The sequence below is a fragment of the Silurus meridionalis genome, chromosome 27, assembly GCF_014805685.1.
Source record: "Silurus meridionalis isolate SWU-2019-XX chromosome 27, ASM1480568v1, whole genome shotgun sequence".
NCBI lineage: Eukaryota > Metazoa > Chordata > Actinopteri > Siluriformes > Siluridae > Silurus > Silurus meridionalis.
In genome coordinates, this window is record NC_060910.1 from 5665343 (window position 1) to 5809521 (window position 144179).

Genomic DNA, 144179 nt, shown 5'->3' on the forward strand with positions numbered 1-144179 from the left:
CTGGGACCTAAGAGCTGTAAAGCCTACCATAACACACCCACACTATAGACTCCCAGACTGAAACCATCTGTTAACATGGACAGGGTTTGAGACAGAGGAGAGAATACCACCCTAACACATTGTGAAAAACATTCATATTGGTCAGGGATTTGTGTCCCTAGAGCAACTCTAAATGTTATATATTCTAAGAGACACTGAAAAACTGTCTTCAGATGATGACTGAATGGCAAATTTTATACTCATGGGAATGTTCTGATCTTTGGTAAAAGCCCAATTTTCCTTATAAGCTGTGGTAGACTTGCAAGACTTCTGAACTTTGATGGTATTCATATTTTATTCAGCTCTGGAGCCAAGACTCAGCAGTGCTGCAGCATGAAATAAAATATAGAGGAAAGAAGCAATTATGGCCCTTTGAAATATCACACGTGTGTCACGGCTTTCTTTACTGGGGTTCTATTGATGGGCTTCTTTGGTAGTGTAAACTCTATCCAGTCTTTTACATTTTCTTTCACCACAATGGTTGTCGATGAAATTGATATCTTAAGCCACAAGACTGTGAGAAATACAGATGTATTCAGAGAAGACTATGTAAAAACAGAAAAGGTTTATCAAAGAAATCTTCCAAGAAAAAACAAGTAGTAACAAAAATATTTTGAATATGCAAAATATGTATATTCTTAGAAGTACAAAATGAGGGGATTGTTGGATTTAAGTTGCACTTGCATGCGACTGCTGACTTGTGCCATTGCGGTTTGGGAAGTGCCTCTTAGAGAGCTGTTGGTGATTTGCTGATTGCAATAAAGCTTTTTGCTCCTCCTCATCCACGACTGGAAAATTGCTGAATTGTTTATTATTTTGCTATGTGAAGATTACATTTTATCAGTATTAAGTTGGTGTATAATTAAAAGAAGGTGAATCCTGAGCCACCCGGCAAATGTGTCCCCTCTGAGTTTCGACAAAAGCTAAGACTCAGCAGTGCTGCAGCATGAAATAAAAAATAGAGGAAAGAGGCGATTATGGTCCAGGGAAAATCACACATGTGTCACGGCTTTCTTTACCTGGGCTCTATTGATGGCCTTCTTTGGTACTCTAAACAGTTTCCATTCTTTTATATTTCCTTCCACCAATGGTTGTCAATGACATTGATATCTTAAGCAATTTTTCCAGGGGGAAAAAAGATGGCGAAATTTTCCAAACACATTTGCATTGATTTTGATATTTCCAGCTATGGCTGTGCACTTATTTTAGGTGCTTAAGACTCACTATTTACCCTGAAAATCCTGAGAGAAATAGTGGCACAGTGTTTAAGATGGTGGATTACTGATCAGAGGGTCATGAGTTTAAATTCCAGCATGGCCAACCTGCCACTGTTGGGCTTTGAGCATGGCCCCTAATCCTTAGTTGTGTCAATCTTTTATATGTAATTGTAAGTCGCTGTGGATAAAGGCACCTGCCAAATACATACACAGGTTGTACCCATGCAAAATTTGGAATACCCCAATAGGGGTTGTGTTGAATACTATCCTCGGAAGAGAAAATTGAAAAAAGGCAGTGAAGCTCACTCGATAATGTTATATTTAAGGTAGTGAGAGAGCTAGTTAAATATTACTAATGAACTATGACTTCAGTAAGGAAGTAAATTTTTACAGGAGAGCAATTGGTTAATCAACAAAAATGATATATGGTAAAAATTTGTTTTAAAGATTTTTCTTTTTTTGCACAGAGAAATACAGGTTTGAGACAGAATATACAGAAGAACAGTGAGAAGTGCAACAGGAGACATGCAGAGAGAAACTGTAGAAGTTTTTAAATGACACTGCTCCAAATAACAGGAATTAGCAACACAAGTAATTACCATCATTTCACCTAGCAATGCTTCATGATCATTTGTATTTGTAGTCTTGCTAGCAATCTTGTACAGAGAACACTAGCACTTGCTGACTGACATTAGCCTGTTTTCCTAGTCTTCTTTTGTTCAGGACATGGAGCTTATCATGTCTTGTGCTGATTTGTATTAAATACAGATAGAATTGTCGTTTTCTTTAACATTATATTTAGCAGTAGGCCAAGGAACTTTAGTGCACTCTGTTTTTTCCTTCAAGAAAAAAAAAGTAAGGCCTTCAGTTTTGAAGTGCCGGCTACATGCATGTAAATATCAATCACGCCTACATTTCCGTGGAAAACCAGAAGGTTTTTCTGGTTTCAGGGCACTAGGCCAAGCCTTTGAGGAAAATAATACAACACTTTTTTCAGCACATATTCATATTGTAGTTTTCACTTGAGAAAGTAAATTGCAGTTGAACTGACTTATAGTGGAACTACTAATAGAGGCTAAAGGGGAATAAATGTTATTATGATGTAAAAATACAAAACAAAAAAACAAGGGAAAGGAAACATAGCTAAATAAAACTGAACATAATTAAGATCATTATATCGTAACCAGCAAGCAAAAAACATGGACCAACAAAACACATGGAAGAACAATCAAAAGAAAACAAAACAGAATAAAAGCAGTGAAAGGTGAGGTGTATATACACAGGTCCTAATGATTGTGAATGTGAAGCAGGTGTGAAAATTCATGTGACATGACAGGTGATGGTGCAGTGGCTTGTGGGAAACGTAGTCCCTAATCCTGACAGTTCTTTACTCAAGTTACAATATGTTTCTTTTTGAAATTCATTTAAGGCATTGAAGATTTTTTTTTTACAATAATCTGATGATTAATGATGGATTTATTTCATCCTTCATCCTTCAAATTTACATATACCACACTGACTCTTTGTCTTTGTCTCTTTAAACCGTCTGGAACATTTCAGAAATCGATGGACTGACTTTTAGAAACGCTTGCTCGCCCAGCTATCATAATTTGAAGTTAATTGGAAGGACACCTGTGGCTGTATGTAAGGGTTGACCTTTCGCGCCAGTGCTTTTTAGCCCATGATATTGGGAATTCAAGATGGCATTATGAGAAAGAAGGATTATCTAGAAATACTGCAGTAACGCGTTTACACTTGCCACATTCGGAAGATGCTCTTATCCAAAGTGATTTACAAATATTATATATTTATACACAACTGATCTGTGAAAAGCCCTTGCTCATGAGTCAGGCTTAAGGTCTGAAGCAACTGGGATTTGAACTCAAGACCTTCTAATCAAAAGTCCAAAGGCTTAACCACTGAGCTACCACTTCAACACATCGGACAGAATGTTAGTTGTAATAAATGTTTTTTTAAGCAGGACAATTGCCCATAATATGCAGTCAGGTTTTTTTTTTTTTAATAAAAATCACTTAAAGGGGATAAAGCAAGTATAGTAAAAAACTTTAGTTATAGAAATAAATTAATCTGTAAAAGAAATATATCTGTCTTAGCAATTATTTCTACATTTCCTTTTATGTAATTAAAAGGGATTTTTAAATCATAATTAATTGACTTTACACAGGAAAAATCAGATGTGTGTAAAAAAATAGGTTTGCTTGTCTTTAGGTGTTTTAATTTTAATCCTGCTTAGTGTACAGAAAAACACTGTGGGAATGTGAGTAATTATTTGTTCTGCGTTATTTTTTTTATAGGTTATGTTGTCCTTAAAAAATGTGCTTTGTTCCTAATTGAATGTTAGATTATTTTTCAAACGCAGTAAAACAAGACGATCCTCAGGAACTCATTCGTTTTTCAATTCAAAACTGATTTGTATAAATATGTAGAGTATAGAGCAGTTCCATATATTCAGTTCTTCAGACAAATACCAACCAGTAAAGCAGAATACCTCAGAAAAAGGATGAATGCGTTTTCTTGACAGGAAGAGTACCACGAATGTTTCTCCAATTATCTCTAAAGCTTTAACTATCTGATGCCGTGTACTCAGACCTTCAAAGAGAAATTCTTTTTTCTAGTAACATAAATCCTTCCCTGAGACATAACAAGTAGAAAATTGAATAAAAAGCTCAAGGTTCATATTTATGAGCATTTTAAGGTGCAGATTTGTTCTGTTCGTCCTGTTCCTTAATCCTTTATGAGCTTGCTGAACAGTTCCTGTACAATCAAATGTAACCTTGCTATTTTTATTTCTGCAATTGCAGAGGCTATTCTCCAACGTTCTTCTCTGCAATATTAGCTCTCTGCAGACTGAAGTGCAGTTGTGAAATGTGGTTATAGGGTTTGTTAGCATCATAAAAATAACTTGGCACCCATCTTCATTTTTGCAAGGTTAGTTTGCTTTGTGTAGGTGTGGTGTCATAAATATTTTAAGCACTCGTTTGTTTGTTTTACAGTTTTATATGGTGCTTGTTTTCAATCTTCTGCTTTCACTATCCAATGCTAAACTGTAATGGTGAAAAAGTAAATGTCAGTTGTTAATAACATGGTTAAGATGTTCTGTTTTGACTTATCATCAAACTGATACTGCACTTGTGTCTTAAGGTAATTTTTTTCTGACATTACCATCGCTTTCTTTTCTTCAGCTGTTTCGTATATTATTATTATTCGTATATTTGATCTTGCGATCTAATGGGTTTGGTATTCCTGGCTGCTGAGTTGAGCTTGTGTAACAGCTTCAGTGCTTACTGCATTCACTTGGCTGTCACAAGGATGACAGATGGAGAGGCTTGCTCATACCATCCATTATTATCAGCTCAGGAAAGAGAGGAGTGAAAGCGCTAGCTCAAACACTACCTGTGACTATCTGATCTACTCACCTTTCACATCCGATCTAAAGCAGTTACACAGAAGTACATGAAACCTGTAACTGTTTTGGTGTAGCTCCTTTTACTGAACTGATTAGTCTGTAAGTAATTAAAAGTACGCCACGAGAGTTAGTGGAAGACGTTGCTATCATGCATTTTTGTGTTTTTAGTCAAAAAAAGTGTTAGTAGTAGCATAGAAAGTAAAGCCAAATCTTGGCTGGTGGGATAGAAGTTCTGTGTCCGGTCCAGTAAATGATGAAAGTGAGGGCAATAAATGGTTAACAGCCTAAAGACTATTCTTAGCATAGCTCTCAAAAACATAACTGACCAGATGGGTAAATTAATCAAACTTTGTTTACAATCTTTTGTCAAACAACAGATTCGGCAAAGGTTTACAGCAGCTTGCATTGTTTGAGGATGCTGCTTACAATGTTGATCCCTGAGAATTAAGCATGTGACCTTGGATTTCATTCTGCATTCATTAGCCTGCATTTCCGATTGCCTATTGCTAATGAATATGCTCTCTGAAGGCATAACCAAAGCATTATTTTTCCTTCTATAATCAACACAAATAATACTTCATCCATTGGGAAAGTTTTCAATAAGCTGCTCTTTTGATTGGTGCCAGCATCACCTTCTCCTCCTCAGCAGTGCACTGTGGGTACAGAGAGACACAAGGGAGAGGAGCTTGTTTCATCCATGGACCGAAGAGGGAGACAGATGGTCTCCCAGCCAGAGCTGCATCTCCATTCTCTTCATCTTGGCAGCTAGACATGATAGTCTATGACTCAAGTCACAGCGTTTCCTGGAACCACATATATGCTCTCCACACATTTTGTTATGGAAGTATGACTAATACAGATTGGAATCTAAAATCTGATGGACTGGAGATGAGAAGTATTCAAGACATAAGCACTAATCACTTGAGTTTACGAAGAACGTGAAGGACTACTTTAACAGCGTGAAATCAAGTGCATATTACTTTTCTTGTACTTCCCTTGCACATCTTTCAGCTGAAAAATAACAGCTGCCTTAGGTCTAACAGCTTTCTAAATCTTCTTATGTAACCTTTTTTCTGCAGAAGGGAAAATGTGATGAGAGGCAATGTCTGTCTTTGATCTCAGGCAGATTTTACACAATAAAATTGTGTAAAATCTAAAAATTGTGTAAAATAATAAATTGTATACAGTTATACTTAGCAGTTGTCAAAAATATACACCTTATTTTGCCTAATAATTATAGTAAATATAGCAACACTGCTGTATGTTAAATGTATGCCGTGTCTCTGTGGCAAATCTGCACAGTTTCATGCAGAATTTCATGACTGCTCTTTGTTCTAGCTTGCTGCCCATGAGGAAATTGCAAACATGGTAATGCATGTGGTCAGAATATGGTGAATATGTGTGTGTGTAATGGTATATAAATAAATAAATAGATAGATAGATAGATAGATAGATAGATAGATAGATAGATAGATAGATAGATAGATAGATAGATAGATAGATAGATAGATAGATAGATAGATAGATAGATAGATAGATAGATAGATAGATAGATAGATAGATACTACTGTATAGCACAGGAGGTGTGATATTGTTCCAATCCCATTCTCTCTGTCGCCATTCCAGTGCAGCAGAAATGGCTCAGAGCAAACCACCACTCATTATACTGTGCTATTGCTGGCTCCATGATTAATGTGCAGTCTCTCATAGCCCATGGCATATTAACTGAGAGAACATATAATGTCTTTTGGGGTTTGTAAAAGCATTATTATGATCAATCAATGGCGCTGAAACTGCCTCTCTTATTACTAATGCTCAGAGAATGCCTTTGTTGTGGCTTATTTCCACTGGTGAAATAGTAGTAGGTGCTGGGTGGGGTGAAAAGCTGTGATCATTCATACAAGAATTTTCACTGAGTCCTGAGTGATGTGACTCGAAGAATACTTAAGTCAGCAAAGCTCTGATCAGTGATCTGTGCAGTTCTGTGACATATTTAACCTGACAATCAAAATCGTGTCAGACAGTAAAGCTGCAAAAGACAACATGGCTAAATTGCACTATGAGCCAAGTATTCTAGTCCATTCTGAGTTCCCATTAATGCACTGTAAAAAGAAGAGAAAGGTGTATCATAGTGGAAATCCATTATGGCTCATTAACTTTATGACTTAATACAATTTCTGCTAGGAAGATAAACATCTATAAAGGGTTATGGTTTTATGAAAGCATGGGAAATCTTCAGCAGTTATGTCTCTATGCTTAAAAAATGATGCAATCTTAGTTTAGTAAATAATATGGAAACTTGTATTAAATTGTTATCCACATTATTGCAAAATCAAAAACTTTTTGTGTTGTGAAATAAGAATAAAAACCTGAATACTGCAGGTACTAGTTTTCATGCTATTTACAGAAACTCTGTTATTGACGTCTCTCGTCTTATCGATTAGGTACCGCTTGTCAAATTGTGATATTGGAAAAGTGTCAAGGATTTTGTTAATTCTTCAGGAACAGGTGTAATCTTTTTTTAATGGTGCTCTACAGAATCTCAGTCAAAAGGTTCCTTTTGACAGGAAGACTTTGTATACTGAAGTGAGTCCTGCTTAATTTTTAAGGGTAAGCTAGCGAATGATAGTTATGAAAATATTTGTTACTGGGAAATTTTTTTTAAACATTTTATGTTCCAGCTTTATGTTAAAATGCTGCTTTTTTTTAATAATATTATATACTTATATACTTCATAACATCAGTGTAATGACAAAGCAAACTGGTTGGGATTAGGTTTAGGGTTAGGTTTAGGATTAGGTTTGGATTAGATTGGATTCAACTTTACAAGTCACGGTTCAAGGCAATGAAATGTAAAATATTTAGATACGCACAGGTTAGTCAGGCTTATATATATATGAAATATAAATAATGACAGATCAATGAACAATATGAAATGAACAAGATAAAGATAAACAAACAGTACACAGAAAGGCGATGTTGTACAATGAGTACAATGAAGGTTTGGGGTTAGGTTTCAAGTCAATTCAAGAAGCTTTTATTGTCATTCCAACCATATAAAGGCTAATGCTATACAAAGTAAAATTAGATGTTTCTCCAGGACCCTGGTGCTTAATAAAACAACAAAGAGCTACATCACACAACACCCAACACTAAGGACTAAAGTAAGTTGTCCAAGTGTATTTTGTGCAACTCCGTGCAAACAGTGCAAGACAAAAGACAGTGCAAACAGACAGTACAAGACAGTGCAGGACAGATACACAAAATACACAAAATTGCGCCAACCAGTATACCTACTGTAAAATATGTTATACAGTGCAATGTGCAAAAAAGCAGAACGGTGAACAAAAGTGTACTAGTAATCATATACACAAATGGTTTAAGGAATGTGGTTGGGGTTTAGGTTTAGGTTTAGGGTTAGGGTTAGCATCAGAGTGGGTTTTAGACTTGAGGTTAGGGTTGGGATTTGTAACTTCATTAAAAAGAATACAAAAAATACATTAATGCAAGTTTGCTTTGCTATGGCAGACATGTGCATCTCATTTCTTTCGATCATCTTTGTATGTTCCTAAACTATAAATAGCCCTTATGTTCTGTTTGATTTGCTTTACATTGTCATGTCATAGCAGACACGAGAAACATCATCATCATCAAGTTAAAAACATTTCTGGATGTGAAAAAAACAACAACATATAATTCGAAAAGGTTCTTGGTTCATATAGACCCCAAACAGAACATAATGTTTAAGCCTACTGGTAGTTCATTCATTTATTTGGCAATATTTTGAAAAGACACACAGGAGTCTATGTTAAGGCTGAAAATGCATTTTAGAGCAAAACGAAGCAAGGTTGGAGAAATTGTGGGTAGAGCTGAAAGACAGGACTGGGTTGAGACCCAGATATGGAGAGAGCTCCAAAAAAAAATGTATGTTGTATTTAAGGTTCTCAAGAGCACAGTGGCCTCTATAGTTGTTAAATGGCAGCGGTTTGGAACAAATGAAATTGTTCTAAGAGCTTGTCAGACATAATCTTCTCCTTAGTGCAAGAGATATACAAAAAATTGTGCTTACATAAGGCATAAACCTTGTATAGAGAGGTGTGTCACTTTCCAAATCATGTCATAACATCTCAAAGATGATATTTTGAAATAGGACTCTCCTGAGCTAATTTTAAAGCTAACAGTATAATAGCAGGGTCTGAATATTTATGTCAATTTGTGTCAATGTCAATTTTATCACAAATTACAAAGCTATTACACATTTTTGTTTTAACATTAAGGTATTGAACATGGTTCAATGTGGAAAGTGAAAGCATTTTAGCATAAGGCTTCAACATCAAAAAGTAAAAAACGAATGGGGTATGCACAGCGTTATAGCTTTTGAAATGTTAATTATTCATAGCTTTGTCTTTTCATATTGGAATGGTATGTGTCTGATATGCTTGCAAAAAGCTGCCATGTCTAGCCTAAAAACAGCGTGTGAGGGCGAGATAAACCTATCTGTTAACAAGCGTTAGTGTTGTATTTGGGAATGTGTTGAAAAATTGAAGGTGGAGATGGTATTTACCTGTTATTTAGATTTCACAACTTCATAGCGCAAGAGAATCTAATTATTTGTTGCTTTTTCCGACTGCGTGCGGACTGACGTCATTACATCGACATGTTTCTCCAACTCAACCTACATTCTATTTCTAGATATTTCACATTTCGAGTTGCAACACTTACAGACATCGGTGTCATAAATCATAGCTGAAGGTCTGAAGGTTGACTGCACAGTATACTGACAATTAAGTACAGTAGAAAAAAAAGCCTTATGCTTTGCTACAAACATGCCTTCAAAAACAAAAAACTGAACATTTCTAAATAAAAACCTATTATAAAGAGCAGTTAATAAAGAGAAACAGTTTGTCTGTATTTGGTGTGATTACACTTTGCATTTAAAAAAGATCAATAGACTCAGGAAATTTGTGCAGTATTATAGGGAAATAGGTTGCTACGATTTACTGAGTATTCTGGAGAATCTTCCACAGCTCTTTTTGTGACTTTGTGACAATTGGTTTGCTCGCTAAACTCAACAGCCTTCAATAGGTTTTAGTCTAAAAAGTAGTGCATCATGTACTATATTGATTTCTTTACTGACATACAAACTTTTCTAATATATGTTTTTGAAAATATATATATTTTTTCTTTTGTACAAAAACCTAGGGATTTTAATAAACATCAATCATCCATAAATAGCAATACATTTTTTTTAGGGTGCCTAAGATACTGCACATCCTCTACCTGAGATGTGAATTACAAGTGAAGTAATATATAAGCTAATACATAGTGATGATCAGATATGAATATTCGAAATATTTGCCAGAATATAGCTGATTCAATGAACTAATTAAACTAAAACAAGCTTTAACTAAGTGTCAGTGCTGTACACGTTATTAATGAAAAATTGACCATGGATTTGTATTGGCAGTGTTCTGCAGCGTTGTTTTAATCTAATGAAGCTATAAAACTGTGCTACTGCTGCTGGTGCTGCTCACTGCTTAATGTTGTTGCTTAGTATAATTGAGATAATATTCTGGGTGTTTCATTCATATCGCAGCATGCTCCAACCTTGCTTCAATTTGTAGTAATCCCTTGGGGCTATCAAGTGGCTATTGTCACTGTGTCACTGCCGAATTAGTTCTTATTCTTCTGTGCTCATTTCATTTCATTTCAGTAATATCACCTCATGCGTTCAGTCATAAAATATTAATAAAAACGGGGAAGAATCTAATCTTGGCACATGGACTCTCTGACATGCACATATATATTTTTTTCTGCAGTACATGAAGCAAGGAAGTAGATGTACATATATCTTGACTTCCCCTTAAAAATGCTGCTTATTTTATTGAATGATGCTGCTACAAACAGATGTATCTTTAACCCATATATAAAATACTGTAATTTTTGATTATTGATTTCCTGTATGTAACAACAATAATGGGAAATAATCATAAAAAATCCATAATAAATGATAGATCAGAGAATATCTTGGTTTCGGAAATGGTTAAACAGTGTACAGACCAACATTGTTTTCTTCCACTGATCTCCAGATCAAAAAGCAGGCGAGAGGATGGAAGAGAAAGTGGGGCATGCTTGTATTTCTCAAGGGCTTCTTTCTGGTACTGCTTATGTATTCATTAGAAAGCCATAAAAAATATGCAGTTTCTCTGTTCTGGTGTAACTGTTTTACTTGCTCCCAAAAATAGCTAGATCAAACACTAGTTGATGCAATATTGTAGACTAGAAAATCTTCAGAGTGACACCATGATGTGTGGTTTAGTATCTAAAACCTGTGCACATTTCTTGTAAAGAAATTATTATTTGAATATTTGATGTTTGCAGCTTTCTGAAAAAGTTGCACGAAAATCATTTTGAAATGTAATTTTAATCATTTTTGATTGTGTAAAACATGTAAGAATACATACAAGTTCATGAACCCAAGTGGAGGTGTATGTTCCCCCCATTAGTTTCCAACTACATTCTACAGGTCAGTGTAGTCAATTAACTTTGTATTTTATAAAATGTCATGCAGAGCCACTAATGGTAACTGCTAATGGCTGCATTTCAAAATATAAATGCTATTTGTGCTTTGATGTGTTCAAATAGATGGGAAAAAAAAGATTAATTTGACCTTTAAGGCTATGGTGTGGCACTATGAGCAGGAGTTGGCACATTATTTCTATAACATGACTTTGCTCTGTCTAAAGCTACCATGGTGATGGCATTTAGTGGCCTAATAGAACAGCAAGTTACTGTTAGTGTCTTGTAAGCTCTAATGATGGACTGAGGGATCTTCTTGATAAAAAGTTAATCTAAACAGATCTTCTCTATTATTGCTTGGGCTAATGTGTTTACATATTGTATATGATTAGACACAAACATCGCCGGCTCCATTTACTAACAACATCCCCCTCCATACAGCACTCTCCAGTGTTGTATTTAGATTTTATATTTACTTCAGAATTGTTCATACGCCGACTTTGGGTGAACTCTCAATATTGCCTTCCAGCAAGTCCAACCATGTTACAAACAGTATCCATTTCTAGGGCTCTCACTCTTTTTCCAAACTATTTAATTCAATTCTATTTAATGTATATATTCTATTTAATTTAATAATTAAAACCCTATTTAATTATAAATAGACCTCATTATAGAAAACAACTTGTATAATCATGAGAATAGGAAGCATCTCAGTAGCAAGGATGCAGTCGTCATAGCAACTTGGTTCATCGAAACACGTTTCCACCATCACCACTCAACTAAGGTCGGCGTGGCCATGATTCTACACACTTATTAGCCTAGATCGGAGACATACCAACTCTATATGTCCGTCAGAAAAAAGAAGGCACTCCACCTTAGGCCGTACTGCATCGTGTTTGGTGGGTTAGTATGCGGTTTGGACGAAGCCCCGTGCGCCCCGCCGCTCTTAACTCTCCCACGCCTTCTCGTGTCACTTCCGGTTCAGCACCACGGCTAGCTCCTCGCGTCTCAAATTCGCCTCCCACACCTGCCCTTCTCGCATTAGGAAGCCAACTTTTGCTAGCGATGAAGTAAATATATATTTATATAAATATATTTTTTTTTATCGCCTCCTTTTTTTGCGCTTTTTCTTTTTTTCCCTTTTTTTTTCGTCGTCTCCAGAAACAGCCGAGAGACCAGGTCGAGGACGCGTCGGCAGACCGAGACGCGATAAATATGCTAAACGACAGCTCCGTTACCCTGATTTCATCCCTTTCCTTATTTTGACATCGAATCCTTCAAGAAATTATTGAAGACGGGTGTCTTAAAAAAAATACAAGAACTGGACGATTGTATTCAAACAGATCTGCATGCAATAGCTTTGGATCAGGTGCCACCGGAGACGAGAAGATGCAGCCTTCAAGCAAGCTCCTGAGTCTCACCCTACTCGTCCTGATGGGAACAGAACTCACTCAAGTAGGTTTATAAACGCCATTTTCTTCCTCCAACTATCACGTGCTTAATTGTCCTGACATTAATTAATCCACATCTGCCTTTTCAAATCTCACATCATGGCTGAGTAAATTATGCAGTAATCTCGGTTGTAAGCATATTTCAAAACAGGAACATCTCCGCCTGTCACACATGCATCGTCTTTACACTAATAAACATTAGCACATTTTCTGCCATAACTCTCAAATTCACAATGAACACTAATGATCGTATAATAAATTCCTGGCGACTCTAATTCTGCTGTTAAAGCACATACAGGACACTGAACATTGTGTATGTGTGTGAGTGTGTGTGTGGTTATGCTAGCATCATGGCGATTTTTGCAGATAGATTTCCACTCTCTTCCAAGTGAAAAGACAATGCATGTTGATAGAATAGTGATGCATGTTGCAATAGTTTCTACTCACTTAATATTGAACAATTTACCCCCTTTCTTACATAAAGCAATACATCGTCTTTGCCATACCTGGTCTCAGTGGGTCTGCGCTTCCATCTATTCTGAAGACTGAATTTATGTCCTAGTTGGGATTTTTTCTTTCTTTTTTAACAGAAACACCACTACATCTTGGTTTCTCAGCCCAAAGCTGGTAAATCCATAACTAGTTAGTTAACAGGTCACATTTTTGAGATAAGCTCTACAAATGGGTACATAAAAATATTGTAAATCATTATGTAACAGTCTTGTCAATTTTGGTTTGTTAGAAGTTTGTGATGTGTTACAAGTTCCTTGGTACTACACTCAAAAATATATTTTGTATGAAATGTATGCAGAGCCTGGTTTTGTGTGATCCTATAACACATATTTTGTGAATTAATGCTATGAATAATGATGCCACAGGGGGAAGAAAAATACATATTTAGAATTGGGCTTAGACTCAATCTTTTCGCATATGAATAATATGTCTGATTGTAATGCAGGCAGCAAAATAAATTCAAGCATGCATATGTTTTATTGATTGATTTAATGTCAATAGTAAATTAGTGGGACATTGTAGAACATGGTTAGCGGGGAAATACTCTCAAGAAGACATTTTTTTTGTGAAACATTAATTGTACTTTGGGGATGGAGATATTGTGGGGACATCTCCTCAGAGACCCTACGAAAGCAATGCTACCAATTTTAACTAAAAACTATTGAATGTCAGAATATCACTTAGAGTTTATTACACGGTTATGTCCTTTGGTCCATTTGATGCTTTATTTTATTTGATTTTATTTGATTTAATTTAATCGAGAGGATTGATTACCTGACGTAAACTTGGTTATATCTGTTCCAAAATTTATCATCTACTGAGAAAAAAAAAGGAAAGTAGGCTGACCAATATGACCATGTAATAATCAAATACACTTACATCCCTGGTGTTGTATGTGCAAATGATGCTGAAACACCAATCAGCAGAGGTCACTAGTTTAAAAGGATAAACGCACACTGCCCCCTATTGGCTAATTTCTGTCTTGATTTGTAACTCTGGAGAATTATCAGCTGAAAAATTAATGTTCACCAGTGTTTAGAGACAGAATATAGAAAAATAAATGCAATCAATGCAACGCAAACTAATATTCTTACAGTTTTATTGCTGTTTAATCTCCCAGTATTTTTGTAAAATCATGAATCTGATGCAGGATCCATTACATGAGAATGCAGAATAAAACAGATCTGCATAGAAATAAAAAAATAATAATTTCCGAATACTAAATACAGTTGACTAAATGAATTAATATTCATTCATTCATTATCATTTGATCAAAACCAAGGATCTGCGTTCAAAGAAATCGGAATTGGATATTGGATGTTAAAACTATGTACAACGCATGGAAAAATACATGTATAGTACATAAGGAGAGGCTCATGAATATTTAATAAGCTGCGCGGTGGGCGTGGTCAGCGCACCAATGAGAAGCTCCGCTGAGTCTCCGCAGTTCTGGTTATTCGCACAGAGAAAGCGAGCCGAGAGGACGAGCATCAGCATCAGCAAAGCCGAGCATCGAGCATCGAGCGTCAGCACAACACCACAGCTTTTAGTGGGAACAACAAGGGAGAGAGAAAAGAAAAGAGAAATGTCCGAAGTGGTTCTGTCCCCAGGCGGGGCTCAAATGCACTACCAAAGTTTGATGGGCAACCCCGGGTTGCAGATTTGTGCCGCGCCGGAGTGCGTAGAATGAAGGATTGGAGGGAGAAAGAAGGCGCGCAAAGATGTCGTTGCCCTTGTTGAAGATCGGCGTTGTGCTCAGCACCATGGCCATGATCACCAACTGGATGTCGCAGACTCTGCCCTCGCTCGTGGGCCTGAACTCCACCAGGCTGATGGCGGCTCCGCCTGCGGGAGCGGACCGTAGCATGGCTGTGAGTTACCGAGCTTTGCATCACATCTGAGCGCTTTACTCTAATGAGTAAATGTGCAGAAGGTAGAAGTAATTGCACATATTCCCTGGCCGGGGTGTATTCCTGCATGGATGAAATCTGTCATTTTATTTCTGTAATAGAATGATTTTTTTGGAATGGATCAGACTTTTCAAGTTTTAACTAAAAAGTTTTTTTAAATCTGAAGAACAATTACTTAATTTATCACTTGGAGTAAATGTCACCATTAAAAAATATATAATAAGACATGTCACACCAATGAACCATTTAGAGATTTTTTAGTATCCCTTGCTATTGGATTTGCATATTATGCAAATGCAAAAATGAAATTAAAATCCTAACTGTGTGTTTTAAGCATGTAAGTGCACCTATAAGGAATTAAATAATCAAGAACAGACATGTTCAACATGTGAACTGTTATGAATACGATCTTATAATGCAATCCTGCCTTAAAAATATATAATTGGGTTTCTTAAAAAATAAGAAGAAAGAATAAATAATAAAGAAGCAATAAAAAAAAAACATATATACGTATATAGTGACAAAACGTATCACTAATTACATTGCGATCATAATTGCTTTTTTTTCTTATGTCAGTAAGTGACAGATTGAAGGGCGGAGAACGACTTAAAGGTGTCTGTCTACTGCATTATTCTACTGAAAGACAGAATGAATATGCTTTTTAAAAGAATATATATATATATATCATTAAGTAAACCAGTATTAATTGAAATTTTTTAAATCTGCTTTCTATTTTTCTATTGTCATTTCTATTGTCTTTTTCTAATTATGGATGTAGAGGACATTTCCAAAATATACAGGTTTCGCATGAAGACAAAGCGATTTTTTTTTAGATAATGAAAATCTTTTGGAAGAAAAAGTGATTGTGAATTAACAGACCATATGTGAAAACCCTTGAACCCGGGAGCTGTGAGCTGTATGTGTGTAAGAGCCGTTCATTTGAACATGGAGCTCTCTAGGGGGTAAAAGTGTTCAGCTTGTGTGAATGAATCATCAGTTGCACATGGCACAAGACCAGCGTGATGACATAAGTGAAACGTCTTGCTGTTTTCCAAGCAGGAGCACAGATTAATGCGGAAACAAAGAAAAACGTGCATATAGTTAGGATTCGTGGTGAACCAGCTATACATGGAGAATGCCCAGTTCCTGTGTCCTCTTCTTAAAAAAAGTAAAATTAGGCTCAGATCCTGTGGTTTGACTCTGGAGTATTTCTCACTGACCTCGTTTGTCTGTGTGTGTCTCTTTGTTGTCTGCTATGGCCAGGTGCTGCCTGCGAACCCGGAGGAGTCGTGGCAGGTGTACAGCTCAGCACAGGACAGTGAGGGCAGGTGTGTGTGCACCGTGGTGGCTCCTCAGCAGACCATGTGCTCGCGGGACGCCAGGACCAAGCAGCTGAGACAGCTCCTTGAAAAAGTAACCTTTACATTTGTAATCAGTATAGCACACCCAGAGCGCAAGCACATCTTGCACAAATGTATCTGAAACGACCTTCTGGTCCTTTCTTATTATGTAATGCACTGAATATTTTGATAAGAAGCACAGACTTGGCAGTGCTCTCAGAATGCAAAAAGCTCCCCTGGTGTTCACGTTCAGTGGTATTTTTTCTGTCTATTACTATCGTCCCACTAGGTACAGAACATGACCCAGTCAATCCAGACTTTGGATGAGAGGACACAGAAAGACCTGCAGTACGTTCATCGAATGGAGGTGCAACTGCGTGGCCTGGAGACTAAATTCAAGCAGGTGGAGGAGAACCACAAGCAAAATATTGCCAAGCAATACAAGGTATGGCAAGAGAATGTGTTTCACCCATCCATTGTTTCAGGTTTATTGATTCCATTTTTAGCTTGACAGCTGTCTGCATTTTAACAGCCTTTGATATTTCCCTGCTTTAATTTGCTTCATTGCTACATAAACTTTGATTAATGTGCTTAAGATTAATTAGTTTGTGTTGGAGGGGGGGGCATAAATGAAGCAGAGACAGAAAATGTTGAGCTTCACCAGTTTCCTGGAGCACGAATTAAAAACCTAGCCCAAATAATTAATCTGCATGAAAGGCCTGCTCATTTGTGTTCCAATCTTATGATCTTCAAACCTTTTAACATGCTGTCTAGTTCTGCATGTACAAAGCATGCACACATTTGGCATCTACAGAATGTATTTATTTAAGTGCAGCGTGAATTATGGAAGAAATAAGCACTTCTTCTTAGAAGTCCTCTGTGTCCTCCATAGTGCCTTATGAATCTTTAATGAGACTTTAATCCTCTTTAAATATTAGTGTTATTTATAGCTTCGTTGGCTGTTTGATGTAGCAATTATTTTAATTAATTACCACAGTCATTATCACAATTATTTGCACAGTTGCACAGCAGTTCCTGTTGTGCCGGCTTGCATGCTGCATCTTTCACCCATTTTTTTTTTTTATGTTAATGTGTCGTCTTGTGAATGTGCCTGTATGTCTGGGTATAGTGTATGTGTGTGTTGTTGTTGTTTATGTTTCAGATAGGCTAGCAAGTTAGCTATTCAACAGTTTCTTATTTTCTTGCTTGCAGGGCTAAAATTATGAATTATGAATATCAAAGCTGCAGAGACTGAAGAGCAAGTTCAATCCCATTGTAATCCTGAGCTGGTCTACTGAACCTTTGCACCGTTTAGTTTATTTGAAGCCAATAAGCACTTTTAAAGCTCCATGTTGCGCTCTTTCTGTGCATGCCATTGTAGAAGCATTCCATTACTAGATATTAATTTCTGTTATGGTGAATTTCTTCCGTGTCTTTCCTCATTCAGGTTTGTTAATGCACATTTTGTTACCAGGGGAAAACTAAATAACAAGTAAACAATGTTGTATGTGATGCAAAGCATGTAATCACTTAAGACATTGCATTTTAAACATTGAAAAATAAAGGAGTTTTGCCAATTGTTCTTTGTGTACTGAGGAGTTGTTTTATGATTCCATTGTTTTATGATTTTATGATGTCCAATTCCACATCTGTGTTAGGCACACATTGCACTCAGGCTAGGTTAGACAGAGAGGGCATGTTAGGGCCAGACAGGTGTTTGGACAGGACGGTTGCACACATGCCTACTGAACCAAGCCTATTTTAACCTTACAGGCCATAAAAGCGAAAATGGAGGAACTTAGGCCAATGATACCAGTGTTGGAGGAATACAAGGCCGATGCAAAATTGGTATTGCAGTTTAAAGAGGAGGTCAAGAATCTGACGTCAGTGCTAAGCGAGCTGCAGGAGGAGATCGGAGCCTTTGACTACGAGGAGCTCCACAACAGGGTGTCAAATCTTGAGGAGAGGCTTCGTGCATGCATGCAAAAATTAGGTAGGCTGAGTTTGAGCACTAACATCAACACCCTCTTGCTAAACTTACATTGGTCAGATCTATAATCGGTCTGGGCTCACAGTAGTCAGATATATTTGCACAAATAGATATAACTGGGCTTTTAAGCACCAGATGACCAAACACGCACAATTCATCATGCATGTACAGAGCACATGACAAGCAGGATATTTGCTGAATCTTAACATGGTTAGGATGGATTATAAGACTAACTAGCCAAATACACAAAGGTAAGTTTAAATGCTTTTTGGACAGAATAGAAAACAGAATGAATCTATAGTAAGCAAATACAAACATTTTTAGTAAAATTGATAGCTTTTGTATGATCATTTCAGTTCTCTTCAGTGTATTACCTGTCGTCTGGGTATAATTCGATTTTAAGATACATATCTATTAAGATACATATAATAAATATCTATATCTATTACATCTAAAAAAAGATTTGACACAAGTGTACAGAAAATGAAAAGATTTCTTTCATGATGCAGTAATACAGTTGTCATCCTCAATTTCAGACAGTCTGTGGCCTGACCTTGAGTGATGGATCTCTTTTTTTCACACCTAGCATGAACTGATGAGCATCAATCTACCATAATGAATAAATCAAGGACTTCGAGCTATATAACCTTAGCGCAGTTGGGGGGAGGACAGATCCTCCATTTCAGCAAACAGCTCTGGGAATATGGGATTCATTTCAAAGCAAATAGGACATTTTCACAGAAGTACAAAGGGGGAAAAAATGTCATACTAAATAAATAAAGGACTTCTGGACACATAACCTTAATATAGTTAAGGTAGGATGGATCCGAAAATGCAGTTCTCCACTTAACACAAATTGTTTTGGGAATACACGATTCATCTCAAAACGAAATAGGCATTTTTCCACAAAATTACAAAGGGGGGAAAAGAATGGAATTGTAAAAAAAATTCCCCTGTGAAACAGGGTGGTTAATTATAATTTGGGTTGTTTATCTTAACTGAAACTACACAATTATTTCTTGCAAAAGATGCAATTTATCCTTTTTTTTTAAATTAGTTTAGAGCTGGCACCATGCTAGGATTTGACTGCCATGTAAAACAGAGAGTGGGCTGCAGGGTTCTGTCTTCTTCTGGGTCAAAAGCTACATCAAGCATGAAATATAAACGTCTTTAAATAGAGGCAGGATTTAAAGAGTCACAGATTATTGCTCTTGGTATACTACCATCCTGTCTGTAGAAACTGGTCATGGTTCTTTGTACTAAAAGCGGTTCATTGTTGGCTGTTCTTTTAAAACTAAAGCCAAACGAATAATTTTGATGTCTGTCTCTTTCTCTAACTCATTTATGTATGAGCAATATTATATAAACCAAAGCTATATGCACTAATTGGCTTGCAAGAGATGACTAATTATATGAAATATGTAGACATTAATGGTAGGAAAAATGCCCCTCCCCCTCAAGCATACTCAGAAGCTTCTTTGAATTATGGTATCTGGCCTATACTACACAGTATATAGATGAGTGTTTTTTTTTTAAATACTTAGCATAATTATTCACGCTATCAAAGTACATGAGCTCAATCTTGTTTACGGCACATTACAGAATAAATACAACATGCACACTGATCATGAGCTGTATCTTTTGACGTTTTAATAGGTTGTATTTAGTTTGATGCATTTTGAAATCTTTGTTTAAAAAAATGGTCATAATTCTGTTTTGTACCTCATAAGCCTATTCGCCAAGATTTGCCCATCACATGCTGTCCAGTGATTGCCCATCTGTGGCAAATATCAAACAAATACATTTTAAACATTCATTTCCATAGAGGTTGCTTGAAAATGGGTCATGTCATGTTACCAAATCCTGCATAGATTATGGGATTACATTGCTCAAATATCAGATCGCTGGTGTGCATTGTGCAGTGCATTGTGTTACAGTATTTCACACACTACAATTTGTTGAATTTAGCATATTTCCAGTGATGTAAAATGATACTATTTTTCATGGTAAATTTCATTCCACACATAAATACAGCAAAAAATTCATAACCTGTTTGATGAATATTTATATATCCATATACTATTTATATGAAAAAAATACAGACATAAAAAAATCACTGGCCTGAATTGGTGGAAATCCAAGTTTATTTGAGCCAAGCTATACATATAAAGTTTCACTGATGAGCATAAAAATGCAGCACAGGGGAAGTAGTAGATGAGCTAAAAATGGAGGTTTGGTAAGAAAATGCATTGTCTGGTGCTCCCTAAGGATGTCATATGAGGAGAGAGAGAAATAATGACAAGTGGAGTTTATTTTCAGCCATGGAAGGATGGCTGAAACCACTAGTGAAACAAAGAATGTGATCCTGACACTAGCTTAAGGGTGTTCCATTGTCTGTGTGTGTGTGTTTGAGAAAGACAGAGATGGTTAAGAAGACAGGGAGAGGGATGGGGAGATAATATTCCACATTTATGTCTAGCACTAAATGGTGTCACTCATCTAATCTGCAGCAATTTTATTTATTATTTGCAGCATGCGGAAAACTAACAGGAATAAGTGACCCTGTCACTATTAAGACATCCGGATCAAGATACGGATCATGGATGACTGATCCCCTTGCCCCTGATGGTGACACAAGGGTAAGCAAAAAAAAAAAAAAAAAAATGCTGTGTAAATGTTTTAAAGGAACAAATAAGAGCAAATAATAAATCATAAGGTGAATTGCATTAACATTGAACACTGTGCCTTCGACTTACATCTGCCCTTGCATGACTCTGCAGTTTCAGATCTAAATGCATTTTTTTTGTGCACCTTATCAGCATTCTTGTTTGTCAAAACACTGTGTGTTCTGCTATTGTACCAAGGCTTATTTAGATGCAAATGTTGTGTATCAATCTCCAAAGATATCATTAACTTGACGGCTGAATCATTCCCAAAGCCCAATAAATGAGCGCCCGTGTCGGTGCTTCTTATAGACTGCAGTGTTATATTATACTTTTTTCCAATATGTTTATATATCAGGACTAGTCTTTCCTAGGCTGTTATATTTACCTGGGCCTGTTTTTTTCCAAACTTTTTGTAATTTACAGAACATGGACGTCTCGTAGCACTTTGTTAAATATCAATAGGGTGCTTGAGAACTAATCTAAGACCTTTTCCCATATTAATGCATAACTTCAAAGCAAATAGCCTGAGGTGAGCCTGTTGGAATATTAATTTCTGAGAGAGAAAAAGCTAATAAAAAAAGTACCTGTTTTATGTGAGGAATGAAAAGTCTGAATGTTGCCCTTTGACTTAAAAGCCACAATCTTTTTTAACAAAGGTTATCTCAATCAAGGGTTAATTATCATGTAAGGATGCTAATTTAGGATTGTGGAAATTAGTTAATATTTCAGTTTATAGATCCTCAAACTCTTTCAGTTACCACTTTATCTTGATCAGGTGTAGATCTGAAACCCGATCCCAGGAAAAAGGGTGCTCGTTAGCATTGATTGTATATTAGGTATATTGCTTATTGAATTGCATACATTTCTCACTAAACATACATCACTTTCAAATTACCAGCTTGATGACTAATATCCAGTTCCATTAAATGAACAGAGGACTCGTGCCAATGGAATTTTAGATATCGACAAACGTTTGGCCGTATAGTGTGCATCTTTTGTATTGCAGCCCAGTGTAAGTGGCAAGAGCAATGCAAGAGTGAATTTACATTTCTATGTGCTCTTTATATGATCTAAACATACTGTTCATTGTACATACTTACAATAGCAATAGTGAGTAGATAGGGATTTAACCCTATTTGCTCCAGGGACGCTGTACCATACCTTGTGTTCTGACCCCAGCTTCCTGACAAGCTGAGATATGCGAAAACCTTGCAAAATATGGAAGCTCTGGGTAACTGAACATAAAGTCAAGGGTTCAAGCCCCGGTATCGCCAAGCTGACACTCTTGGACCCTTGTACAAGGCCCTTAACCCTCTGTGCTCTAGGGGTGCTGTATCATGACTGACCCTACACTCTCACCCCAGCTTCCTAAGATTGCTGGGAAAAGAATCTCTGTGTGTGCTATAATGTACGTGACAAGTTTTGTTTGAGTTGTGTTCCTTGTTTTGATTTATTTGGTTGTAGCCTGGCTCAATGTTAAAAATAATTGGTTGTCATATCTAATATTTCAGTTACAGTGTAATATGAGGACAGCTTGTATTATTTGGGTTTAAAAGTCTCTCTCTGTATTGTTATTCATTGATGAACATGCTGTTCTTGCATCTTCTAGGTGTATTACATGGACGGGTACCATAACAACCGCTTTGTACGTGAGTACCCGTCTATGGCAGAATTCATGAACTCCGATAACTTCACCTCTCATCGGCTCCCTCACCCTTGGTCTGGCACGGGCCAGGTAGTCTACAATGGCTCCATTTACTTCAACAAGTTCCAAAGCCACACTATTATTAAGTTTGACATCAAGACATCGGTGATCAGTAAATCTAGCCAGCTGGATTATGCTGGCTTCAACAACCGCTACCACTACTCATGGGGCGGCCATTCTGATATTGATCTGATGGTGGATGAAGGAGGACTTTGGGCCGTGTACGCCACCAATCAGAATGCAGGAACATTGTAATCAGCAAGCTGAACCCAGTTACATTGCAGGTCATCAAGAGCTGGACCACTAACCACCCAAAAAGGAGTGCCGGGGAGGCTTTTATGATCTGTGGAACTCTTTATGTTACAAATGGCTACTCTGGAGGAACAAAGGTCTATTATGCCTTCCACACCAACTCCTCGACCTATGAGTACATCGACATCCCTTTCCAAAACAAGTATTCGCACATCTCTATGTTGGACTACAACCCAAAGGACAGAGCACTATATGCGTGGAACAATGGACACCAGGTGCTGTACAATGTAACTTTGTACCACCTTATCCGCTCTGAATAGACCCTGTCCGGGTGACCTTCTCCAGCCACGTGAGATGTAGACCTGAAAAAGTGCTGAAGTAAAGTAGAAAAATAACCAGTGTTTGTTCAATAAAAGAAGACGTCAAAATATATTCAAAGTAATATTAGGCAATGATATAAACAGCTGCCAAAAGGTTATGCCTTTCTTTTTTAATATTTGGACACTGAGGTCACACTTTCTTTGATTGCATTCAGAATTTTGTATCACAGAGTACTTGTACAGCTTTGTCTATAAATAAGAAATACAGCATCCTATTGGCAGAGTGAGAGCGAGGTGGGGGAGAGTATGTTGAAGAAAGGAAGACGTTACTGTTTATTTACACTATCATAGCCTTTGTATCAAAAGCAATCGATAACCTTTCAACACCAACTAAAGATAGGGAGGCACTGACTGTTGGAGGAACCCTATTAAAAAAGAAAAAAGAAAAAACTATTGTTGTGATTGTATGTACTGTTCTAATTTTTTCAAGTTTTGCATGGACATTTGATAGCCCTGAGGTTCACATGGATAAATGTATTTCTTAGTAATATGGCACATGTATCTGAAAAGGAGAGTAGATTAGCAATGAGTTTTTACTTTATTTGCTGTGTTTTATTTGTCTACTTTTCATTAACATTAATCGTGCATCTGAAATTTTTTGTCCATAGAAATACATTTTTGGGGGATTTTTTTTGGTAGTTTGGAATGTAATAAAAAGGAACTTATCAAAACAATATCTATGTCAGCAAAATTAATAAAATGTATTACAATAGAATGTATCAAAAATGTATTTATGAGATAGCAGTCTATACTTTGATTGTATTTCGAAAAACTGACTTTCACATATCAACTGTCTTCGTAGTTTAGAAGAGATTGATGGTGGCATCTAAAACTGTTGCGCTTGCATATGTGTTGTATCTGCAATGTGATTGATATCAATAAAAACGGTCTTTATTTTACATCTGCCTTGTCGTGTGCGTTGGAATAAAAATCATAGCCATGTCTCAAATTTGGGGAGGAAAACCTTTGTCAAGATCTCAATCTAATTTGAAACGAAGCCTAGAATCCCAGGGGATGTATGGATTAACCTGAAAGGTCTGATGGAAAAATGACTAACCTGAATTAATTCTTCTAGCAGCTGTGCCAGATTGTGATGACCTCATCTGTTAGACCAAGGGGAAACAGCTGATCAGGAAACAGACCCAGGCTGTGCCGTGTAAGACAAAGTGGCTCATTAGCCATGTGCAGTACCCTAAAGGCGAAATAAAATTGAATTGTCGAGGCTTCCAGTGCTACAGCAAAGAGAGCATCAATATTTTACCAGTGACAAGCAGTAGCAGCCTCTAAAAGCATACCGCTTTCTTGGCTGCAAACTTGAAATATAAATGGGTTTTTCTCTTATGTTTTTAACAAAACAATCATCAGCAAAAGTGCAGCTTCAGCAGAGTTCTGAGGTCTTTGGATATTACCCGCCTTCTACAGTTATTACATAGCATTTTGACATCTAGAGAAAACAGAGATTTAAAACAGGAAAGATTTTAGTCTTAAATCATTCTTCTGAATATCATTCATTCTTGTTTTCTTTGTATCAGGCGTGATGAGTAAAAAAGTTCCTCAGAGTTCGTTCCATTATCTCAGTGAAGGATATGTACAACCGTAATTAAACACTTAAACACAAAGTGTTGGTCTTTTCTGTAATCTCTATACAGCATGGTTTTGATTTCAATATGAGGTGGGTCTTAACCTCAGCCTACATGCAGAATTTCAATCGTGAGTGGATTTTGACTCTTTATCTTGGGAGTGACCTTTCTGTGATAGTTTTCATTCCCACTCAATGAATGAAATAAAACAGGATTTGAATGACATCCACACTGCATTCTCTATACTACAATAGTAGGTTAGGATGTAATAACTAAATCAGTTTCTTTTTTATTGTTTTTTATTTTATTTTTTTTTGCATTTTTGCAAATTGTAACCAATTTAAAGCATTCTACTACAAAATCAGTATGCAAATAAACATGAGGGAGCACTGTAATAATGGTGTTGATTTCTGCATGCTGGTTTAAAACCGGTTATTTTATTGCTGTATGTGGGTTCAAACTTGCTGTAGAACAGATATTGGTACTAACTGGCCAGTCAATGTTCAATTAACTAGAGACCAAAAAGAGAAAATAAATTTGGCTTTTCCCCCCTAATAAATTTGCAATAATTTATTATAGATATTTATTATTTACTTATCCCACCTTAGCAACCACTTTATGCTGGTCATGGCCATGGATTTATGAGAGAATACACCCTCAATCTCAAGGCAACATTCATATACTCATTTACAGCTAGGGAGCTAATCAGAGTAACTAGTCTACCTACTAGTTTGTTTGGGAGGTTGGAAGAAAAACAGAGAACCCAGGAGACACCCAAGTAAACACAAGGAGAACATGCCAGCTCAAACAGTTAGCAAACTGAGCTCAGAATTGAACCAGGGACCCTGGAGCACTTTGGCAGGGATGATACTGGCAATGAATTCATTGGTCAATATATACAATCAATATGTGTTCGAGTCTTCTCAACCATGTTTGTCTTGGTAGTTGCTGATGTCTCAAATGTGCATTGACTATTTTAACAACTTTAAACAGGGGTAGCCAATGATTTAATTTGTTTTTATTTTTTACTTCCATTTACAGCACCAGTACCACAGAGACTGAGGTTTTTCCTCTGAGCAGATTTTTTAATGTCAGCTGCCAGAATGTCAGGAGAATTAACAAATATTGCATGTGTGTGGGATAAACTTTACATACCCCTTCTTTGAAAATAATACAAAGAAAGTAAGCATTATTAGCCTTGATAAATCTGACAAAAACCTAGTCCAGTACAATCTGTTAAGTATTTTGTGCTTATGGCTGAGCTATACAAAAAGACATATGTACAAACAATAAGTGGCCACCCACGCTAGGTGATGAAAGCTCTATGCACTCGCTTAGCAAATCATACATGCAGTTTGTAACACTGAAAGAGTTTGCAACAGCAGATACATTGGTTCATCTGCTCCATAATCACTGTTTAATAGTGCAGATGCTGTCCAGACCACAAAACTGGAGCCATTTGTCATTATTTTCCCCAGAGGCTAAATTAATTACTGTGGAAAAATGCTTAGGGATTACATAATGAGACCTTTTATTCGTCCACTCTCTGACCTTTTTAAATGAAAACAACAGGACCGATATTTAATATGAGTAATCTGTGAAAAGTCCAGTCAAGCTGAAAAATTTCTTATGTTCTAGCAAGCTTACCAGGCAGAAAAACACAGCTGCTCACATATCTGTTGTTCAGCACTGTATGTCGAAAAAGATGGGTTATTTCAGAAAAAAAAAAAAGAACGGTTGTACGCCAGCAAATGATGGATGCAGGAACGAGGTGCGCAACTGTAAAGTCATCAGAAATGAAGACAGTCGCTGGTGGTCCCTGTAGGCATCCTAAATGTGCATTTATCTTTTAGACTTGAATAGCATGTAATGTCTTCCTCAGATGCTTCATTCCAAACCGCTCCCTCTCTGAATCCTCATGCTGTATTCCCTCATGGCTGGATTTGCTTTCAACTGCTGCTTTAATTGTGTTTTCATCTGATATTTTAGCCTTCTCATGTGTTTGCTTCTAAAGCTTACAAAGGCAGTTATGCTGCATGTTTTCATGCGCTCTCATTAATTAATAATCAAGTTATCAGATGCAATTAATTTTTATGTTGCAATTTTTTCTTAATAGTAATCACTCTGAGGCACATTTTATGCTTCAGTAAACATTGCCTTCTATATTGACCTTGTTTTAGATATTAATCAGATACAACTTTTGAACCGAGCATTCTTCTTAAAGAATATAATATTCGCTTACTGTTCCAATCATCATCCTTCTAGTGCATAATGACTTTACACTCCAGGTGTTTCAAACCACACTAAGTACATTTTCGTGTCTGACACTTACACCTGAGGTAAAAATTCACTCACTTCTAATAAATATATGAGGTTTAAATCTCATTTCTGCCACCATTGACAGATCTGCCGGTTTTAAGATAGAAACCATTGCCAGAGCATTTGTAACATTTTTGTAAAATACCATTTCGATGCAATATTTCAAAGCAAATATTAATGCAAAAAGAAAGCCCATTGTAAAGAAATGGGTAATGGGTTGAATACATGATATTGCATCTCATGTCTGTATAAATGCTGATGCAATTAGAGAAACTGAGAGCCAGTGTAAATACATTATGGTTTTTATTGCTTATCTCACCTTATACTTACCATCCCCCATTTCTCTTCTGACCTACGATGTGTGCACATACCTCTGCAGCAGCCCCAGAGCAACACCTCGCCTATGACTGATAATGGCTTTCAGTAAGCTGAGCATCTGCTCTATGCTATTTTTACTCCTTATTTCCTGTTCAGCTCTGTATTGAGGGGGAAGTGCTGAGGGCAACACACCTTACAAAAACACTCACAAATACAAAAAGCTCCTGGAGGATGTCAGGATTAATACTGGTGGAAACATTTAAACATGTCCTTACTGAATAGCCTGGAAAATGTTTAAAAATGCTAGTCACTGTAATTTATAATTTTTTATTTTAATGCTATGGTTTAATACAAGGAGTGTCAATATCAGCTTTCAGATCCTCCGGACTGGCCCCAGGTTTGAATAAATTTCCTGAATGTGTGTACATGGTGCCCTTTGATGGACTAAATTGCCATTCAGGGTATATTTCAGCTTCAATCCCATTGTTCTTTTGAATTAGCTCAATTAAATAGGGTTATTTTGTATGCTCTAGAGTTATAATTTCCCTTTACTGGAACTAAATGGCCTTGAAAAATATTCCTTCATGACAGTGTACCTCTGCACAAAACAAGGGCTATAAACATTTGGTTTTCCAAGGCTGGTGTCTGCCAAGACCTCCTTGACCAAAATCGGTGCCTGTTCTCACTAACGCTCTTGTGGTGGAATTACCCAATTCCCACAGCCGCACCCCATGACTCAATGAAAAGACTTCCCAAAAGAGTAGAGGTTATTATAAGATAAAAAATTTGATTATATTTAAAATTGGATGTTCACCAAGCACATATAGGTTTGACGGTCAAAGTTTAACCCCCTTTTCTCCAGAGGTGCTGACCATGTGTGATATGTGATGGAAAAAATAGATTTACTTTGCTTTAATGTGACAAGTGACAAAGTCGTTCTTCTTAATTTGGACATATAGTTTTTATTTTGGACATGTCAGTATGTTGATGTAATTTTACTTGTTACCCCAATGTAAATGTTTCTTTTTTAGTTCATTAACATCAGCTTCAATGTTAAGTTTAGCTTTAATATCTAAATACACTAGTTTATCAGAATCATTCAGATTCTGATAAATGATGATATACTGTTGCCTGCTTATAATACTGCTAGACTGACATGGCTAGTGCACTCTAAAACCCTGTCAGCTTTTTATCATGAAAGCGCTTTCTGTTTTATTCTGTTTCAGTGTCAACTGCAGCTGAATCGAATCAGCTGAAGCTTTCTTTCATCTAATATTCATTGATGAATGTTTATCTCCTAAGTCTCTGCTTGATCAAAACCCACATTAGACCAAACAGACAAAGCCAACTGCTGTCCTATTATCCTGGTTAAAAGTGCAAAACGTAATCCAGTGAAAAACTAAAACCGTGCAAATCAAATGAGTAATGATGAATGTTTCTCATTTATATGCTGCATGTCTGTGCAGTGTGGGATGTTCTACTTTCACAAAGATCCCACTCATCCATTTATTAACACCAGAATCCCAGGCTCGTGGTCTTCTCACGTTTTTTTTTTTTTTTTTGCTGAGCCTATTTCAGGAATGGGAATGAAGACATTACTTAGTCACAAGCAAATTAATTTTAAAGACTTTAAAGCCATTACAAGTCAGGCTTCAAGAGCACAGTCAACAAAAGTAGAACAAAAGAACTGACAGTGAAAAGAGTCTTATTCCACTGGCAATTGGACTTTTACTCAGATGTACAAATCACAAGCACTACAGGAATAAAGATAACGAGGTCCCTTGAATTGAATGCAAATTTGCTAAGATGACTACGTCTCAACAAGTTTCCAAGACCTGAAACAAGGCTGTTCATAATTGCACTGTTACTATGTAACTCCTGTTTATGCTTTTGGTGCCCATATAACTGCAGTACATCATGCTTGATGTATTACAGAATATTGCATAAGCATCCTTGTGCCACAAGAACCTTATGAACACTACAACAACACAGCTGCAACAAGGTTTCTGTGAGAACTATTTTATTATCTGACCATAACCAATGTAAACTTTTTTAATTCAGCTCTATAAAACACTTATTTTTATATCTTGTGAATTTTATTAACTCAATAAACCCCAAATCATTTAAATTTGTTTGATGGATTCTTTTCTTTTGCTGAAGTAGTTCCCTCTGTCGAGTCACAAACGAGCTAGTTATTCACAAATCTAGATGAATTATATTTACATTGCTATTAATGGTTCACAGTGATGAATTGGCGTGCTTTAATTACATATTGAAAAGCAATTACCAGCTGTTCAGAGGGCACACAAAATGTTTGTTTCATTGGTCTTCTTAATATTGTAATTTGTCACAGGTGAAATACCAAATACAAAACCTTGTAGGCATAGAAGGTTTTTTTTATGCTATTAATCACAACGTGTTGAGTCTTGGCATGATTGTAATGTAAAATTTGCTAAATATTTTCCACTTTGATCATCATGTGAATGCAAAAACATGATTGGTTTTGGTAGTTCTTGTTGCACACTAGTACACCCTTCTGAATTCATGTTTCGATAAATGAAAATAAATTTAAAATAAAACAAAACAAAATTAAATTAAACTGGCAATGGAATAAGGCAGCTGGTAATCATGAAAGACAGACAAATGGATATATAGGGAGATGGATAGATAGGCAGACAGGCTAACATTCTGGAACATACCTGACTTTTCCAGCCATATCTGGTTCTTCCCTAAACTCTTACCACAAAGATGAAGGCACACAACTGTATAATATGCCTATGGATTTGGTAGCATTACCTTTACCTTTCAATTATACTAGCAGACTCAAACCTTCTCCAACATGACAGTCTTTGTACAAAGCCAGCTCCATGAAGATATAGTTTTCATGGACTGGAGGATCTTGACTGGCCTGCTATAGAGCTATGATCTCAACCCTATTGAATTCTTCGAAATTAACTGGATCCCAGGCCTCTTTACCTAACATCAGTACCAGACTTTAATAACACCATTTTAAATGAATGAGCACAAATCTTCACTCCAAAATCTAGTGGAACATCTTCCCAGAACAAACAAAGGTTATTGTCGAATAAGTGTAGAATGGGATGTTTAAAAGGCACAAAAATTTATCTTACAGTCAAGTGTCCACAAAATTTTGTAGATATAGTGTAAATAGAACGATAGGCAGAATGATAGAAATAAATGTACATGCCGATTCCTTGAATATTTTTCCACATTCTCATTTCTTTTACTCTGTTTAATAAAGAATACATTTTCAAGAGGATTATATCACACACTGTTGTTCTGTAAATATACATATTTCATACCCTTGAATTTGTATAATATTTTGAGATATGGTTTGCAGCTACAAGCCTTGTGAATCCTCCAACGCTTTTAACCTCAAGGTCTTCAGTTATGTGGGCTTGTCTCACCAATCAATACAGCACACTGTGCAGGATAAAGATAGTTCTAAAAGTCAATACACAAACCAAATATAGCAAGGCTTCAAAACAGAGACACAGAGCGGACATTCTCTTCATCTTTGAGGTAAACCAGAAGAGGTAGAAAGGGACACTTGCTTTTTTAAAAAGCAATTTTATGTCTGTTGTTTTGATATAAAGTATATTATTCACTTAATGTCATGTAAATTATATTTCATATTTTGAAAATTTTCAAATCAATTTTCATTTGTAGCTAATATACAAAACATGAAACTAGATCAGTGTATGGAACAATTTTTGTCTCTAGATCTTGATTTTTTTAATGTGATATTATTCCTTATCTAACTGTCCTACATTCTCCACTCTGGGAAATGTAATTTGGTGATGAAATCTCAAGCCACTGGCACATCCTTTCACTTACCACCAGCTTGTGCCCTAACTCAAGAACTTTCCTAACAGGAAGAAAAGACAGTACAGCAACAGATGCAGCTTCCAGAGAAGTAATTCCTCTTTTATCCTCCAGCATTAGTGTCACGCTCCCACTGAGAATACAGTGATGTCTCACAGAGTGGCTCTGTGGCACAGCAAGGCTGTGTATGACAGACTGAGCTATCAGTCTCACATACAGTCCCAGTAGACCCAACCAATCAATTGGCTATTTTAGGAAGAGAAGGTTTTGACAGGGAATCTTGAGCTGGGTTTGAGCACAAAGTACATGACTCGATCTACATTCGGTGAAAAACAGTGTAACTGACAGTGTTGCAAAACAGTGTTTACATTACATATACATTACATTTACAATGTACTTGCAAGTATGCCAAGAGCACTATAATGAATAATATAAAAGTAACTATAAAACTAAAATGGAAAATTTGATGATACTTGCATAAAGCTTTTAATTTAAAATTCTCTAGCTTCAATAATAAACAATATATAGTGTTTAAAAAAAAACATACATAAATAAAACAAGTATCATTATCTATTAATGTTACTTAGCCTTTAGAAGTAAATCAGTGTCCAAATGTGTGTAAAATAAATGAGAATCATTGCAGCCTTTTACTACTCATGACTGTTTGACACTTCTAGACTATTTAAAATCAAAGTCAAAATATCATTTTCAATTTAGTAATAAAAATATAACATTAATATTTATAGTGGTACCTAGTCAGACCTTTAGTGACTATCTATCTATCTATCTATCTATCTATCTATCTATCTATCTATCTATCTATCTATCTATCTATCTATCTATCTATCTATCTAAAGTCATCATTCACAACTTCATTTCAGCAGGAAATACAAATTTTCTATTTAATAAATAATTATATTACTGTCTAACTGATCCAAATCCAAGTTCCATTATAACCATAGAGCAGCATGCTCACTACACAACTTTAAATACATACACTGTAAAAATGTACAACATAAACAGTATTTACAAAGAACTGCAATAAAATACATGGTATTATATAGCACACAATCCAGGTTAAAGGTCATATTCACAGACTCAACAATGGCTGGTTGACAGTGGTGGTATTATACCTTCTCCTGATATGAAACTCAAAGCTTTAACAACTGTGCCACCTGTACTGACTTTTTTAGCTGATAGGAAGTGCACCTGTTGTATTGAACTTGAACAATAACAATGAATCAATCAATGGTTTCTCAGGACACTGAACTGTGAGGCATGCAAGCACAAGTTCAATTCGTTGGAAATAAAGCAGGTGAGGACACACAAGGCTGGATGGAAGTTTACCAATTTATTCATGCTGAAACACATTGGCCACTGGGAATACTGCATGGCATTTGTGATTAGCCAAATGGGAAATCAAGGGAGTTATACTGCTAAAAACCCTGATTAAAGACCTCGTTTGCGTTCTCAACCTTCAATAATAAACAATATATAGTGTTTAAAAAAATGAATAATAAATAAATACAAATAAACAAAACAAAACAAAACAAAAAACTAAGCTATTAACTATTCATGTTACATAGCCTTTAACATTTACAATTAAGTCAATGTCCTGACTATTTGTAATCAAAGTCAAAATATAATTTTGAAATCAGGAATAAAAATATAACATTAATATTTATAGCGGTACCTTGACAGATCTTTAGTGGTTATCTATCTATCTATCTATCTATCTATCTATCTATCTATCTATCTATCTATCTATCTATCTATCTATCTATCTATCTATCTAAAATCATCATTCACAACTTCATTACAGCAGAAAATACAAATTTTCTATTTAATAAATAATTATATTACTGTCTAACTGATCCAAATCCAAGTTCTATTATAACCATAGAGCAGCATGCTCACTACACAACTTTAAATACATACACTGTAAAAATGTACAACAAACAGTATTTACAAAGTACTGCAATAAACTACATGGTATTATATAGCACACAATCCAGGTTAAAGGTCATATTCACAGACTCAACAATGGTTGATTGACAGTGGTGGTATTATACCTTCTCCTGATATGAAACTCAAAGCTTTAACAACTGTGCCACCTCAGCCAGCTGCTGAACCAGCTTTGATTCAGTGCCATTTTTTGTGTAGTTTGACAGATAGTTGTGCTGTAAATTTGCTGAAACCCAGCAATGATATTCCCTGAATGACTTTTTTGGCTTATAGGAAGTGCACTTGTTGTATTGAACTTAAACAATAACAATGATTTAAACAATGAATCCCCATTGAACAAAAGGTAGCAATGGCATATGTAGGCCTATTCACTAGATATTAACCTATAGTTTACTGTCAAGTGTAGTAGCCATCTACACTTAAGGATCTGACATTAATGTTGTACTACTACAAAAATGTTTATGATCATGGTATTCAATATATATAGATATTTATAGATGTGGTTACCTGGCTGTGGTGAGAAGGACTAGCTATTTAGATCTAAGACCAGTGACTGATATGGCAGTGAACTGAATATTTTCCATTCATTAATTTTCTGTCATCAGTTTCTCCTGGTCAGGGTTGCTGTGGATTCAGAGTGTGTTCTGGAAACACTGAACCCAAGGTAAGAATACACTCCGCAGGGTATGACATGCAGACACACACATGGGAACAAACACAAACAGACATACCTAGGTGTAATTTAAAACCCAGAGGAAACCTGGGGGGAAGATGTGAAGCTCCACACAGACAGTAACCAAGCTGAAAACTGTTATTTTTCAATCTATAGCTTGCATGCAAAATATTTCACATGAAAGTTTGTACTCCACAGCATTCTGATTTTATTAAATTTATCCTGTAATTCAGGAAGATGCAGTCATTCGTAATTACTTACAGAAACCTCCTCAGGCTGTTGAACTCCTCAGGCCACTGAACTAATGTTTCTCAGACCGCTGAACTCAGAGGCATGCAAGGACAAGTTTAATTCGCTGGAAACAGTAAAGGAGAGAACACATCAGACAGGATGAAAGTTTACCAATTTATTCCTGCTGAAACACATTTCCCACTGGGAATACAGCACTGTGTTTGTGGTAAGCCAATTGGGAAATCAAGGGAGCTATTTTCCTAAAAACCCTGATTAAAGACCTCATTTGTGCATCTCATTTTATTATGAAGACACGTCTTTAGCCAAGAAATTAAATTTACTGTCTATCTGTGGTGTTTTTCTTTACATGGCTGACAGACACCTACTTGAATGTTTTTGAGGGGTGAAAAAAAAAAGAATATGTACATAAACAATACCTTACAGCTGAACCCTATTTTGCAAACACAACATTTTCTGACACGGAAAGGACAATAATTACTTATTCCTATCTGTTTTTAAAGTTATATACAGTGATTAAGATGCATTTTGGCACCATTAAAGCAGACTGAAAGGTCTACATTCTGATTTTAATGAAGGTATACTCTAATGCAGACGATGCAGTCATTTGTTTTTACTTACCAAATACTACTGAGGCTGCTGAACTTGTGCAACTGAACTAATGTTTCTCAGGACACTGAACTGTAAGGCATGCAAGCACAAGTTTAATTTGTTGGAAATAAAGCAGGTGAGGACACACAAGGCTGGATGGAAGTTTACCAATTTATTCATGCTGAAACACATTGGCCACTGGGAATACTGCATGGCATTTGTGATTAGCCAAGTGGGAAATCAAGGGAGTTATACTGCTAAAAACCCTGATTAAAGACCTCATTTGCACAGCTCACCTTATTATGAAAGCATATCTTTAGCCAAAAATGGGAATTTAATCTCTATCTGCGGTGTTTCTTTCAGGCAGTTTTCTTTGCATGGCTGACAGTTAGGAGCAGTAAATAACAGTGTGACTGAGGCTCATGCTGGGTTTCTATTTCAGCGCTGTTCTCCTGTTAGTTATGTGGAATTGATGGCACTATGTCAGTGAAGACAGAGTGTTTATGTTGAACAAGACTTCAGCAATAAAGTGGGTGAGGATTCAGAAGCTCAGCTATGCAGAGAGGACAATCTGACAGTTCCATCTGCCTCAGATTTTTCAGAAAAAAAGGGGGGAAAAACCCACATTTTTTCTAGTGCATCGTTTCACTTGTCAGACATAATTTATATAAAATTGGTCCCTTAGTGTGATGTCACTCTTCCAGAGCTAATACACAATTAGATGATAGATAGATAGATAGATAGATAGATAGATAGATAGATAGATAGATAGATAGATAGATAGATAGATAGATAGATAGATAGATAGTCTTAGATGAAACAGAACTCTGCCTCATACTACAAAATGAATTACAAAAAGTCCAGCTCATCAAACGGCAGCACATGGGCTGCTCATGCTGTTGACTTCATCACAAAACAGTGTGAATTAAAAAGAAAGAGGAGGAGAGAAGAGTGAGATGTCCTTCATGTGTGAGAACAAGCATGAGAGGTGGGAGAGAGTGTTGGAGGAAGTGCAGCCACATGGCACTGAAGCTGGGCCGAGCACACACTGCCACAGACGTCTTGACAGGAGGGCTACGCAAGGTTAAGTAGATGCAAAATTATAACAGTGGATGCTAAGCTCTTTCTTTTTAATACAGCAAGATCAAAATACAGCCTTTTTTTAAGCGCAACCCTGCACTTGAGAATGATGCTGTATGAATTCTATTGAATCTAACTGTATACTACTACTATTATTAAATTATTATATAATTTCTTCTTATAATTAGAATAAAAATAAATAATTTATTATTAGTATTATTATTAGTAGTATTAATAGTAGTATTACAGATTTAATTCATAAAATGAAAGGAACATTGTAGCAGAGGCAGGAATACAACCTGGATTAAATCCTTCGCATTGGTACCTACATAAGGAAATTTGCAACTAGGGTATATTTTTAGGCAGCTACTCCATCTACCAGCAAGTATTTAGGAGGTGAGAGGAACCGGAAGAGACCACAGATAGGTACAGGAATATACGTATAACTCACACAGAGACAGAAGTCTGATCTTAGGATCAAACTGTGGATTCTTGAGCTGTTAGGCAGCAATGCTTCCCCTTGTGCCACTGTGATTTTATTATTATTATTATTATTATTATTATTATTATTATTATTATTATTATTATTACCACAGAAGAATCTAATATCTTTCTCTTCCAATCCCATGCAGGAGTTCCTATTTTGACAAGTGAGTGAAGACTAATAAAAAAAAGATTGTGATAAGAATAAAAATGATGTTCTATACTCACTTAATTCAGCTTAACTGATTTCATTTAATGACCTTGTCTCTTATCAATCAACTTTGATTGAAACAGCAGCAATAAATGTCGAGTTTGGTATTAACGTGAGAGATCATTACTTTTTGTTGTCATCTGGCATGTTTTATCTGGACCAACAAGCGTTAGATGGCAGAGAGGAATCATGTACGTATTTTTTCAGCACTGCGATTTTCCACTCCACTCGCTAAAATTCAATTTCTCTGCCTATTCATTTAATATCTAAAATGGAAATATTTCACTCCTGTATCATCAGCTTCTAACTCATTCTGAAATGCGTAGTTTTTTCTTCTCACAATCAGTATTAGAACAGGACTTTGCAATTTACATTTCATTGCCCTGAGCTGCACACTAGAAAGAATGGAATGTCATGCTATTTGATTCCAAATGGGTTTTAACCCAGTAAATTGGAGAAAGCCAGTCACGTCACAAAGTCTGGTCCATCAGGCCTGTGACAAGCATTAGCTGTGGAAAATTACTCTCCCTCCCTGGAGAGGGGAAGGCATGTTCACTCGAAAATAGAGCTAAATATGCTATTATCTCGACGCTTTTCCTGTCTATACCTCTATAACTATTCAATTTGGCACAGCGCTTCTCCTAGAAAATAGCAAAATAAGCACCAACTGGGTCCCAACTGGCTGTTTGTGAAGAGCAAATTGACCAAAGCTGAAGTCGGCTTGCAGTGCAACTTGATTAATTTATGCAAAACGTATGCGTTCTGAATAAATGATTCAGTGTTGAAAAATAACAAGGTGTTTTGTAGACTGCGAGTTTTGGGAGTGGGATATTTGATCATCCTGGACGAAATGGAAAGCAGATCGAGAGATGGAGGTCAATAAGGGCACCTCTACCAAGAACCAAGAACTGGAATGTAAAGTAAAAGCAGAAACAAGGTAGAAAAGGGTAAATTAGCATCTTATATAACAATATCAGTTCCCACATAGAGCACAGTGGAGGACACATGCCCATCGCGGCTGTAACTCATGATTTCTTGCCGTAGGTTCAACAGTCTCCTAGCAACCACTGCGAGAGAAAAAAAGTTGAGGGAAAAAAATGAAATCTCGTATGGCCTACTTTTTTTTTTTTGCAATTGCTCAAGGAGTGAATGAACTGGAGAATCTTACACTAATGACTTGCTTTGTTTGTTCTTTTTTCCTCAGCCTGGGCTACTGCACTCACTAAATGGGAATAATGAGCAGATTTTGCATGGTTCTATTTTGTATCTATATCATTAGATAGAATAAATATGGCCTTAAGTTTTAATGTTCAGTGATTCGTTTTTCACATTGAACAAACCATTTGAACAAAACATACACACTACAGATGCTGAAAGTAAACATCATATTTTCTGATATAATAATGGAAACATATCCTCTAGTAAGTTTTAAATATTCACCATTTAACTTTATTATTTGTTAATGAACACCAGGTGTCTTGTGTGTCCCAAATAAAAAAGAAACATCTAGAAATTAATCATTCACTATATGTAGACTACATCTTAAAATCCAATTCGCAGACTCCTAATATACTCCCAATTATAAGATAGTTAACTGTATTGTAAAATATATAAATTAGATCTAAATTAGACACAACACTAATAAATGCTGTCAAGAGTTTCATTTTTTAAGTGTGTTTACATGTTTTTTCTATAATAAATCATACAAATGATTATTTATTAAAATAACCAGAAATCTTCACTATCAAACATCAAATACACAACGACAGGCTGCATTTAAAGCACTTTGAATATTTTTTTCAGTTTATTTATTTAAATTCAGTTTATTATTCAGGAAGAAATGTACAGGTCTTGGGTAGAAATATATTTTCTACCCTAGTTGTAGATAAAACCATTTACAGGATATGGTGCCACCCTGTGGCCAAAGCTAAATCTATCAGGGGTTTCTTCACGTTCCCTTCTAAATCCCAAGGCAATAGAAATACAAAATGATTGTTGCTCAACACAAGCCAAGTTATAAAATTCTCCACCTAAACAATAAGAGAGCCGGCACTGCTCTCAAGAAGTTCAATCCCTAAATGTACTACTAATATGGTTACTGCTAAATAAATCAGATTTTCACAGGAGCTCATTTAGCTGCAAACTTATTACATTACAGTACATTGGAAAAATAACTCAACAAAGGAATAGAAAATGTACAACATACAGGCTCTTGAAAGTAAGTCTTGATTTTTCCCTTTACGCACACGCATGTTTGTCATACAGTCCTCACGAGGACCTTCCAATGGGATAATTATTAGTGCAGCTAATTAAGGCTATACAAACTCCTTATTCTAACCCTGACTCTAATCACAGTAACCAAAAGGAAATCCTTTGTCTCTTTTGTCTTGTTTTATTAAATAATGTTTTGTAGAAAACAAAACTAAATTTCCCCAACAAGGTCAAAACTGCCAGGTATATCATATTCGTGGTCTCCACCAAGACAAACACACACACTTCAGCCCATTGACTCTCTGTCACTCCCACTATCAAGGTAATAAAACTCACAATGTTCTAATGGGTCTATCATGCTACCCGCCAAACAATGGCCACCATGTGTGAGAGATGTCAAGGAAGCTTGTCGATTTCTCCAAGATTCTTCTTCCTCTCCACAGTAGGCCTTCAGTTCGTCAGAGGCGGCCTGACTAAGAGACAAGCTGAGGATCTCCTTCTTTTCTTTGTAGAAGCGAAGCTCTCGTCCGGCCTGCCGAGCCTGGGCCAACTCCCTAATGGCTAGCTGCAGCTCCCGCGAAAGCAGACCAGGCCGCTTGCTCTCCCTCTGCAGCCAGTCCAGAGCCATGTGACTACGCATGCACTCGTCCAAGCGTTTCTCAGAGTAGTACCTGACCACCTCCTGTTCCACACACACAGCATAGTGAGGATGCTTTGTACACAAGTCAAAAATTTATATTCAAAGGTGCTGCAAGGAAAAAAGAGACCGTATTTTCAGTACATACCTGGCGACTGCATCTCCTCTCCCTAAACGCCTTTAGTGTCCCGTTCCAGTGCAACAGCTGAAAAACTGTCATTAATTCCTTAAAAAGGGAACAGATTTTTTGAGTAACTTAACAGTCATGATAATTCATTAGTTTTACATCTTGCTTGTGAATATTCATCACACTAATTACTAATTCAACACAGATGTTCAACTCATCTCTAGAGCTTAGCACATTGGTAGATCAACATTTAAATCACATCAATCTAGCATTGTGTTTTCATAACGACAAAAATCATAAGAGCTTCATAAAACATGAGTTATTTCTCAAAAAGTTAAGAGTGCATGTAAAATGTTTTTTAGGGTCATGACGAATCATTTTGGTTAGCATATGGAATGTATGTTAAACAGCATACATGTATTGTATTTGAAGTAGAGAAAATATTGCCATCCAGATGTCTGATGAAATTACTCACTAAAAATGAGAGACTGTTATCGACTTTTCTTATATTGTAGATCTAAGTGCATTACAACCAATAAGAAACATCATGGGCCATCTAACTGCATTAGAACCACTATTTCAAAACCTTGGACTATTGCAAAAGTATTTTCTCGCCAAAATAATATCTTTGAAAGATAATGAGATTTTTCACACCTGAAATTCCAGCATGGTTTTTCCTGTGTTGGATTTCAGCATGAGATAATAAGCTCCTAAACTAGTGCTCGGGTCTGAGGCGTCCTCCATGTTACCCTGAAAACAGTAAATCACAGTGTGACTTCTTAGCCAGTAATCACTCATCTTGAAGGAGACACAAATGCAGTGGGAGGACTAGACCCTGCAACACGTCTTTTGCTTTGTTATCAAAGCAAGTTGTAATCGTTGCTGGGGAACAAAAGGCTCACACCAAACATGAGAAATGGCAGGAGATTGAAGAGAGACCACACACACACATACACGCTGATCGTAAAAAGCTTGGCAAGTTTCAGTGGAAGCTGGGAAGTCCATTAGGAGTGTAGCAGACAGAACACTTTTTGTGGTTGTAGGTTTTGGAATCATCCGCATGCCTCCTCACTAATTTGTACTACGTGAATACACCTCCTTGAGTATAAATGGTGTGAGAATGCTAATAGAATATAGTGAGGGATTTTATATATTCCACAAGAAAATCATAAGCCCATGCAATGTCGATTGTATGGCCATGTCACTTTCTTAATCCGTATCTGTTTAGCGCTCCAAATATTTGTATTTCTAAACTCAGGCAGGTTTGGTATAATCAGAAGTGTTTTTTTAATTTAAATATACCACATGAAATGCTGGAAAACACCAGAAAATCTCAGTGGTAGAAATGCCAGCACTGTCAATTTGAACTTTGGCTATGACATTTCCAGACTGAATATATAAGCAAGCCTGTGCAAAATTATTGTTTTTTCAGTTGTGTCAGATTTAGTTGGTTTCAGTTTCACCAAATTTAGTTGGTTTTATTTTCTAAAATATGGATCAAATTTAAAGTACCTCAACCCTAATTAGGCACTAGAACAAAACGGTTGCAGGGCAGGAGACGTACAAGCCTCTGCTGCCCAAAGGTTAAAATAAATCTTAAATCTTTTTTGCAGTTTTTAAACAAATTTATTTAGCTTGCTTTCCCAGGTTCCCTGGTGGTCTAGTGGTTAGGATGCGGTGCGCTCACTGCTGCGGCCTGGGTTCGATCCCCGGTCAGGAAACCAACCCTAGCCATTAGGGTTGCACAATCCAGTGCAATCTTAGTGCCGGTCCCAAGCCCGGATAAATGGGGAGGGTTGTGTAAGGAAGGGCATCCAGTGTAAAAAAAAAACAAAAAAAAACGTGCCAAATCGAACATGTGGATCATGAATATGGATGATCTGCTGTGGTGACCCCTAATGGGAGAAGCTGAAAGAAAGTATATTTGGTTTGATTTCCTAGAATTATTATAATAAGTTATTATAAACTAAATTGTAGCAATATTTAAATCACTTTAACAACAATCAGGCACTTACTAAGGATGAACAAATGAACCTTGGAAATACATACACTGAATTACTTTAATGATTTTGTCAGCTGTAAATGATAATACTCCCTTGGACCCAGAAGCTTCATATCTGCTTGATTGCCTGCATTAAAAACTAAGAGCCTTCTGTTTGTGTGTGTGTGTGTGTGTGTGTGTGTGTGTGTGTGTGTGTGTGTGTGTGTGTGTGTGTGTGTGTGTGTGTGTGTTTCCTGCATACCCCTCTCACATGGTGAGATACATATACATATATGTATATGTGCCCAGTATATCTTTACTTAAATCTGTTAAAAAAAAATTTAATTATACAAAAAATTATAAAAATTATAAAACCCAATTCTGAAAATATTTATGATTATTTTGTTACATACATAACAATCAATACATTGCAAAACATGCAGTTAAAGAGTTGGGTTTCCTTACACTGGTGGTGGCAACAGCCTCCTGTATGCTGCGGGTGATGAATTCTGGAGTGATACGACGACAAGGCAAATCATTGAATGTTGAGTTCATCAGAGCAATACGAGCGGCATCACGCCTGGCTTCTGCCTTTGTGTAGCAATACTAATAAGAACAGACAGATAAGGAAGTCAGGAAATCAAACAGAAATAATCACATTTTAATGTATGCTAATGCGAATGTATAGTAAAGGTTAGAATTTAGGGCTTTAATATTTGTGAGGGAAGCTTATAGGCACATTAATTTAAAAAGCGTTTCTCAAGCATAAGCCCTTGTCTGCACTAGCATAGAAATATGAATTGCTTTATAACTCTGGAGGTAACAGAGTGAGTTTGGAGGCAAATTGAGCTGAGATCAGTCACTAGCAATGCCTAAAACACAAACACAAACATCATCCCTCTTCAAAAAGTAAGAATGAATGAATGATATGTACAAAGAAATAGAAAAAAAAATAGACAACCAAAAAATGTAAGGGTAGAAAGCTGAAGAAGTAAGGAATTATCAAGGCTTGCTGTTGAGCAGTCTCTTTGATAAAGGAAAAAGCTCGAGAAAACCCCTCTATGGCGACATTCTGTTGTGTTCCGGACATGAAACGAGGCCATAGAAAAGGAAACGCTCGCAGGGCAGGCGGCGTGAAAGCCTCCGGTGCCCACACGCTGATCAAAGGAGCCGAAAGCTATTCAAGCAGGCAGATCAGCACATTGCCTTCAACTCCCTGGTGTTCCTCAGTTCCTCTAAAGGGCAGCAGCTGGCCCTCAGTGCTTCTCAAAAAGCAAACATCTCAAGCTTTAGCTATGGTTACAAACACCATGGCAAAGGATTCTGGATTATCAGACGGCACTCATCCACGCAATCTGTTTCACACTTCACACTTAGTGATTGAAAAAGATTTCATTGACATTTGATTGGTAATTTTATATATATATATATATATATATATATATATATATATATATATATATATATATATATAGATGTTCACAATGATAAATGCAAACAAGATTTCTGAATTCTTCTGTTTATTTGGGTATACTAATCCATTGCTACACTAAAACTCTAATTAATTAATTTTACAATTACATGAACAACAATAAATAAACCGAAACCATTAGTGTGTTGTTTTTCTAGGTTCTGTCCCCTCAAGTGTTCCTCCTTCAGCTGAAAGAAATCATTTTGCATAGTGGCTTGGAGTAATTGAGCTAACAAGAACCACCTGTTAACCTTAGTTTTCACACAAGACTCTCTTTTCCCGAGCTCGAGGGATAGTGTTGATAGGACCAATTGAACAAAGGCGCAGGATCACACCAAAGACGTGCCCTTTACCCCATTACTACCTGACAAGGCCAGTATTGCTGCCAAATAGTCGACTGGAGGTTAATTTCCCACAAATATTCTGCACACTGACATTGAAATAGATCATCTGTCCTGGCAGCCTTCCTGCACAGTATGTGGTCACATTCAATTCGCTTACCTTGTAGTTGCCAAAGCAGCTCCCTCCCGGTAAGGTGACATAGCAGATAAATGGAGGTCCTGGTGAGGGAATGGATTCATAAACTACTAGATTCTCAGTCTCACTTGTGCCCCTGTTCACCTGTTTTTGCTCCCAGAATAGATGCAGCATTCCGACAACGTTCACTGGAAACACATCAACAAGACAAATATTTAATTGTGATTCAAAACTGTAATCTGTAACTGAATCGATCTAAAAAATATTAATAGGACATTTGTCTTTCATTCAATTTAGAAATATCTGGTCTGGGTGAAAAGTTACTGAGAGACATATTGAGCCATGAGAACCGAATAGTCCAAGACTGCACAATAGTTCCCTATCTTCCTGAATTATTCATTTCCTTTTTATTCATGCAGCAGACTCCTAAACTAATGCCTGTAGACTAATGTTAGGAATCTCCAAGGTGCATGTCAGACACCGATAAGAGGTGTTTAAGTTTAAACACCTATAACATCAGGCTTTTAAAACAATTGGTGGCAAAACAATGAGTACTCCTCTACAACCAAGTATCCCTACATGAATGTTTATTGAGCTTGTGCCGCTCGCCAAAGAATTCACCTTCTAATATCAGAGCTATTAATCAATAGGCATCAAGTGAAGAAAAATGTGCCAAACCTCATGAAGAGTTTTATGCTGATATAGGACCAGATATTCTTTCTTAAATTCAAATTTTTTATGTCCTGGGACATACTGCAAATTGATCATATATCATTGTGAAGGGCTAGCTTCTGTCAACACTGGGCCAAACAATGAAAATGGTTCTCAGTGTGAAATTTATACGCTTAGAACTGGTTTAGGTTTTTGTTCCAGTGCCAGCTTTGCTGCTGAAATGTCATCAGGGAAGAAACGAAAGTGTGTGCTAAAGGCATTCTCAAGTTTTGCTGAGTGTTCTCTTACACTCTCTGTCTTCATTGTCCGAGTCGTTTGCACAAATCCCACAAAAGGTTCTGTCTGTCTCGTAACACATTACTGTCATCAGATTCAATACACACCATGTACACCACACATATTCGGCACAGCTGTGGTGTAGATGTGCCCTAGGATAAATATTATTTTCCAACATTTTTCCCCTAGTGTGTAAAAACATTGTTTTTATTATGTGGTTTCAGAGCTCTTTAAATCTCCCCACTTTAGGTGTGCCACAGAGAGCTGATGTCATGGCTCAGACAGAAAAGATTTACCTCCAGCTTAGGCCTGTCACTTATCTCAACAGCAGTGTGAGAGCTGTCCAACATCAACACAAGGGAACGCTTATTTATCCAATTAAGCAGGTGTTCTGGCTCTGAACATGTGTTTCAGACGAGCGTCAAAAGCTCAAGCGATAGCAGTATTCGTGTGATGGCTTCAATGTGTCATTTCATAACCCCAAGTAATGGTTACAGAGGTGCACTTTAATCAGATCCATCTCATGGAGCGGGTCAGCAGAAATATTATGAGGAACAAAAAACAACACCCTGGATGCTGTTTTGAAGGGGTCATGTAGAAAAGAAAAGAGAGTTGTTGTATAATGGAGCTCTGTCTACATTTTTTGTTTATTTGAATAAAACTAGCCACAGAGAGCACTACCCAGCTATATTATTGAAATACTATAGTCTAGCACTGCGGAGAGAAATGCTGAATATAACACACTGTTGTAAAATCACTACCAGAAATTCAAAACCAAACCAAACACACCACTATTATTAGAGACAAATTTAATTATTGGAAATCTGGACCTATTTTATTCTATTTAAAAAAACATGTTCTTGCTAACTTGTACTTCTCTTGAAACAGCTCAATAAACATACAATAACATTTGAGAGAGTTCAGGGGACTAAAGTTTAAGCTCAATTCGGTTTTATTTAGAAAATTAGTTTAATTTTTCCTTTAATCATATGCTAAATTCTTTGTTCACATTTAATTTTAATAGTACTGCAGAACATGCAATCAGTTCATTCATTTTATCCAACCTTGAGGCAGGTGATTATTATTAACCCCAACTCTGTGATTAAATTATACAGATGCAGCTTTGAATGATCAAATTCTACTTACAATCTTTAAAGGCTCTGTCATCATCTGAGTCTGGTGTAGAAGTCATCTCTCATTTCCAGCAGTAACTCTTGCTATGCTTGTGAGCTGTCTCATGTGCTCTGAGTTAAAGAACGACAGTTCTCTACAAGTTCCAGCTATGACTGGGGAAAGTTTGAGGGGAACTCTTCCCTTTCTGTGTCCTGCAGGCTCGAGTGGAGTGTGTGGAGCCCTCGCACTATGACTCCCCTTCTGTGGCTGGCCCACCTTTGTCAAGAGCTGAACTAATTAGCTGTGAGGCTGGCCATCAGACTTCACCCCCCTTCTCTACACACACACACACACACACACACACACACACACAGCCTGCTGAACACATCCACTGAGCTGAGTTGGGTAAGCCCCGACAAAGGAATGTAACCCCCTTCTCTGTTCATTCATGGTACGTCTTAAGCTTTCAGCATGCACATGCATCATCTCTAAAGGCATATGATTAAAGTATATTGAGCAACGATTTGTTTTTCATACACCGTTAAAAGGGGTGTTATCATGACTATTATAAATTATGCAAGAAAAGTGCTATACATTTCTAAAGTTTCTAAAGTGCTATACATTTCTAAAATGCCTCATATTGCAAAACAAATATTTTGTGGAATTTAAGATTCATAGACCATGTGTGGATAAAATTGTCAAAACATCTCATTATTAACATACTTTGTCTTCCGTTAACTAAAGCAGTAGTGCAGCTCTGACCCTGGCATAGACCAGACTGTATGAAATCCATTTCAAAAGCATTTACTCTGCCTGAATGGTTATTGTTCAGTGAACAGGCCTCAGCACTCAAAAGCATGGTAGTGAATAGAGCCCTTGATATGAAGTTTTTCTTATACTTTTTTACTACTGCAGGTCTCCACATCAAGCATTTTAAGCTCTATTCAGTGTAAACCACTACCCAAAGTGCATTTTTAAACATCCTAATGCTCCTTTCTAAACTCCTTTCTAAACTTTCCTGAGTCTTTGCTTCTTGGTTTCTTGGAAATTGGGAGTCCATTCAGGGCAAAGACCTATTGTGAGAGTGCCTTGGGAAAGGAGAGAGGTGTTTAGCATAAATGACAATCACTTTTTTGGGGGGGATTGGTACAAATACTACTGCCTATTGAATGAGCAGTGAAGGATGACATGGAAACAAACATTGTACATGGTTCCAAGATAACATGCATTAACACATTAGAAATACGAATATAATTCTTTCTTGCTTTTTTGTAACCTGCAACCCCACTAAAAAAAACATTCAAAAATGCAATGATTTTGTGCTGAGTTATGCTATGAAAGTTCTAAGATTGTAATAAATAATATTATTAATGTTAGTGAATAGTGGGAGTGACATTACAGTGAGTTACACCCTATTCGGCTCAAAAGCAGAAATTATATAATTCAATTATGGACAAATATAATGCTTCATTTTTATAAAATCTTGAAAGTCAGTGCTTATTTTCAATACTTACTGACCTAACGTATCATTGACACTGACATGCAAATAAGTTTTTCTTCTTTTAAAGTGCATGTCTGTGCATGCATACAGTACATGAGAGCACCTGTGTGTCAATAAAATCATTGTCCATACTCTATAACCATAGTCATTGTAAAATATTGTAAAATATCACACAGGGCAAAATCTAAACCTAAATATAATCTACAGTATGTAAGCCATTTTTCTGTATTAGGCAGTGTTTTAAAGGGTGGTATTAGAGCTAAGACAAGTCAAGTATGGGGTTATGTTAATATAACCTTCAGGCTTCCTGCATGAAGTGGCCCTTGTTTAAGCCTCCTGCTGCGGGAAATGTAAACGGTTAAGCATGGGAGTCTGCTGAGCCTGGCACTGCCTTCTGAAAGAGATGCTGACAGAGGCTACATCATTTTGTTTCTCCAAACATAATCTGACTTGAGATTAGAATGGGATGGATCTATTAAATCTGAAAGAAACCAAGAAATAAACAAAGAACAGAAACATTGGCAAGCAAATGTGTGTAAATCTAGTATAAATAACATGATTTTTCTTTTTTTTTTTTTTTTGGTGAAGCACATGGATTTATTGCTGTTTATCGAAATCCCATCACCATACTGGCATACAAAAAAATTACTGAGGAGCTTAAAATGTAATTACAGAATTTGCTAATTAAATAGGTGAGCCATATTTGGTAAACAATTTATTTCTAGCAATATACATTTGATACTCCTCATCCTCTATAAAATCTAGTATACAGTTAACATATACAAGTGCTGGTTTATTCATAATTAATATCTTTGGAGAATGATTATAATATATATTTAACATGAACCACATAACATCTTTACATTCTTAGGTTTATGCATATGGACTTTATGGATGTGGTTTAATCTAGAGATAGGGATGGTTATGGGAAAACATAATTTTGTGTTGTGTAACCAATTCTGTGCTGATGTAGACATATGTTAAAGGTATTAACTTATTGATGGATCCATCTATAATGAAGTCTACTTCCAATACCAAACCAGGTTTTTGGCTAAGACATTCAGGTACTTAACAAAATTAATGATGCCATTCATCTTCACAGAAGCCTGTGAACCACTGGCTGTGAAACAGCCCAAAAATTATACACAGCCATATTTTACCATGGATATTAGGTGCTTTTTATGGATTTGACTCAGGATACATTGATTACTGAAAAAGTAACAAACAATGAACAAAGAAACGAAAAATGCAAGGCCTTCTCTTTTGGCCTAAACTTTATAAAAATCACTTACTTATGTTTTAATATATTTTTGTCCATAAACATGTATTAAATAATTCCCAAGTCTATTCCCTTGATTTCCTAGCGTTTCTATTCGGTGCACTGCTGCAAGCAGTGTCTGTAAACGTTCCAATCAGAATAGAGAGTTTTTATCCAATCAGATTTCACATGTAGATCCCCCAACACATCTATATACATGTTACACATTTGACTATAGTTCCAATAAATTATATATGTATATATATTACTGCATAGCATATATGGGAGTCATGTGACAAAAGAATAAATGACTCAAACCAGAGGACTCATGAGATGAACTACTCAATTCTGTTTCCTCTGTAATGCACTGCATAGCGTCTATGGGAGTCACGTGACAAAAAACCGAACGACTCGGTCTAGATTATTTCGAGAGGTTAACTACTCAATTCTGTTTCCTGTACATAACCTATGGAGATTTTGCGATGCTTTTCTATTGCATGTCCAGTAGAAAATAAACAAATCACTCTTTAAAACTATTAATTTTTTGAGTCACGTTAAAGACTCGTTTAAAATTAGTGAATCGTTCATGAACGACCCATAACTATATATACGACGTATACTTTATACATTTACAAGACAGATTTTTTGAGAAAAGCTGGACATGATGTGGAAAGGTCTGGCAAAAAAACAGTTCAAAGCAGTTGTTAAGCTTTTTCATGAACCATTTATACTTTTGTGGGTTTTTTTGTAGAATTTGCACAAAATCATACAATAAATGAAGTTTTCAGCTTGACTTTACTAAAAGACTAATAGTAAATCTTATGGTTTATTGATTGATTGAAAACCATTGTATGGCAATAAGCCAAAGCTATAAACTGTATCTAGCAAAATGATTAAATGGAATAATCAACGTGTAATGTGTAGACACCTGGCCATAATATTTGGTACGTGTTTTTTGAACATCCCGTATTCACCCCATTTGCTGTTACTATAACCTCCACTCTTCTGTTCCACGATATTTTGGAATAAGCTTGTTAAGATTTATGCTCATTCAGCCACAAGGGTGTTGGTAAAGTCAGGTACTGATGTAGGTGAGGTGTGGAGGGCTGGGGTGCAGTCAGCGATTCATTCATTCCCAAAGATTTTCTTTCGGGTTGAGCTCAGCGCTTTATATAACCTATTGCAGGCCACTGAAGATCTTCCACTCCAACCTATATAAAGCATCTCTTCATAGAGCTGACTTTGTGTGCAGGGACATAGTCATATTGGAACATCTTTGGGTCTCCTAGTTCAATGAAGGGAAAATTTCATTCTAATGAATCCAAGCACATCCTACACAACTTTGTTATAACAGTTTGGGGAAGAACCAAATATGGCTGGAAAAGTCAGGTGTCAAAATACTTTTGCTTATTTTGTGATCCTGGAGACAAGTTCAATTAAACACCGCTTTATTTTAAATAAAAAATCAACTTTCCAGTGACATCATGGACGCAATTTTGATTCAAAACACCAGGAAATATGTTTCATGATTCCAAATAAAGCGACTTTTATTTGAACTCATCTTCAAGGATCCACTATCTTTTTGGATTTTTCCTCCTAAATCATTTGATATTATTTTTAACGTGGACGGTAAATCACTTGTTTTGGAGCCCTTCTGTATATTTATAACTAGTTATCGGTAAACATATTCATATAATTAATTTAGTAAACAATTAACATAATAAAATTGATACGTATTATTATTAGTGATTAACAACATTGTGTTTGTTTATGTAGACATATTACACATGTGGATTGATTCAGGTAGGACACTGAAGGCCTAAGTGTGACATGCATGGCCCACCACTGTACTGTACATTTGTATTTTAATGTGGAGGACAATTGGTAATTATTTTATGATTCTAACAAAAAAATTTTTTTTAAATATAGACGAGTATAGACATAAATTGGTAAAAGCCCTCTCCTAAAACCGATTTCAATTTGGTTCATTTTTTTCAGTTCCTCTTTCATGTGTGGTAGGGGTTTTGCTGTATCTCTTTCTGTCCACACGGTGGCAGTAGTGTTGTATTCCAGGCGCATTCCGCACACTTGTCTGAATGTTTACACAGCACCCTCCTGCTGCCCCTAGCGGTCTGGTCGTGAATCTATTCCGGGCAGAAGAAAGAGCGGCTCTTACCAGTTTATTCCCGTCTCCACCGGTGTCTTTCAGGGGGGTTTTAAAAGAGAGAACTGATCTAATTGGATTATGATCTAAAGGATGCTGATCTAAACATGATCGTCAAAAAGAAAAACCCGGGTAAGTTTTTGACGGCTAATGTGATGCTTTAATGTTATGTCTGAATATTTGTGATGATGAAAAACATGAATGTAATATCAGCTTTCCGGAGTGAAGGGCATGGGGGCAGGAGGGGTGGGGTTGGATGGGGTGAGCAGGGCGGGCACGGGGGGACCGGGGGGGTATTCAGGGGGGCAGGTTAAACCCAGCATGGTTCTGTCCCAAACCGAACACTAACCTACTAACACCAAAACAACCAGTACTGTATACAGCGGGTTCTCCAGCCTGTAAGACCACCAGGACTAAAGTAATTGCCCCCGACAGTCCTTTCTATGGTGCTGTTTCTGGGCGACTGTGTGGGTTAGTTAGAGAGCATCCATGTTGCTAAATCATGTGGTCTGCGTGACCTGCTGATGGTGTCACTGATGCTGGCTGGGTGGCAGTGTGATGGGGAAATAATGTGTGTGTGTATTTATAATATAATCAATTAAGATTTATTTATCTTTTCAGGAGGTCTGAAGAATTTTGTTTATTTCTGGTTAAATTGACATTATATTTAGGGCAATAACATCTCTCTCTCTCTCTCTCTCTCTCTCTCTCTCTCTCTATATATATATATATATCTGTGTGTGTGTGTGTGTGTGTGTGTGTGTGTGTATTGTATGTCTGCACACGTTGGAGAAGTGGTAGCTCAGTGTTTAAGGTGCCTGATTACTGATCGGACGGTTGGGGGTTCAAGCCCCACTATCACCAAGCTGCCACTCTTGCCCTCTCTATGCTTCAGAGTCTCTGTATCATGCCGACTCTGCACTCTGATCCCAGCTTCCAAACAAGTTTGGATCTGTAAAGAAAAGATTTTCAGTGTTGTAATGTATATGTGAGAAATAAAAGTCTAGTCTCTCTCTTTATATGAAATATGTACAGTATGAGAGCGAGAGAAAGATAAACACATAAAGAAAACAGAGAGAAATATGATCATTCACATAACTAGGTCTCTCACTCTCTCTATAGATAGATAGATAGATAGATAGATAGATATTATCTGTTTTCAGTACATCGAGCTGTCCTGGGGGTGTTGACGTTGGTGTGCCGTTATCTCGACAGGAAATCTGTGCCTCATCCTGACACGCCGGCCTGTGATGAGTGCAGATTCCTGACCGACCATGTGCGCTGTTAGGTAACATAACGGCGCACAGAGGAGCCACTGCTGAGCCTTTTCCCCTCCCAAAGACAAACAGGATCTGAACTTTGGGGTCATGGACTCCCTTTCCATACCGAGAAGAGACAATTCTTGAGTGTTATTAGCGGAAACGGTTAATAATAGCTGACAAGAAAGCCAAATTGTTCTCTTGGTGGAGCCTTGTTCTTTACAGATGAAACCAGCACAGAGAGACACCATCCTCTGGTAAAGCTGCTTTATTTTATTGTATTTTTTGTATATTTTCATATCACAAAATGGCAAAAAAAAAAAAAATGTGTTAATGTCCTGTTATTGATTGATTGATTGATTGAATTTGTTTTATTTTAGAAAAACAATGATTCCCATCACTGAGCTGAGGTACTTTGTGGATACTCAGCCTGCGTACCGCATTTTGAAGCCATGGTGGGACGTGTTCACAGACTATCTGTCGGTCGTGATGCTGATGATCGCGGTGTTTGGAGGGACCTTGCAAGTCACCCAGGACAAGATGATCTGCCTGCCTTGCAAATGGGTGGTAAACGAAACCTGCCGAAAGTATTTCGAGGCTGCCTTCGAGCCACAGGGAATCCGATACGACCTTGACAGGCACCAGTACAACTACGTCGATGCTGTGTGCTATGAAAACAAGCTTCACTGGTTTGCAAAGTATTTCCCATATTTGGTGCTGCTGCACACGCTGATCTTCCTGGCTTGCAGCAACTTTTGGTTCAAGTTCCCTTGGACCAGTTCCAAACTGGAACATTTTGTGTCCATTCTTTTGAAGTGTTTTGATTCTCCATGGACCACACGAGCATTGTCTGAGACGGTGGTCGAGGAAAGCGATCCTAAAGCTCTAGGGAAAATGAACGGCTCAATTGACAAAAAGGCATCATGTGTGAGTGAAGATGTGGAGGCCAGTGTTTCCATGCTGTCCACCACCAAGTCTCGTTTTGAGCAGGGGATCGTTGACCACTCTGAAAATGGTGTCCTGGACAAAAAAGAGGGTGAACAGGCTAAGGCTCTGTTCGAAAAGGTTAAAAAATTTAGGCTCCATGTCGAGGAAGGAGATATCGTCTACAGGCTGTACATCCGACAAACGATCATCAAAGTTGTTAAATTCATCCTGATCATTTGTTACACTGGCTACTATGTCCACAATATACAGTTCAGCGTTGATTGCAGTGTGGACATAGAGAATCTCACTGGCTATCAGATGTTTAACTGCGCCCATCCGCTTGCCACCCTTTTTAAAATCTTGGCTTGCTTCTACATAAGCCTTGTTGTTGTGTATGGGATGATCTGCATGTACACGCTCAGCTGGATGCTCCGGCGTTCCCTCAAGAAATACTCCTTTGAATCTATCAGAGAAGAGAGCAGTTATAGTGACATTCCGGATGTGAAGAATGACTTTGCCTTCATGTTACACATGATCGACCAGTACGATCCGCTCTACTCCAAGCGCTTTGCGGTCTTCCTCTCAGAAGTCAGTGAAAACAAACTCCGCCAGCTCAACCTTAACAACGAGTGGACCCTGGACAAGCTCCGACAACGAATCACTAAGAACTCCCAAGATAAATTAGAGCTGCATTTGTTTATGCTTAGTGGAATCCCGGATACAGTGTTCGACTTGCTGGAGCTGGAGGTTCTGAAGTTGGAGCTTATTCCAGATATCACCATTCCTCCTATTATTGCCCAGCTCATAAATCTGAGAGAGATGTGGTTGTATCACACCCCGGCTAAAATAGAAGCACCAGCTCTCGCATTCTTGAGAGAAAATCTGAAATCCTTGCACATAAAGTTCACTGACATCAAAGAAATACCTCTTTGGATCTACAGTTTAAAGAATCTGACAGAGCTGCAGCTCACGGGGAATCTCAGCGCTGAGAACAATCGCTACATTGTGATCGATGGATTGCGAGAACTAAAGGGTCTCAAGGTTTTAAGACTGAAAAGCAACCTGACCAAACTGCCACAGGTAGTCACAGACGTTGGGCTCCACCTGCAGAAGCTCTCCATCAACAACGAGGGCACCAAACTGATGGTTCTTAATAGCCTGAAGAAGATGGTGAACCTGACCGAACTAGAGCTCATTCGCTGTGACCTGGAGCGCATCCCTCATTCTATCTTTAGCCTTCACAACCTGCAGGAGATAGATCTGAAGGACAACAACCTGAAAACCATTGAAGAGATCATCAGCTTTCAGCATCTTCATCGACTCGTATGCCTGAAACTGTGGTACAACAAGATCGCCTACATCCCCATCCAAATAGGGACGCTGATCAACCTTGAGCGCCTCTGCCTGAACCGGAACAAGATTGAGAAAATCCCGAGTCAGCTGTTTTTCTGTCGTAAACTGAGGTATCTTGATTTAAGTTACAACAATCTCTCGAACATTCCAGCTGACATCGGAAGTCTTCAGAATCTGCAGTATTTTGCTGTAACCGCCAATCGGGTGAGTCAGAATGCTTCTGATGGTTTTATTTTCAAATCCGTCTTGTAGAGCAGTTGTTACCAAAATAAGCCCCATAAAACCACAGGTCCCTGGACATTTTTGCATTTGATATAGCTATAGCTTCAGCTTACCTTTACTGATCATAATTCTTCCTATTCTAATTTTTCTGCATGAAAAGAATTATGGAAATCAAACTCTTTGTCATGGTGTCAGTATTGCGTGATAGAAGGTCTAGTCAGCTTTTTGTTAAATAATGAATATTTATTCACAACTATTTGTATTAGTTGTTCCCCCTGTCCTAAGGGTCAAAAACTGGTGAATGTCTGTCTAACGTCTGAAACCTATAGACATTAGTCTCTGAGCTTCTTCCCTGGTGATGCTCTGACAGCCCATTACTTTAGCAGTCTACATTTCCTGCTTGTTCTTATAGGGTTTCATGCTCCATTTTACCCTCTCCAGGTGAAAAGCAGCTTAGTTGACCTGGACGTTGCAGAAAATTACACTTGTAAAAAATGTTTTTTAAGTTAGCTTTAATTCATTGTCTATCTGCACTGTGAAGCACCGTCCATTGCCTTTTAAAGTATCTGAGCAAATAATACAGACTTTGGCCAGCATTAATATGATCAGGAAATAGGAGCAGTTCTACCACATGACAAGGTGGTGTGCTTTTGTTTCATGAGCAGTTCCTTTCCTTCTCTAAATTCTTCAGTCTGGTACAAATTGTTCTCGTCTTTTCTTAGGATGTTGTTTAGAACTACACACAGATATTTCTATCACCGAGAATGTGCTCGTGATCTGGCTAACTGTTCAGATGAGTTTTTTTTTTATGGTAGATGAATTATTTTGACATCTACCATATTTATTTTTTTGTGATCTTCGAGAACTTTTGTTCTTTCTAAGCTTACTAGTGCTTTCATCCTTTTTATTAATGTGCCATATAGTTGATTCAGCCACATCTTGTATTTAAAAAAAAAAATGTATACATTTTAATCCTATTGATGACTGGGGAGTCAGAAAAGTTCACAGCAACAGATTCCAAAAGTAAATGCCACATCTTTATCTTCTTGTAAGTGAAATAATGAGAGATTAACATGCACCCGGGCCTTAGAACAGCCAATTCTCCAGTTACTTCTGGTGCAATAAAAAGGATAGACTATACCTAGATTTAGATGTGACAGTTACCTCAAATTAAAAGCTGAAACCCATTTTTTTGTTAAACACTAGAGATTGTTGACTGAGAAGAGTCAACAAAAAAAAAGATCGAGCACATCATATAAATGCGAGAAGAGTGTTCTCCTCACCGTGACCCATACACCGACTTACTGAACTACAAAACATCTCCAGATGTCTACGATTTTTTTTGTACAAACAAAAGAATTAAACAGATCATATATTGAGCTGCTGATCCACATAGCTCACAGAGATCACATGCTGGGCACAGAGCTGCATATCTCTGTGGTGTTTAAAAAAAACTATTTGAAGCTAAAAAACAGCATAAAATAGTAAAGATAGGCAGAGAATGAACTATTTCATTTAAATGACAGTTTTGAAATTTCCGTTCACAGTTTTTTAAAAATATTTTGTTTCCTTTTAAACGGCTTTGAGATAACAGAACAAAAAACAAAATGATTGTCTGAGGTGGTAACAAAAAGCTTTGAGACTAGCTTTGTTTACTTTATTTATCTGCATTTACACACCTTCTAAATAGCCAACTTGCACAGCAAAACCCTAACCCAGCGTTTCTGCCACTTATGGAATATGTCCTGGAAGTCTTCTTTTTCAAAGAGCGTCAAGCATCTCCTTTTATTCGTGCTGGATCTCAGCAATGGTCTCAAAATGGCGATTTTTTGTGCTGGATCTTCAACTGCGTAGTCCACGAAAGCCAAATGTGGCAAGTAGGATGGGTACAGAAGTGAGATCATGTGAACTGTTCGCCGACGATTGTTATGCACAAGTTGCCGAATGATTTGGACGTTTTTTTTGGGGGGTTGAGCTCGGTGAACGTCTCCCGCTCTTGAAGCACGCATGCCACTCAAAACACCTCGAACGACTCAGTGTCATGGCAAAAGTCTCTGTGTCAGATTTGCCCAGTTTCACGCAGAATTTCACTCTTTGTTCTGACTTGCTGTCTGTCCATGATGAAATCGCAGATGTAGTGACGCAAGCGGTCAAAAGCTTTTTGATACCACCTCATATTAATGCAAACGAACAAATAGAGACATTTTTTGAAGTAGATATGCATTCTCTACAGTGAAATATTTAATTTATTCCTTGTATTATGATGTACATGTATTCTAGATGTATTATCTGTTCACTCATTCTCTTCTCCTTCCTGCCTCTCCTCTGTGCAGATTGAAAAGCTTCCTCCTGAGCTCTTCCAGTGTAAAAAACTACGCACACTGAACCTGGGAAATAACTACCTGCTGAGTCTGCCTTCACGTTTCGGTGAGCTGATCAACCTGACGCAGCTGGAGCTCAGAGGGAACGGACTCGAGTGTCTGCCTGTGGAGCTGGGAGAGTGTAAACTCCTGAAGCGCAGCGGCCTGATTGTGGAGGAGGCGATTTTCAATACCCTTCCCACGGAGGTCAAAGAGCAGCTCTGGAGGGCTGAAAAAGAGGCAGCGTGAGAGCAGAATGCATATGAAGCGTACTGTCGCATTTGAATACAGAGCTGTACGGAGAAAAAGAGCACATGGTGGCACAGAGCGGGGTTTTAGGATTTAATATCGCAAGCAACAGTTATTAATGATAGAGGTGGAGGAGAAAGTAGAGAACATGCTGACTTGAGTAAAAGCACCACCACTCTGGTAATACTTCTCTCAAATAAAACGGTAATAGTATTCATCAAAAGTAGTCATTTTCTTTGTTTTTGTTTCCTTTCTTGGGTTAAGCCACCAAGTGAGAGATGCTGAGGACGTTAAACATTCTACATTTATAGAGTGATAGAGTGTTATCTATAGACCAGGGGTTTCATACATCAGCATTTTTTGAGTCTTCGAATGGCCACAATGTCAGGACATTCCTTTATTGTTTTTTTTTTGTTCTTTTTTGTTCTTTTTTTTTCTGGTATAATTTTCATCAGTTAACATTAATAATAGGCTTTGAAATTAGAATAATGGCTACTTCTAGTAAAAACCAGAAAACAGAAGGGCTAACAAATTCACGTGTACTATTAGGTTGTAACATTTATTTATTAAACTGTTTCTCAAATATAGGAAAAGTGACATGACATGTAGAAAGATATTTAATAATAACTCGCACAGCCTTATCTCTGCCATCTGCCTTGTGATCAAGACCAACGCCTAACCTGTATTTTTTTACACTCAACAAACTTAGAAGATTTCGATTTTAACCACAGCTTTAATGCTGATAGATGTGAACCCATGTGCACCGTACAGTCTAGACTCCCATATATGGCTGATGGATATATAATGAGTGTGCCGTGAATTCTATGTGTAATGGAAATTAGTAATAAGGAGTGTGCTACAGGCAGTTTCAATATTGTTGTATGAAAAGTTCACGTAGGCGAAGCAAACGATACGGAGGGCTGCATTCAGGCCCATGGGCTAATTGCTATAACCCATAGCAGCTTGTTGGTATATTTTATACAACCGGCAATCACGACTGACACTGAAATGCTCACTCAGCCAGAAAATGGCTTACCTGTAGTTTGTTTGGGTGTTAAGTCAAATCCTGTGGAGATTTTGGAGTTCAACGCGTTTACAGATCGTAATCACATGTTCATGAGAACTATTTAAAACTGAAGAGAGTTGATCAATTGTGCCAGGGATTTTCATCTGTTCTCACAAGGATTCTCTGTCTCCAGATATATTTTCTAATTAGTTGCTCAATCATAGCTCAGTGGGTGAGACTTTGGCCTTCGGTCTCTGAGCATCACCAAGTTGCTACTGCTGGACCCTTGGGCAAGGCCTGTAATCGTCAGCTGCTCAGTTGTAAAAATAATAATTTAAGTGTAGGTTGCTCTGGATAAGGGTGTATGCCGTATATGTGAGATATATATATTATACACAGATCAGGCTAAACATTATGACCACCTGCCTAATTTTGAGTTGGTCCCCCCTTTTCTGCCAAAACAGTCCTGACCTGTCGAGCATTAACAGCAATACTTCAGCACTTGTAACTACAGTACCTCTTCTGTTGAATCGGACTCCCCATGTGCATCAATGAGTCTTGGCTGCTCATGACCTTGTTGCCGGTTCAACACTTTCTTTCTTGGACCACCTTTGATAGATACTGACCACTGCAGACCAGGAACATCCCACAAGAGCTGCAGTTTTGGAGATGCTCCAACCCAGACGTCTAGACGTCACAACTTGTCAAACTCGCTCACATCCTTACGCTTACTCATTTTTCATGCTTCTAACACGCCAACTGCGAGGACACAATATTCAAATGCTGCCATAATGAATAGATAATCAGTGTTATTCATTCACTGGTCATAATCTTATGCCTAATCAGTGTATAAATATACATTATATATATGATGTTATGTTATGTTGAACCACATACTCACATACTGTAATAGGAGAACATGCCATTTGATACGTTCCACCCCTGATTAATAGCATGAAGGATGCACTTTGTTGTATTAAGGTGTAAAGTAAAGCACTGCACCCTCTGCTTTCAGGTGTCTGGATTCAGAAATAATGAAAACTGAAATATATTTGGGAGTGCAGTTTATCGTAATTCTCCATAGCGGTGATATTCTATTGAAAACGACTGCACACAGTTCTACCTTCAGTGAATCAATGCATCACGAGCACTTTATAATCCTGATTGTGACCAAGGATCACAATTATTACCTTTAAGGTGCGTTTCAAAGTGTACATCGGAAGCCTGTAAAATAAAATGGATGGAGGCAAGTAGGAATTTTATTTGCAACGTATAAACGTGATAACAATATTATTTAGTTTATTATGTTACCCAGTCTAAATGCATGCAAGACGTGTTTGTGAATATGTGTGTGTTTGTACACTTAATATAACCTGGCTGTCTTGGCACTGTAATTGGCTATACAGCCATTTTTTTTTATTAGTTAGATTATGAAGATAAGCTGTTCTGCTTCATGGAAGGGTTTGTACCCCAGGGTTAAACATGTTCATTCAGTCCACTTAATAATTTCAGCGGCGAATCCTTCGTTCGTTTAAGATAAAAAGGAACAGCTGAGCCACCAGTTCGTACACTGTCCGTGTTTGTGTATCTCTCCACTATAGTGTGTGAGACTCGGGTCAGTATTCGGTGTACTGTAAGTGTTTTTGGAGTGTATGCATGTTTACATCACTCGAATCAACAATGCAAATACGACAAACATGCTGAAACCTGTACACGCGATTTTTTCCTGTACACAAACTCACACACACGTGGGTGAATATCAATCTTTTTTTATAGACGACGACTTTTATTTTTGCGTTCCGTTATTCAGTGTCAAATTGATAACTTGTGCATTATTGTACAACTTCTATGTTCAGTGTTCCACATTCACTTTTGCACTTAACCTCACTGAAATTTACAAAGTTTCCGTTTCATTTCACCGTGAAGAAAAATGCACTGCTGATGAGACAATCAGAGACATATTGTGAAGTGCCATGCGCTCTGCTGGCCTGCGTTCATCTTTATGTAAACCCACTTTATTAGAATGAATGTTGTAGGTCATGTAGCACTGACTTTTCATGTAGCGAGTTAAGCTGCTTCTCGACAACCTTTTTTTTTTTTTCAATCATGCATTGTTACTTCAGTGTTGATGTTGTATTAGTACAATACACCGTTCCCTATAGAGTTTTCCATCAAATTAAAGTATAACTCAGGTAAATTCTACTCTGCTTCATACTCACTGGTTCATGATTCTGCTTCACCTTCTATGTGATTCAATGCCATTTCTACTTGTTCATTTGTATGACATTTGCTATGTAATGTTTTTTTTTTCTCTCGTTTAATATCTTGGAACTATACCTCCACCTATAATTCTCTGGTGACTTTAAGGGTCGTAGTGTGGACTGCTAGCTAGAAAAGTCCACTGAAATCTTTCTATCGTTATATTATTTTATCATTTAAAACCTTTTAAACACAGAAAATCTGCATCTAAGTGTTTTGAATGTGTACAATTCTCCTCTTCCAGTCTCATGCAGTGTAGCCATTTTCCTCACTGACTAAAATTAATATGATTTCTTGTACGCTGTTCTTTTTGTTTGTTTTTGCTTGATTTGCCCGGACAGCACCAACTAGTATTGTAACAATATTAGATACCACACGTCATGTACATTTTATTATTCTGGCATCGGTGTGCGGATGTTTACATCCTTTTTTCATTTCCTAATCACTTGTCATTATGTGGTTAATGTAATTGAAATTTATTTGATTGAAATTTATTAAACTCGAATGCAATGCATTTCATTGTTTCATATCAATGTCCTTTGAGTAACACTGAAAACGATTCACTGCTGCGGAAAATTACTGTAGAAATGCAGCTGTCGTGTTGCGTGTCTTCCCAGCTGGTGTCATTCGACAAAAGGTGGTGAGTTCAAATCCCAGCCACACCAATTTGCCAATCCTGGGCCCCTGCTCAGGGCCGTTATCGCCATAACTGCACAGTTGTATTAATGAGATCAATTGAAGTCATTATGTCTGCCAAATGCTATAAATGTATGCTGTTAATGTAACTTGAATCTCATAATCTCCCACATCATTCAGTCACTCCACGGACTTCCTCTAGTTCCTCTAGCTCCTTGCGTACAAAACCAACAACACACCTCCAACTGCTTGTGGGTTTTTTATCAAATCAACACTTTTGCTTTAAATCTTTATATTTCTTCATGTTTTATATTTGTTTTCATTGCCGCTAAATGGTATCCACTTATCACCTACATACAATTCAGTGTCAGTAGAACAGCAAGCAGAACATTTTGAGAGTAATAACTGATGGAAGAAACTACCGACTCTCACTTGCCCCAACACCTGTGGCCTTAATTGCACGACTATTTTAAGTAGTTGTAAAGAAGGTTTTGGGCTCATGATAATTGTGATAGATAATCAGTTTTACTCATTAATATCATTCTATTAATAGATTGGTGTCCTAAGAGTAACATTAGAGTCTTTTCAGAGTTGATGAAGGAAGAGTCTTGTGATGATAATAGAACATTATAGCCATAATAAATCATAGTACTTTGGATACTTGAGTAAGTAATGGAGAGTGTGTTAGAGAAGTGAAGAAAAGAGTGCAGGCAGTGTGGAGTGGGTGGAGAAGAGTGATAGCAGGAGTGGTTTGTGATAGAAGAGTATCTGCAAGAGTGAAAGGGAAAGTTTATAGGACTGTGGTGAGACCTGAGATGTTGTATGGATTAGAGACAGTGGCATTGAGTAAAAGACAGGAGGTGGAGCTGGAGGTAGCAGAGTTGAAGATGTTGAGGTTTTCGTTTGGGAGTGACGAGGATGGACAAGATTAGAAATGAGTTTATTAGAGAGACAGCGCATGTGGGACGTTTTGGAGACAAGGTGAGGGAGGCAAAATTGGGATGGTTTGGGCATGTGCAGAGGAAGGACATGGGGTATATCAGTAGGAGAATGCTGAGGATGGAGCCACCAGGAAGGAGGAAAAGAGGAAGACCGAGGAGGAGGTTCATGGATGTGGTGAGGGAAGACATGCAGGTAGTTTGTGTGACAGAGGCAGATGTAGAGGACAGGGGGGTGTGGAGACAGATGATCCGCTGTGGCGACCCCTAATGGGAGAAGCCGAAAGAAGAAGAAGTACATTTAAAGGCAAATAATTTTGTACTTTTACTAGTACAATTATTAGAAGTTTGAAGGGAGCACTTTTACTGGAGTAATATTTTACCTTGTGTAGCTCTACTTTAACTCAAGTACAGTACATCGTACTTCTTCCACCACTGTGCATTAAGTAGACAGTGAATTAGCTCTAGGCCTCAATTTCCCATTGTGTTTTTATAACATACGCAACCACTAGGTGGCAGCAAATAGAGGCAGACACATACAAGACGCGGAACTATAGTTTGTTGTTCGTGTTTTTCCGGAATGTTTTTAATGAGGTGCCGACACCGGGACGTCCAACAAAGTGGAGTGAAACTTTTAATATAAATCTGTTTACAATGGTGAGAATGTTTTTTCAGTATAAGGAATTACAGTATATCGAATAATCTTATTAAACAGCACGTAATATCTGGGTTAGGTTTATAGTTTGATTTTTTAAATACATATTGCACGTTTATATACACGAGTGTAGTGCAGTGCAGTGCCTTCCTGCTTCAATACACTATTATTGTAAATATATACTAAATATTTTACTAAATACTGCTTGTTTCTTTTAGTCTGTCACTTTGCATACAGATCTCGGGGATCTCAAAATTGAGCTGTTCTGTGAGCGGACTCCAAAAAGCTGTGAGGTGAGCACAAGATCATTTTATACAACAGTCCATGTTTCATACACAATAGTTTGTTTCATACACAACAGTCGTCCATGTTTTATACACAACAGTCGTCCATGTTTTATACACAACAGTCGTCCATGTTTCATACACAATAGTTTGATTCATACACAACTGTTAATGGTTTATACACAACAATCGTCCATGTTTTATACACAACAATCGTCCATGTTTCATACACAATAGTTTGTTTCATACACAACAGTCGTCCATGTTTTATACACAGCAGTCGTCCATGTTTCATACACAGCAGTCGTCCATGTTTTATACACAGCAGTCGTCCATGTTTTATACACAATAGTTTGATTCATACACAACTGTTAATGGTTTATACACAACAATCGTCCATGTTTCATACAAAATAGTTTGTTTCATACACAACAGTCATCCATGTTTCATACACAACAGTCGTCCATGTTTCATACACAATAGTTTGATTCATACACAACAGTCGTCCATGTTTCATACACAACAGTCGTCCATGTTTCATACACAACAGTCGTCCATGTTTCATACACAACAGTCGTCCATGTTTCATACACAACAGTCGTCCATGTTTCATACACAACTGTTCATGTTTCATACACAACAGTCGATGTTTTATACACTCCACGTTTCATACATTGTTCATGTTTCACACAATGACAACATTGTTACACAATGCATTGTGAACCTGGGTGGTGATCGTACCAGATGCATTTCTAAGTTGTTCCCCAGTGTGCTTAAATATTTTGTGAAAAACTCACCACTATAACTTGATCATTTCACAGAATTTTCTAGCCCTGTGTGCCAGTGGTTTCTACAATGGGTGCACCTTTAATCGAAACATCAAAGGGTTTATGGTCCAGACAGGAGACCCGAGTGGTAAATATCACACAATATTCAAATACCTGGTGGTAATTTGTTGGTTGATGCTGTATTTTTAAATAATTTTTTCCAGTTTTTCCTGTAAGAGATTAGAGGTTGTGTGCCGCAGTGACGTCCCATTACTAGTAAAAAATAAACAAAAAATAAAAATAAAAATCACCGGCCTCAGACAAAAAGGACACTGGTCAGATTTTGCTGTTGGCTCCAGAATCCATAATTTCTCCCTCACACCTTTTAAAATCCAATGTAAATGCAATTGATGCAGGAAACATCAAAGTTACAGGATGCAATGCAGCTGTAAGATTCGTATGGCAACAGGTACAGATGAGGGAAACAGACATACGGACTAAAGTACTGCTGCATTGGTGTCTTTAGGTGGAGGTGAAATCCAGCCTTAGCTGCTCTCAGCCTATTGTTTAAATGCATTGTGGTTAATGTCGGGAAAATGTAAAAACAGATTGACCAGTTTGTTGATGAAATAAATTTTTTTTAAAGTTTGCTCATAATTTAGTCAAGACAGAGATTCTACACTGTTAAAGATCACATTATTGTTATAATTATTATCATCATTCAGAATTACTTTTTAAAACTTAGATATTTTTTTCCCCCCATATACTGTATTTACTGATATTACATACCCCCAAGCAATCATTTCTTACAACTTTTTTGCTTCCATCTTATTACAGGAACAGGAAAAGGAGGAACAAGTATCTGGGGAAGAAAATTTGAAGATGAATTTAGCGAACATTTAAAAGTACGTTGACTAACACAAAATAGCTTTCTCTGTCTTTAAAGAAGACATTTGTTGAAAGTGTCTTGTTTCTGTTTTTAAACAGCACAATGTCCGGGGCGTGGTGGCGATGGCAAATAACGGCCCTAATACCAATGCATCGCAGTTCTATTTCACTTACGCCAAGCAGCCTCATCTGGACATGAAATACACAGTATTTGGAAAGTAAGTCATTATTTGTTGAATCTGGTACTCTGCATTGTATCACATCACTAATTACCTTCGCTTTGCTTTCTTTAGAATTATAGATGGTTTGGAAACTCTGGATGAGTTGGAGAAACTCCCCGTCCATGAAAAGACGTTTCGGCCTTTGAATGACACCCGCATCAAGGATGTGACCATTCACGCAAACCCGTTTGCTGTGTAACGTTCTGTGGATCGTAATGATCTGTGATGATGGTAGGGTTTAATAGTTGTATAGAACACACTGTATTTTGATTCAGTTGTGTATTTTTGTATTATTTTTTTATATATTTTCTTTTTCTGTATATGTTCTTATCACATACGAGAATAATTTTTTTTTCCATAAAAAAATGTTTATCCTAATTAAAGTAATGTTTAAAAAATAAACATTGTGTAGAGTTTTGTCCAATTTTTCAGCTCAATTATGTACAAATGAATGTCTTTTGAATATATATATATATATATATATATATACATACAAAAGACATTCATTTGTACATAATTGAGCTGAAAAATTGGACATATACACTTTTTTTGGACATTTTACTTTCTTGGACATCTTTTCTCTCATTCTTCCTGTGTTATGTTTGGGTCATTTTGACCTGAGAGTGGCCTTTAATAGTAGTTAAAAGGTTGGTTGGATGGTTGACCCCACCTGTATTTAATACAAAGAAAAGCCCCAACAAATTTTAAAGCTAATTAAAGTTTATTTCACAATGGACATTGTCTCAAAGCAGCTTTACCCAACTTAAGGATTAAAGTGAATTATGTGTACAGTGGAACCTCGATAGTTTGTCACTTTTCATTTGGAACCGGACTGAGAGTAACTCGTGAAAAATCGGATCGTTCACGAGAAGCCGCGAGTGGCTCGAAAGTTCAGAGTTTGTACTTATAAATTACATAAAAATGTTTAAAAAACTATTTTAATATTGTATTATTCATTTAAAGTAGTAAATAAAACATATATGACAAGTAATTCACAATTTATGTTGAGTTTACAGTACAGTACATGTTGCCCATCAGGCAAAAGGAGAGTCAAAACCTCGCCATTTTTTGGTACTCGCTAGGGGTCATAGAACGTAACCCCACAAGTATTTAGGTTGCACTGTATTTATCCCTGATTAGCAGTCTCGGGCGACTGCGGTAAGAAAAATCGTCCTAGATAGTTCATTTCATGTTACAGGACCTCAAGGCCTTTTTGCTCTCATACATAAAGACACAGACTTGGGGATAATCCCAGGAGCACATGTCTCATCAAGTATGACTGACTTTACTGTCTTCACTGTTCCCATCAGTGGTAGACTGTCCGCTGTCCTAAACCCTATTACTGACTTACATGTTAATATAGTTTTGTCCATGAAGGTCTATTAAATAATTCCTAATAGTCCATTTTCTTCATTCTCTAGTGTTTTCTTGCTGCTCCTTGCACACCTGAGTGTCTGTTTACATTGGAGTTTCTAATCAATCAGATTTCAGCCGTCACATTGTCTTTCCTGGGGTCGACAGAATCTGCTGTAAGTCTGGCAGAGTCAACATTATAAACTTGTTGTTATAGCATAAACTCTGTTGCTGTAAAAAAATCAGACTGTGATTTGTGTGGCAGGCCATGCATTTCATACCAAGCATTTCAGTGGTGTCCTACCTGAACCAATTCACCTTATAATACCATCATTATGATGTCACAGCTATAGAAATGATCAATAAGCTAAAAATACATAGTACAACAGAGTGCAAACAGAAACCCAATGAACACAGTTCAACAAGTCTCCTTTCACTGTAGCCACAGCTGCACTGCCCCTGTACATCATCTCTAACAGAAGCCTCAACATTAACCTTATAAAATGACCCTGGGTTTTCAGTGCACTGGTTCCCATTGATGTATTTTTTTCAAAACACATGAGATTAATATACTACATGAATAATTTATTTAGACATGATTTTGTTGTTGTTCATTGCATTTTTGAGTTCGTTTTACATTAGCATGACTTTTACCACAAATTTTAGCCAGCTTTGGGGACTTTTATTTTTAACATTTCCTGGTTTATTTCGACCCGGAAGAATTGCAATTTATTAAAGAATTAATTTAAATTTGGTTTCATTAGGTATATTTGTATATATAGGGAAACGATCATAGTTTTTTTTTTTTTAGTGTAATATTTCATGTATAATTGTGTTCGGCTGGTAAGTGTGAGCCGTGACCACGCCCACTCGTATAGATTACGTTCCAGAGGAACTTGAATGGTGTCTGTTCACGTGAGAAACACGTGAACGCGCACTACAGCGATGGCAGCGTCGGAATCGGTTAAAGTAAGTGTGCAGTTTACAGATGATTCCTAATTTAGGTGCACATTGATGTGGTTATGTGAAGTGATGGGGCTCACGGCGCTGTATTCGGCCAGGTTTGGTCGCTGAAGGATAAAGTGGCGCTGATCACCGGAGCGAGTTCAGGTATCGGAGCTGGAACTGCTCTTCTCTTCGCCAGACTCGGGGCTCAGCTCGCGCTCAATGGCCGTGACATGGACAACCTCAGCAAGGTGGCCAAAGAGTGTGAGGAGTGCGGGGGCAAAACGGTGAACACACTACAGTCACAATTTAACACTTATAGGAAAAAAAGCCCTATGTATTTATAGAAAGACTACAGTGTTCTCATAATCATAATTACATGCCTACCTAGCCCAAACCTACCTAACTACCCACCCGTCCACTCACCTACCTACCTAGCCCAAACCTACTTACCTACCTGTCTGCCCGCCCACCTACCTACCTATTTACCCGTCCACTCACCTACCTACCTAGCCCAAACCTACCTACCTGTCTGCCCGCCCACCAACCTACCTACCTAGCCCAAACCTACGTACCTACCTGTCTGCCCGCCCACCAACCTACCCAGCCCAAACCTACCTACCTGTCTGCCCGCCCACCAACCTACCTGTCTGCCCGCCCACCAACCTACCTAGCCCGAACCTACCTACCTACCTGTCTGCCTGCCCACCAACCTACCTAGCTCAAACCTACCTACCTACTTGTCCACTCACCTACCTACCTAGCCCAAACCTACCAACCCATGTACCAACCTACCTACCTGTCATATGCATCCGGTGTTCTATTTAACACATATATGGTGACTGGAAAGGCCACCAAAGAACACGGAATAAATTATGTACAGAATAGTTTAAGATGACTTGGTGACATGGTACATTGTTAGATGTAGACATAAGAAAATGGCTTAATTGTGGCCATATTGTGGGGTAAGCAGTAATACTCTTTTTTTTGCATTCAAGCCATGATTGTTTGGAATTAATAGGCTCATAGTGTGTGAGGTAAAAGCATTCCTCGCATCATTACAGCACCCCCACCAGTGTGCATAGTTGACACAAGGCACGGTTTTAAATTCTGACTGTGCCATCTTTGTGCTTTGGCAGTATTCAAGATTCAACAGAGCAGAATGATTACAATTACATGAGTTCAATTAATAAGTAATAAATACAAAGTCATATAATAATTATTAAGTATGCAGTCTATATGTGTACATGTTTGTGTGTTCTTTCAGCCACTCTTGGTACCAGGAGATTTGACTGATGAGGACACAGTGAAGAAAACTGTCACAGAGACCATTGCTCACTTTGGGCACCTGGATGTTCTTATTAACAGTGCAGGAATCCTTGCTATGGGCGGCATAGAGACCACCGACTTGGCACAGTATGATAAAGTGATGAATGTTAATGTCAGGTAAGAACTGATTTAGGTTTCATTTTTCTTCCTTTGACATTGACAGTCTGCTTGGCATATAGGTTTTTGGGTTTTTTTTTGGTCGTTCAAAACCATTAAAACCTGTGTTTGGGTTTCAGGTCGGTTTATCACCTTACACAATTGTGTGTGCCTCACTTGATTCAAACCAAGGGCTGCATTGTAAACGTGTCCAGTGTAAATGGCCAACGATCAGTGAGTTCGCGATTTTCTGCATGAAATGAACTGTTTTATTGAATTGTATAAACTTGTAAATGTGTAAAGTTTTTGGTTTCTATAATCGCTTCTATAGTGAGCAAAATTTTTGTGTTACTTATCGTCCTGCAGTTTCCTGGTGTGCTCGCATACTGCATGTCCAAGTCTGCCATTGACCAGTTTACATGCTGTGTTGCTCTTGGTAAGGAAGTCTTTTTTTGTTCATCTTTCTAGAATGTTTCTGGTGTTTAAGATAATGGTGTAGCATGGCAAATATGATTTATTCTCAATTTATATCCCAGAGCTTGCACCAAAGCAAGTACGAGTCAATTCTGTTGGGTAAGTTTGTTGATCCTCTAACTTGAATAGTGGGCAAACATGACTTGCAACGCTGTAATATAATCATCTTCACTGTTGACGTCTTGCACAGGCCTGGTGTGATCATAACAGAGGTCCACAAGCGTGCAGGTCTTGATGAAGAACAATATAAACAGGTCTGATGTGAATCTTTTAGTATTATATCATCTAACATTTCAAACTTGATGACCAATATTTAACTATTATTGTGCGTGTTTTCTTTTTCCTTTCTTGTTTCCGTAGTTCCTTGAAAAGTGTAAAGTCACGCATGCACTTGGCCGACCAGGTGAGGTGGAGGAAGTTGCTCAGGCAATTGCTTTTCTGGCCTCAGATGCTGCTACCTTTATTACAGGTGTGAATCTTCCAGTGGATGGAGGACGCCATGCCATGTGCCCAAGATAAAGCTACATCACCTTAAAAATGGCATTAGCAAATGTAAATAAAAGTTTTGAAAGAATTAAAGCTTGGTACAAAGATCCAAAAGTTCTTGTAATAGTTGCTTGAAAAACTTGTGAAAAAATGAAGTGAAAACTCATTTATAATTAAGACACTATTATTTAATGAATCACAAGTTTGCCAGTAACCTCACAGGTTAGATTTAGAAACTTATTCTACATGGTGTCCCAAAAGTCGTATCCACACAAGAAATGAACATTTGAGTCACTTGCATGTTCCTTTCGTTTATATGCAACAAAGTAGGTAAAAGGTAATACAATTGTCAATTTCTGTCTCTAATAGAGGAACTTATGTAAGACAGAAAACAGGAGGGATGATGTTAGCAGACTGCCTCACACCCATAGTAAAACATGGAGGTAGAAGCTTAATGGTTTATAGTTGTTTCGTAGCAGGGAGTGTATACACACATTTCAGGTGAAAGGAACATTATAACCAACATGGCAACCATCACATACTTCAACATCATTCAAATCCATCTGGACTGCAGGTAAATGGAACCAACTTTACCATACAAGACAACAATTACCTGGAGCATCCGTGTGTTATCTATCATGGAATGGCCTGTTCAGTCACTACACCTAAACACTACTGAACTGCTCTGGGCTGAGCAGGATTGCAGGGTCAGAAAGAAATATCCAACTAGTGAAGAACACAATGTGGCAAGTTGTCAAAGATGCATGGCATGGTTTATGGATTACAAGAGGGTGTACAGCTGTTATTCATGGTAAGGGAGGGTTTTTTTCCCCAATGAAAATACAATTTCTGTACATTTTATATATTTGTTTGGTCAACATATATTTAATGCATACTGTTAAATTACCGAATCAACCTTTATTTATATAAACAAAAGGAATGTGCATGTGTCTCACAAAACCATACAAGTCTAGGTCTTTTGACATTCACCATATGTATATAAGGCAAACTACTTCTATAAGATCTTGAACAAGACTTTTGGGACACCTGTAGTGAATTTACACTGTTGGAAAAGACAGTGGAGGACACGACATGAATCGTTACCGAGGTTTCATGCGTATTTTGCGGAGATCCCATGAAAACCACTTAACGATAGCCGGCATCTATCGTGAACAGAAGAGCTGATGCGTTTCAACAAAGTGACGTTTGATTAGGGAGGTGAGAAAGGATACAAACTGAGCAGTCAAGGGTTAAGGACCCAACTTGGTGTACCATTCATTTAAAACGATTACAAAAAACAGCAGCTGTTGAAAACAGTACAATGATCAACTATACAATAACACAAATAACGGTGTTCATATGATGGGTACGTATTAACAATTAGTGTGCATACAGGGTCTTGCCTTATATACAGGATTTCAAATCCATTAACGTGTTAACACAAGTCTTTAGTAGCCAAAGTAGATTTAAAACCCTTCGAGCATGCTACCTTCATTGGCATTGTCAAAACTGTTCTTGCCATGAATCTGCTTCAAATGTTTGCGCAGGACAGGTTTGTGAGCGAACACCATTTCACAGTAGTTGCAGCGGTGCGGTTTGTCTCCGCTGTGCAGGTTTAAGTGGTCAAGTAGCGAGCACTTTTGCGTGAATGTCTTGCCGCATATTTTGCACTGAAACGGCTTAATTCCGGCATGGACACGCATGTGCCGGTGCAGATTCCCTTTCTGCGTGAACGTCTTGCCACAGAGGAGGCACATAAACAGCTTGTGCATCTTCAAATGGTTGGCGTAGTTCTCCAACTGGCGGAAGACGCGAGCGCATTTCGGGCACTGGTGGTACCACTGCATGGATTTGTCTGTATTTCGAGAGCAGCTCCACACATTCTCCTTCCCCGAACCACTGGGACCAGGAGAGGAAAGTGCATAGTCGAGAGTGGCATTAGGGGTCATCTCAGCAGGACGCGTCTCTACAGTCGAGTTAATGAGCGAGTGCTGGGGCTCTGGGGAACAGAGTGCAGGGGACCGAGCAGGACCACTTTGCAAATTTTGAGACATCTGCATTCGATCATCCACTGATTCCACTTTAATGATATTGATAGGGCTCTCCTCTCCCTGACATTTCCTCTGAAACATAGTAGGCGATCTTGGTTCGATGATTACATCGTCGTCATTATCGTCTTCGATCACGTTTTCCACCTCTTCGTCGTCATCAAACACTGTTTGAATATGTGGTGGCTCTTGTTGCTGTGTGTTACTAGTTGACGTCTGATGAGAATGATGGGAATCCTCAACTTTCTGAGGCTTGATGAACTTATTCAGGGCTTGGGTGCATTGCTCCACAATGTGGCCCATCTGTAAAAAACTGGCTACAGTCAGATAGTGGACAAGTTCCAACTCTGGGAACTCGAGTGTCCCTGTATAACAAGATAAAAGAAGTCTCCGTCCGACTTCTGCGTCCTGCAGCGTCGATATCTCGACTTCATGAGAGTCCTGAAGGAAAAACTGGTCTCGGAGGAAAGGAGAGCCGGCCGCGAACACAACTTTGTGACCAGGAATCTCGATGTCGTTGATGTGCACGATGACGTCGCAGAAACGTCTGTCCTTTCGAAGCACGTCCATCTTCTGGAGCATGGAGTCACCGAAGGTGGCGAAACTGAATTGCAAAATAACACCATCCTGTGCCATGGCTGGCTGTGCTACCTAAAAAACACAACGTCTATTAGCAAAACAATCAGTTACTTTACATTTGTTAAAAGAACTGTACTGTGTTTGTCCTCTTGCATCATTTATACAAATATTTTTACTTGTTTGAGGCAATATATACTACTAAGTTTTTCAAAGTGACTGCTCAATATTATGCTTTATTTTCACAAACACACAATTTCACCTGTAATGTTTACCCCCCACCCACACAACACACTTTTTTTTTAAATAATTTGTCATAGACTGCTAAAAGGATTCACTTTTGACTGTATGGCACAACAGACTTTCTTGGACATTTCCTTCCCCAATTGCCAAATTACATTATTCTCTCATTTAGATGTTTCTCTGTTGTGTCAAAATACTGTCAAAAAAGTTACAATATGACTGCATGATATATAGTTTCATTTCAGACCTCATTTCTCAGTCACTTTTTGCAAGAATTACATATTTAGGATAAATTCAAGGTGCAAAACTGTCCATATGTTTATAATATACCTAAACTTACAAGAGACACCAGTCTGATGTTAAAGTAAATATGATGAGATGTTGTTCTTACAAAAAAAAATTACCTCCATGTTACATATTCAATGTTGGGCATCAATTAGACCAGGGGGGGTCCCCAAATACAAGTGCCTCAGACTGATACCAGACAGTGGATCATGTGCTACCAGAAAGAATAAAAATTTTTCCAAGGTGTTTTATTTTACTTTAAAGAGATAGATAGCGGATAGTGATAGTGGATCAAAACTTGGTCAATCACAGCAATCCACCAATCAGGGTCGAGCGCTCGCTCCTTTTTGAACTTGTTTTGATTGGCACTTGGTGTATCTACTCATCACCGACATACAGTTGAGCATCAGTTCAACCGCAAGCTGAACATTTAGAGAGGAATCAATGATGGAGGAAACTCCAGACTCGAACTCGTCCCAACACCTGTGGCCTTGTTTGAGTGATTCTTTCTGAAGTAGTTAAAAAGAAGATTTTGAGTTAATGATAATTTGAATAGAAATCAATCAGTGTTTGATTTATTAATATTGTTCTATAAATAGATCAGTGTGCTGAGAGTCACAGAGTGTTTTCACATAAACAGTTGATTAAGGAAGAGTCTTATTATAGAACATTATAGCCATAATAAATCATAGTACTTTGGATACTTAAGTACATTTGAATGCAAATACTTTTGTGCTTGTATTTAAGTGAAAGTGTAAAGAAAGCACTTTTACTGGAGTCATATTTTACAGAGTGTAGCTTTACTCAACTACATGGTTTGTGTAGTTCGTCCACCACTAATTAACTTCCGGCTATGCCAATTTCCTGCACTAGTTTCAGTCGCAGGTTTTATGCATCAATTAATTAAGCTTGCATTTATTATGCATTATGGTGCATTACATTTTTCATCATGTGTAATAGTTAAAATTTATAATTAAACCATATAATATGTATTATAATAATACGGTTCGTGGTGCACAAAAAAGGGGGTTGAGGACCGCAGGACTGATATACATCCAATATTAAACAACAAATACAAGTTAATTATTTTATATTAAACCTAAAACAATGCCTTTGATGATGAAATAGCAACAACCACTACCCATTGTATCACTATTGCAATTAAGAGGAAAGACCACAGCACTTTATCAGCTACACAACAACAAAACCAGCCTAGCTATATGTTAGCCAGATAGCTATCTGGCAACCTGTGTACACAATGATCTGTACTGTACCGATCAAATAAAGACCATCGTAAATGCCTTTAAATTTTACAAAACAGCTCTAACATGATTAAAAAACACAGCGCTATGACATGACACCATATTAAAGAAATGAAGTAAAGCGAGCTAACCGTCACGGGCCGGATTACTACCTGAAACCACGGCTATCTCTCCAGAAACCGCATACTAACATACTACATAGTGCGGTTATGGCAGCGCGCCCCCAACAGGTCCCGTACTATGTTGACGTACTACTTAGAATCGTAGTACATACATTTAGGAAGTACCTAACGGCGCAGACATGTGAAGACGGAAGTGGGCGGGGCCACGGGGCGGAAGCGATAAATGTATTTGAAGAAATGTGTTTTATAAAACAACAAAAAAGCCTAAGACTTCAATTCAATAAATTGCTACTTTCAACAACAATATTTATTATACATAAGTTTGATATTTCATTTTTTTTATTCTTTATTCTTTTTTATTTTTCCCTCAGACAATTTACCGCATATTTTGCACAAGGGGGCAGTATACGATAATTTAATTATTTGAGCCAGGTGGAGTCACTTGCCACAGGTCCTGGAGTATTTAGACAGTGTTACAAGTCTGTAAACATTCCTCTGTAGATCTCTAGAATTAAAAACAAAGCAATTCACATGTGATTGAAGTGTAGACACTCAGTTTAATTTATTAAAAATGTGTCAGCTGTTTACAAAATGCATTTATTTCACACTCACTCCACAGGCTTAAATATAACGACTATATATATATAGTTATTCTTTATATAACTATAACAATGTGATACCTGGAAGGAAATCTTTTGCAAGTCAACTACATACTATGTTAGTTTAACTGTAGAAACTTAACATACATATAAGAATTGTTTGTAATACCTGGATGGAAATCTTTTTCAGACAACGAGTGCCTGAAGTCCATCGTTATCACCACATGCTGGTTTTCCTCACTTGAGATGCTTTGCTACAGCCACCTTTAGTTTTGTCCCCAGTCACTCAAAAGCATGTTCACTTCAGTTGAAGTTATGTGACTGGCTCGTCATTTAAGAACATTTCATTTCTTTGCTCTAAGAAGCTTTTGGGCTATTTTTACAGTATGTTTTGACTCATTGTCATACTTTCAAGTTTCTATTATCATGATTTGGGAGGAATCTCAACACAGGCACTGGAAAAAGACACAGTAGAAACTCAGCACAGACAGTATTCCCAAGGTCAGGTTCAAACCATATACCCTGGAGCTGTGAATTGGAAATGCTACCCACTGTTTTACCATAACACCCCTTTAGAGCAATCAGTTTCTAGCAAGTATTAGCATAACTAAAGGGCAAATTCATATTTACACTGATCGGCCAAAAGCAAATAAAAAAACACTGATAGGAGATAAATGACATTGATTATCACATTGCAGTGTTGCAGTTGAAGCTGTTATGGGGTGGAATGTAGCAAGTGAACAGTGAGTTCTAAAATTCTCAAGGTTAAATTATGATGGCTACACGAGTGGTTTAGCGCGTCTTTAAAACAACAAGTTAAGTCTTGGCAGTCATGGATGTTACTTTGACACATACCACCCACATTGTTGTAGACCATGTTACAGGTCTTCATGGCGGCAGTATTCCCTAATGGCAGTGACCTCTTTCAGCAGTATACTTCATGCACACAACAAATATTTTAAGAAATAGTTTGAAGAACCTGACTGGAAGTGGTCATGAGGTACCATGCATGTTTTTGCAGCCCCTACTCTTGGCTCACCATCATTTGTGGATAAATTGTATGATAATAAGGTTTTAATATTGAATATACAACCTTTTTAAATGATATTCTGACATAAGAACAAATATTGGCCAATGCAAACCTATAGCACAAACAAATTCTTGGTGATCAGACACAAAACTGTGCACACAATAAGTAAGTCAGAAAAGATCACAATCAGTGGCAGGGGGAGGAGACTTATGCGTACACACTACATGTTAACGCTGTCATTGGCCTGGTGACGGAGATTTCAACTTAGCAAGTCTGCCCTTGAAACACAACAGGCACGTCTAAATGTGAGAGGGGATAAGGTCAGTGGATATAACAATGAACACAATTCATACTGTACACAATCATGTTAGAGCAAGTAAAGAGCACAGTGAAATCAGTCATTTTACCTCAGGCACAGAAAAGGCAGACTGGTAACAGGGGCAGGTGTCTTTGCTGTCATATAAATCCAGGGTCCTGAGTACAAGCTCAAGTTACTATCTGTGTGGATTTGGGAATATTCTCCCCTTGTGTCCTGAGGGTACTCTAATTTGATACACTGTCTATAAGCATGCAGTTGAATTGTCTTGCCTTATGCCCAGTGTTTCTAGGATTGGCTCTGAATGAATGATGACTGATCAGGATAAAGTAGTTAGTGAAGATGAATGAATGAAATAGTTATCAGCCTCATCAGATTTACATGATGTCCATAATCATGTCTATAAAAAAAACTAGAAAATGCCCACCAGACTGATGCAATGTGACAGCATGCAAAATGTACAAATGTACCAAGATTAAAGCTTCGTAGAGGTTTTGATTGGAAAATGTATTGCAAATGAAATGTGCAGCAATATAACCACAATATGCTTTTTATATCATGTGGCCTCATAGGGGGATTATTTGAGCACACCTTTCTTTATTTTGTTCTGTCAATATTGCAAGTTAAGGGATGTGGTTTCAGATGTGAGCCTAAACAACTCTTGAGTGTGACAAATGATCATCATAATAATACTGTGACCCAGAAAAACACACTAATGTTCAATATCTCGGTCCTATTTCACTTCCTCTTCAGGGTAGAATCAGAGCTGGCTGTAGAAGTCTAAGTTAGAAAAATAGTTACTATTGTATATTAAAGTAAAAAAAAAAAAAAGCTTTTTCAGTACAACTTTGGCAGGAACAGGGCAGGGAGAGTGTTTCACACACAGTCCAGAACAAAGAAATGAGATCTGACACCAGTGTATGTTTTTAGTGAGGCTGATTCTTTCCATGGGGTCCGACAGAGCGGCCAGGGTTTAGCTCTCTCCTGGGCTTCTATACATTGTTGTCTCTGACCAGACTGGTTTCTGTGCTTGCTTTTCAATCTATTACAACACAGTAGTGTAATTTAAAACCACACAGCACAGATAACCTAGCTGTTTAATCCCACAAACTTAATCCTATTGCCTTCTGCTAGGTTTGTTTGACCCACCATATTGTGGATTACAAATATAAAAAGCACACTATATTGCTAATGTGGACACCTGACATTTTTATGTATGAAAGTTGAACAGTACACATAGGCTTTAGGCATACATTGGCCATAATCAGGCACAAGAGCATTAGTGAGGTCAGGAATTGATTTTAGGTGAAAAGGCCTATGGTGCACTAACATTCCAGGTGATGTAAAAGGTGTTTATTGGGGTTGAGGTCATGGCTATGTGCAGGTTACCAAAGTTCCTCTGCTCCAAATTTGGCACACCCTCCCTTCGTGGACCCTGCTTTAAATCGTTGATAAGTTTGGTCATGCCTGATTCACCAGATCAGGCCTTCTTCCATTGCTCTCTGGTCCAGTTCTGATGCTTAAGTGTCCATAAGTGTCCAAGTCCCAACCACTTCATACCAGTAATACACAATAAGACCTGACAATTGGAAGATGCATCTAGCAATCACAATTTGGCCCCTTGTCTAAGTCACTTACTCATTTTTTTCCATTGAGAACTAACTGTTCATTACTGCCTAATATATGCCACCCCTTGACAGATGCCATTGAAATGTAATAATGAAATTTATTGACTTCACCTATCATTGGATTTACTGTTATGGCTGATCGGTGCAACTGGCATTTTTAAGATCTGAATATCATTTGCCATAGATTTTATTTTTGCATACAAGAAAAACATGTCTCTCATTAGGTAATTTCATATTTAAAAGGAGGCATAAGACACACAACAACAATTTTAAATATATGTAAATATTTTTATTTATTTACTTTATCCTCATAACATCTAAGGGAGTTTTTCCTTGCCACAGTCTCCATGGCTTTCTCATCAGGGATAAATACACATCGTTCACCTTGACTGTTTAATTCTGTAAAGCTGCTTTGAGACAATGTCTGTTGGGAAAAGCGCAATAGAAATAAACTTGACTTGACTACTCTGTAGCTATCAGCCTGTACCACAGTTAACCAGAGTATCTCCAATATCCGTTGTTGTACTTCACATTTCAACTTATGTGTTGAGAAGTCCAAAAATAATCTTAATAATGCAAATGTTAAAAATTACCTTTAGAAACAATTGCTAGTTGTAATTAATATGCCAAGTGTTTCATTTCCAAAGTACTGTTTATTGACACTCACTACTACACTGGAGCAGTAATGATTGTGAATGCTTCTGAAGGGAGGTTCACTTGCGCTCCTCAAACTGTTCCACCTCACTTGATTCATCCACCACTTTACCATTGACCATAGTCTGGGTGACCACCTTAACAATCTTGCGTGTCTTCACCTCAGGTACTTCTTGAAAAGAACAAAAAAAGCTGTTAGATTTGTAGTCTGGATTAAGAACACATTAAAGGTGAGGTCATTTAAAATGTTTTGCAATAATGCTTGACTTACTTTTAGGTGCTGGAGACTCTTTGACCCTAAAACACACATAGAAAAAAACAACAAAAAAATGTCATTCATCTGCCAACATACCCTCCTGACATAACCTTAATTTGTCCTCAGTTTAATCTGATAATTTCTGTTATTCTGTACTTACACCTCCTCTCCTTCCAGCAGTCTCCTGTAGGTGGCGATCTCCAGCTCCAGGTTTTGTTTGACCCGCAGTAGCTGTTCATAGTCAGTTTTGGTGCGCTGCATGTCCAGGCGAAGTTGTGAGAGTTCATCCTCCAGCTGTGTCAGTGTTCCCTGCATGTTTTCCATCTCAAGGGTGTATTTATTGTTTGTCTCTCCAAGGTTCCCCTCCAGAACACTAACCTGGAATTGGTTGCAAAGATATATCCAATTAATATTAAATATGGCGACTAGAGTTATATCACTTCCATAAAATGCAGATGCCTCGAGGTGTAGCTTTACAGAAATGTAAGGAAATGGCCAAGGAGAAATTCACTCGCAAACATGACTGTACTATGGGTCTTTATATAGGATAAGCTGTCCGAACCAGTAGCATTTCATTCTTTGTGAAGTAATACATCATGCACTGGTAAACACAGTTAATTACAGTTTGTGTACACATCAAGGCAAACAGCAGATGCAGTAGTCTCTTCCTTCCTGAGCAGATAAATGAAGTGTAGACATGGTATTGACATAATGTTACTGACTGAACAAAGAAAAACCCAAACAGTCTGATATTTTGTGAGTCAAAAGTTTTTAGAGCCTTGCTTTGCTTAACAATAGTTCTCTTTCTCCAGTACCTGTTTACGCAGGCTGTCCAGCTCCACCTCAAGCCCCTGCAGGAAGCGACGTCTTTCACTGAGCTCGTTTTGAGCACATCGTAGAGCTTCATTACTCTCCTTTACCTCCGACTGCACTGTGTCCAGCTGAAATACATACAAAACCATGACCATTTAACCTGTAAACATTAAGGAATAAATACCCAAATTAATGTTTATTCATTTAGACTAACCTTTTTTAGGTACCACATTTCGGCATCCTCCTTGTTTTTGCGAGCGATGCCTTCATACTGGGCCCTCAGTTCAGCCATGACAGCTCCTAAATCTGGCCCCTGTGCTGCATCCACCTCTACATTCACCTGCTCGTTGGCCAAACGGGCCTTCAGTGTGTTCATGTCCTACACAGGGTATAGAAAGTCAGTAGATTTTTACTTGTGTATGATGCTGTGACTTTTACAGTCAACTCTAATTTTAAAACAGGACTGTACACAGGCAAAATGTATGAATATATGAGGAAAAATATCAGTGAACAAAACTAAAGAATTTGGAAACAAATAGCACTCAGTCAATATTATGGTAATGGGAGTGTTTTTTATCTTCACAAACAAACATTGCTGCAAGCTGCTTACCACTTAACATCTGTGAGAATGTAAACTGAGGAGCAGAAAATGTAGATACATCGAAAGATCTATATTGATAAGCTCTACCAAGTCTCAAAAATATTTTCATTAAGGTTTAAGGATTTCAGCTTGCTCCTTGACAATGGTACATAGTATTAATTTCTTCTCAGATTGATTTCTAAATCTAAATCGCTTTTTTTAACCAGTAGCTTTTACTAAATTATTTCTGCCCGACAAACAGTTTTAGTTAAAATCTTGATAAATGGGAATTATAAGATAAGCTTTGTGTGAGATCCTTATACATGAAGCTGGGCTGAGAAAATGCCAAGGTTGTGCCAAACTTCATGGATTTCAGGAATAGACTTGAGCAAAACTAAAATATAATGCACATAATATAATACAGGTTTATTAAAAAAAATAAACCGATTTCATGATGCATTGCTTCAGTTCTCAAGCATTGTCATGAAATAAGTCGGTTTACTTATAATCAGTCATTTACATAAAATCTGATTGTGAGTATAATACTTGTGACTTGGCTGGAGTTTTGTATTACTTTTTATTAATAAAATATTGTGTAATGAAATTGGTTCATTCTTTTTGAATAACCCCGTAATGTATAATCTATTTAATTATGTGTTGCGTAAAATGCTGTCATTGGATATTGTGTGTTTGTAATATGGATAAATTGTACAGCTGGGAAGGCACCACACCCACTTGTCTAAACACCCCCACCCCTTAGGTCCAGAGTTTTATCTCACTGTGGATGTGTGTGTGTGTGTGTGTGTGTGTGTGTGTGTGTGTGTGTGTGTGTGTGTGTGTGTGTGTGTGCGAGTGGGTGTTAGTGGCGGTGGGTGTGTATTTGTCACTCTTGCAGCAATGGTTACATTGGGTGTTTCCGTTTACTATACACATCAACAGCTGTCGCATGTATTACATATAAACCACTCGAATTGTCATAACAATGTCCAATCTAAGATTAATGCAAATATAAATAAAAGACTTGTATTTATTTTACACTGTAGATAAACATTGCGGACTTTATATGACTACCGCTCATTTTAATTTTCTACTGTAAGTAACCTGTCCATCATTTGGTAATATAATAACATTACCTCTTCATGGTTCTTCTTCAGGAAAAACAGCTCTTCTTTTAAACTGTCGAGGTCTCCTCTGAGGGTTGTGTTAATCTGGTCGTGCTCTTGTTTAGCCCTGCGAAGAGCAACACAGTCCCTCTCCACTGACTGACACAGAGCAACTTCTGTCTCCCATCTGTATGAATGGTAATACAAATGTACACATATTTTATGCATACATATGATGAGGGAATTTTTCAAATGTTTTTTATTTTTTTACTGATATGCAGCACTCACTTAATCCGAAAGTCATCTGCAGCTAACTTGGCGTTGTCAATTTCCAGCATAATGCGAGCATTCTCTAGTGTCTTTTTCCTTACCTAAATAACAAACACACAACAGATGTTAATGTAAATCCATAATCTAAGCACTAATACATTTGTATTGAAAACATTGCATGAATGCTAGTATGTGAAATCCTGGTCAAACCTCCTGTCCGATAGCATGAGCTTGAGCGATCATGCCTTCTATGTCATGACCTTTGGGCATCCTCTCCAGCATGGTCTGCTTGATCTTCAGCTCCAGGTCAGTATTGGACTTCTCCAGTGACCGCACTTTGCTTAGATAACTGGCCAGTCGATCATTGAGACCCTGCATTGTCTCTTTCTCACTAGTGCCATTCAGAGAGAGGTTGCTTAGTTTGTTCAGGCCGTTGCCCACAGACATGGAACGGGAGAGTGAGAGGGTGCTCGCTGAAGAGAAACCAGGGGCTTTAGAGCGGCCCCGAATGCCTCCATCTCGCAAAGAAGAGCTAGAGAAAGATGGCTGGCGGGCTGCAGAGTATGTATGCGTTGTGATGCTAGAGGCCATGGTGGCAGTGATGAAGAACTGTAAAAATGGTAAAAAAAAAAAAAAAAAGCAAATATGGCACAGTTTAGGAACTACACACACATACACACAATACACATACACTAGAAACTGAGGAAATAGAAAAATATTGAATGAAGTAAAGTACTTACAATGAGACGTCCTTAATAGAAGACACAAACTGTGTGAATTAAACCCTCTTGAAACAGGTGTAGTTTATATGACACTGGTTTCTCAGGTAAGGCAGGACATTAGTCCCAGAGCTCTTCTTGGATTCTGATTGGCTAGAAATGTGCTGTGGCTAGCCAATCAGATTAGTCCACAGATTGCATGCTTGTTGTAGTTTTTGGATATTGCCTGAATACAGTTTCTGGAACATTAAAACAAACTACAATGAACACATGGATAAATATTAATGAAATGAGTTGTATTGTGAATGATCAACTGATGCAGATTTAGAGAACCTACAGGAACATGTGCATTCTACAGCTCTTGTTTCTGTTCATTGCCATACTGAAGAATTTGCTCCAAGGCACCAAACAAAAGAAACTAAAGATCTCTGCTCTGTCATCTACAGTTTACATACACTAAATATCCGGTCAGTTTCGCATATGCTATAATGAAGAAACCCCATTTAGCCAGCCTTGCATAACCTGTTTAACACACTGTTAGTTTCGACTTCGTTTTTTTTAGGTAAAAAAGTCCAGTTATAGGCACATTGACACCAGGGTACTTAAACCTGAAACCACAGGACTAAGTCTCATAATGGTATGGCCCTTAAAAGGGCACCAACCAGGACAAAGCCTGTACAATAGGCATGCCCCGAGGGCAGAAAGGAAAAACTCCTGAGAAATTGCCCACCCAACATATTGATGTCTGGATAATTGAAACCATCCTCTATTGTGCTGCATATGACTCTGTAATATTCCTCTTTATTCCCAAAAAGAAAGTATGAATAAATGGTTGAAAGCTGAATGATATCAAATAGAGATATTAAATATCAAACAGAGAGAAGCACCTGAAACTGATTTTATTTTGTAAATATTTTTGTCTCACTTATTGTGAACTAACAAGAAAAGAAGACAAAAGAGAGTGATAATAGCTTGTTTTCCTTTCTTGTGTTCCTCAGTGATTTAAAGCAGTACATTGTGTTAGCACCATCATGTGGGTGAAGAAATAAATTGCACATTCAGGTAAATATTTATCAGTAAATATTATATAAATGTTTAAAGGGTTTGGAGACACCATAGCAGATCATCTGTCTCCATACTACTCTCCTCTACATCTGCCACTTTCAAATTAACCACCTGCATGTCTTCCCTCACCACATCCATAAACATCCTCCTTTCTCCTCAGCATTCTTCAACCTATATATCCCACGTCCCTCCTCTGCACATGACCAAACAAATGTTAATCGTGCCTCTCTCACTTTGACTCCAAAACGTCCTACATATGAGGTCCCTCTAATAAACTCGTTGTGAATAATGGTATGTAAGGAGTGGAGGAGTATTCTCACTTTGCACCTAGTGTTTGTGGAAAAACCTCCAGATTTACCACTGTGACCAGACAAAGTGCTTACTAATGAAGAATGCAAAATTATTACTTTTATTTATTTTGTTTGTAATCAAAACGTAAATGGAGGCAACATGACTACAAGAGAACACAAAATTTTGAGTTAAATTGTCCTATATTTCACCACAACTCAATCTATCATAAAATCAATATTGTCAAGTAAAACTGTTACATCAGTCATGACTGGTGAATTCTCTAAGAATAAGGTGTCATATGAAATGTCATTGCACTGATAATAGTGGCCAAACACTATAGCAAAAACTAATGGCAAGCAGAAAGTTGCAGGCAAACTAGGAAGCTGCAATCTTATTTGTTTTGTAAAATGTTTTATACCATTGTCTGGTTACCATTGCAATGGTAATGCCAGCAATTTACACACTGGTGTTGAAGATAAGGCCATTTGAAAGGACCCGAAAGATCTTTGATCTTTGATGCTTAGTGCTCTGCCTGAGGCCACTGTACTGCTAAACGTCTATAAATATTAATTCACAGATCAGACAGACTTATTGATCAGCACATAAAGTATATTTAAAAGATAATGTAAGTCTCTTGAAATTATAGCAATTTCAATCTGAGTTAAATCAATCTAGTAATTGTATAATGTATAATTGGTGCCCCAGCTGAGATCTTGTAAACTTTAAGTCCTTGCAATAGTCCCCAACTCCGCCTCATAATAATTTGCTAGCTGACAAAGACCTTTTCAGGTGACACAGCGGGGAAGTTGACTATAAGGTAATGGTATGCAGCCTGGGGAAACAAAGTAATCACCTCAATCTTGTTAACAAGGTGTGGTTTCAGGTGTGGTTGTATGCAGCCAGCAATATCAATTGAAAAAGACAAAAGAATGTGGTTAAAGACAATTCGGAGAAGGTTTTGGAGATACTGGAAAACACTACAAAGTTGGTCAAGACCTTTCATTGGCTCTGCTGTATTTTTTTGTGGTTGACAGCTTATTTTTGAACTGATAAAAATGACAAGACATTTAGTTTTTCCATCCATTCAGATGGAATTTTTAGAAAAATGAGACATCATATAATGATGACCTGATTAAAAAAACTTGACCGTAAAACATGTTAATGAATAAATTGTGAAGATATTGGCCCTAATATTGTAATAAAGCCACCTTCTGATGATAATTCCTATTTACATGCGTTAGCCAATTAACATGAATGATATTTCATTAAATATATTTTGCAGACATAAATGTATATATTTAGATATTCTTTTCATTTCCATTAACACCGAACATTGTCAATCTTGCATAAAGTCTAAGAATAGACGTGAGTTTTTGGGGTCCTTAGTTCACTGAGAAAGAAAATTCCTTTGTTTAAGCCCTTGGCTTTCTGCCAAGAGAGAGCAGGAAAGGCTGTTTGTTTGGCATGCTTTGTCTACTACATTCACAGACAATTGTGCATGTATTGCAATTAATCTGGTGTTTTGGTGTTCCTGCATGACTGCCTTATTTCTGCAGAACCTAAACACTAGAGATTTGAATCTGCATTAGAAAAGCACAGGATAACATTTAATTTAGGAAAATGACCCATTAGAGCCAATATCAGCACCCCAGTTCCTGCAAAACATGGACCTGCTAACGAGAAAAGAAATGTGTGCTTTGGGAAGGTTTCAGGAATCTGTAATCTGAGATGTAAGAAAACATTCATATTTAGATGAAACAGGTGTGTTATAAATTATTACAATTATTTCTAATGTGAATAGTCTAAAAGTTTTTTTTAAGTTTGCAAGAAAGATTAAGACTAGGTATATGCATGTGAGAATTAGATCCTGCAGGACTAAACAAAATGCATGAGCATGAAGGAATTTTTTTTTTTTTTTACCTTAAAACAGTGTTTGTTAAGCTAACATGATAGAATGTTAAGCTTATGATAAGGGTTGCCAGGTTTCACCCACCCCAAACTACATCTCAAGAAACGCACAAAATGTTTTAAAACGATTCACAAAAGGCCACTATAATTGCATTTTGTTTTTGTTATTAAATGTTTTGAGAAAAATGTTGCTCAGAAATATAGTTGCCATGCTTCATATGTCACTCAAGATAATGCAATTGCTAAATTTCCACCGAGTTCATGAGTTAAGTATTTCCTGTAAATGATCAGATAAGTAATGATAATGTGCATCAGGTCCTTAAAAAACAAAAAAGAAGCGAGCGCACCAGGACCAGACGTAGTTTCACCAACCTGTCTAGAAACCTGTGCTGACCAGTTGGCGTCCTTTTCACAGATCTTTAACAGATCACAACTAATGTTCCACCATCATCCCCATCCCAAAAAAAACAAAAATCAATGGAGTTAATGACTACAGCCCTAACATCTGTGGTCATGAAGTAATTTAAAAGACTGGAGTTTTCTTATTTAAAGGACATCACCGGACCCTTTGTGGACCCACTGCAGTTTGCTTACCGAGCAAACAGGTCTTTGGACAATGCGGTGAACATGGGACTGCACTTCATCCTGCAACATCTGGACAAACTGGGGATTTATGTGAGGTTCCTGTTCGTGGACTTCAGTTCGGCTTTCCACACAATCATCGAAACACTCCTCCAGACCAAACTAACCCAGCTCTCTCAAAACGTCTTTCTTTATCGAAAGCTGGGCTATTCTTTAATTAATTTCCTGCATTTTTGCCTGTGTATTGGAAAAGTGAAACAAATTCAATGTGTAGACTTTCATTTTCTTATGTAGCAGATGTTGTGGTAATGCAAAGTTTTCCACAGTCTAAACATCTGGAGGATTTGTTTATAAATTAAAAAGTAGTTATTGTGCTCATTACATCGTGATATTGATGTAGCCGTATTAGCCAAAGCACCACTGTTAAAAGCATAAACGTTTGTACCTTAGACATAAAAGCAGACAAACTGCCAGTCTATCATTTACAGCAGACACCCTTATACATAGTGACTTACAAATATCTTCATTCATACAACTGAGCAGCTGAAGGTTAAGGACTTTGTTTAAGGGCCTGAAAGTGGCAGCTTAGTGGTTATGGGATTTGAACTCATGACTTTCTTAACAGAAATTCAACATCCTAATCACTGAGCTATCACTTCTCAGGCCTACATAGGGAACTAACACATTTATTAACACCTTATTTTAATGAATTAAAAAAAATTAAAGTTAAAAAAAACTTTTTGAAGTAGAAAGAAAACATTAAGGTATCAATAAAGTAATTGTTTATTAAACAGTAAGAGGCAATTGAAATGTGTTTATTATTTCTGTATCCCTGAAGACCATGTTTCTTTTAGTCTTAATGCTTATTTGTTACTGTAGCTGTTCAGGTTTGTAAAGTGCAGCTCATGAAACATCTTAATGATGGTTATTGTGTTAGATGATGCTCACAAAGAATGCACATTTCCGCACAATGCCTGATGTTTAGCATGCTGAAGCTTCTTTATAAGCAAGAAGGTTTTGCTAATGATGTTTGTGTACTTCATTTTTAATAAAAAGCTTAAAACTGCCTACAATACATAATTAGTATATTTACAATGGATCAATAATGTAGTACTGATATTTAAGAATGGCAGTAGGAAATATTCTCATTAAGGCACAAAAGCTTTAAGGTTAGACACTGGTGTCAGTCTGGGGTGTAGTTACCATTCCAGTTTATCCCAAAGATGTTAAGTGGGGTTGAGGTCAAAGCTCTGTGCAGAACACTTTCACTACAACAAACCACGGACCTTTGAATATAGCTGCCATGGACTTAAACTCCCATGATACACATACATTCTCTATTTCCCCTTCGGGAACTCGAGCTGCGTCGTAACGCTTTGGGGGGTTCCCAAAGCGTTACGACGCAGCGTCTCCTTCCCTCAGGGAACTAGGGTTACGGTCGTAACCTAGAGACGATATGTAACTGTATAAAATGTACACTTCTTGTTACGTAGTCTCAGTTACATTTAAAAACAACTGAACCCTTGTCAGGTGATCACCTGACACCTTGTTCCAACTTGCTTTTTCTCTCGTACTCTGATCTAATTTAAGCCTAAATTCTATGTTAGTTCTTAGTTCTCTGCCTGTTTTTGACCATGATTTTAATTGTTTTGATTTTGTTGGCTCAGTTAATAAAAGCTGCACTTTCCTTTATTTGCATCTGTCTGTGACTGCTTTACATGACATATACAGTGCCTTGATGGATATCACTTTTATACCATCTAACTGTAGGCCTTCTGCCTAAACTTTATTTGATACACAAGTTAATCAACTCAGCTTCCTCTCTCTCAAACAAACAAACAAATGAATAAATAAATTATATTCAATCATATATATATATATATATATATATATATATATATATATATATATATATATATATATATATATATATATATATATATGGAAATAACACTAGGAAAATAGAAATAAATAAAAAAAGTGTCACATGCAAGATGTTAATTGTACAAAGCCTGATTAACATCTTGCATGTGACACTTTTTTTATTTGAACCTTTAACCTCTAACTCTTATAATGATTTGTAATAATGATACTTCGCTGTTGATTCTACCAACATTATGCAATATCTATTTTCCTAGTGTTATTTCCTAATTGCTAATACAGAAAAAGTATACAAAATGGCCTTCAGTCTTTGTTTTTGCAACAACGTATCTTGAAATACAGTAATCCCCCGTTTTTTTCCGTGGTTCGAATCTATCTAATTTGTTTAGCTGATTAACCAAAAAACTTATAGGGAATTGTTTTTTATGGTTTTTCATGTTAAAATAATGAAATGTATTACTAAAAATATAATTATTAATTATAAAATTAAGTATAATGTTAATACAGTACAGTACTGTCTATATAAAATAGCAGTTTTGAGGTGGTGTATCGCTGCCGGTTTTGGAACTTAACCACAACGAAAAACAGGGGATTACTCTATACCATTTTATTATGAGAAAGCTGGTGGATTTGTGTCAGGAAACTCAAAAAAGTCAAGCAGACAAAAAGGTGTTCGCTTAATTTTTTTTTATATTAAAAAAATGACATCATTGTTCATAGTTTCAGAGGAGAGTTTTATAGGCATTTATATAATTTTGTGGCATATACATAAAATAGTGTAGATAGAAAATGGGTTGCATAGTGAAATCACTGTACTGGTTGGGTCTCTGGAATAGTAGGACAGCACCATAAATAAGTGATAAATGAGCTTTTATTAACTTGAATATGAGAGGTATAAATCTAATTATAAATTCCAATAGGAATATAAATCTTGCTTTAATCGACGGAAATGTGTTTGCTCAAAAATTGTAATGCAACAATTAGTGATATGAAATGTTTACTAGGTCATTATGCATCAATGACATAAACAAAACCTCGGTGCAAGAAATAGCAAAAACAGGTCGCATGGTGGCGCTAAAAATGCTCTAATTTCGAGGCTGCCCTGTAACCCGACACTTATCTTTCGAGCTTTAATCGCAGTGTGTGGATGCGGTTTAAATATGAATGTATTGCATGCGCAATGAGCTTCTCAGCTTGGGAGGAGGTAAAAGTTTATCTTTGCTTTTGAAGAAGGTTGGGTATTTGCCAGCTGTTTTTTTTTCCGCAAACCGCCTTTACTCAGCTCGGTTAAGCATCTCCGATCTCATAGTCAGCAGAAGTGCAAGGGAAAGAAAGCGCAGGGCTGAGAACAAACGCATGCGTATTTACGCACAGAATACCGCACTTGGCTTGGCCATCCATTCCACTACGCTGCTTATGAGAGAAACTTCAGCTGTCGGAATCGCTCTTTTTACTGTTCCTCTACAATGAAAAGTAAGTTTTGAGAAGTTCTTTGTGTGGTTGTTCTGTAAATGTATATAACAACCCCCTTTGTGCTTCCTCTTTTTCTTCTTCAGCATTAAGCAGTTTTCTCCTCGTGTGGTTGTGCACTCTGGTGCAGGAATGGACATTATCCAACGGTGAAGAAGAAAACTCTTCTCCAGCAAATAGTAGTAAGTGTCCAAGTGGTAATACCTTTAAGTGTCCTGTTTATAGCTGCGTGGAGAACAAAATATCATGCAAGAATAGAAAGAATAAAAAAATGGTAATGCCTCCAAGTCTCATGTATTATTGCGACATGGAGAACATGCTTGTATCAGTGTAACTTGCATCTTTTTTTTGAAAGAATATTTCACTTTAGACACAATGGGGGCAAAAAACAAACAGGAAAATTCCCAGTTTTGGGAAAACACTTACACAATAGGATTACAGGTTGTTTATTAAAACCTTGGAAACAGTTAATAATTAATGATAGGTTTGTGTGATCTTGTGCTTATAAACTTTGTTGTCTTAAATAAAACTCCTTTTTTAACCCTCTGTCGGTATGCATGAGAAAGAGCATGCCTGGTCTTGAGTGAGCCGGCTGAGATCATCAGTGTCTGACAGTCTACTTTCTCACTACTATATCAAGTCACCCAGTAAACCCCCTAAAGGGTTGTAGAAAAGCCAATACATAAAAAAAACGTTCATTAATGTATTCTTTGTGTGGTTAATGGTACATGGAAATATATTTTTTTACTTGAAGCTTGCAATTGTGTAACAGGCCTTATCAAACTTTCTATCAGCTGATGTTAGGCAGCTGCAATTCATTGGGGGTGGGTGGGGTGTGGTGGTGAGGATGGTAGGTGTTGGGGGGGAGGAGGGTCCTGGATTTCCATTCCTTTTTTTCCTGGCTACTTGCGAGTAATTTACAGCTGTTAATGTGTAATGGCTGTGAATGTGTAATAAAGCTGCATGAAGTAATCTTTTAGAGTTCCTGTCAGAAGGGCATATGGTAGTGTGGATTATGCTGCATATCACATAGCAGAAAACATTCCTGGAAGTAGATTAGCTACACTAAAATTGCCCTGGGCATGAATGTAATGAATCTTTAGTAGGACTTTGGTGGTCCGGTATTGTCTTGTAAAAAAAAAAAAATTGTATTGTATCTTTAGCACTCAATCTTATTTATCTTACACAAAGAGAGTACTACCAGGAGGAGGTATCAAAGCAGCTGTAAATTTGCCACAAAATTCATTCACTGTGCCATGTGACTTCAGCGCAGAAGTTAGCAGCACTTATCACAAAACACATGTCTAGAGTTGAGTTCCTGTGAAAATTTTCGCTTGAATTGATCGTGGGAACTATTTCTATTATTCTTGGACAAACTGTATAGTCTGGTTATCTCTCATGTAATACATAAAACCACAATTCATTTAGAGGTTATGTTATTTTAGGATTATGCCAATCATTAAAGCAGAGAGAGGAAGTTATATAACAATGGCAAGAGATTAAATTGTTTGAGTCATATATCTTTATTAGGGTCAGTTATGTTTATGTTACATTTTTTAACATGTTAATGTTGAAATAAGCGGACCAACCAAGTGTATTTGGACAGCGGTAACGTCCTCGAGGCCTGCTGCTTTACCAAGTAGATGAACAAATGCAATATGTTCTTCATGGGAATTCAAGATTCATGTTTCGCAAAAAACAATAAAGTTAAAAAAAGGACATATATCACAAAAAGCAATTGTTTCAAGAACTTTTGTTTTATACATAAAATTCATGAATATACAGTATATATATATATATATATATATATATATATATATATATATATATATATATATATATATATATATATTTGTCTTTGTTCACAGTGAATCCTTGTTGCTACTACCCATGTCAAAACCGGGGAATCTGTGTGCGATATGAACTAGACCAATACCAATGTGACTGCACCAGAACTGGGTACTATGGGAAAAATTGCACTACCCGTAAGTAAACCTTTATTTTATTTTCTACTGTTCCTGTTTTGATTTGTTTTAGATCCTGTTTTTCGTTGGATTAACACATTTATATAAATATACACATATACATACATATGTTGTTATTTTTTATAAAAAAAGACTGAATAGTTACTGGATTAGGTCTAATTTCATAGAGTATATGATCAATGTGCTTACTTTTCAACATATAAGGATAGCTTTAATATAACTTAACACTTTAAAACAAACATTATGCCCAAAACACATTGATTTGAGTCTTACTGTAGTGTCTGTAGCAAACAAAATTATGCACGTGAACAACTAGAAGTAAAACATGTACACACCTTACAAGCATAGTTGTTGGAGTTCGAGTTGCAGTGCTTAGTTTACCAGCAGTTAGTCTCTAGCGGCTCATACCACTGCATTGTATGCACTATTACATTCATTCTTCAGTGATTAATATTTTTTACGATCAAAAGCTAAATAATGGATTCTTAACATTTTGGTATGAGTTGTAAATCCTCTAAAGACAGTGTTGGACAGCACACACAGACTAAGAATTTCAGATTAGTTGTGTAAGAGCTCTAGATAGCAGCAGCTGTGTCTGTAGGTCTGAAACTGAGCTTGGCAACATTATCTCTTTGGGGCTAATGGAAAGTCATGGAAATAGAGGGAATATTCTGTTGCCTGAGGAGAAATCTAGTTACTATAAACTCTGAAAATGTAGTACAGGTTGTTCCCATGGATTTTATGTAACTGCTGGATTCAAATGGATGGGGGTGTGTTTTTGATCAGACAGACATGATTATACTTACGGGGTAGGGAGGGTGTGATTTGTTTGGTTGAAGATAAACCATTTGATTAGATAAAAATATGCAATTCTATATTTCTTAAAAAATGCAATTATGTAACATTACCTCTGTAACTTATGTAGTTCTTTGTGTTTTATATAACATTACATTTGTGACTAAATGAAGAATTTAATTTTTGCACAAGACAAATAAAGACTGAGTGTTAGAACAAAACAGCAGTAATAGCATCTGTGTGGTTTCTTCTTCAGACTTATTGAGTGTTCACACCTTCTATGCGGTTTCAGTAACAATACAATGCTTAGAACCAGAAACAAACAGCATGTAACTCCTGCTGGACTTGGTATATCACCAAGAGTACACTGGCAGGATTAGAAATTCTAAAACTAGAGAGCAAAAACTAAGGTAAATCAATGCACTGTTCCTAAAACAAAAATAATCCCTATTATGTTTTACTATTGGCTGATTTGGTAATTAGACAGTTTAGTGAGTAAAAATCATTTGAGAGTTTATACAGTAAAATCATTAAAAATGCAATGCCTTTTAGGATTCTTACAGTAGCATCAATGATTCAATTAAACTTGTCTGTTGTTCAAATCTGTTGAAGTTTAAACACAAGCGGAAATAGTAGTATAAGCTTTTTCATTATAATTTAAAAATCACTTGTAGTTTAAACACATTTCATTTATACATTTTACCTCAACTTAAATTATAGCATTACAGAATTGTATTATTGTGTAGAGTAATCATTCCAATAGCCACATCATCAGCTACTATTTACATGTTTATGCTGTGGAAAAGCTGGACCCAGATTTCAGGTGTTCACATAAAATTTCTTACGTCTGAAAACAATTTCAAGCAAATTACAAATTGTACATATCAGTGGTTTAGATGTTATTTATAAAGTAATGGAGAGTGTGTTAGAGAAGTGAAGAAAAGAGTGCAGGCACGGTGGAGTGGGTGGAGAAGAGTGATAGCAAGAGTGATTTGTGATAGAAGAGTATCTGTGAGTGAAAGTGAAAGTTTATAGGACTGTGGTGAGACCTGCGATGTTGTATGGTTTAGAGACAGTGGCATTGAGTAAAAGACAGGAGGTGAAGCTGGAGGTAGCAGAGCTGAAGATGTTGAGGTTTTCGTTGGGAGTGACGACGATGGACAGGATTAGAATGAGTTTATTAGAGGGACGGCGCATGTAGGACGTTTTGGAGACAAGGTGAGGGAGGCGAGATTGAGATGGGTTGGACATGTGCAGAGGAGGGACGTGGGGTATATCGGTAGAAGAATGTTGAGGATGGAGCTACCAGGAAGAAGGAAAAGAGGAAGACCGAGGAGGAGGTTCATGGATGTGGTGAAGGAAGACATGCAGGTAGTTGGTGTGACAGAGGCAGATGTAGAGGACAGGCGGGTGTGGAGACGGATGAGCCGCTGTGGCGACCCCTAATGGGAGAATCTAAAGAAAAAGAAGAAGAAGAAGAGGTTTAGATGTTATTTATCACACTACAGGCCTGTGCGTATCTCAAAATGATTTGTTTCTTTTTTCTTGTCCTTAAAGCTGAGCTCTTGTCCAGGGTCATTGAGCTCTTGAGGCCAAATCCTGATGTCATCCATTACATCCTGACCCATTTTTACTGGCTATGGAGCTTCATCAATAAAACCTTCTTGAGAGATTGGATCATGTATAAAGTCCTCACAGGTAGGTTGTTTAAAAACTTTTCACTGTTCTCTCTTTCCTTCTGGATGAAATAGTCAGTGCACCCATTTTGACTGAATGCAACCCCTAGTGGTACAGGATATTCTGATGTCATTATTATCTAATGTCATATCTAATCATATTTAATGTGAAATCCAGTTGATGAATGCTATTTAAACATTTTGTGGTCAGTACGTATTTATGTTGCAGTGGACAGATGCTTCACAGCTGATGAACATAAATGCAACCTTCAATGTTTGCAAAAGTCAGCTTAGTCATATCCTTCCTCATTGCTGCATTTGTGAAGCTGGGAATCTGGTTTGCTCCATTTATTTATGTGGTTAAATCATAATCTGGGTCTCATACATAGAAGCATATCAGACTTCTGTAATGTTTTATTGTTCAGTGATGAAAATGACAAGCGATGAAAAAAAACCCCACTTCGTTTTAAAATGTCTGCTTGTTGAATGCCTCACAGCATTCAACAGTGGCCTGATGAAGTATTGTGCTTCTTTTATGTAACAGAAGAAAACAATGAATAACATAAATGTATTAATATTTTAGGCTGATTTGACTTCTAATAATTTAGCATAGTTGGTGAGCTATATTAGTGTTGCTTGCTAATTCATTCATTCAAACATTTATTTATTCATTCAAGTTATTGATTTAAGATATAAGTGGAAGGGAGGTGGTACAGTTGCTCAATGGTTAAGGCATTGGCCTCTGGATCAGAAGGTCACAAGTTTAAGGCCCTTGACACTTTTGCTCTGGAAAAGCGTGTCTGCCAAATGCTATATAAGTTACGATGGCTGGACTTTTTCGACTGATGACGATTTCGATACAACAAAAGAAATATTATTTTAAGTCTCGCATGGCAGGCAAACGTAACAGTGTATATGCTGTATGAAACATTAAGAGCTGTCAGGATGTACATTACACATCTCCTGCCTTCTGAGATGCCTTACTCTGACCAGTGGTTGACAGAGTTCAGTTGTCTCAATGTTAGAGCGTGTATCTTTTTCTATTTTTTTTTTTGGTGTTTTAAAGACCAATTTTAGATTTTTAAGCTTTTTTTTGACATCATCAGACATTGAAATGGAGCGCATCCGGCTCAGTCATCCACTCGTAAACTGGTGCTCGTGCATGTGCCCGCTGCTACATACATATAACCTGTAAAGTTTAAATTATTTAGCAAATTGCAGCATACTACCCCACACTGATCAACATTCTTTAATATTCCTGTGTAGGCAAGACCATGTCTCGAATTTTTTTTGAGTGTATATATATTTATGTTTATATAATAGGTGTGTGTGTGTGTGTGTGTGTGTGTGTGTGTGTGTGTGTGTGTGTTTAGGTATCATTTACAGTTGTAAATTGTCTGAAAACATTTTACTAAGGTGATAAAAAAACTGCCCTTAAAATCGTACCAAGAAAAGAGGAGGAGCTGAGATAACTGAAGTGTAAGAGAGCTGATATAACTTAAGGGTGTTGATTTCTCACGATGCTGCTGTTCAGAGTTGTGCTCACAATCTAACACAATCTAACCATGAAACCGAACACTAATACTGAGAAATGCAGATTCACCATTTTTAATAATCTGCATTAGGGTTCATGTATCGCTTCCATATGCTCTGACTATGATACAGAATGGTTTTAAAAAAAGAAGAACTACATTAGACAGTATGTCAGTTTGCCTGAAGACAGACAACTTCACTTAGGAGATAAAGAACTGAACATCAACAAAGTAGGGGCCTATGTGTACATAAGGAAACAAGTATGCATGAAATGTTTACAATGTTTTCTCAGCTTGCTTGACTTCTCTCTCGTTTCGCAGCTTCGAATTTAAGTAGAATAATTCTCAATCTTTTTTGTGTGCATGCTACAGATCTGTTAAGAAAATCCCCACAGACAGAACATCCTGCTAATATTCGCTCAGGCTAAGACTCGCTTTATCAGTTCCTGTAATGCAGTGTACAGGGTCTTTCAAGCCCCCCGTTGTTATGGTTACTCGTGTAGTCCGCAGAAAGTCTTCAAATTCCTCACATCTCCCTGCTGCTGCCAAGGGTTGTTGGCATGTAAGCCTTCATATATTCACTCTAAACTAACCTTTCAGAGTTGTTCACCAGAGAGCTGTAATGTCAAATCAGTCCAGTGAGTCATATAGTCAAACAATGACTTAAAACCAGTCTGTGTGAACAGTCAAGTGTGAACGAAAATGTAAAAAAAGAAGTGTAAAATAAATTCAAATGATAATGGCATACACACAATGTGTTATATTGATACAGAGTTTTAGCAAAGCCTAAAGGAAGAACTTTAACATGTGTTCATGGCAGGCTCCAAAATATGCTCCAACCTTTCAAGGTCTATTAAACGAGAGCAATTTCAGCGGAAGAAAATGGTTTTGCAAAGGAACTGTAAACCCGACATAACATAAGCCACAGAGTGAGGTGTGACTTTGTAGATAGTATTCACATTGTTATAACTAAGGCTGCAACAACTAATCGATAATAATCGGTAATGAAATTTGTTATCAATGAATGACGTTAAAGAATTGGTGGGCTGCTCAAGTTAAGGGTTAGCGTGATGGTGAGTTAACACAGCAGTTAACAAAATGATGGAGAGTACAGGGTCGAACTGCAGCAGGTAAAAGTGTGCACCCGAATAAAGGCGAAACATCAGCACGGTAAGCAAAAATCCTGTAGAATCCTCACCATGTGAAAATGGTATAGATTAATGACGTGCTATTGTATAAACTCTTTGTAACTTTGTAACATATCTGTTTTTAAACGTGATTAACTGCGTTTTTACTCTACATTCTAATGCTTGTTTTTTATGCTTTTTTATGATTTGTCATTTAATTATTATACAAAAAAGTTGTATTATATTTTGTATAGATTTTTTAAGCCTGGTTGTCAGCCATCTGCAGTTATCATTAAAAACAATACAAATGTTGATTTACTCAAATTGCTTCACCTTGTGTACTCAAATGCTTTTTTTGTTAGTTTTTCTTAACAGAAAGAAACAATCCATTATGAGTCAATTTGTTAGAGGAGAAATCCTCTGCACTGGTCAACAAGCAGCTACTATAAGCTTTATAAAATGTCAAAATTAAACATAGTTAAAGTTAATAAGTACACTTTTATACATAAATACCCTGAATTAGAGTTTATATAGATATAATAAGCAAAACGTCTAAATAAAAAAAAGTTCAGATGTAAAACAACAACGGATTAATCGGAAAATAATTATTCAAGTATTCGATTATCAAATTGATTGTTAGTAGCAGCCGAAGTTATAACCCTGTCTCCTGTGTCTCACAGTGCGATCCGACCTGATTCCCAGCCCTCCTACTTATAACTCAAAGTATGGCTACCTGAACTGGGAATCCTATTATAATAGCACTTATTACACCCGACTTCTACCTCCAGTGCCGCTTGACTGTCCAACACCTATGGGTACCAAAGGTAGGGTAGTCAGTAAGAATAAATATCAATTAATAGCAGTTAAATGTATTTACAGAGTACACTACTAAAGTAATTTAATACTTTTAAAAACTGTTAATTTATTTTCTCTCTGCAGGAAAAAAGGAGCTTCCTGATCCCAAACATTTGGTAGAGAAATTCCTTGTGAGGCGAGAATTTAGGCCAGACCCCCAGGGTACAAATTTAATGTTTGGCTTTTTTGCTCAGCATTTCACTCACCAGTTCTTCAAAACCCACAATCGGATGGGGCTTGGTTTTACCAAAGGTCTAGGTCATGGGGTGAGTTCTTCCAGAAAGTAGAAAACAGTCAGAGTTAGTTAATTTGGATATAATTTTTATAGTCAAAAAGTCTATTGAAAATTAGCATTGAAAATACTTATTTTATTTTATAAATAGGTAGATGCTGGCCATGTCTATGGAGATAACCTTGAACGGCAGCTGAGTCTCAGACTTCACAAAGATGGGAAGCTAAAGTACCAGGTACCGCTACTGCTGTAAAATTGGCATGGTCTTACATCTTTTTTTTTTTTGCTCTTATTTATTTCTTCTAACTTTTTGTTGATACAACCAAATCCTGTAGAGATTTTAATCAGGAGAATGTTTTTTCTGATGCCACATGTTCAGCTAGTGATATCTGAAGATATGGTTATACTTTTTTCTAAGGCATGGAGATTAATGTTGCATAAGTGTTTGAATGAATCATAAGATAAGAAGGACGAAGGAAGGTTTCTACACCCATGTAATGCTTTGCTTCCCCCTTTTCTTAGAAAAGGCTTATTTACCAGTTGGTAGGTCCGTATATTATGTGTCTTGGAGATGAGCATGCAGAATACAGTAATTACGTTTTAAAAGGAAGCTTGAAATTCTTGCACATTTTGCAGAAAAAGAAAAACCAGCCATGGCACCATTTATTGGTTTATTTTAACTGCTGTTTTACAATGTCCTGTGTTGGCAGATGATAAATGGGGAGATGTACCCACCTACAGTGGCAGAAACCAACGTGAACATGCATTACCCTCCATCCGTTCCACCCGAAAATCAAATGGCTATTGGTCAGGAGGTGTTTGGCCTCTTGCCAGGATTGAGCATGTATGCCACCCTGTGGCTACGTGAACACAACCGTGTGTGTGACATCTTAAAGAAAGAGCATCCCACCTGGGGAGATGAGCAACTATTTCAGACCACCAGACTTATTATTATAGGTGAAGTTGTGTTTTTTTTTTTTTTAGCAGAACTTATTGTTAAGTGCTAATAACATTAACATTGACAGCATTTAGCAGATGCCCTTATCAAGAGCAAGGTACAAAAGCTCTTTGAAATCTCTATCAATGAATGAATTAACACTGGATCACTAGGTTTCAAACTTAGAATACCAAAACACTAAAACCATGTTGGGAGGAATTATAGAAAAGGTATATATATATATATATATATATATATATATATATATATATATATATAACAAACTGGGAAAATAAATGCTAGTTTGATTGTTCCAGGAAGAGGTAGGGCTTCACCTGTCATTTGAAGATAGCCAGTGACTTGGTTGTTCGGACATCTAGGGCAAGTTCATTCCAGCACCTCAGTGCTAGAACAGAAAAGAGTCTTGTTTTATACTTACATTTTACCCTGAGAGATAGTGGAACAAGTTGAGAAAGATCTGCTAGAAGATCTGAGGGAGCATAGTGCAGTGTGACTAGAACAAAAAACAAAGGACCATTTGGGAAGGAATCACACCCCCGTAGTCAGTTTATGAAGATTTTTGTGAGGGAAGAGCAGGCCAGGACAGCTAATAACAAGGTTGCCATTGTTACCTTATTTACACCAAAGTGCACTAGGAAAAAAAACACAATAACTGCAAAAACATGTTTAAGATGTCTGTACATAAAAAATGTGTGTGCGCTATGGTGATTGTTGGTTCCCACACAAAGGCTGAAAGAAAAGGAAACTTTGCCCCAAGTTTTCCAGTCTCTATATGTTAAGGTCTAGTTTAAAGATTTTTGCATGTTTAAAGAAACATAGTTGTGCTGGAAATTTCATGACATTGGACAGTGGTAACTCTGTGGTTAAGGTGCCGGCTACTGGTCGGAAGGCTGGGAGGTTAAGCCCTGGGATTGGGACCTTTCTCAAGGTTGGGCCCTTGAGAAAAGCCCTCTGTGCTCCAAAGGCTTTTTATCATGGTTGACCCTGTACTCTGACCCCAGGTTCTGAACAAGCTGGGATATGCAAAGAAAAGAATTTCACTGTCCTGTAATGTATATGTCACAAATAAAGGCTGTTTTTGATCATTGACTATGTTGTACAATTTTAAAATGTATTCTATGGCTAAGTCAGCAGTTGAATTTATCATTTTGTTTGGCTGAAAAACAGGAGGTGGTCTAGACCATATTGAGAAACCCCCTGATCAGAAAGCTCTACAAGAAAATACCCAGAGATACTTTCAGTACTTTTTGTATCATTTTTCATAAAATGTTTTCTTAAATTTGCTTGCTTTCCAGGTGAAACGATCCGGATAGTGATTGAGGATTATGTACAGCACCTAAGTGGCTACCAACTAAAGCTGAAGTTTGATCCAACCCTGCTCTTTAAGTCCCAGTTCCAGTACCAGAACCGCATTGCCGTTGAGTTTAACCATCTTTACCATTGGCATCCATTAATGCCCAACAGCTTCTTTATTGATGGAAGAGAGATTCCCTATTCTGAGTTCATGTTCAACACCTCCTTACTGACTCACTATGGAGTGGAGAAACTGGTTCAGGCTTTCTCAGTTCAGCCAGCAGGACAGGTGAAATTTGCATCTCTTTTGACTTTAAGTAAAGATAAATCAATTTATGTTTATTTTCAATCTAGGAAGTTTGACAAGAGTGGTTTTATTTACACTTTCAGTCAGGTTTTATGGTATTGGTTTAGACATTTTTTTAATTTGACATAAGAATAACCTGTAGATTTTGATTCGCATTGTGGTCTTTAAGAACATAATTGGTGCAATGTTGCATAGTCTCAAAAAGGAAGTGTTGTATTTTGTCTTTTTGAAATGTGTTTATTTATGAAATAGACTATGTGAAACCAAAGTGCTACGTGCTCTTTCCCCAAAACCGTTGCTTCAGCTGTTCATATTATTAACATGAATCTTCTTGTTTAGTGATGATGGGGAAAACAGGGTGCTTAGGAAATTATTGCTACATTTGAACAAACCTATGTATGGATGTTTCAACTTGTAAGACATAATATCATATATTTAATTGTAACAAATAGTATATTAACACATTAGTATTTATTCAATTGTAACAAAACTGTGAATGTGGTCCATCTGTAAATTAATATCTATAAACTCTTTTGGAAGTACACTATATGGACAAAAGTTTGTGGACACCTACCTTCATATGTGCTTTTTGAACACTACTTTGTTAAAAGACTTCCTATACAATTGTGTGTCTCTTACTTTGTGGTGACAGTTACCACATATGGCTAGAAATGTAAGGTGTCCTAGTACTTTTGTCTGTATAATGTATATTAAATTCTCTGTGTATGCACTTTCATTTTATATGTGACCCAGGTTTTGGACAAGCTGGAATATGCAAAGAAAAGATTTTCACTGTCTTGTGTATATATATATATATATATAGTACATGTATATATAGATTACAAACATTCCTTTATGCTGTAACTGAATATTATTATCCTAATGCCTAGAGATGTCCTGATGTGAATGTCTGAATTGTTGAGACCAGGACTGAACCATTTTTTCACACGTATTAGAGTAATAGCTATGAGAATGCAAACCCAATTTGGTGTATTCTTACAAATTCGATTACAGCAACTGCAACATTGGGCTAACAGTTATACACAACTTAAAGTGTTGCATAATACAGCAAAAATAAAAATAAAGGTTATTAAAAACCACAAAGTTTAGCCAAACTGAAAATCATAGATTATATTCTGTGAAAACACTGAGGATTTTTAGCCTTATATACCCAAATCGAAATACCAGCCAACAAACATTAAAAAACACATGCTTCCTGTAGTTTAACACCCTCACACTCCCAAAATATCTAGTCTGACTGTGATTCTTGGGAGGAACTTGAAAAGTATGGAGAAAAATGGAAAAGTATGTCAACACAGTTTTTGTACTAGAACAGACATACCCTTTAATTAACACAGCAGTTATGATCTAGTCACAGGCTCCATACCAACATTTCATTTGGTGACAGCATACATTCTAGATTTTAATGAACATTTTAGTTTCAAGTTTGCTGGTGTACATTATGAGCAGTCTGCAACAGGAAGTGGTGTCTTTTATCTTTTTAAATGTATATTTATTTATAGAATAGGCTGTGTAAAACTGAAGCTGAAACATTTTGTCATCTTCTCCCCTAAAACTGTAGCTTTAGATTGTTCTTTAAAGCTAAACAGGATTTGTTGTGACACTTGTATAATGTGCTTTTAATTGGTAAAAGCCAATATTGGGTAAATGCAGTTTTTTATATTACAAACTTAGCCTGCTGACTTATCAGTTATATGCAAAGTAGATGCTTCTCATTTACAAGTGTTCTATGTGTGCTTTATTAATTTTTTTTTTTTCAGATTGGAGGTGGTCATAATTTACCACAGATTGTGGCCAGAGTAGCTGAAGGAGTCATTAAAGAATCTCGGGAACTTCGGCTACAGCCATTCAATGAGTACCGCAAAAGATTTAACCTAAAGCCATACAAATCATTCTACGAATTTATAGGTATTTACATACACCTATGTGCTTATATTTCATATCAAAAGAATATTCTGATATTCAGCTGATATTATGACATGGTTCTACATATATATGTACTTAAAAGAATTCATGATCCATATTTTGAATCGTGAGGACTTCTAGGATAAATACAATTACTCTATCCAACTACATTATAATGACAAAAGTTTGTTGACACCTGACCATAACATTCGTATGTGCTTTTCGACCATACCACTCCACATTTATTCTCCATTTTCTGTTATAAAAAACCTCCATTCTTCTGGGAATATCTTCCACTAGATTTTGGCGTGTGCTTAGGGAGATTTGTGCTCATTAAGCCACAAGGATTTTAGTAAAGTCAGGTGCTGATGTAGGGTGAGTAGGTCTGAGTTGTGGTCAGTCTTCCGAATCATTTCAAGGTCAGCAGGCCACTTAAGATCTTCCACTCTAACTCACATAAACCATATCTTCATCGAGCTGGCTTTGTGCACAGTGGCATTCTTGTGTTGGGACTGGTTTGTGTCTTTTAGTTCAAGAAAAGAGGTAATGCTACCTTGTTAAAAGACATCCTATACAATTTTATGCCTCCAAATTTATGGTAACAGTTCAGGGTAGAACCACATATGGCTGGTAATGTAAGGCACCCCAATACTTTTGTCCGTGTAGTGTATCTCTCTATCTGTATGTGTGTGTGTCTGTCGATTTGTGTGTCTGACTTTTTTATGTTAAAGGGAGATAGATGGATGCCATTGCCTTTATTTCTTTTAAATCCATTTTTTCATGAAGCAAAAATAAAAGAGAATGGCGACATTTTCAAAAGAATATCCAAATAAGTTGCTGTGTAATAATGCTGTGTATAAATAAGCTATACTTTATAGTCTCTACAGTTTTGTAGTGATGTAAAAAACCCTCCCTGTAAGTAACTACTGAACATGGCAATACAGATTAAAATCTGTGGCAGCAGACCATTATTTTGCTACTCAGCAACTTTATTATAATATGGGCTTAAGGCGAATAATAATTACAATTAAAGCTTATGTATTAAAAGTAAACATTTGAGCAACAGCAACAAAAAACTTTATTTAAGTTATTTTCTTATAAAAATAGATAAATTTTGGCCTATTCCACTTTGTTTAATTATAAATTGCAGATACATAGCTAAAATGCTTATCATATCACATCCTGCTAGTCTTGCAATCTTATGCTCCATTTGTGGCAAGTAAATTTTTTTTAATCTTTTTTAGCTGATAAGGAGACCGCCCGTAAGTTGGAAGAGCTCTATGGAGATGTAGATGCGATGGAGTTCTATGTGGGTTTGATGCTTGAGAAGACAAGGCCTGGCACCATATTTGGACAGAGCATGGTAGAAATGGGGGCTCCATTTTCCCTAAAAGGTCTTTTGGGAAACCCTATATGTTCCCCCGAGTACTGGAAGCCCAGCACGTTTGGCGGTCAGACTGGCTTCAACATTGTCAACTCTGCAACTCTGCAAAGACTGGTTTGTCTCAATACTAAGTGGTGTCCATATGTATCCTTTCATGTACCACCACCAGGTTATCAGCAGGACAAATCAGGAGACTCTCATGCTGAATTGTAGAAAGAATAGTGATGTAATAGTATTAGAGATGTGAGAACCAGGCTGTCTGGGATGCTGCGCCAATAAAATGTGTTTACATAGTCGGCTGACATAATACATTATTGTATTATATTATGTGACAATTATATTTAACTACTGGATGGATATTTCTATAAATCCTTCACTGGGATAAATATCTTGATATGAATATGATACATATTAAATGCATATTTTAGAAACTTTATTGAATCAGGATGTGTTTTATAAGTTTTATAGCCCCAGGGATCTTTAGAGTGACTTTTAATTAGGTTAATGTTAGTGAGACACAAATAAGTAATATGATTATTCTCAAAGTCATTGTTCCTGAATGACCTTGTGAATTAAATGAAACTACACACCCAAGTGAATAAAATTCATCTATTTAGCAAAAGCTAAAATGTTACAATAATTTTTCTGTACTCCCTGGGACATAAATGATTTTTTCACTGCATAATTATACAAAGGAAAACAAGTCAGTGATAAATGTTTACAGGCACAATGTAATGACATTATATTGTAATGACACATGGCCGTAAAAGAGCATGCTCTTGGGACCAACACTCTTAATGCTCTAGCACAGTACAATCATTGTCAGGTGCTAAAATTACATTATTCTTGTTTTTCTTTAAAGTGGTTTTCTGATTGTGTCATACACTTAAATAGGTGTACTTCTGCTCATACTTGCAGCGATCCAGTAGAGTATGTCAATGTGGCAGCAATAGATAACATCATGCAGACAGGTTACAACAGTTGGGCTTCACTAATGGCAGCCAAGAACAGGAATCTGAAGCAGCCCAAACGAAACCCTAAGTTTTATTTGTTTGTGCCAAATGTAGTCTCATTTTCTTGTTCTTGGCTAGACGGAGGGAAACCCAATATGGCTGTAGCAAATCTTCCCCAATGTTTGATTTATTGTGCGTATCTGTTCAGCAAAGTGAATTTTTGTTATGTCAAAAATGTTGTCAATTCGGTCTCTCCTGACCTAGCACCATCAACAACATCTCCATTGGCCAGAATGACCTCTTGAGCTGTATCTACATGATTTTATCCATTGTGCTGCTGCCACATGATTAGCTGAATAGATAATTCAATGAATGAGAAGGTGTAGTGTATATATGTATAACAAGGCTTTTTTTTCTTGGTAAAGGTCCAGACTTTACTCAGTTGCAGGAGGCTTGAGAATATTTTGGTCTGAGAAAAGTGATAAAGCAATTAGTCTTGAACAGCTTTCACACAGGCATTATTCAAATATGAATTATGGCATTATTCATTATTCAATATGTTGACAAGGAGAGTTTTGGATCCATGCCTAGTATTGGCAAATGACATTAGTTAAATGTTTTGTCATTAAAAACATTAGATTTGTATCAGTAATTTCTTTAACCTAATCATTTGTGCCCAGTTATGCACTAAAGCACTGTGTCAATGTTTTAAGAAGTTCGATATTGAAAGGTGTTTTTTTTTTGACATAGCATATGGTCTAATAATATTTAATAAGAAGTGATAATTTTGTCAAAACTCCTTAATTTTTAAACTGCTGCATTTGTGAATAAAAACAAGGATCTACTTGTGTTTTTTTTTTATCTGAAAAAAGGAATTTGAAGAGGATGTAACATTATATTTTCATTTGTTGTTTTTATTTTGTTTTGTTTTTTTCAATTGCTAATTTTTAAAAAAAAGGCTTTTCCTGAAATAAATGGATTAATGCGTGATGAAAAAAAAAATAAAATCTATCTTTCTTGAAGATATACAGACTTCTTTGTGAAAGTAATTTCCTGTGTGAAATGTTGAACTTTCATTCGCAAGCCTGTTTATATTGGCTAGCCAAAAAAATGCACAAATACAACATCAGCATAGACTTTTATTAAACGTAATATTTCAAAAGGAAACCACAATAATCTATGAATTTCCATAATATTTCCACTGTAATACTGATATTAACACAAAGCAGATTTGTTCAGTTGTAAGGTAGCACAGCCTTTGGTAATGTAAATGTAACAGTCATGTTGATTTGTACTAAAAACCTCTTACTGCTAAATCATTCATTTTTTACTGTATCACTGCACACATTTGCAGCTAGCTTTTGAGGCAATTCATCTTTAAAATATTAATTACTATTCTATTAAGTACAATAAAATTAATAAAAATTAATTAAACATCATGAATTCATTTTATTTGCCATTCCTATAGCACACACACACATAGAAACAGCATTTTTTAAGTAACAAAATATTTGTAGCATTTGATAGTTTATTTTAGTTTCTATAAAGAATTCATTATGTACACATATTATAGCCCAGAAAGTAGAACATAAAAAAAAGCTAAAAAACAATAACACCCAAACAAACAGCACCTTATAAATCAGACAAAAATAAACCTTGATAACAATTTAAAACTGAGTGAGACATGTTTTTTTTTTAGTTTTGCTTTCTTTATTTGCTATGATGCTTAGACAGAGCACTTTGATCGTGCTCATGCCGAGAATTGCTCTGAGGTCTCAGAGGCCCATACTGCGTCGTGGTTGAGGGGTAGAAATGCACATCAACAGCCACAGAGGTCAGGCCAAGGGTGACACAGTGGGATAACATGAGGGGACAGGAGGCATGGGAAAGGCTGATACTGTGGTGTACTGGAGTGGTGGACGAATCACCTGTCTGCAGGGTCAGAGAAGAGCGGAGACCCTCTTCCTGTGTACCCACAGGGTTGGAAGGGGGTGGTGAAGGGGCATCCCTTTGACACTGTCCCAAATCATGGCTCTTCCAGTCCTCCGTGCACTGAAGCTGGATGTCAGATGGGAGAATGGGCGTGACTTTTCCTTCCTCAAACGAGGTCTCTAACTGAGGTATAGAAGGTATAGAATGAATTATCTACAACTTGAACAACATTTCTTATCCATCATCTGGAATAAAAATCTAAACTGTGATTTTAGCTAAAAACAATTGCCCTTCCAAAATCTCAAATCACCACCACCAGCCATGATGGACAAGCTTACTTATAAACCAAAGCTTCACTGACCTGCTCCTCCTCACAAGGCTCTGGGTGTGTTTCCACTATAACTGGCATGTCTTGGCTTGGCTGGCCTTCCTCTTGTGTGTCACCATAACATGACTCCATTAGCAAGGTGGATGGACTGGAAGTTGGGGGATGGGCTCGTATCTCTGATGTGTTTGGACTTTGCTCAATAACAGCAGCCATGTTATCATCCTCAAATGCTCTGCAGCAAACACAAATGTATGAAAAAATACTATTTAAAATAATTTCAGATTGGTGGTTTAGGATGAATTTAGACTGGCATTATAGTATTACTCAAACTCACTTATTATCATATGTCCTTTCAACGGCAAGACGTTCACCGTGCCTGCAAGGCGCGCCAAGGCCTCTGCGAGCTTCAGTAAAGAGTGCCATTATTTGGTTGGTACAATATGAATAAAGAAATTAAATGTTATTTATAGGATCGATTCGATAAAAAATTTTACATCTGTTAATTGTTTTGTATATTTTCAAGATTATTACCTGCTCGTCCAGTAGTTACAGCTGCAGGGTCATTTTTCCGAAACAGAGAATAGAAAGCCATGGTAATGAAAATAAATGCCAAGGAAACTCCCACCCCTACTACTATTGGAATGTCATGTTTTTCAAGCACGGGCAGCCAACTTTGCGACTTCCTCTTCTCCCTGATAACAGATTGTAAAAAAATCCTCAAAACAGGGAGAAAAAAATGAAGGCTGTAAAAAAACGTTTTACTACCACATAATGTACTACCTGGCATTGTCATCTGTGGTCCTCATGGGGGCCTTTGATGTGTTTTTATTTAACATTTCAACTAATTCTGTATTATTTGCCTGTGATGCCTTGGTGGCTGTAAACTGTTCAGCAGGCTGACTCCAGTATTGGTGGACCTTCATGGGAGTTGTGCTGGTGATATTGTTCTTATTATACAATGTAAATCCGGAGGTCTGGGTTATTTCATGGGCCTGAGCCAATGAACTGGTAGAGGCATGAGCTTCCTGTGAGCTTGTGTGCTGGTCAGGAGGTCCTTGAAGGAAAATGTGCTTAAATGTCTGGCTGGGTGAAGACAATGACAATGGCTTCATGTGGCTCCAGTGTAACATTGGGTCATCTGGATGCTGGGTAATTAGATTAGCTGGAGTAACAAGTGCATGCCTTTTCTGTGTTCGTGTTTCTAAGAGTTTGGAGTAAGGAAAGACAGACTGTGGCCCTGGTGTTTTTAAGAGGTCTTTGTATTTGCCTTTTTCTTCTTTGTTCATGCTGTCATGGTCAGAGACAGATATATAGGAAGAGAATGGGGTAGGAACCCATGGGGTAAAATCTGTTGGTGAGTTTTTCAGATAAGTATCTGTAAAGAGTGGAAGAAAAACTCATGCTTTAATAAATACAATAGACACAAAGTACCTGTGGTTGTTACAGAATGGATTTGTTTTTACCTTTATAGGGTTTAAAATTCTTGAAGTCATTAGGATTTGTAGGTTCTTCTGGTTTGATTTCTAGGATCTAAAATATTTGTAAAAAAAACCCCAATAAGCCTAAGTATAATAATAATAATACATATAATATTAATTATAATTCAGTAAATACAGTAAATGAATATGAACAAGACATTTTTTTACAACGGGATGAGATCACAACACTATATATACTATGTATACTTATACTACTCACTGTAGTTAATATATCCTCATCAGTATCAGCTTCAAGTTAGAAGATTACATCAATTAGTGCATTATAACAGTTATTTAATTATTTATAAATGCATGTCTAGTGCAAAAGAAAATGTTACTTTACCAGAGAAAACGGTTATTGTAGTCTTCCTTCTATCATGACCAATGTTGTTTTCAGCAGTGCAGTAATATTCTCCTGCATCTGACTGGTGGACATTCGAGATGTGCAATGTCTCATTATCTGCAGGAAAAATAAGCTCTCAAAATCCAAAGCATTCATGATGTTAGACAACACATTAAAATGTAAGATAATTAGAAACAAAAAGAATTTTACAAAAAGACAGGAGGTATCCTTTGGGTTCTAAAGGAGATACACAGGATTTAAATTGAGTTGAAAGAGTGAAAGAGTGAAAGAGGCTAGATTGAGATGGTTTGGTCGTGGTTTATGGATGTGGTGAGGGAAGATATGCAGTTGGTTTATTTGAAAGAGGCAGATGTAGATGACAGGGTGGTATGGAGACGAATAGTCTGCTATGGCAGCCCATAACGTGGGCAGCTAGAAGAAGATGAAGAAGAAGAAGAAGAAGAAGAAGAAGAAGAAGAAATAAATAAATAATCACTTGCCATCAATGTGAATGCGTGGTGAAAGTGATAGAGGTGTCTGAAGGGCGCTTCTTTGCCAACTGTACTTCAGTGGTGGATTTCCAACAGCCCGACATGGAAGAATGACAGTAGCTCCCGTGGACACATTGACTGATCTCTCAAATAACACAATGACCGGCTTTGCTAAAAAAGTATTTTAAAGTATATACAGTACAGAATGATTAAGGAACAAATTTTAATGACCTTACATGGACATACAATATGAATATTTTGTATAGGTCTCATTCACCAGCTACTTGTAGAGTAGTTGTTTTCTCATCCTGTCCCACAGAATTGGAGGCTGCACATGTGTAAAATCCTTCATCGTAGTTTCTTACCGAGGAGATGTAAAGAGTTGCATTTCGCACCCTGTGAGTAAAGTGGCATTTTTATAACAAAAACTTGTAACACTTCTTATATAAAAAACGTCATGGTAACCTAAAAACTGATATACATGGAACAAATGCATACCCCTTAGAAATTTTGCCTCCTGTTTTTACCGACTGTCCACGTTTTAACCAGTCAATAGAAGGAACAGGGTGTCCTGACACCTGGCACTGAATTATTACCTCTGCTCCGACTGTTGAAATCACTGCCAGGGGCCAGATAGTCACAGATGGAGGGGCTGTCAAAGCAATCACATAAACCAAAAACAATGTTACAAAACTGTTTAAAACGTTGGTATAAAAGGAATCCTGAAGTCTAATCATGCTTGAAAACAAAAACTAAGAAGTCCTGCAATGGTAAAACTATTACCTTTTGCAAATAGTTACATTAAAGTGAAATGTTTTGCACTTCCCTTGGGTGATGAATAAAAAAGGCACATATGTTTCTGTTTTCCAGTCTATATTTAAAATGTACTGAATATATAATAATTTAAATGTAGGTGCACTCATCCGTATACAACCTTTTATGTACTGTATTATAATGAAACAATATATAACGAGTACACTCATTATAAAAGGTAGAATATACCATACCTAGAACTTCCAAGAAGATTTTTCTAGAAGTTATAGCTCTTTGCAGGAAGGAATTTGAAGCCCGACAAAAATAAGATCCCCTGTCTGTCTCTTGCACACTGAAAAAAAAAAGTTTTACAGCATACATTATTAAAGGTACTAACTTAAGTAAACTGTGGTCCTAAACAAAGTTTAAAAGCACCTGTGAAAGAGCAGATCTCCATTAGGCTGGGTTGAGATGTGTGACCTGGACCAGAGAATTCGGTTGTTTCTAAACCAAGACACTTGAGCAGGGGGTCGGCTATGTGGAGGTCTGCAGTACAGTGTCACCGAGTCACCCTTCCTCACTGTTTTATTAACAGACTGGAGGACAAAGTCCCAGTCCATCACTATGCAGGAGAAAGAAATATAACAACAAAAATGGTTAGGATGTGTACTTGATTGAGTTAAATTCTCACCTGACAAAAATTCATTACACCACTTGATTACTAGCTTACTTTCTGGTTATTTGCATACTTTGGTTGCGTCCGCAGTTTGGTTCTTGTGCTGTTTATTGTTTTTCAGTGTTTTCCCATGCTCCTTTGGATTTTGTCCTTTAATTTGACTAATTTGTTATTTTTAATCGTTGTATATTTCAATAGTGTTACAACCCTAGGTAGCCCATGTCCACATTGGTGTTCTGTATGTGTGCCTTGTGTGCAGGTTCGATCCACTCCAGAGTTTGAGGCCTGCCCTAGCCTGGCTGATCCCACCTCCTTCACGATGACATCATCCACCAGTTCCTATTTAAGGAGGAAGGAGTGAAGCAATCGAGGAGAGTTGTTGTAGTGGTGGTCTGTTTGTTTGCGTTGGTGTTTGGGGTATAGCTTGGTAGTTGTTGATCGTGATTTTGACCTCTGCCTGTTTATGGAATTTGAGCCTGTTTAGCCCTTGGACTACTGTTGGTTGTATATATTTCTTTTGTATTATATTGTAAAATCTTTGGTCACTGTACATATTTATTTCACTGGCATTAGGGGTGTGGCTGCCATTTACTTTGGGTGAGGGATTGTTTTGTCTTTGTTTTTGAAGCAGGGAGTTAGGGAAGCTGTTTGTATTTTCCTTTTCTTTGTTTTAAGGAAAGGTAGCTTCCGCAAATAGTCCTTTTTGTTTATTGTTTTGGCCTTGGCCCACCCTGAAGACAAGCCTGTAAGTCTGTGTACATATGTGTTACAGTGTAGCAAACCTTTTTGTGTGCGTTTGTGGTTTGTTGTGTGTTTGGGTTGTCAATTTATAAGATCTATTCTTTTGAATCCCGAGCTAAATACTCTGTCCGGCCTAACCCTAGACTGGGTCGTAACAATAGCTTTAAAAAAACATGACCATAGATACATGGATGACTGCAAATTCTATTATAATAGTTCATAGTAATGCGCTTTACATCCATCTACTCTATCTTTTTTGTAAACGAGACCAAGATGAAAGTAGAGAATTCCCAAGAGTGTTATGATTTGCCATTTTCTATCGATGGTTCATCAGAGGTTTTATTTTCTTACCCACTTATTTACCTACTCTGATCTGAAACCACATCAAGAGCACAAAATCTGTAATGTTATGTGTACTAATTGCCTTACTGGCCAACATTGGCATCACGGCTAAGATTTAAACATCCATTTCGCAAGAACCAGCTTTCAGTTACCTGCCCTTACGACACTATTCATTTGGTGTACTACAGCGGGTACTTACTTTTACATGGTTTGTAGGCATGCATAAATTCTTTAGAAGATGACATGAAGGTACCTGCAGGAAGGAGGTAAGCTGGCTGTGATCTGAGTCTCTCCTTGCCATTGTTAGCCTCACAGTAATAGAAGCCTTCATCTTCTGGCAAAACTCTTCTGTGGGATATATAGAACTGAATTGGTCCATTTGTTACTTTTATATAAGCATGACACAATCAAATGTCCCATGCTTCTCAATGAAAACACTTTGAATAATGTTTTATGGAATAAACTGATATGCAAATTTTTCATTTTTATAAGAATTGATAATGTCACTCAAAAACAAGAAGTTGTCCATGATCACGTAGGTCCCATCGTGACGTATTGGGTAACAGTAGGTCCTCTTTGATCCACTGCACTTTGGGAGTAGGGAAACCATGGACTACACAGTGGAGGATTGCCTTCATTTCCACAGCAACTGTGATATTTTCAGGACCCTGTATAATCTCAAGACTCATGCTTAGTCCTGCAAGTAAAAATATTTAAAAACGAAAGTAAAAAATGAAAACATCTGAAGCAACATGTTTAAGCAAAAGTTCCACAAAAGAGAAGCAATGGTTTTGTAAACTGTTACGTGCAATTTATCACATACCACTGACTTTTAATGTGGCTGTGCCACTTTCTTTGCTTATGTTAAGCAGAGGATTGTGGGTAACACAGACATAATGGCCTTGGTCTGACTTAGAGACGTTGGTCAGGTGCAGAGTGCCTGATGTTTTTTTCTGACTTCCCCCTCCATACTGACCCTATAAAATAAATCAGACTTTACAGCCCTGAAGATAACTTTTTGAGGAACAGATTTTGGAAAATGTTTTTGCAGAATCATTAGTCCCTTAAATAAAACATTTTACTCATATTCTAACCAGCACAAATATATCCAAATATATCTTTTTACAATGCTGGCTCACAAGCATAGTTGCAAAATCTTTATGATAGTTTTGTGAGCATGTAATAAACCCCTATAGTGACATCTAATGGACTGAGAATGAATTGCAATTTTGAACGTGGAAAATCAAAACCTTCATACGATTACAATTTGTGTTTGTTTGTTTGTTTGTTTGTTTGTTTGTTTGTTTGTTTGTTTGTTTGTTTGTTTGCAGTACCTGTATCTGAGTTCCTCTTGTAAAAGTGTGGCTGTTTTTCAGCCACAATATGTGAGCAGGTGGAGCGCTGTCCCCTGACACACACTGGAAAAACACGTCCTGATTTTTATTTACATTTTGAGACTGAGGACTGAAAAACACATTTTCCAGATCTGCAGGAGACATAAAACCAAATCTCAGTTGGAGATATATTGGCAGAGACATAGATTTACAGTTGAACATGTTTCATAGAGCCAGAACAATTGCACAGACTGACAACATATTCTATAGACAGAGATATACAGCAGTGGTGTAAAGTATTTGTGTAAATGTACTTACTTACTTTACTTAAGTAATTTGTTGGATATTTTCGAATTTCAGTATCAAAGAAATAAGCAACTTTTACTCTATGCTCAACTAAATTTATAATTTAATATATATGTACTTTTTACTTCACTATATTTTAATAGACAATGACATTTACATAAAATTACAAAATTACATTTTGCATGGCAGCTTTATCTGCTGTAGCTTATTTATTCTGCAGAGAGTCAATGTTGTCATTGCTATTTTATTTGTCCATTAAAAACTAATGGTTCTTCTACTTTGTGACATGATATTGTAATGTTATTTGTAATTGAAGAGCCCTTTTCGGAAGATTGCTTTACTACTTTGTCTTTGTTTTTTGATCAAATTGTTTGGACTTTGTTTCATTCTGGCATTTTGAAGAGGCTGTTGTGTAGACTTTACTTAATGCAATTCCGAGGTGTATACTTCAATTTGTATCTTATGAAATAAAACCTCACAAATCAACTGTTTTTGGCTTTTAACTTACATGTGTCTTGGTGTTGAGGACTAGTGCATATTTAAACCTAAGTTCAATATAAGTAAAATACTATTGTATTACTGTTTTTTAAGTACTCTAAGACTTCTACTCAAGTCATTTGAACTTTTAACTTTTTTTTTTAAAGTAAGTATGATTTTTCAGGTACACTTTATACCTCTGTTGAATAGTGTGGGTTCGCTCTACCTACTAAACATGATTTTAATAACATGTATGAAATCTGAGTTTCTACTGACATAATTTATGGCAAACTGTAAATAAATGAAAAGTTCTTCTGCAAGCCCTATAGTCCAAACCCCTTGAAAATAACTCTGTCAGGATCCACTGCATGTTGATGTTACATACATGCTTTGCTGACTGTGAGAGAACTTCTGATCTGTTTGCTTCCCTTCCTTGCACTGCAAATGTATCCTCCTAGGTTTTCCTCTATGAGTGAAGAAAAAAATAGAGAGCCATTGGCCAACTGATGAACTCCAGCTGACAATGCTCCATTTTCTTTTTCCCACTTCACCGATAGCTCTGTCTGTGGGCTTGTGTCATACACTGCACAGTGCAACATCAGCGGCCTGTTCAGAGCCCCTAGAACATCTTTCGGTTTGATTGAGAACGCTAAAAAAAAAGGAAGAATCAATATATTAAAAGGTAGGGATTCATTAGTTTGTTAAATAAGTTATTACTTATACATTAATTAGCATTTTTTCCATTAATGTGATTTATTTATGATTATATGTGCACGGATATATGTGTGTCAGTGTAGAACATGGGTCCCCAAACTATGGCCTGTGAGCCAAATACGTATACGCATAAGTAAGTAAAAGTTTCCAAGGATTGGTGACCACTAGCCTAGAAAAATCTTTCACTTGGTCAAATTCTGCCACTAGATAATGCTGAAATTGTCTTATTTGCATGTATGTCAGGCCTAAATCAAGTTGTAGAAATTTTACATACGTTATATACATACATATTTAATAAAATTCGCATGTGATTTTTGAAAATCCCATTTTAATTTTCTTCTAAAATGTTCCACTAGAATTTGGAGTGTGCTTAAGGAGATTTGTGCTTACAAGTGTGTTAGTAAAGTCAGGTACTGATATACGGTGAGGAGGCCTGGTGTGCAGTTAGTGTTAACTGCACACTTAATTCCAAATAAATTTCAATTAATTCCAAAGGTGTTCAGCAGAATTAAAGTCAGAGCTCTATAGCAGGCCACTCAAGATCTTCCACTCTAACCCATGTAAACCATATCTTCAAACTTTGTGCACAGGGGACCTGCCGTTCTGGAGCAGGTTTGGGTCTCCTAGTTCAAGTAAAGTGAAAATGTATCTAATGAAATTCTATACATTTGCGTGCCTCCAACAGTGTGGTAGGAATTTGAGGAAGATCTATTAATTAAGCAATTGAGTCAAATTTTGTCACCCATGTTAAACGGATGATAATATTATTTAAGGTATTTATACATGTATTTCTGTGCAACTGACTACTTATTACTTCTGGCAGTAGAAGAATCCTAAATATATGTTAAATAAGCTTAAAACGTTTATGATTAAAGAGAAACCACCTTTAAAGCACTCATTAGTATCTGAGATTTAGATTCCGAGCCTATGTGTACACTACAGTCATACTATAGAAATAAGTTTCCTTTTGTGTAATTTCTCAGAAATGATTTGAAAAGTATATTTTACAATCTAAATATCAAACATAATTTTTAAGGGTAATCTCCAAGTGAACACACATGCCACCTTGAGGAAACAGGTATTTTGAAGTGTGCTGTTGCTAGGTTACTGTCTGAGCAACACCACATTTTGGCAAACAAATGCAAAATTAGCATAAGACACATTGTGCTATCAGGGCCATATTATTGCAAATGCTATCAAAATGTCTAAAAATACAATGGCAGCTGTGCAAATAGGTCCACTCCTTAAAATAAACCAGAATCCAAGGTTCTACATTTGATTTGATCAAAAATATTGAGCTTTTTTTCAGGATGAAATTACATAATCCAGTGACATGTGGAATGAGGCGGAGATGGACTGAGCATCTATAAAAAATCAAGCACACTCAATTTGCTTACTAGATGCGCGGCATGTCAGAATAATTCTGCAAAATATTTATTTGGACAAGGTACGTTTGTTAGTATATTCAATATATTATCTTGTAGTTTACAACATACAAACCTAGTTCAGTTTGAGATGGGGTGATGCTGAAAGAATAGAAAAAAAGGACCAGCCAGACCGGGCAGATCATCTGGCCCGAGGTGTGGAGAGAAGACAACATGCTAACCTTCTCCCTCTGTACTTTTCACTTGTACGCACTTATCCATAGCATAGCTCATTATCCGGATAGCTGTATCTGTACTCTGGGGAACAAATTACATCTTGTATTAATTAATTAGCACTTGTGGAATTATGTATGTATGTATTTATGTATGTATGTATTTATGTGTGTATGTATTTATGTATGTATTTATGTATGTATGTATGTATGTATGTATGTATCTATCTATCTATCTATCTATCTATCTATCTATCTATCTATCTATCTATCTATCTATCTATCTATCTATCTATCTATCTATCTATCTATCTATCCATCTATCCATCCATCCATCCATCCATCCATCCATCCTCCCTCATAGGTGTATTTAGCTTTAAAGGTTTGATCTTCAATAAGATAAAATTCTTTTTATGAACTTTTTGAAGTGTTTTGTTAACATATAGCAATTATATGTTCTTCTGTCTTCTATAAAATCGTGAAGGTTTTGCATGATTTTAATCTTACTAGCCAATAAGTCTGCCCACAGAATACTCTCAGCAGCTGGCCTTTCCTCTCCACATTAGCTCACTGAATATTCCTATTTTGGTCATGTGTTACATGCACCATTATCACAACCCATGCTTTGTACACTACACGCCTCTTTAATACCTTCAATGGCCTGGCCACTTTAGTGTGTGCAACCGCAGCCCCTCCACTCACCGATTGTGACATGAAAAGAACAGGCCTGCTTTGTACCCAGAGGATCAGTTAGCGAGCCTGTTAAGAAACGCTTGTTGTCTGATCGTGTGGGCTTTCATAACTGTGCGCCCATGTAAGGTGCTCATAGACTTTAATGATTACCTAATTCGACCAGTGCTAGAGCAGATGCGTCCCTCATACTACAAAAAAATTATAAAATAAAATCACGGAAGGGATCAAATATGAGGTGAAGCTTTAAAATGATTTAAACATCGAATAAACAAAACATTCATGTCGTGGTTTGATTAATTCATAAAAATATCTATATGTTAAAATGCTTTGGTCCATCCAGTCACACATCTATCCTCCATAGATCCATCAATCAAGGCTTTTTTTGTAAAACATCATTCAGCATGTTTATATGCAAGATCAAAGCAGTACAATGTTTATGTACAATAGTAAAACCATTTGTATACAATAGCTTCACAAATCCCAGTAATACAGTAATAAGAGATATTTATTTTGCATGACTTTATGTTAAAAAAACAATGGCCGTGATCAAGTGCACATCAGGGCTATTTATTATTTTTACATTAGAAGCTTTAATTTTGCAAATTGACATTTTTGTTGTTTAATAGTGTTTCCAATTCTCCAAAACTTCATGACATATACCCCAATAAATATTACTTTACAAAGAAGAATGGCATCATACACCATTGTCTGTAACTATGAAATGTTTGTAGCTAATGACGCATTTTTCTTCCAAGAATGTAAATTATGATTGATGATGATTACTTTAACAGTACTTCTACCTGACTCTGTTCTATCACATTCATTAATGTTTTGCAGTCACTCAGTATGTGGCAAGTGCTTAGCTCTGTAATGGTTGACTGCAGTGTCATGAATGAGTACTTGAAAACCATGACTCATCGGGCGTGAAGCAGAGACAGCGGGTGGGTGAGCTAATGGGACTTAACACTAAGAGCTGGGGGTGTGTGTTTGTTTTGGCTTCACAACACCACATTAAATGAAGGCTGCCATCAGTTCATTAATGTTATAATTAAACTCTCTTTTCACAAATATCATTTAGCATTCAGGAAAAGGTTAACTATACCAATTTCAATTGCAGTGTACCCAATAGGATATATTTACTTTGACAATTGAATTTGTTCATACTGCGTATTTTTTTAAATAATTTATTGAGTATTACACCAGAAGGGGCTTTTGTATACTGCTATCAGATCACTTAAAGAAACTTGATGTACGTAGGTGCTTGGGATACTGAATGATCCGTCTAATGAGGGATGAGTGATTAAAGATATCTTGGCTTAATATTTTGTCTGGTAAGCATTTATGCAATACTTTATAGCTTCCATTGTTCAACTGTTTAGAGTGTTGAGTTTGTAAACTCAGCATGCCCAGTCAGCATTAACATGTCAGTGCAATTCACTGCAAATGGGGTGCAAGTGGTGAGTTCTGCACATACTGTAGTTGAAATCCCTTTTTGTTTTTAGCTTCCAGAATAGTCAGACACTGAGTTTTGCAGGCATGAATGTTGCAAGATCACAGAGTTATATTTTATATTAGCAACATGTAGCCAGTGGATTGCCAGAGAGCAGAAGATGTCGTGGAGACTGTACGGAGAAAATAAAAAGGAAGAAATTGACTGTCAGGGGAAATTAATTGTGACTGAAAGAATGTCATTGTGTTAGCAGCTGCGCCCTAGCCAGCAGTGCAAGATACAGTCGAGGATACCAATTAGACCTTATTTGCAGCCTCCTTCAGTGACAGACTGTTACATCCTAAGTGTCTAAAGAAGCAATACAGAAGGTCTTTTCTCCCTGCTGCTATTAGACTTTACAATCAGAGCTGTTCAAAGTGAACCAGTTACCAAAAATGTACAATAACACTAATTTAAAGGTGTACAATATTACCCATGTATGTGCAATATTACCTATGTGCAATATGTTTGGAAGCGTAACTACTTATTGGAGGTCTCATTTTCTTTTGTATTTACGCACTGCAATGTATATACTTTTACTACATCTCTTTTTTAATATATTTGCACATTTCTATTATCTTATCTTATCTTATCTTATCTTATCTTATCTTATCTTATCTTATCTTATCTTATCTTATCTTAAGGGGTGTTCACTCACTCAGCAGCAAACTAGTGTTCCATGTTTTAAGATTAGATGTGAGTGTGTCCAGTGAATTAACAATGTTGAATAAAGTTTAACTTTTTGCAAATATGGTGTAACTTTTCAGGAAAGTTTTTCCAATGGAAAAAAGATGGTAAAGTGCATTGTGACCCATCTCCTGTCACCACACTACTGTGCCAAAAAAATGGGAGAAAAAAAAAAAGGACTGTAGCTAGCAATTGTCCACTGATTAGATTCTGGAAAAATAAATGCTGAAAGCATTGGTGCAGAAAGTATTTAGTTATGCAGAAAAACAGGCTTAAACAGCTTTCATTTGGAAAAAATATATCTTGACAGGCTATAAAAGTCCACAAAACAACTGCAATGCAGCTTTGAATATTATCTACAACTTAGTACAAAACCTCAATCCTGTTTAACTGGACTCCTCATTTATCATGAGGATAAATTGACCCAAACCATGGCAAAATAAACATAAATTTTACCAGTGCGAATGTTTTATTGCTTTGTTACCCATCCATAGTAACAGATGCATTTGCTTTATGTATTAGGATTTATAAACAAAAAAAGAATAACACGTGTTTAATAAGTGCTATTACTATGACTACCAGTACTCTACATTAAGCTAATACTACTAATGGGAGCAGATCAGATTCATAGCCACCATCTGTAGGCTCTTATTTATAGTATCTCGATAATTGAGGGATATATTAGCATTTGCTTTGTACTAGAGTGGTGCAGGGTATGTGCATATTTACAAATAGAAAGATGCACACAGTTCTGCAGTTGGTGCACAGTGCAAAGCAATATGATATTCATAAGAATTACCTGATTTTGACATTTAATTTACGAATTAAAATTTGACTTTCACATATCTTTTAGCTTCAAGTGTTCCAGCAATGAACAAACTCTATGTCAGCAAGCTCTTTATAGAATTTTTTAAACCTCTTTGACTACAGATCATGACAAGACTCATGGCCTTTAAATTTGTTGTTATTTCAAGAAATGTTATTAAAATCTGTCCAATTTAGCAAAACATTTAATAATGACAGTTTAAATTACTATTTATTTACATATGCATTCTGATGCTATGAGATGATATAACTAGATATAAGTTGGCACAATAAAAAACACGACATCCCTGACACCTGGGACAGAAAGTAAAAAAAAATAACAAAAATAAAAATAAAATTGATGATGATGATGATAATAATAATAATAATAATAATAATAATAATAATAATAATTATTATTATTATTATTCAATATTATATATATATATTCTTTTTTCTTTCTGTAGATAGATAGATAGATAGATAGATAGATAGATAGATAGATAGATAGATAGATAGATAGACAGATATTTAAACAATTTCTAAAAAAAAGATTGCAAAGATCACAATAAATACACTGCAGAAATTATTTGCAACTTTACATACAGTGCTAGAAATATTAGATAAAAAGGAAATAACACTAGATAAAGAGTACTTACCTATAAATGAGAAAGTGTTCAGTGTCAGTGCAGCATCTCTGCAAGCTTGTTTTGCATTCACCCTCCTCTTCGAGTGCCCAGGGTTACGTCTCACACACTCACACTCGCACACACACGCACACGCACACGCACACAAACACAAGCGGAACGTGTTCATCTCACAGCCTAGAGACGCTCAAAAGGCTTGGAATAATACGAGAGCACTAAAGCGGCCCTCATGCATGTATTTAAGCCTTATTTCCACACTGCACACAACAACACAAGTCCACAAATGAAACCTGCCATTTACTTGCAAGTAACACAGAGTGAATGCAAGTGGTATGATACACAGTCGAAGTTTCATTCAATATAGATTTAGTTCTAAGTATCTTAAAGAGGGGCCTCTTTTACAAAGAATCGTTCAGTAACTTTGACAAATATGCAAATTAGCAAAGAATAAAACTATGTGTCTGTAGCATTTCTAGCAGTGGCACATAAGTTCAATTCTGTTCAATTCGTTTTTATTTGTATAGCGCTTTTGAAAATGGACATTTTCTCAAAGCAGCTTTACACAGATAATGTAGAAGAAAGAATCAATAAGATTGTTCTTTATGAGTGCAAGTTTGTCAATAATGAGCGAGCCTGAGATGGCATAAGGTAGAACCCTTGAGAGGAACCAGACTCAAAAGTGAACCCATTCTCATCTGGGTGGCACAGAATATTCATTTATTACAGCGAAATGTGAGGATGATCAAATGCAAAATGTAGTCCTGCGTCAGTGTAACAGACTGTTGACATGAAGTCTGAATCCATCCTCAAACCTCCTGTGTTACTCAGCTGCACAGAGTGGCCTCCAAGTATCATTGATTGAAAGACAGGCTCAGGTAATAACTTTTCTTAAATGAAATTTGGATTATTATTTTTCAAAGCTAATGCACATTCTGAAAATCAGCCAAAAGCCTATAACCATGCTAGTCACACCAGACTCTGGTTTTCACAGTGGAAACCATACTTCGTACCCTTTAATGCAAAATCAGACGCACTCAAAACATGCTTTTTTTTTATCTTGTTAAGATTATAAAAGCATATACAGGTTAATGCTATACAACATGTGTGGTCTTGCATTTTAAAGACAAAAAACCCCCACTGCATATCTGCAGTATGGCATTAACAAAATAAGAACAAGATCAGCCATCATGCTTGTTTTTTTTTTTTATTCTGCCAGCAAAATTCTTTGCAAATGTAAATTGATTTCTTTCGCCCTACCAATTCAGCACAATCAAATGTAAATTAAATAGACCGATTTCTAATCTATGCAAAGACTGCAATTTTAATTAACTAAACAAAGACCAATTCTGCCAGCTAATGTGATGTTCGCACTGTAGAACATCAAACACACAAACTCACCCAAAGAGAAATTATTCAGAGCTATTTTATGTTGCTGTGATAATTATCTGTCAGATGCTCCCACCTCTACATGTGTAGATATAGGACAGGACAGATACAGGACAAAGAAGAACATGGGAATCACAAAGGTAACACTTTATTTATGAATCAGAAAATATACAGGTGCTACACTGGGCACTGAAAACACAGATCTGGAGTGAAGTAAGGAATCATTTTATGTACACAACCCAATGTCTGTTTTTCAGGTCTGACTTTCTTAGTTTTAGGTTTTAAAGATGAAATGCTGAAGCCTGACAACCTGCTTACAGGTCAAGTATTTCCCACATGCTTGTTTGCTTTATTTCCAAGACCACAAAGCACCGAGACATACTGATTCTGATGACTATGCTAAATTTTCTTGCTTTGTATTACAAATGCACATGTTATACAATGACATGGGTTAGTTTGCTATTTGGATTCCACTTGTGCACCACTGAAATATATTTGGTAAATGTAAATATCATTTTAAACATCTATTATAGTGTCTACAACCACAACCTACACGTTATCTTAAAATATTAGATTCAAAACTTTATCAAACATTTTATGTTTTACATGAGTAATTCATTAAATGTTTATAAATATGTATACTTTATGTCCCACAACATTCACTCCATCCTATAACACACATTATTTTCATTCTATTATATACACTTTCACCCCTATGAGACATTTGGAATATTCCATAACAGTAGGTTGCGTCACCCAAATTTTCTAAAGCCGATGAGAAGAACAAAAGGAAATTTTCTAATACTTTTTTCAATCTTTTATTATGATATATATATATATATATATATATATATATATATATATATATATATATATATATATATATAGGACTATATATAGGACTGCACATTTAAATGCATTTTATTTCTTGAATACAATGCTATTTTTGTCATGTTACATTTGTTAAGGAGTTATAAGGGGAGACTATTGCCACAATCATGAAACCACACACAAAATAACATAATAATAATAATACCTATACATATAGTATACCTGTAATATACCCTTACATCAAGCCCAATATCCAGTGGTGGACAGTAACGAAGTAATGTAATTCGTTACTGTACTTAAGTAGTTTTTTAACGTATTTGCACTTTACTCAAGTATTTCAGTTTGGGGAGATTTTTACTTTAACTTCACTACATTATAAAGTCGAATAGCTTACTTTTTACTCAATTATATTTAGCAAAATCAGTTGTTCCTTTTTATTTAAGTGGATAAAACCTTCAGTCACACAGCAAGCCACCAATCAGGGTAGAGTTCATGCTTTTTTTTAAACTTGTTTTGATTGTCACTTGGCAGTGGTGGATTTAAGCAGAGGCGACATGGGCACAGGGCGTCCACGGCAAAAACTAATCGACCATTTGCACAGTTGCATCCATTATTATATCATGTTGCAGGCAATAAACCTGGTCGGGACTCGAAAGGTGTGCACCCTTTAAGGGTGACAAAAAAGGTCTAAACCCTCAGGAGCCAAATTCAGGTGCATAACATTATAATTTATAGTATGCAGTTTATCATAATGTGTGTAGCAACAAAACATTTACAACCTAACTAGCAGTTAAACTAGTACTTATTGATAGGGTTACCTTTAATTGAGGTGATGTCATAAAGGTTTTCTGTGATTGTACTGAATAGGTACTAAATTGAGTTCAGTAAGGGGAATCTCCAGTGCTGCCTAAAAGGTTCATTTAAAAGATACACAGGTATATTATAAGGATATTGATGTTGTATGTATATTATGGCTACAATTAGCCAGAGTTTATGGTTTTCGGCTCTGAGAGTTGTAAAAATTGTGCATAATGACGTGTATATAATTGCGCAATAAATGCATTTAGGGTGATATTTATATATAAAAGCAAGATCTCAGAAATGTATTGTGGACTGCTCTGAGAATATGTTTTACTCATCCAGTGACAGTAGCTGAAGCAGAGAGGAGCTTCTCAAAGCTAAAACTAATCAGTGGGGGAGATGTTGGGTCATGGTGTGGATCACCCAGGGTGTCCTTCAAGCTAGAACCGCTATTGGTGGTATCTACGTAGCACGAACATACAGTTCAGCATCAGTTCAACATCACACAGAACATTTTGAAAGGAATAAATGATAAAAGAAACTCTAACTCTAACTCTAACTCTAACTCTGACTCTAACTTGCCACAGTACCCATGGCCTTATTTGTGCGATTGTTTTGAAGTAGTAGAAAATAAGGTTTTGTGCTCATGAAAATCTTAATAGATATCAATAAGTGTTTGACTCATTAATACAATTCTATTAATAGATTGGTGTGTTAAGAGTAACAGAGTATTTTATATAAACTAAGTTGATTTAGCAAGAGAAAAATCATAAGACCTTATAGCCATTATAAATTATAGTACTTGGATACTTAAGTACATTTTGAAGACAAATACTTTTGTACTCAAATTACTCAAATAAAAGTTTAAAGGGAGCACTTACCTACTGTATCTCTACTTTACTACTTTAAAGTACATGCGTTAAAGTTAATTCGTCCACCACTGCCAATAACAGATTTCTTTTACTGAACTTTAAAACATTTTGTATTTACCCATTTATATGCAACACTGTGCCAGTGGCCTACATTCATGTTTCACAGCTAGAACAACAAGAAATTACACACAGTCGTGCAGAACACAAGAATAAGTACATATGCTGGATGGAATGCACTGGCCAAATCATGATCAGACAAACAGAATGCTTGTTGAATCAGGTGATGTGTTTCAGCACTAATACCTGTAAAAAAATGCAGGAATTTATCAGAGGTGAGATTTAGTGAGATAAATATAAAAGGTATGTAAAAATGCAACACAAAATGTGCTTTAGCCAGTGTTTACTCAGGTGTGCATCAGAGGATTTAATAATTTCTTAGAAATAAATCAAAATCGTTATTTTATTTTATTTTTACCATTATGAATCCACTCATTCCAGGCATGTAACTGATCACTGTCATGATTTACACTGGGCTCTGAAAATTCATGACCTGAAAGCAACAGCAACAGAATAAAACTTCAACATCAGATTTATCTAATTCTTATTAGTCACCTAGTCAACAATATAAGAAATTATCATTACATTATTTTTATTTGTGCAAGTTCCTTAGAGTTTCAAGAGTATATGAATACGAGAGCAATAACGGTTATTTTAAGGACGAATGGTGCTCACCTTTTGAGTGATCCAGGAGTTTTCTCAGCTCATGCAGTGCTTGGGTGAGGTTTTCCAGTCGATGATGCAAGTATGCATTTTCACCTCGTAGCTTCTTTATTGTATCCTGAAGCTCATACGTGAAGGTTGTTTGTGCTAAAAATGGAATAGTCAGTACTGTGACAACTAATTGTACAATGAAAATTTTACACTTGAATTAGTGTTAGGACTTTGTTAACCGTTTAAAAGAATACTGAATTTAACAGTGACCAGAATTCTGCTGATGTCTATTTATTAAGCACTTTTTCTAGAGCAAGTCGATTTTAAATGCCCTATAGTGATGGGTCGTTTTTGGGCTGGAACATGCATTTATAAATCAATTCACATTTCATGCACCATTAACTAATCTCAACAGTATATAAAGATTAGTCAAATGCTGAACTCATTGCAGATATCTTAGAAACTAAAAATAGTTAGAATATAGTTAGATTCATTTAAATTACCTATGAGATTACATTCAATCAAATGTAAGATTATTAAACATCTCTAGAAATTTTGTTCTTTTTAAAGCTTAAAATAATGTTTTTCATTTTACTGGCAAACAGGTGAAACAAACAAACGCTTACAATCAGTAAAAAACTTTTTTGAAATTAGGTGAAATAATCACATTATTTTCTATAGATGTTACTTATCTTATCTTATGTTACCTTTCACTTGCTAACATCATATCTTTTTGTAGTGCTGAAGTTTGACAGACTAGCTTTGCAATAATGCAACTTGCTGTGGCAAGGAATCTTGCTTAACCTTGCCACAGACAGTGACAGTTGCAAAGTTGTAACTTTTTAACAAAAACATGAAGTGACATATGATGCAGTATTTGCATTAAACACACCTGACATACCGCCATGCTATACTTTACAACTACTTTGCTTTATAGTCCTTATCTGGTCAGCACTAGTGAATGACAAGGATTCCTGGCAGATAACTGGCTTCACACAAGCAGCTACTAATGTACATTAGGCAGAGATTGAATTTGGGCAGTGATGTTCACCTGGGTATTTGCCACAATATTACAAGGAACTGGTACATTTTAGGATCAAATAGAAATAGTTTAGGAGATAAGAGCGGCACACCTGCTCTTGGAGGGTGGTGTTAACCTTGTCTGGTCAGCATTAATCCACTTATCCATTGTGCAGCTGCACCTTCCCAACATGACTGTGATCAGCCTCTGTGATATAATATGGTTTTTGCAACATTAAAGTGTAACAAACATGCAAAACCATAAAGAAATCAGGAAGGGGGCAAACACTTTTTCACACCACTGTATTTCAATATCCACTGTTCAGAGGAAACTTTGCAAGTGAGACCTTTTTGGTTTACTTGCAGCAAAGAAAACATTATTTAAGTAGAGCAACAAGCAGAACCAAACTACCAAATATTTGCCTGGTAGTGTATAAGATAGTTTACTTAAAAATCAGACACAAGACAGTGAGATTGGGAATAAACCACCTACTTTATCTAGTTATAATATCACTGTCAAATATTTTGTATAATAATGGAGCATAAATCACGCAACAGGGTGTGTGGGTTTGTAGTATGTGTGTCTTGTTAATGCTTGTTGAATTAAATTAATATTTGCTAAACACATAAGAAATTCATCCAATTATAGCAGTGCGGGTGAGGCAGAAATTGAGATGGACACCCCTGAACAATCGTTAGAAACATTGCGGTAACAGTCATTGACAATTTTAATTTCCATTAGCAAATCCAGGCATAAGACACATAATGAGAATCTTCAAACCGTTTAAAAGAAACTTTTGACTATTTATATTATCTCATTTGTCTTGTGCAGTATAATGAATTCTAATTTCATAATGAAAATTCGTTTAAGATTTTAATTGCATTTTCTTTTCCCTCCAACGGTTTGCTTTTCAAATTCAATTATTAACATTTTTTTGGACTTTTTAAATGAATGAAAAGACTATCAGGATACCTTTATAGCACCTGCAATGTCTGGCTCATCCCCTCTCCCTTATTAAATTAACAGCAAAACCTTCAAAGTTCAAAGATAAAGAGCGAAAAAAAAGAAATTATCGGCTCACAATTATCATCCACAGTCTTAACCACAGCTTAATTTACAACTTCACAGCTCTCTCTCATGCTTCCTCTTTTCTGTGCTCAGTGAGCATGCCCACCCCCACTCTTATACAAATATCTATATGGAAAAAAACCCTGGCTAGTATTTTGGGTGACTATCTAACACTGTTTCTAAGAAACAAGATATCTAAGAAGCATGATGAATAATTCTTAAGTTTTATCAATAGGTTCCGGGAAGGCCAAGACATATGCAGAAGCGTTTGATAAATTTCTTCCCTGCCGTATAGGGGTCAGGGTTGTCAGTCACCCAGCCTCAACCCAGTCCGGTCCCATTGTGGTGTGAATCCCAGAAACAAATCCGTGCACCCCCTCATAGGGACTGAGGAGCAGCTCACCGCTTTCAGAAGCCCAGTAAGAGTCCGGACATAAAGACGATCATTTGGTGGTACCCACTACCATGAAACCAGAACAAACGCATTAGTTGACACAAGAACTGTTTTCATGCTTAACAGAGAGTCAGGATACTACAGTTGGTATTTTCTAGTTCCCAATGAAGTTTGGGTGGGTTACATCCAATTTTAGATCTTTGCAGTTTAAGACGTTACCTGCCAGTCAAAAGAACTGCTTTTCAGATCCAATCCAGTGATTGATTTGTGATAATCTGCCTCAAGGATGCATGCTGCCATATAAACATTTTTGCCACAACTCAGAAAGTCCCTGAGGATTGCTTTTGAGGGTGAAGCTTACCAGTCTCTGGATCATGCACATAAAACCATTTTAGTTCTGGTTTATACATGGAGGATTTCATCCTTTGGCCAATCTTCAGAGACAGATAGGAATTACGTGCCAGAGGCAGTTTAAGACTTTGGGTCCCACTCTAGGCATGGGCTGGGGTGCAGTCTTAAATGACTGTCCAGCCCAAGGCATCCAGAGAGGGCATTTAATTAGAACATCAATTGCCTCAAAATGATAGTTGTATATCGGACCCTGAAATACTCCCTCCAGCACTTAAAAGGCTACCATGTCCTAGTGAGGATGGACAACAGCAGTAACCTCTTTCATAAATCGCCCAAGTGGACTGTGTTCATGCCGCCTGGAAAGGCTATTACAGCAGTTTCTGCTAAAGGCACAGGACAAGTTCCTGTCCCACAGAGCAATTTAGCAGAAGAATGTGGGAGCAGACTTGCGGTCCAGACAAGCTGTGACACAAAGGGGAATGAAAACTCCAACCCAAAATATCCAGTCAGTTCTGGGATTTTCTCTTGCTATTACTTCTTTGAAGTAGATTTGGGGATTTGCAGGCTCTGTCAGTCTTGTCATCCTGCCTATGTCAAAGCTATTTTGCATCCTCCCGTAACTATCCTTCTAAAGTCCCAATCTCGACTGTACATCTGGTCAATTTTTGAAGCCTCCTGCTTTCAGGAGACTTTTCACTTACTATGTCCAGTACATGCTCTTCAGACTTACTTATAAATCTGAGCAGCTACATGAGCCGCAACTGTGGGCAGCTGCCACTAGGCAAACAATGTCACATTGGGTAAGGGATGCCATTACCCTAGCTTAGGTCAAGCTCCACCTCTAGGAGTTAAGGCCCATTCAACCAGGGTGGTTGCATCCTACAAGGCTCTTGCCAAAAATGTGTCCTTGATGTGTATGCTTTGATTGAACATCCTGAAGATGTGTCTGAGACCTCTTCAATGTTTGTGTGCACACACTAAACAACTTAAAGGGGTCCATTGTGTCTGTGTTGGTGTTCTTGTTCCTGTAGTGTTAGGAAACGCAGCACTGAGTGGAGCTTTTGATAGGGAACATCTCAGGTTACTTAAGTTTAACCCTGTTCCCTAAAAAAGCATGAACAAGATGCTGTGCCTCATTGTCGCACAGTGTGCGTGTTTGGACATCAATTCAGACAAAGACAAAACCAGAAGGTGTGTTCATGGCACGTCTATTTATAGCCTCGCAGATGCGTGCATTCAGACGATGTCACCCGCTGAGGTTATTTAAGCCAAATCCTTGATGTTTGACATACATGCTTTACAACCGAACAAACAAAAAATGTTCCAATAGCATTATAAAACGCAGTACCTTGTTTCCACCTTTTCAGGGAACAAGGTACACTCAAGTAAACAGAGACGTTTCCTATAGTGTAACATTCAGGCTTTCTGATTGGCTGCCAGCTCTTGTCTGTTACTGTGAAGCCAGACCTACCTTCTGCCAAAAGTTAGTGTGTTGGCTGAAATATAGCATATAGTACAAATTATCCACCCATTCTAATGTGAAATCTTAAGCAATGTTCATAAAAAATATGCTGATTTGAAAGCTACTGAAGTATATATAGCAATGTAATCTTATGCATTTTTTTGTTCAACTCAAGTAATCAAATAAAATGGTTCATGCGGTTAATATTTACTGAAAACCAGTCATTTATTTTGTTATTTTTACTACAAAAATAAATGGTATTTAGCAGGTTGTAGCTAAATATAATGTAAGTGTTTGGTAAACAATATCTATAGTCTGATGCTTGCTAACTAATGTAAAATCCCTAGCTTAAGTTAATGCAAAATTGTTAGCTAAAAATAAGACATATTATCTGTGCTGATTGCTATAAATCCTCTGAAAACAATTACCCTGTCTTGCTATACAGTGTTATTAGAAAACAAAAAGCAGACTATTTAAAATGTTAGTTGTCTGATGGTTATTGGTGGTATCTTATTTTCATTGCACATATTACCTTTCCATATTGCTCTGAATAAGGCTAACCATGCGTATTGATCAGTGTATGTGTATCAGTGCATCAATAACATCGACAAACACTTCTGTTTCTGTGTTTAGTTTTCAGCACAGTAAACACAGATGCTTGTGTTTTGTTTGTCTCATCAGGAGCAGTGCAATATCTGTGTAAGGCTGTTTTTACTTTAGTTTTCATAAGTTAATTAAGACAAACTACAGCTGTTACAGGACTCAATGCTGGGACAGTGTCTCCATCTAGCGGTTACACAGAGCTTGTTACGTATATACATTTTTTATTTTTTTTATTTTTTATGAACACAGGATAATTACAAGTATCCCTTATTGCTTACAAATGTATGCTAAGATATTCCAAAAAGTCACAATGTGGCTATATGATGTATTATTTCATACAAATTCTATTGTCATCCAGCCACCATTTCCTGCACAACACTCACATCATTGCAAAATAAGGGTCATGGTGATGTCCAGGTAGCAAATGGCTGCAGTAACCAGAGTTTATTACATATGTGACGTGTATCCTTGCCAAAACCTTGTCAACTTGCCAAACCTTCCCAACATCTGGATCACTACTACTAGGTGCACATCCCAGAACCTGCTTCATCATTGTGCAGTCGCTCACTTTCGAAAGTAACACCTAGCAACTGATGTATCTGACATCAGAAATATTGTCTGGATGAACCAAAGATGCCAGTGTCTAAAAACAGGTAAGAGGACCGGCTAGACCACTCTGGAGCTTGTTGATTGGTTCTTATGTCACATGAGAGCTTTCTTGCACTCAACTACACTAGTGGCACATTTATGGATGACGTGAGGGAAGACATGCAGGTGGTTGTTTTGAAAGAGGCAGATGTAGAGGACAGAGTGATATGGAGATGGATGATCTGCTGTGGTGACCCCTAACAGGAGCAGCCAAAATAATAATAATAATAATAATAATAATAATAATAATAATAATAATAATAATATTGATGATGATGATGATGATAATAAGGACATGAAAAAACGGCTCCTGGCATCACAGGGGTTACATTTGTATTTGTATGGCAATGGTCAAGGTCACTGTCATATGATCAAGTCATATTCTTGTTGTAAGGACTTGACATGCATGCACATAAGCTCAAGACGGTATCTGCCACTCCTGACAGGTATAAGGAGTGAAATTTAGCTTTTACCTGTATGAATTGATAATGACCTATATGTGAAAGAATTATGTTAACACATTATGTTAAGTGGAAATTCACCTGTAAAAACAGACCAACAATAAATAATCTGGGATTCCCTGGAAAAAAAGTAAATGCTCAACAGTCGCCTGCCACAATTCATGAAGTGAAATGAAGTGAACTGAAGTAAAAATCTTGAAGCATATTGAAGTTAGTGCATCTAAATATTTTTAGTTCTACTAAAATGATTTAATTCCTACTACATTCCTATTTTAGCTGTTAACCACTAATGATGGCCAGTAAGCTAAAATGAACATAGCCTAGTGTGTGGATGGTTGTAAATAATTATGCAGGAGATAAATGTTTCAAGATTTCACTTATATATGTGTGGTTTTTGTGTTTAATTTGGGTAGCTAATTTAGAAGTCATTAATCTACTGTATGTAGCCATCAAACCGAGTCTTTGTCTGTGTGGCTTAAATTCTTGTGACAATAAACATGTGTATGGTAAATAACCAAATGCTATATTCAATAACCACATGTAACCAAATGCTAAAATAAAAAGTCTATTATTACATAAAATGATGACAATTGCCCCAAATTATTAAAGGGACATATATAATATTGTCTCTATAGTCAAGTGTAAAATCTCTTAGACCCACACATTGATAAAAGGCGTTTGCACTTACATTTATGCTAAAGAGAGAACAAGAGAACACTCCGATAACTGTGGTCAGTAGCAGTCTTTATGAAGATTAATGAACAGTTTGATGATTTTAGGCCTCTCCATGAGATCAATGAATGCAATCCCCACAGGGACAAATAGAGGAACATCTCACACACACATAGACAATACACATACAAACACTGGCCATGGGGTGCATGTTAAATGTCCAGGTGGTAATCAATGTAAAGAAATTAGCTATTGATTGTGTATGGTTCAGTAATAGGTTACCAATGGGTTTGCTCTTTTAGAAAATTTCAATACCCTCTCCATGGGGATAAAAGCATAATAACTCTATCCAACCACAAATGAAGCTGTGAATACAAAGACCAGTGGCCCGTAAACCTACTGTGAAACTTTTATGTAATACAAAGATCATTAAGTATTTTATGAGAGTCTGGACTTTGTATTGGATTTTCCATAAATTTGATGTATATTGATCTATATAGAAAAAAATAAATATTTTAATATATTTTTTTTAGGAACATGCATACGGATTACCATCTTCATTCGAAAATGATAATTTAGTATTCTTACTTTTATAATTCATTCAACAATTTTGAAGGGAATTGTGTATGTTCAATTTTTACTGGACATTCAAAAATTAGCATCATGAATCAACCCCATGCAATGTATATATAGTATTAAGTCACATGATCTTTCCTGCTATATGTGGTTATTTTCCAAACTGTTAACACAAAGCTTGATGCACTTAATTGTACAGGACGTCTTTGGATGCGGTATAATACAATTTTGCATTCACTTGAACTTGGAAACCCAAACCTGTTTCAGCATCGCAATGCCCCTGTGCACAGTGAGTTCAAGCTTTGGAGAGGAAATTCTTAAGTGGCCTACTATAGAGCTCTAATCTCGTTCCTACTGAACACATTTGGGATGAGTGTGAATGCTGACTGCACCCCAGGTCTCCTCACCTACATCAGTACCTGCCTTTCATAATACCCTTGTGGCTGATGAACACAAATATTAATAAGCACACTAGAATCTAGTGGAACATCTTCCCAGAAGAGTGGAGGGAATTATAAGCGCAAATTGAGGCTATATATATATATATATATATATATATATATATATTTTAGATTTAGATGTTTTGAGATGGTTTGGACATGTGCAGAGGAGGGACATGGGGTATATCAGTAGGAGAATGCTGAGGATGAAACCACCAGAAAGGAGAAAAAGAGGAAGACCAAGGAGGAGGTTTATGGATGTGGTAAGGGAAGACATGCAGGTAGTTGGTTTGAAAGAGGCAGATGTAGAGGACAGGGGGGTACAGAGACAGATGATCCGCTGTGGCGCCCCCTAATGGGAGAAGCCGAAAGAAGAAGAAGAAGATGTATATATATTTTTTTCGATTTTTAGTCCAATGTCTATGGCCCCAGATACTTTTACAGTAAAAATAATAGGATATTTAAAGCAACTGAACAGTAAGTAACAGCTACATATAGTTATATGATACTTTAAATAATATATAATAGTTAAAAAAAGGAGTATGTGCTTATTATTTCTGCTGCTGAAGTGATTTTAAGTAAGGTTTTATACAAGCCTATCTGTTTGACGATTAATCACGCAAGGTGAAAAGTGTCCCCTCCTCCTCTGCCCTAAAGGACTTCCTGCATTACTTATTAGCCAGTGTGATAGAGTTGCTGTTTCTAGGTAGAAGATGGAACCCCGGCAACATTTGGGGAGCACCATCATAAATCAAGTTACAGATAAGCCTTTCTTCATCCACTTAACGCTGGTTCCCTCTGCCTTAAGATCATTACAGTAAAAAAAGTGACACATTTGATTGATTAAAATGGCGCCTGGCGACGTGGGGTAAATCACGCTAAGTGATGTGACACCCCAGTTCCTCATATCATATTTCTGTCAGGACAATGATGGTAAAAAGGGTTGTCACTGCGTGATATCTGACAACTCGAGCCATCCAGTGCAATACAAGACCAGATTTACTGCTGGGTTAGAGAGAACTGCTATGGAAGAGCTTGAGAAAAAAAACCCACAAGGCTGTTGTTGTGTAATGTCACTTCTCAAACAACCATAAATTTCATTAAAGAGGACTTGGAGATCTCTAACAAACTGTCATCCATAAAGGTGTTTACCATTCCAACATGTCTTCCAAAACTGTTCAACACTTGATTCGTTTAAATTGCAGTGTAGATTCTTGGCCTAGTGTTAATTCCTTTTATATGAGGGTGCATTGATATCATTTACCTTTCATTACCACCAGAGGGAGCAAGATTTACAATGTACATTGGTAAAGGCGCATACAACTGCAGACAAACATCTGGCGTTATGTCTTTATTAAGTGTGTGCATGTGTGTCTGAGTGTGTGTCCTTAGTGACAGTTTATTTCCTAAATTCTTGCTCTCTTTCTCAACTAGACCACACCAACTGTATATATACAAACCACTTGAAATACTTAAAACCTTATACTTTGTATGGACCCTACACTGTCCAAGTCTTGTTTAGACCTAGACATGAAAATGTCTCTGTGGAGAATGGAGTGATGAATGCGAATTAAGGGGTGGAAACTAGGTGTGGGTGTGTTTCATTTGAATGTGCAAATGAAATCTGGCCGGCTCAGCAGGAGTTAACATGGCCCTGATCTCCACATTAATCATGAAGTGTCTTACTTCAAGAGAATGTTAATGTGTGACCAAATGAGAGCGAGTGAGCTGATCCCCGAATGCAGACCTGCTGTATTGCGTTTTCTTTTTGTGATTTTAGCACAATAATGCTCTGTTAAACGGCACAGTTCTGTTAAATGGCATTGTATTACTCACCTCATTAAAAAAAGTCAACATAATTAAAGACTAAAGTTATTTACATCATTAGTTACATCATTATCACATGATAAATGTCAGCTTTAATAAATCATCAAATCAAAAAATACAGTAACAGTAGCTAAAAAAAGCAAAATATTGTATTATGTATTATGACATTTATTTTGTGTGACTGCAAAACTACATTACATTATGACATGTGAACTATCTGAACTTGCTTTTAGCTTTACCTTTGAATTTTTTTACCTAACAAGTAAAAACCATTAAGATGTCGGTTCACTGCACATTTACCCACGTTTAAACTATGTCTCCTGAGATTATTCATGTAGTTTATTTCATTTATTTAAAAAAGTAATACACTTTTGTTGATACTTATGGTCTATTAATTCTAAATTACCCAGTTGTTTACTAGTTACTATTGTGTGTGAATATGGCAGTAAAGTCAAATCATTTATTCAATTTATTCATATAGTGCGTTAAACAATGAACACTGTCTTGAAGCAGTTAAAAGACTGAAAATATGTTCCTTATAATTATAATTTAATCTCCAAAGAGTGAACCAGTGGCAGCTGTGACAAGGAAAAAATCTCCTAGATGGCATGAAGGTGTAACCTTGAGAGGAACTCAAAAAGGGAGCCCATCCTCATCTGGGGGGCACAAAATGTCAATTGTGTAGTAGTAGACTGTTGATATTAATTGTCTATAGTTTTTGAGTTGCTTAGTAACTTCATGGATCTTTAGGTGATGCTGAAGTTATCTTTGATTATCAGAGATAACAAAACTGTAAGTGCAAACATTAATCTTGAAATTAAATAAATTAATAATACAGTAATAATAAAACTACTACTACTAATTCTACTACTACTAATAATAATTATAATAATAATAATGATAATGATATAGAAACCTGGAAAACGCCAAACTGGAAAAACTAAATGTTATTTATTTATTTATTTATTTATTTATTTATTTATTTATTTATTTATTTATTCAATTTAATTTATTTATTCTTTCAATTTAATGTATTAATTTATTTGGGTTTTTTTTGCAAACCATGTATTTTTTTCCCAAGATATCTATTAGTCTATTTTTTCAAGAAGAGGGAAAATCTGTGTGACTTTTTTTCTTTCATTTTGCAAAGTAATAAAAATCTTCTAAAAAATGTTTGAGATCTTTATTACACCAGTTTTTAAATCCTTGAATTATATGTAAAGTGGATTCTTTCTTGTCTCATGTACTGTTTTGTGGTAACGTTCGTGTGCTGTCAAATGTGCTTTTGATGTCTGTGGTTTACAAATGAATATATTTATTTTTCTACCAATTGTGGATAAATGTCAAAAAATATTCCCAAAAGAGCAAAAAATTCATATTGTATCGAAAAGTATGAGAAATGAAATAAATGCAACTCTTATGCTTTTTCACTTCTTGAAAATATTAAGTTTTTTTCGGCCACTAGATGGCACTGTTAGCTCAACAATATCTATGTAAAGTCTAACTCCACATAGTAGAAGCAGTGCAATAATTTTCATACTGAGCGAAAGTCGCCATTGCTGTTATCTTTTAATAGATTTGTACATGGGAGGAAAGCAGGTGCCTCTTGTTAATGTGTCCAATTGGCCGAGTTGCGTATGGAATGTGGCACATCCATCACTGTCTGGTGCAGTGACACCCTGTCATCCGCCCTGAGCAGGCGCCGAACAGATGAGGCTCCTCTTTGAGCGCCTTGCATAGTCGACGCAGTATGCACACACTTTGAAAACACACACACACATAACTTCTATCTCGTGCAAATGATTTTGTGGTTGTGGTACTGTAGCACTGTGATGAGATATTTTCATGAAATCTATGAGAATCATCATGGTATATAATGATGCTAAGTCTATAACGTGTGGCGACAGTATTATCAGGGCCTGCTATCCAGATACAGAAAATAATAATTCACTCATGGTGAAACTGTTTTAGAAAACCTTCAGGTCTGTGTACATGATATGAGGCTAAATATTTAGTGGTGGTTTATTATTTATCGCTTCCTTTGCCTGAGGTAAGGTGCTTTAATTGTGTGTTTCCCCGTTAGTTTTTTTCTGACAAACCGCAAATCTCTCTAGAGAATCCAGCGCAGTAAATCGCATTATAGTCCATCACAAGATCAGTTTATTTGCTTGTACCTGGTATGTATAGACTGGCCTTTCAATACAAGAGGGCAGAAGACTTCTCTTTGCAGCACACTATATGTACTAACACTTCCTATGAGGAAAGCTTTTACTGTGTTAATACCTTGTTAGGGCTGTTTCAATCCGAGAGGTCAATGTCAATACCACTTAAGAACAAGAGCTTGATTTTACCACTGTGGATTTGTGCAACCTCTACCTTACCTTCTCATATCTCCCTGAAGCCCATCTGACCCACATTTCTGCTTTCAATGCCTTTAAAAGTATAAAAAACTGATTACATGAATATGGGAACATTTTGATGCAAGGCACTGACACACTGGCCCTTGGCCCTCGTCTTCGCTTTATTTTTTCATTTTCTGATTTTTTTCTTTCACTCCTTTTTATCATGGCATAACTTCTGAGTTCAGGTTCAGTGCTTGTTTTAGGTGTTTTGAAACTAACGAAGGTGCTGATGTCAGAGGTCCTCCTGAGTCCCCTTATATAATGCGGCACCTTTTTCTTGAGACCATGCAGGTAATTGCAATCGTCAAATCTATTTGAGCATCTTTGTATGGAAAATAACACATGCCCTGTGCTCTGCACTGTGGTCTGAACAAGTCTTTGTGGGGTTTCCCTTCCTTTATGTGTGCTTAAGTGCATGGATGCCGGTAAAGGCATTCACAGTAAAAGGCCGTGAGTTGGTCAATGGAAGTGGTGGTAATAAAACACCACCACTTAGTTTCTGTGGGTATCAATTTAGTTGAAATGTAAGTTAGCCCACAAAAAAAAAAAACTATGGCTCGGCTACCAGGCTTTGGTGCTGATGATAAATGATGACCTAAAGTATGAAATTAGATACAAATAATGGACTGTGTGCCTTCATGCTAGTTGAAATAGATACTTGTCAGAATAAAGCTGTTGAAATATCTCGGGAAGATATAAAAACAAAGCGGCTGTCGTGCTTTAAACATTGTTCTGTTGATTTTCAGTTGTTGGCTTAATCTTTTTTTAATTTTTTTTTAGTTGCAAAAAACCCCTTTAGAAAACTTCTTCTTTTCATATTACAGATTAAAAGCTCACAAGGCTTGACTGAATGGTTTGATGAATGTGAAAATGATGTAAATGATATGCTGTGGCTTTCACAGTCACCAGAACTCAACCCAGATAAACACCTCTGGGAGATTTTAGATGGACGTGTTAGACGGCGTTCTCCACCTCCATCATCGCAACACCAGCTGAGGGAATATATTTAGGAAGAATGGTGTTCATCACGTCCGTAAAGTTTTAGAGACTTGTAGAATTGATGGCAAGGCCTAACTGTTCTGGTGCTTTGTGGTGGCCCAAATCCTTAATAAAATATATTGCCTGATTCTTTGATGTTAATTTATCACTTGTCTGGAGATACGAGTTGTAATCAAACTAATAGACTATACCAACTTTTAGATGACCATTCCTGCCCTCTTCCTAAGTCAAGGAAATTATAGTAATTGTCTACTATTTGGAATGTTTTTTTTTTTCTCTCTGGCATTAGCCATTTGAGGGAAGCCATGAGCGAAAGAGCAGCATGATGAGACATCCTTGCATCTCCAAGCTAATTTGGTTGTGCAGGTTGAGTGCTCAATTTTGCACTCAGTTGCTTTGCGAGGTTAATCGTGGGACAGCAGTGTTTATGTTACAGTAATATGGAATCGACTCCCCTGCTGCATCTAGCCAGCTCTGAAATATGTGCTCAAAACCCCCCAAACTCCCTTGCTTCCCGGAGGGGTGTGGGGGGGGGGTCGAAGAAGAAAGACAGACAAACGGAACGTGGAACAAAAGACAGAGGCAAGTCGTGCCAATTAGTTGCTAATGAGACAAGCTCATGAGGATTTCCAAGCCCACAACGTGTTAACGTTTACCTCGGCTGTCTCTCTCTCTCTCTCTCTCTCTCTCTCTCTCTCTGTAGCTCTGCTACGGAAACACACTAAAAGAATGTCTTTGCTGTGATTGCTTACATATGGCTGTGGGGCTTTCACTCTCAAGAGGTGAACAGGAAGGAACGCCTTACTTATGGTCAATGTAAAACCGGCAAACCGACATGCGGAGACCGCTTCTTTTTATTTTTCTATCTTTCTCCAGCACTCCCCCCTTTTCACCTCACTCTCTCAAAACTGCCCTCAATGGAATGAGGGAAAGGGAAACACAGTTGCACAGCATACGCTCTCAATTTTCTCCGAGTGGTGAGCCGGGAGAATATATAATAACTGAAAAATAATATGTCAAGAGAATAAGCAGTCCTCCTTTCTGCCTAGGCCTTTGTGAAGCATTTATCAGAAAAGTGTGACTAAGACCTGGAAATGAAATGAGATTTTTTTTTTTTGGTTTTAAATGTGTCTCTGATGCCTGGCATGGACTACATCACGGTGCTCCAGTGTTCTAGTTTCAAGAATATCAGTTGATTTATATGCTTTTGTCTTCGCTACCTTAATACCAATGTGTATCACAGACTTAAACACCGGTGACCCTACTGATATGTAGCACACAGAACACTAGTTTATCCCTGCAGCAATAATGACTGAATGGAATTGGAAAACATTAATTGTATTTTGTGTTGGGGAGCTGCGTATATTGTGGCGCGTTAAATAACTTTGCCATTGGACCTATCCCTGATAAGACTGGAATGCCAGTGGTTCTCCCTGGGATTGCTTTTATTAAGCCTACTTCTGTCTGAACAAATTCATAAATAATTAAATAAACAGTGAAAATATTATTACTTTTGGCAGCAAGCTTGTTTCACATTTCCTGTTGGCCTATGTAAGGTTCTATCTAATTAGCTTTCTAAGGAGTCGTCCTGCTTTCTGCGAATCAAGTTTCCTGAGTTAGGGAGGCTCTCTGAGAGCTGTTTTTCTTATTGATTGAACAAGCACAGAAGTAACGACTACACGCTGGAACACTTCCAAAAAAAAAAAAAAAAAGAATGTTTATTTTTGACCTGCTTATTTCTTATTTCATCTTCATGGTTATTAATGCCAGGATTTAGTTAATCATGCTATTTCATCAAAAGCATAAATCTTTCTTTGGCTGAAATCTTTTTTTCACATCCACCATTCAGTTAGTAAAACCTGCATCTTAGGCCTTGGACCTCACTCACACATGCTTAACACCCCCACCTCAGGGTCCCACCCGCTCCACCTTCTACCTTTCAAAGGCAGTTGTTAAAACCTTGTGGCGCATTAACGGAGGCTGAGGGCACTAGGTAACCCCTGCGTTTTTATTTGTCACTTTAAAAAGACCGTAAACCTTGAGCTCCAGGAACAACCTCTGGCACCCGGAGCTCCCTTCGTGCTCATTCTTCTCATTAGAGCTTTCGCAAAAAAAAAAAAAAAAGAAAAAAAAAGGAACTCGTTCAAATGGCTTCTTCCTCTGTGATGCGTTTACTGTTAATTAGTTTGCTTTGTAAGGTTAGACTTGCGGACGAAACAACTTTGAAAGTGTTTGGCGGCCATCTGTGTGAGTGCGGCACTAACTACGTACAGATGGGCTGCACTCAAGACAGGTTGCTTCTAAGGGGGAAAAAAAAACAGCGAGACGGTTTTGGTTATTTTAACAAGATTTATGGCCTGACTCGCAGGTAACCATTTCAGCCATAATGATGATTGTTAGTCATCTGTCAAAGGAAAAAAAAAAAAAACCTGTGATCGAAGCCAAACATGGACTGTGCTAAAATGTCTTTTTCATGCATATCGCATTTGAGGGATATAGTCCTTAAACCGAGAAATTTATTTAATGTGTTAATCTAAAATACACGGATTGTTATTTTTTACTGAGCAAAAAGTGGTGGTGTTTTGTGCTGTGGCACATATTGAATCAATTGCTTGGCAGTAACTTGGCAGCAACTAAAAATGCTTCATTTGGCCAAGTTAAAATGCCATTACTTACTCAGTGAACCAGGTAACTCAAGAAAAAAAGGTACGATTGCCAGATAATTGTTGGACAAGGTCACAAAATTAGCAAACATAATCGAATAAGGGCACTAACATTGTAATTTACTGTATGCCCTTCCTCCATGGTAGAACAAGGCATGCTGTTTTCTGGCTGAAACTAATTCCCATGGGAATACAATGTTGGGAAGTAATACGTTATGTCGGAATTGTTTAGTCCATGATGAAATAAAACAAAGTATTTACGAGCAAAAAATACAAATATAAAATAATATTAATAGTAATCATATTTTCTAATACAGCACTAATTTGTACAAGTGTTTTTTAATCTTCCAAATTGTGATTCTTAAAAAAAAAATTTAAATTAATAATCTAAATTCAAACAAACATCAGAAAATATAAATATAAAAAATATAAGAAGGGATGATTCCTTACAGGCTGGAAATTTTACATAATATACCACACAAAATGAGCAAAAGTGGATAAAAGAAAAAGAATGATTTTATTTTATAGTAGGATTCTTTATTAATGCATTGATTGATTTTTGTATTTTTATTTCTTGACTAATTTAAGCAATCTTAGTTAATTTTTCTCCCTTTATTCTGTAATATGTATCTGGTGAAAACTGCTTGCTGAATTGCCCTTGGCTCATGACCACATAAATTTCGAGTCTTAGTGCTACTGTCAAGCTTTTCTTACGGCTTCATTCGTTTAAAATAACCTTTACAAAATAACTTTATATTCTATTTTTTTTAAATGTTACAGAACGTCCTTTATGTTGTGTTCACATCTCTGACATTACATCTTGTTTTTCTTGCGGTAGATATCATCATTAACGCTTCCTGCTTTTTGATGTGAACGCCCGAAGAGCCACTAGAGCAAACGAACCTACTGACATTTTGTGTGTTATTTTTGTGTTTTTTTGTTTTATAACTGAATAGGGCTGAATAAGGCTTGATCAGAAAGAGAGAGAGAGAGAGAGAGAGAGAGAGAGAGAGAGAGAGAGAGAGAGAGAGAGAGCTTTATTAACACACTGGATCAGTCAGACAGCTTTTCACAGAGGAGTCATGAGTGGTTATATTTAAGCGGAAAATGTGTCCACTCAGCAAAAGTCTTTACTAAGGGGACAAGGAGAGAATGCTACTGTACTGTAGATAAGGAGCTAAAATAGAAACTGCGCACATTGTTTATTTTATTTGTTGTAAACATTGAAAAAAGTTGTTTTTCATTAATTTTTTTTGAGGAAAAAAGAAAATGATGGATGAATATTAAATCATATTTTTGGTCGACATGAAATTGACATTTGAATATTTAAATTTAAATTTAATTTCAACAAAATTTCTATGATTTTCTTTTATATACAAATTGCATGTTTATTTATTTACAAATGATTTCAAACATGTTCAGAACATATTAATGTTTACTATACTGCTGTTTAAAAATGTTTCAATTTTAACTATTTCTGAATTTAATTCAACACATAATTTTTTCTATTTTTTAATTTTTATTTTATGAACTATTTATCTCTTTCTCTCTCTCTTTTTTTATGTATTTATTTATTGATTTATTTTTTGTATAATTAAGACATATTAGATTTTTTGTAAAAGCAATTCTAAACAAGTCTTCTTCTATTTTTCTACCCTGGTCGTCTAGATTAGCCCGTAGTCCATGCATTTATATAATAATCCTGTCTGCATTTTCTGTTTAGTTCTTTCCTGTCCTTTTCTATTTTCCCCCCAAGGTTTTATTTGGAAATGGCTCCCAGGTGTTCGATAAGACTGTACTGGACATGACAGCAGTGCAATCAAGTGTATAAATTTAATTGCAGACTCATTTGGGGCCGTTTATTAGTCAGTTAGGGGCACCCCGCTCCACTTGAACCCTGTTATTGTGTGCCTGAACATCTGTTTGCCTCTTTTTAACTATTTGTTTCATTGCATAGTTTTACAAACGCGTGCCTTTAATGGCCGTGCTGTAATATAGCTAAGGCATGGCGGGTTTTATTGTGATTGTTGCCTTTTTGTATTGCATTTTATGTTATTTATATTATAGTCTACATGTTGGAATGCTTACTTTAAGCACATGAGTTTCTTGTCATTAAGGTACAAATTACTGACTTTTGCAATACCGTTACTGATTATATTTATATATACTGTGTGTGTGTGTGTGTGTATATATATATATATATATATATATATATATATATATATATATATATATATATATATATATATATATATATCAATCAAATGCCACACCTGCATCATTCTTTTAAAACAGTTGCTCATTTCATAATGACAAGTGTGGGACAGTCACTATCCTGCATCATGAATCCCAACCTATAGTCCTGTATGCAGGCTTTGTCTCGGCTTTGTTGAAAACGCAGACTGGCTGCACCCCATTAATAAAAAGCCACAGAGCACAGTGTTAATTGTTCCCATGCATGAGGCCCAGAAAATCCGATAAATCAACTGGCTAATTGCAACAAATTGTGTCCTGACATTAAGCTATGATTCCACACCAACAAATATTCATCAACAGTGCGAGCAGCTCATAAAACACCAAGCTGGCCATTTCCCAATCCACCATATATATTTCCCATCACAATCCTGCCATTAGTCATCCATATTGTTTATCATAACTGATGGAATAGGATTGCCGTATGGACCGAGGCCAAGCGTGTGTTAAAAGTGTGCTAATGCTCTGCAAGGAACCGAACAAATCTCGAATGATCAATTCGCTTCCTAAACACTGATTTTATTCTCAAGTGCCACCGAAGTTGCTATTAATTTATTATTCAAGGGCAACAGTTATGAGTAGCTCATCTGCTCTATTGCTCTCAACAGTGCTGTTTTTGAAAATGTCAATAGCAATACCTATTTGTTTTTTGGCACAGGTTAAAAAAACTTGCTTGTTTTTTCTTTCTTTTTTCTCTCATGTGTGCATCAAAGGCTAAATATGTCTTAGCAAAGGTCAGGGCTCTGATTTGTTTTGGGATTGTTTGCAGGGAATTTTGATTCTCCGCATTGATCAGTTTCCCACCGGCGACATGTGTGTAAATCGATGGCGTATCAAGAAGAGCCCTCCCACTCTACAGGAAAAGAGAAAGAGAGATTGTATGGCATGATAAATTCTGCACACTGCCATTTTGAGCCCCCTCCACCTTTTGGATGTGAGCCAGCTGATAGATCATAGTACACTGCCCATGCTGTTTGGGTGCAGTAGAAAAAAAAAAAAAATCCCTCCCACATGCTAGCACTCTTTAGCATTGATGGCTTATTACTGGGTACTGTGATTTGGCTGGATGTGTTCAAGGATCTCCTGTGCAGAGGAAAAGGTCAGCAGCTTTTAGCCGTGGCTCTGCTGGAATACTAATACTGTCCTTATTCAAATCGTGCGCTACAGTGCTTATTAAATAGATGGGCTGCGGTGCTTTAATTTAATAGTGCCGACGAGAGGCCACAGCTGCAGTCAAAGCTAGATTAGGTGCTTCTAGACCTAGAGATCAAGCCGGAGAGGAGAAGTGATTCTGCTGAATAAAATAGTGATGTGCAAAAAAAAAAAGAATAAACATACTGTAGTTTAAAACCAGGGGAATTCTCCAGGATCTCATCCTTTTCCATTTCCTCTCTCTCTCTCTCTCTCTCTCTCTCTCTCTCTCTCTCTCTCTCTCTCTCTCTCTCTCTCTCACACACACACACACACACACACACACACACACACACACACACACACACACACACACACACACACACACACACACACACACACACAGACAGTAAGAATTGATCCGCTGAGTGCTCGGCCGGGGCTATTAATGCCGTTTAAAGCGTGCCTGTTAAAATCGAATGTTGTGGTTTCATCGTCTCGGATTTGCAGGACGGTCTCGTACGTCTCCATTTCAAGATGGTCCCCTGTCGCCGCTTTCATTTGATCAATAAGCTTGTCTGTGAAAACAGGTCATAAGTGCATGTCAAAAGTAAAACGTCTTAAATGTCCCTGATGCATTTTTTTTTAACCACAATACATCTTGAGAAACTTCAATGCATTCTGTGGCTGTGTGATTCTTACTACTACTTTTTTTCTCAGTCACTAATGAAA

General features: G+C 36.9%; 9 protein-coding genes and 1 long non-coding RNA gene across 16 annotated transcripts; 5 read left to right on the plus strand and 5 right to left on the minus strand.

The window, feature by feature from the left end:
* Positions 1 to 14611: 14611 nt before the first annotated feature.
* Positions 14612 to 24308, plus strand: olfm1a (olfactomedin 1a). The gene is given in 7 exon segments (XM_046841178.1): positions 14612 to 15037; positions 16340 to 16489; positions 16706 to 16861; positions 18190 to 18409; positions 20939 to 21045; positions 22682 to 23018; positions 23021 to 24308. Coding segments are annotated over 7 exon segments (1449 nt in total). The 5' UTR covers positions 14612 to 14887; the 3' UTR covers positions 23350 to 24308.
* A 13838-nt stretch (positions 24309 to 38146) lies between these two features.
* lix1 (limb and CNS expressed 1) lies at positions 38147 to 45939 on the minus strand. The gene is made up of 6 exons (XM_046841179.1): positions 45723 to 45939; positions 43653 to 43816; positions 42146 to 42286; positions 40354 to 40449; positions 39721 to 39798; positions 38147 to 39617 (listed from the first exon to the last, which is right to left on the minus strand). Exons 1-6 carry the CDS (start codon positions 45766 to 45768, stop codon positions 39222 to 39224), a joined length of 921 nt encoding a protein of 306 aa, XP_046697135.1. The 5' UTR covers positions 45769 to 45939; the 3' UTR covers positions 38147 to 39221.
* Positions 45940 to 50567: 4628 nt separating this feature from the next.
* lrrc8ab (leucine rich repeat containing 8 VRAC subunit Ab) lies at positions 50568 to 60752 on the plus strand. 2 transcript variants are annotated; one of them, XM_046841176.1, is made up of 4 exons: positions 50568 to 50744; positions 51828 to 52128; positions 52252 to 54355; positions 56707 to 60752. In XM_046841176.1, exons 3-4 carry the CDS (start codon positions 52259 to 52261, stop codon positions 56980 to 56982), a joined length of 2373 nt encoding a protein of 790 aa, XP_046697132.1. In that variant the 5' UTR covers positions 50568 to 50744; positions 51828 to 52128; positions 52252 to 52258; the 3' UTR covers positions 56983 to 60752. The 2 variants fall into 2 exon arrangements, with proteins under 2 accessions (XP_046697132.1, XP_046697133.1); XM_046841177.1 differs by lacking the exon at positions 50568 to 50744 and adding an exon at positions 50955 to 51030.
* A 1608-nt stretch (positions 60753 to 62360) lies between these two features.
* Positions 62361 to 65372, plus strand: ppil3 (peptidylprolyl isomerase (cyclophilin)-like 3). Its single transcript, XM_046841927.1, has 6 exons — positions 62361 to 62478; positions 62695 to 62769; positions 63582 to 63675; positions 64365 to 64432; positions 64515 to 64633; positions 64709 to 65372. Exons 1-6 carry the CDS (start codon positions 62476 to 62478, stop codon positions 64833 to 64835), a joined length of 486 nt encoding a protein of 161 aa, XP_046697883.1. The 5' UTR covers positions 62361 to 62475; the 3' UTR covers positions 64836 to 65372.
* Positions 65373 to 66813: 1441 nt separating this feature from the next.
* Positions 66814 to 69412, plus strand: zgc:101858 (uncharacterized protein LOC449555 homolog). Its single transcript, XM_046841926.1, has 8 exons — positions 66814 to 66958; positions 67051 to 67221; positions 68202 to 68380; positions 68500 to 68593; positions 68726 to 68795; positions 68896 to 68932; positions 69024 to 69087; positions 69194 to 69412. The coding sequence occupies exons 1-8, from the start codon at positions 66935 to 66937 to the stop codon at positions 69350 to 69352; spliced, it is 798 nt and encodes a 265-aa protein (XP_046697882.1). The 5' UTR covers positions 66814 to 66934; the 3' UTR covers positions 69353 to 69412.
* An 805-nt stretch (positions 69413 to 70217) lies between these two features.
* zbtb26 (zinc finger and BTB domain containing 26) lies at positions 70218 to 74000 on the minus strand. Of its 3 annotated transcripts, XM_046841923.1 has the most exons (3): positions 73865 to 73982; positions 72591 to 72980; positions 70218 to 72018 (listed from the first exon to the last, which is right to left on the minus strand). In XM_046841923.1, the coding sequence occupies exons 2-3, from the start codon at positions 72594 to 72596 to the stop codon at positions 70786 to 70788; spliced, it is 1239 nt and encodes a 412-aa protein (XP_046697879.1). In that variant the 5' UTR covers positions 72597 to 72980; positions 73865 to 73982; the 3' UTR covers positions 70218 to 70785. The 3 variants fall into 3 exon arrangements, with proteins under 3 accessions (XP_046697879.1, XP_046697880.1, XP_046697881.1); XM_046841924.1 differs by lacking the exon at positions 72591 to 72980 and having other exon boundaries at positions 73865 to 74000; XM_046841925.1 differs by lacking the exon at positions 72591 to 72980 and having other exon boundaries at positions 73886 to 73969.
* A 3769-nt stretch (positions 74001 to 77769) lies between these two features.
* On the minus strand, positions 77770 to 81919 carry krt1-c5 (keratin, type 1, gene c5). 2 transcript variants are annotated; one of them, XM_046841863.1, is made up of 9 exons: positions 81845 to 81919; positions 81315 to 81713; positions 81123 to 81205; positions 80865 to 81021; positions 79366 to 79530; positions 79154 to 79279; positions 78499 to 78716; positions 78354 to 78379; positions 77770 to 78251 (listed from the first exon to the last, which is right to left on the minus strand). In XM_046841863.1, exons 2-9 carry the CDS (start codon positions 81693 to 81695, stop codon positions 78142 to 78144), a joined length of 1266 nt encoding a protein of 421 aa, XP_046697819.1. In that variant the 5' UTR covers positions 81696 to 81713; positions 81845 to 81919; the 3' UTR covers positions 77770 to 78141. The 2 variants fall into 2 exon arrangements, with proteins under 2 accessions (XP_046697819.1, XP_046697818.1); XM_046841862.1 differs by having other exon boundaries at positions 77770 to 78254.
* Positions 81920 to 88694: 6775 nt separating this feature from the next.
* ptgs1 (prostaglandin-endoperoxide synthase 1) lies at positions 88695 to 105027 on the plus strand. The gene is made up of 11 exons (XM_046842001.1): positions 88695 to 89023; positions 89107 to 89202; positions 90889 to 91005; positions 93358 to 93498; positions 96816 to 96959; positions 97075 to 97256; positions 97374 to 97457; positions 97933 to 98179; positions 99476 to 99762; positions 101562 to 101709; positions 102951 to 105027. The coding sequence occupies exons 1-11, from the start codon at positions 89017 to 89019 to the stop codon at positions 103301 to 103303; spliced, it is 1806 nt and encodes a 601-aa protein (XP_046697957.1). The 5' UTR covers positions 88695 to 89016; the 3' UTR covers positions 103304 to 105027.
* A 184-nt stretch (positions 105028 to 105211) lies between these two features.
* Positions 105212 to 119961, minus strand: LOC124380362 (roundabout homolog 1). Of its 3 annotated transcripts, XM_046841249.1 has the most exons (19): positions 119888 to 119961; positions 115459 to 115640; positions 113630 to 113893; positions 112462 to 112613; positions 111951 to 112104; positions 111381 to 111824; positions 109804 to 109990; positions 109623 to 109720; positions 109114 to 109267; positions 108893 to 109011; positions 108625 to 108786; positions 108125 to 108241; positions 108002 to 108030; positions 107767 to 107833; positions 107084 to 107678; positions 106835 to 106995; positions 106638 to 106707; positions 106337 to 106535; positions 105212 to 106158 (listed from the first exon to the last, which is right to left on the minus strand). In XM_046841249.1, the coding sequence occupies exons 7-19, from the start codon at positions 109986 to 109988 to the stop codon at positions 105754 to 105756; spliced, it is 2361 nt and encodes a 786-aa protein (XP_046697205.1). In that variant the 5' UTR covers positions 109989 to 109990; positions 111381 to 111824; positions 111951 to 112104; positions 112462 to 112613; positions 113630 to 113893; positions 115459 to 115640; positions 119888 to 119961; the 3' UTR covers positions 105212 to 105753. The 3 variants fall into 3 exon arrangements, with proteins under 3 accessions (XP_046697205.1, XP_046697206.1, XP_046697207.1); XM_046841250.1 differs by lacking the exons at positions 113630 to 113893; positions 115459 to 115640; positions 119888 to 119961 and having other exon boundaries at positions 112462 to 113153; XM_046841251.1 differs by lacking the exons at positions 111951 to 112104; positions 112462 to 112613; positions 113630 to 113893; positions 115459 to 115640; positions 119888 to 119961 and having other exon boundaries at positions 111381 to 111938.
* Positions 119962 to 122655: 2694 nt separating this feature from the next.
* Positions 122656 to 124750, minus strand: LOC124380815. Its single transcript, XR_006924733.1, has 3 exons — positions 124498 to 124750; positions 124241 to 124315; positions 122656 to 124068 (listed from the first exon to the last, which is right to left on the minus strand). It is a non-coding gene; the product is annotated as an uncharacterized LOC124380815 (long non-coding RNA).
* Between the last annotated feature and the right edge of the window lie 19429 nt (positions 124751 to 144179).

Coding starts and splice junctions, on each gene's coding strand:
- zgc:101858 (XM_046841926.1), top strand. CDS start 66,935: ATGGCAGCGTCGGAATCGGTTAAA. Junction 68,381..68,499: donor GTGATGAATGTTAATGTCAG/GTAAGAACTGAT, acceptor TTTGGGTTTCAG/GTCGGTTTATCACCTTACAC. Junction 68,933..69,023: donor GTACGAGTCAATTCTGTTGG/GTAAGTTTGTTG, acceptor CGTCTTGCACAG/GCCTGGTGTGATCATAACAG.
- lrrc8ab (XM_046841176.1), top strand. CDS start 52,259: ATGATTCCCATCACTGAGCTGAGGTACTTTGTGGATACTCAGCCTGCG. Junction 54,356..56,706: donor TTGCTGTAACCGCCAATCGG/GTGAGTCAGAAT, acceptor TCCTCTGTGCAG/ATTGAAAAGCTTCCTCCTGA.
- lix1 (XM_046841179.1), bottom strand. CDS start 45,768: ATGACTTCTACACCAGACTCAGATGATGACAGAGCCTTTAAAGATT. Junction 43,817..45,722: donor TGACAGAGCCTTTAAAGATT/GTAAGTAGAATT, acceptor ATGTGTTTCCAG/TGAACGTTGTCGGAATGCTG. Junction 42,287..43,652: donor GCTGCTTTGGCAACTACAAG/GTAAGCGAATTG, acceptor TGTTCTTATTAG/TATTGCTACACAAAGGCAGA.
- krt1-c5 (XM_046841862.1), bottom strand. CDS start 81,695: ATGGCCTCTAGCATCACAACGCATACATACTCTGCAGCCCGCCAGCCA. Junction 79,531..80,864: donor TGAAGAAGAACCATGAAGAG/GTAATGTTATTA, acceptor TACCCTGTGTAG/GACATGAACACACTGAAGGC. Junction 79,280..79,365: donor AAATGTGGTACCTAAAAAAG/GTTAGTCTAAAT, acceptor TATGTATTTCAG/CTGGACACAGTGCAGTCGGA.
- ptgs1 (XM_046842001.1), top strand. Junction 96,960..97,074: donor AACACCTATGGGTACCAAAG/GTAGGGTAGTCA, acceptor TTCTCTCTGCAG/GAAAAAAGGAGCTTCCTGAT. Junction 99,763..101,561: donor CAGTTCAGCCAGCAGGACAG/GTGAAATTTGCA, acceptor TTTTTTTTTCAG/ATTGGAGGTGGTCATAATTT.
- LOC124380362 (XM_046841249.1), bottom strand. CDS start 109,988: ATGGACTGGGACTTTGTCCTCCAGTCTGTTAATAAAACAGTGAGGAAG. Junction 107,834..108,001: donor ATGAGGATATATTAACTACA/GTGAGTAGTATA, acceptor CAAATATTTTAG/ATCCTAGAAATCAAACCAGA. Junction 106,159..106,336: donor AGCCTTGTGAGGAGGAGCAG/GTCAGTGAAGCT, acceptor TCTATACCTCAG/TTAGAGACCTCGTTTGAGGA.
- ppil3 (XM_046841927.1), top strand. Junction 62,770..63,581: donor GGACTCCAAAAAGCTGTGAG/GTGAGCACAAGA, acceptor ATCATTTCACAG/AATTTTCTAGCCCTGTGTGC. Junction 64,634..64,708: donor AAATACACAGTATTTGGAAA/GTAAGTCATTAT, acceptor TGCTTTCTTTAG/AATTATAGATGGTTTGGAAA.